The sequence below is a fragment of the Camelina sativa genome, chromosome 6 (genome assembly GCF_030686135.1).
Source record: "Camelina sativa cultivar CO46 ecotype springtype chromosome 6, ASM3068613v1".
Classification (NCBI taxonomy): Eukaryota; Viridiplantae; Streptophyta; class Magnoliopsida; order Brassicales; family Brassicaceae; genus Camelina; species Camelina sativa.
Window position 1 is genome coordinate 14,286,672 of NC_141885.1, and position 116,104 is coordinate 14,402,775.

Sequence of the window (116,104 nt, forward strand, 5' to 3'; positions counted from 1 at the left end):
GAATTAAGAAGACCAATGAATAAAATTTAAAAAGAAAATGAGTTTGATTGTTAGATCAAAACTCATGATTGAAACCTGCTCTACTGCCATATAAATAGAAAAAAATAGGATTGTATTATTACTATTGTTATGGTTTTATTGACTGAAACGATACAACTTATACATAATTATAAATTATAATCAAATGGCATAATAAAAGGAATTACATAGAATAATATAATTAGATTAATATATGAAAAAGAGTAATCATAGGTGATATGATACAATCATATATATTTCTTGATCCACTACATTTGTCTCTAAAAAGATTAATGTAGAATAAGATATAATACAACTTTTTGTGACCATTGACAGAAAAAGAAAAAATTAGAGATAAAGGAAAATGTTTTGGATAGAGAAATTTTCAAAAGATCATCTGGAAAATCACTTGAAACAACGGCGGACCTACTAAGAAAGAAGGAGTGTCGTTTGACCTGGATAAACTAAATAAATACGTTTTTTATATGTAATTGCATAAAATTTTAGTAGTAAAAATGGTAAATTCGGCTACCCATACCCTACCAATATGACAAATAAATATTTTTTTGCGTATTTGAGCTCTCTAAATTTTTATCCACCGATTTGAAAGGTGGATTTTGGTTGATTTCCTTTTGTGATCTCAAGGTGATCTCTGGGTTGATTTTCAGTTTTATACGTACCAAATTTTTCACTAAATCAGTCAAGTTATGTGTTTTGGTTTAACGTTTTCTCAAAAAAAAAAAAAAAAAATTGATCTCGTTGCCAAAAGGAACAAGATTAATATTATGAGACTTCAAACAAAGAAAATGACATTTGACAGATTCAATGAACGAGAGCAAGTGAAAGGATATATATATATATATTGAATGAAAAACAAAAAAAATACGGATGTCCAAAAAGACGAGAGGGAGGCGATTTTTGTTTTTACACCGGTTCATCATTTCTTTGTGTCTCTTCTCTTCTAAGTGCCGAACTCGCCGGTTTTTGGCAATTTTTTCAGGGGTTGGTAACGGTTACCAATGTTGTAACCGCCCTTCATCGAAACCTATATAATCCTTGCATTGGTCTCTGGTTTCCTCAGGTTGATCAGAGTGAAATTAATCATTTTCCTTTGTTCATATTACTGATGGCGGATCGAATCAGACGCCAAATGCAAGAAACTGCTTTGGGTATTGAGGATGCTACGGTTCATCTCCCAGCCGATCTATATGCAGAAGCAATTCAAGCGACACAATTCAGTCTAATGGTGAAACCGGTCAACCCTAGGAAGCAGAACCTCTGTGCGATGCTGAGTACTTTACCAAGGCTTTGGGGGAGTAATGATGAGGTTTCTGGTCGAATCTTGGAGAATAAGAAGATTCAATTCATATTTCCCTCTAAGGAATCCATGGTGGCTGTTGAGCGAATAGGACCTTGGTCCTTTAATGAATGGATTTGTGTTACACAACGATGGCATCCTAACCAAATTGATGCAGATTTGACTTCCATTCCTTTTTGGGTTCAAATTTGCGGAATTTCGGTCCATTTCCTCACCCTTCGTATGATGACCTTCATCGGAGAAACGATTGGAAATTTCCTGGAGACTGATTTTGGCGGCGATGGGGCGGTCTTGATTGACAATGTGCGAATACGACTACTATGGAATGTCAACACTCCTCTACGGTTCCAATGCCAATTCCAGTTTGGAAATCACACTTGTACTCTTAAGTTTCGATATGAGAAACTCCGCAACTTTTGCACACACTGTAGCTTGATAACTCATGATGTTGTTGAATGCCCTTCTGGGAACAACCCCCCTCCACCACCAACGGATGAAGATAATGATGACCCTGACTATAATCCAGAGGATCCGGTTGATGACCAGCCTGAAGAACTGCCATAAAACGTCAGTGCACCTGCTCATGTCAAAACAAAGAATGATAACAACCTTGCTGCGTCTAAGAAGCGAAAGACTGATTCATCTACTCCTGAATACAATGTGATCTTTCCACTACTTTGCTGTGATACACGCCATACCATTGCTTCTGAAGACACTCAACAATGTTATGCAAAGATGAATGTACGACAATCTGAGACACTCGAGACATGCAATTGGTTTCTGATGCAAGCGGTACCAACAGAGTAGGCACCAGTCGACATGGAAGGAGGATTCCCGATCAACCAAGGTGATGGTACGGTGGGCCATAAGCCACCGGAGGCGCCATGAATACAGCCTTTTAGAACTAACGGGGCTTGAAAGGGTCCCTGGTAGTTCGACGCCTCAAAGGGATTAAGGAAAATTATTCCTCGGACATACTCTTTTTTGATCGAGACTAAGAACCCAGATGATATCGTTCACGACGTTGCAGCTCAGTTGGGATATGATTGTGTGAAGTGTGTATCTCCTTTGGGTATAGGGGGTGGTTTAGCTATGTGATGGAAGAAGACTGTTTCTGTTTGTTTTTATGATGTAAACGAAAGGATCATTGACTGCAAAATCAATAATAAAGATGTTTCTTTCTATTTCTCATGTGTTTATGGTCACCCAATACGTGAACTGAGACATCACCTTTGGGAACATTTACAACGAATATCAGCAAACAGAAATGGTCCTTGGTTAATGTGTGGTGACTTCAATGAGATACTCAATAACAATGAGAAACAGGTTGGTTGTGTAAGAGGAAATTAGAGCTTCACAGATTTCAGAAACATGGTTAATATCTGCAAAGTTTATGATTTACCTTTCAAAGGCAATAATATGACATGGTCTGGAAAACGATGGAATCATACATTTCAATGTTGGCTTGATCGTGCATTGGCTAATGATTAATGAAAAGCTACTTTCTCTGCATCTGAAGTTATTTATCTGGAAATGGTGGAATCTGATCATCGCCCAGCAGTAATCAAGATCAAACGTACAATGGACAGAGGTATGAAACCTTTTCAATTTGATACTCGACTCTGCCAACTCCAAGAGTTTCACGATGTAGTACAGCACAGCTGGTCCGATTGTGACTCACAAGATAGGTCTCTTTATGAACGAATCTGTCACTGTAGGAAAGACATTTCGCAATGGAAACGAAACCATAATACCAACTCTGATATACAGATCAAAGAATTGACCCAGGAAATCGATGTAGCACACACCAATCCGGCTATCTCCTTAGACCAACTACATGAACTTCAAAGACGTCTCAGTAATGCATTTGGAGAGGAAGAAAAATATTGGCAATTAAAAAGCCGTAACCTGTGGCTCCATTATGGTGATCGTAATACTCGGTACTTCCATGCTTCGACGAAGAATCGAATAGCGAGGAATCGTTTAACATCAATCCTTGATGAAAACGGTACAAGAATATATGGGAATCGGGAGATAGCAACAGAGGCAATCAGTTACTTCAGTAATCTGTTTACTAGTACTACTACAACGGACATCACAAAGACATTACAGAACATCCAATCAGTAGTATCAGCAGAGATGAATACCTATCTTGTATCTAAAGTCACCACTGAGGAAATACGGTCAGCTTTATTCTCCATTGGAGCGACACGAGCACCAGGCCCATATGGGTTTAATGCAGCTTTTTTCCAACATTACTGGGAAGTAGTTGGTCCTACCGTCATAGCGGAGGTCAAAAAATTTTTCATCACAGGCGAGATGCAGCGAGAATGGAATCACACTAACCTGTGTCTAATCCCCAAGAAAGATCCAAAAACGATGAAAGACTTTCGTCCCATTGCTTTATGCAATGTCATATACAAGATAATATCCAAAATTTTAACCAAACGACTGAAGCAGGTCCTTTCACAAGTTGTATCTAAGACCCAAGCAGCGTTCATTCCTGGTAGATATATCACAGATAATGTCCTTCTTGCTCATGAAGTATTACACTCCCTCAAGGTTCGAAAAAGGTGTGCTAATTCTTATATGGCAGTGAAAACTGACATTAGTAAGGCCTATGATAGAGTATAATAGATTTTTTTGGAAGCAGTGCTGGTTAAAAAAGGGTTTCACCCAAGATGGATCAAATGGATAATGGAATGTGTTGGTTCAGTCTCTTTCTCTGTTTTGATAAATGGGAGTCCATATGGATATTTTAGGCCGAGTAGAGGAATACGCCAAGGGGGTTCGTTATCTCCATCTTTATTCATCCTCTGCGCTGATGTACTTAGTTCGTTGTTATCACAAGCTACACGTTCAGGGCGCATCCAAGGAATACAAATCAGTAATGGCGGTCCTAGAGTGTCCCATCTCTTATTTGCTGATGATTCCTTATTTTTTCTCAAAGCCAATCACCGCAATAGTGTAAATCTTCTACAAATATTCAATGATTATGGTGAAACGTCGGGTCAGATTATCAACTTTGAAAAATCCTCAATCACATTTGGGAGTAGAGTGTATCAATGCACAGGAGATCGAATCAAACATATCCTTAAGATACCTAATGTGGGAGGTGGTGGCAAGTATTTGGGACTCCCATAACAGTTTGGCAGAAGAAAAAAGGAAATGTTACAATATGTTCATACACAAGTCCAACAGAAAATAGATGGATGGCAAACCAAGTTTCTCTCTACAGCAGGGAAAGAAATACTCATAAAGTCTGTTTCATCTGCGATGCCAGTGTACTCTATGAATTGCTTTGAGTTGCCAAAAGAGTTATGCTCTGAACTGGATAGCTTAATAGCACGATTTTGGTGGGGTTCAACACAAGAAAAAAGAAAACTATCTTGGATAGCTTGGAAAAAGTTGGTTACACCAAAGACTGAAGGAGGTCTTGGCTTTAAAGAGTTTCATAGTTTTAATCAGGCTTTGTTAGCTAACCAGGCTTGGAAGATACTCCAACGGCCGAACAGCCTCAAACCGCCTGCTCAAATCAAGATACTTTCACGATACGAATTTCTTCTCAGCATCACGAGGTACTAAACCATCATATGGATTGAACTCCGTAAGATTTGGGTGGGAACTCCTAAAGAATGGTATACAATTCAGCATTGGTAATGGTCAGCACACTAAGATCGGCCTTGATCCTTGGTTATCAACTAATCCCCCCGACCACCTCGAATGATCCTAGAAAGTGATATGGAACTTCCAGTGAGTACTCTTATCGATCCAATGTCTTCACAATGGGATCAGATTCAAGTTCAGAGGCTTACTGATACAAGAGACCATCATTTGATATATAAGACCTACCTACCACAAATGCCAACAATGGACAACTATATCTGGAGTGGAACAAAAAATGGGATGTATACGGTAAAATCAGGTTATTGGAAAGCACCTCATTTGGATAGAGACAAAGAATCTCCTAAGGCGCCACTTGCAACTAACCCAGATATTGCTTCCCAAATATGGAGATTGGACATCATGCCTAAACTCAAACACTTCATTTGGCGCCTTGCATCGCACGCGCTAGGTGTGGCGGATAATTTGAGATGGCGTAATGTCAACGTATACCCTTACTGTTCTCGATGATGTATGGCCTTCGAGTCCACTGACCATACTTTTTTTTCGTGCCCTCAAGTGATCTCAATATGGCGAGTGATTGGAATCCTGACCCATATGCTTGGAGACCCACATATAACCATTGAGGACAAAACTTTGATATTTGTTCACTATTCATGAACATGATGGTACTAATAAACTACATCGATATGCTCCTTTTTGGGTAATGTGGAGAATATGGAAAAGCAGAAATGACTTAGTGTTCAATCACAGAATGGTAGACATCACTGAAATAGCTAGGCAAGCTATTGGTGATACAGAGGAATGGCTGAATATCATGCAACCAGAGGAGCAGTCTTTGACAGGTCCATCTAATAATCAACAACAATTACACCCTCGACAAGATAAGTGGAAAAAACCCAATCATGGATGGGTAAAATGTAATTATGATGTTTCACATCACGCAGGGGACAGAGACTCGGGTATTGGTTGGATAATCCGCAACACTAACGGTATTTTCCTTGTTGGAGGAATGGGAAAGTATCAAGGTCGAGCTACAATTGAGGAAGCAGAATGTACAACTCTAATCTGGGCTATTCAATCAACCTGGGCGCTGGGATATTGCTCGGTCGTATTTGAAGGTGATAATGAATTGGTGAATAAAATCATCAATACCCATAAAGCATATCCACGATTACAGCATTATTTGGAGACAATACGAAGTTGGTGCCACAAGTTTAATGCCATACGGTTCACCTTTCACCACCGGGAACAGAACATCTGCGCAGATCTACTTGCTAAAACAACACTTAATAGTCCTCAAATGTATAATATATACTACTCTTGTCCGCAATTTCTACTATCTGCTGTAAACTATGATTATGCTTATTCTTTTTAATAAAGTTATTGGAAGGAAAAAAAATATATATTGAATAATGAAGATTCAAGAAAATTTAGAAAAGCATAATTTTATTTCATATATAAAGATACATAAAAATCATTAATATGGGTTGCAGCTGAATTAACATTAATACAACCACTTCTGAATTAACATTAATACAACCACTTCTGAAGAAAGTCATTTCTACATTTAAGCCAGGCTGGATTATCAAGGTGCAATTATAAGGAAGTGTTGCGAATAATGCTTTGCAATACTCAGGGGTTAACCATCTAATATCTTTGGTGCGTTCATAATATTGCAACTGAGTGTAACAAGATGACTCTTGGTCTAGCCACCTTTTCGAACAATAATCAACATCTTGCAGAGGATCTATTGCTGTTTTTGATGGTTGGCTAATCATTGCCAACATTAGGGAAAACTAGAAAATTATTACTTCAATTGCTTTTAGCTTCATTTTGAATTTGATTTAAATGACTGGATGGAAGTTGAGATTGTTTTTTGGTGTATAAATAGAAAAGAGTTTGGTATTTTATTAAATGATAATTTTGACTATAAAAACTATTTTGGAAAGTTCATTTATTTAAGTCATATAGATTTATTGATTATTGTATCTCTATTTTGACTAATATAACTATCATTCAAAATGAAAAAAAAACAAACATAAATTACATTTTCTACAATATAATAATTTTTTATTGGCCCATTTAGTAATTTAATTCTCATTTCTCATTTCTCTTTCTGTGTTTGAACTTCTTCTTCCATGGGGAAACTAGCAGAAGAGATGAATCCTAAAGGTTCACGATACCATATTCTTTTCTCATGTCCTTTTGGGATCTTTCCATCTCAGGTATTTTTGTCTTAACTCCCCTTTCGAGAGGAATTAAAAGTTTAAGAGGTTCAAAGAATTACTGAATTATGAAACCCTATATTTACTCAAAAATCATTGAAATCAAAGAGATTTTCTTGAACCTTGACCCGATTGATCTGACTGGTTCACCGGGTTGCGTGTTTATAGCGAGTTTTTTTGGGCTTTTCTAGATTTATAATTTCCGGTTATAAGCAGAAAATTCAGATCGAAGAATTGTACCGGTCGTGGATCAACTTGTCTGACCATCCGGTCCGGGTCGTGAAAACACTGGTTTTGAATGACGATGATGCAATAAAATTCAAAATAGTATAATTGTATTTCAAATCATTTAAAGATACATAAAATTCATTAATATGGGCTTACAGCTGAATGAACATCCTTACAAGCCGATTTGAAAACAGTCATTTGTACATTTAGGTGAGGCTTGATTTTCAAAAAGCAAAAACCAGGAAGTGTTGGGTATACTGCTTTGCAACACCCTAGATTTAAAAATCTAATATCTTTGGTGCCTTCATAAAATCTCAACCGAGTGTAACAATCTGGCACTTGGTCTATCCACTTTGTCAAACAATAATTAACATACGACGGAGGAGGTGATGCTACTTTCGATGATCGGCTAATCATTGCCAACATCAGGAAAAACAAAAAAAATTATCATTTTGGTATATTCTAGTTTCATTTTGAATTTCATTTAAATGACTGTATGGATGGTAGTTGAGATTTTTGTTTTGGTGTATCAATAGAAAAGAGTTTGGTACTTTATTAAATGATAAGTTTGACAATAAAAATTATTTTGGATCCGACCAAAAAAAAAATATATTATTTTGGAAAATTAATTTATTTAAGTTATATAGATACATTGATTACTGTATCTCAATTTTTAGTAATATAAGTATCATTCAAACTGAAAAGAGAGAAATGTAAATATCATTTAATTGGGGTTATCCTTCATTCACCTTCTCTTTTTCAACCAATCTAATTATGCCACCTAATAAAAGAAGAAAAATTAATGGATTTAGTTCTATTATACCCTTTGACCAGAAAAACATTTGTCATATGCACTTGTATTAAAAAATATTTTGTTTTATGTTTTCTTTTAATTTAAAAATTGGAGAAAGACTCCTGAACCCTTCATAATTTTTGTTATTTACAGATCCAACTTCTTTTTATTTAGGTTGCCCACCCGACCCAACCCTAATCTAAGTCATCCCTAATATTTTTATTATTTTTAGTAAAACTCATCTTCTTATTCACGCCTCTGTTTTTTCCACTCCTTCATTTCATCTCTTTCTCTTCCAATACCTCAAATCACATCTTTCATCAAAGTTTAAGACAATTATAGTATCCTCACGCCACCTCTTTCTTCTATGACTTTCTTCTCTCGTATCTCTTCGTCGTAGAGCATGGTCGTGTCGTCCGTAACCGAAATATATTTCGTCAGCAATGGCAAGTGTCATCTCTGTCTCATGCTTGATCAGATTTGAGGTAAGTGCCACTAAGCCACTATCACACCCACTACAAACCGCCAAGAAAGAGTCCACGCCGTCTTCTTGTATAATGAAGGTGTTTGATCGTAATTTGGTTTAGTGAACATAGTTTTTTTAAGATTCCAATGCTTCTATTACGTAGAGGTAACGAGTAAAGACTATTGTCATCTCCCACGCTCTCTGACGAGATCCCACAGCTCCTCTAAAACGTGATCCCAGCGCGCCAAGGCTTCCAGATTTAACCTTTGCACTCGTGCCAAAGGCTTAACCTTTACAACATAATTTCTTGATTCTATGTGATAACGTCTATAATCACATAATCAACTCTTATTGTCACGAAGGGCATGTTGCGGAAGCTCTTGAAGTGTACCAACATATATTGGCTTGTGATATATCGTGGAACAAAGATTTTAGTACAACTGGATTTATGAAATACAACTAATTCAAACGGTACAAATGATATCTTAGATCTACTAAAAAAAATAAATGAATTTTGAAATTAAGCTAAAAATGAAGTTCAGAATTAGATATTAAATTAAAATGAATTAAAATAAAGGATAACATATTTTAATAAATGAATCAGGTGATAAAAATTAAAAATATGAAATATTAATAAAATTTTCAAGTAGTTGTACTCAAGCATATAATTGTACAAGCATAAACACAGTTGTACTTTTGTAGTTTAAACTTATTATCAATAGTACCTTATTATAAGTTCATTTTTTTTAGTTGTACTTTTGATATTATGTAATAAAAGTACATTTACTATACTTTCACATCAAAATATTTGTTAAATTACTTCATTTGTTTGTTTTAAATAATAATGTGGTGACTATTTACAAAGTAATCATAAAAGTATAAGGTAATTAATGTAAAAGTATGAAAACAAGGTGGTTACTAATAGAGATTTAAATAATTTTGATTTCAACATAAATAATATGATTGTTGTAGTTATTTGTATAGAAATGAATACCAGACAACATTATTTTGTTTTTACTTTTTTTGGTTGTTTTAGTCATAAACTTAGTTGTACTAGTTGCACATAGTTGTACTGAGACAAAACAAATGAGTTTAACAAATAATTATAACCAATCTGAAATCACGAATACAAGCGCATTTTCCCACATTGAATCCATATTGAGTCCATTCCAAATAACACAAACAATCATAACCATGGAAGATATATGTTGGTTTCTTAGGATTCACTAAAAATGTCTTATAACTCAATTTTATGTCAGTGTTTGAATATGCTAGCATTATAATTCATTATCCACTGAAATATAATAATAACTAACATAAAATAGTTGTTGTGTTATTTCAGTTGTATTAGTTGTATTAGTAATATCAGTTGTACCTATTTCTGCTGAGTTTTCTTCTTGTGCGGGTTGTACGAATGAGTTTGGGATGGAGAAAGAAAGGTGAATTGTGATTGGTTGTCTTGTTCGTTTTGTTCTTTTTATTCAAAATTTAAAATCATTTCTTTGATTTTTATAATAATAAACAAATTAGTTAAAAATGAAGGGTAAAGTTGAGAATGAATATTATAGTACATGTAGAAAGGTATGAAGAAAAAGTGTGGATAGTGTAGAAAATAAATTTAGATATAAGGGTATGAGAGAAGAAGATCCAAAAATTAATATCTTTTATATTTCTAAAAGACTAATAATATTATTGAATTTTAATTTACAAGGTTATATGTTGGTTTAGGTTTATCAATAGGGTTTAAATTTTATAATTTAAAGATATTATATGTCGGTTTGGGTTAACAAATGAAAATCAAAGTTTAGATTTTACAAGTAAAATATATTACATATCGGTTTGGATTAACAAATGAGAATTCGAGTTTAAATATTACAATTAAAAAGGATTATATGTTGGTTTAGATTGACAAATATAAATTAAATTTTAGATTTTACGATTAAAAAAAATTATATATCTATTTTGGATTGACAAATAAAAATTAATATGACATGTATTGGCTTTATATATGAGAGGTGAATGAACAAGTCAGGTGAACCCAAATATATAATGATTTATTTGGGCCTTCGGCCCATTTAGTGGTTTTTTTTTCTTCTCATTTTTCGTTCTCTTTTCTGTGTTCGAGCTTCTCTTCTTCCATGGCGAAACTAGCAGAAGAGATGAATCCTGAAGGTTCACAATACCAGATTCTTCTCTCATGTCCTTTTGGACTCTCTCCATCTCAGGTTTTTGTTTCTCTTCAATCCCCTTCTTCTTTCTTTTTTTCTTCTCTATTAATCGAATTTATACGTAATCATCTGTTTATGTTGTTTCAATGATACTAAAGCTCTCGGTGGATTTCTCGAAATCGCACGATCGGGTTCCTCATCCCGATCCTGATCTCGAAGATTCTATTTCTCAGGTGAGACCTCGAAATCTCAATTGCAATTTCTTACTCACTACTCGTGTTAGATCATACTTTTTTTTTTTTCATGGCGTGATTGGTGTTTTGATGGCTTTTGGTTAATTAATGTTAGGTTTGGGAGAAGAGAATACAGGGCAATTCATCATTGTTCAATGGCCAAAAGTTCAGGGTATGTATGATCTTTGAAGCTGTTCTGTTACTACTTAGTCACTAATCAAATCAGTTACTTCATTATGATGTCTTTTAAGTTTCAGTATGGATCATATAGTTTAGATGGTGATGGTGGTAGTGGTAGTACCAATGAAGTGCAACACGTTTGTCTTCGCCTTGGCTTGACTGATTACAGGTTTCTCATTTTATCTAACCTTCTTCAGTGTTTCAATTGTTTGGTTTTGTGGAGAGAATTGTTTAATCTTGGACATGGTTTTACCAAGGACTTTTGTAGGAACTAATTTGAGTTCTCTGTGGGAGAAGTTCCTTGTTACATCACAAGGTATATCATTGTCTCTAGTTTTGTGTTGGGGCAACTGGAGAGAGCTTTTGATCAAGGTTTCTTATAGTTAATAGTTTTGTTCTCTCACAGATGACTCAATAAGATGTAGACATACCTCAAGTCCATTGGGTAATGGAGCAGTTATCGAAACTTCTGACAAGAAGATTATTGTGTTACGCCGGAGTAATAATGTTGGAGAGTTTCCAGGTCACTATGTATTCCCTGGGGGCCATCCAGAGGTATTCACATGAAACATCTTGTATTTACGTAAAGCATTTTTTCTCTGTTCCTAACTCTTTTGGTTTATCAATTTTGAACATTGTAGCCAACAGCAGTAGGTATTGATTACCACCAGCTTGAAAGTAATGTTCGAACCGGCGAGCTTTTAAACAAGAAGGTGACTCAAGAAATGTTTGACAGCATTATCTGTGAAGTTGTTGAAGAAACTGGAATACCAGCATCATCACTTGTAAGCCAGAAGGATTTCTTTTGGTCTCTCACTTGGGGAATCCCAAGAGATAACTGATCGATCTTTGTATATTTTTTATTACAGAGCCCTCCTCTGTTCATCGGAATATCTCGTAGGGAGTTGAATGTAAGACCTACTATGTTTTTCTTCGTCAAGTGTAGTCATCATTCAGATGACATTCCAAGATTATACTCTAGCGCTGAAGATGGGTTCGAGTCAACACAGCTCCACACTGTCTCATTGGTTAGTTCTCTAATCCTGTAATCCATCAAGGTTTACTCTCTGAATGTTGTGATCCGGTAACGAATAACTCTAGTTTCGCTTTTAATTAATCGATCAGGATGAGCTGAAGATGATGACATCGAGAATGCCGGGTTGCCATCATGGTGGATACGCTCTCTACGAACTGATGCTTCAACGTCTCAAGAACATTAAGGAAACGTCTGTATTAGCCAAAGAGGACGATGCTTAAATCTTACAATTAGTTGTGTGGTAGTTCATTGGTTCTTTTGTGTTTATGTTATTACTTGAATTTCAAGTAAGTTTTATGGTTAGCACAATAATTTTTTTTTGAAATCCATGGCGCTGAGTATATGTATATCATGTAATTCTGAAATCGAAATCTCGAAAGTTACAAAGGTTCATTTGTTCACATGTGTAACACACTAGATTCTAGCATTTAACTTTTATTACAAACATAAATGGTAAAGGTTCTATAGAATTTACTACATGGGAGATATGAAAGCAGACAAAATCTCATGCAAACCATCATTATTGAATTTAGAGACGAGATTTTAGTTTTTCTTTTGCATCTAAGCAATTTAGTTTTTCGCGTTATTGAATTTACTTCATTCGCTTTCATTAGCTTGCCTCTTATATCTCACCCATTGGGTTCTCAAGTTTTGTAGTCTTTTAGTGTTTAGTTTTAATGCTACAGACATACTTATTCCCTTGTGTTGAACATTGTAGTTTTCTTTACGGTATAGTGATCCTCCTTGTTCGACATCATTATTATTCAACTTAGCATTTCACAGGTTTGCGTCTGAAATCTCATCCATTGGGTTCGCCCGTCTTGTAATCCTTAGGGTTTTTAGTTTATATTTTTGCGACGGGACAGCCTTGTATATCACTCCGTAACTCCGTTACATCGCTATTTGTAGTTGGCTTGCATTGTGTTCTTTGACGAAGGTATTATGCTTTAGATTATGAATCAGTTTGTTGTTTTTGTGATCTAGAAAGATGAACACAAAAAACAACAAAAACGAAATGAAAAAGCAAGACGAAAGCGTAACACTAAAATAGTTTATATTTAAGTCAAAACTCTCTCGGGCACTATTAACGAGACAACCAAAACTTCTCCATTCTCCAACGCCGGTGGATGGAGCCTTTGCTCACCGGCGTTGGACTGAATCTCCTTCTTCCAGTTTCTCCTCTGTCCACTGTCTATTTCCAGCTTCCTCGCTGAGACTTCTATGCTCCGGCTTGCACTTCAGCGGCTCACTAATCTCTTTTGGAGTTAGTTCTTTTTCGGTATATAACCGAAGTTCATTTCCCGACCACCGTGTTTCATCTCTTTTTACAGACCTGGCGGCCAGAGATCTTGTAGGCATTCATCTGCAACAACCGTCTGCAATATCCCTCGCCGCCTCGAATCCCAAACAAATATCTTTGGTTTTGAGTTTCTTTGTTCTCTTCCAAAACTACCCTTTTACCCAAACCATTACACGGCTACTCTATTTTTTATCCCCACTAGTTGCTACTCCGACCTACGGTGGTCGAGATTGTGTCTTGGTGTTTAGCCGAAGAGCCTTTTCACATGGATCTACAGAAGATCTCGCTGCTTCTGATTCTTTTGGGTGGAGTTCGAGTCTCATCGATGGATGCTATTCCGTTTTCTGCAAGGACCAAACCCGCATCTCGATCTCTATTGCTGTGATATTTGTTGGGTCATTTTCCGTCGAGGCAGTGCTTGGATTTCAAGATCTGGTGGCCGGAAATCGAAATATCGCCATGTCAGTCGTCTGTTCCCTCATTCCTCTGCACGTTCTGGTCATCGAACAGTTATGCCTCCTCCTTCCTCCGCAAAACCCTAGATCCTTCAATCTTGAGGAGGTGAGAAGTCTTGAGGGCATGGTTTTTTGCTCTGTTGGCTGCTCCGATGGCCCTTGTTCGGGTCTTCCAGATCCGGTGTCGTTGCCGATGACGTCTATGTGTAACCGCAATTTGTTTTCGCCGTTGTCATTGTCCCATCTATACGTTGGAGATCTAGATCTATTGAATGTGATGTCTAATTCCTCCTTAGGGGAGAGCACCTTCCTTTCAGAGAAAAGAGACTTTTGTGTTCATCGAATAAGAAAAATATCATCCCAATTACTTAATATCCATTTCTTATTTATTTCCTCCCAATTGGAGAGCAACTTTCCCGACCAGTCCATTCCCTTAACTACACAATTCTGTCTTGATTCATCCTTTTTGCTATTCATTCGGTTAAGCTCTTTCACAGGCGTGTGGCAAGATGGTCTTATCTCAGATCTTTTCTCCGTCACTCGATTTCTGGGAACTTGTTCCCAACCTACTCTCGCTTTTCAGGGAGCTGAAGACTTATCATCTTTAATGCGAGCTAGGTTTATAAGAACCCGTCGGAATCTCAGCATTCCACTGTAGCATATCATCGTTTCGCGGCCAATGAATAGGTCTTGGACAGCCTACTGTCACTTCATGTGGCCTATCTTCCTGGTGGTTCTCACTATCTATAGGGTCTTAAGACCTCTTTATCTTAGTTTCAATATTTATTGTATCTTTTGTTCTTTTTCCTGTAGATGCTCGCAAGCTTGTTTTACCCTTTGTTGTAGCTTGCTCCGGGTGTTGTGCTTCTGTTTAAGCAACACACTATGACTTTCTCTCCTCCTGTATAAGTTAGTTGGTTGTATTATACTCCTCTTAGAGTGGAGTACCAAAAACCTTGTAACTTATGTTAATGAAGTGTATGTTTGACAAAAAAAAAAAAAAAAAAAAAGAAAGATGAACACAAATCTTCAAGATTCACACATGAACTATGAACTGCAAAAGAGATCTGTTTTGGACTCTTATCGGTAATAATTATTGAATAAACGAAACAGTTTAGCAAAGGAAACAGAAGTATCTAATAAGATTTCTGGATATTTGTACTTGATTTACTTAATTCTAGGGAAATCTGAAAAGTAAATATTCTAATTCAAAACAAAAACAATTAACCAGGAAAAAAGAAAATAGTTAAAAGAAAAATTATTGGGTTCACCTTTAAGGGTGAACCACTCTTATTCATCCCCTCTTAATCAACCAATCAAACTGCCATATCATATTATATTTATAAAATAAATCAAAATTAAAATAAAAAGACAAAACAAATTAAGGAAACTAATTCTGTAGATTTTTTATTAAGGAAATTATGTTGGTTTAGGTTTATAAAAATAATAATTAGAGTTTAGATTTTACAATTAAACGAAATCATATGTCGGTTTGGGTTTACAAAAGAGTAGTTAGAGTTTAGTTTTTACAATTAAACAAAATTATATGTCGGTTTGGGTTTACAAAAAAGTGGTTAGAGTTTAGGGTTTAGATTTGACAATTAAATGAAATTATATGTCGGTTTGGGTTTACAAAAGAGTTGTTAGAGTTTAGGGTTTAGATTATACAATTAAATGAAATTATATGTCGGTTTGGGTTTACAAAATAGTGTTTAAAGTTTAGATTTTAAAATGAAAAAGAAGAATAATAAGAAAACTAAAAATAATAATCGCTTATTTTCTTTCAAAAAAAACTGCTGTAAAATTTTAAGGAATTTGACATCAAATGAAAGACATGATACCAGATTTTAAGAAGCGATCGACATATAAGACTAAAAAAGTACGCCGTTATATGTTTCACATTAATTTCAATAATATTTTATGTCAGTTTCAACCTATTTTTGTCACGTATGTAATATGAATTAAAAATGGGTCGGTTATTATTTACAAATTAAACTATATAGATTGTTTGTTAATGTATATTGGTTATGCTATTATATCATTGTTTTAACCTGATTCAAATTATAATAAAATATTTTATTTTCTTTGATGTAAATTAAGTAGATAAATCCATTGATTTTAACTTTTAACAATTGAACTAAATCACAAAATTAGTTTTGACATAATTAGTATAATCTTATTTGCATCATTTTTTATTGATGTAATTTTTTAATCATTTGCAAAGTGCTGTTAATATAAATGAATTAATATATCGATTTTTTAAGTGATGTATTTATGTTTCTATCAGTATCTTAAAGTGATGCAAATTTATATCCGTTTGCATCAGCTTTAGTTGATTGATGCCGTACAAGTCAATAAGGATATCAATTATTACAAGCGATGCTAAATTTTATCTTTTGTATCAATCATAAATAAGCAATACAAATTAATATCACTTAATTTTTTGATACAATTTAATTGATGTTCTTTTTTTTGTAAGATTTAGTATTTGTTATGAAGTATGTATTTTAGCAACAAAAAAAATCACAAATGTATAGCTTTTAAAGTGACCAAATTAAAGTGACAAATTTAAAATATGTGAAGAAAATGACATACACAAAATAGTTGGAGTGAAAAGTGGCCAAATCCATAATAATTCCCTACATGGACTACTGTATATATGTTTTGATTATACAAATTGTTGTGAAGTTCAGATTTTGTACAATACTAAACTATAATAAATCAAAACCTAATCTTATATTAAAAATATGAATCCAAAATGTGATTAATAAATATAATAATCTCATGACTTTTTAAACACTAAATTCAAAGCCATTCTAGATGCTTCGCCACGCAACGCGTGGGTTGTGGTGCAGTTGGCACTTTTTTGTTTTTTTTTTTGTCTTTTTCGTTTTGTCTTTTGTATTATTTCGTTTTAATTAGGCGCTTCGCAGTCACTTGTACTTATACACTATATGTTTATACCATTTCGTTTAGATGTGTACAACTGTGACGTTTATTTTTTATGAATTATGAGGATTTTGTTTCTTGCTTTTGAGGATCCAATCTTATCATTGACTGATATTGTTCCTAATACATTTATTGTATTTTAGATTTTCTAATTAACTGCTTATGTAAACCCTTCCTACGTTAATGTTGCAATAATAAGTTATTTTTAAAAAATAATTATCTTCCGTGTAGGTGATTCTGTTTGTATGCCTATGTTTTAGTCTAATATCAATAAGATCGTTTCTGTTTTTCTTTAGCTGGCTTTGAAACCAATTTTGAGTTAAGCAAATAATGGGTCGAATTATGGTGTTAATAAGTAATATAAATTCTTATGTATATATATTGTATATATGTGACTATAAGTTTAGCTAACAAAAATATTCTGTAATATTTAAAGATAATCTTGAACATATATATATATATATATTTATATTTGTGGGAGGAATGTATGGAATTATTGGATAAAAATTATTTTTGAGTTAAATAACCTTTTATGCCTTTAAAGTGAGTTTAATATTAATAAATTTTTATATGTGTCTTGACTTTTTAAAAAAGGAATACCAAGTGTTTCCTTCCAAATTTGAAGTGACATAGTATTTTAGTTTTCTTATATGATTTTATGAACTTCAATGTAAAGGTTTTTCAAAGTAATAAGTACACTCACACTGAACGAATTATAAAACTTGGAGAAATGTTTATTTCGATTAATCATCTGCTCTTTTAAATATAATAAATAAATATGTTGTTGTTCCTACAAATAGGACAACATATATTATAGTTTAACCATGGAGTTAAGCAATGGAAATGGAACTTGTGATTGCAAGACAAAATGCTTATATATATTATGTTATTGATTGTTCAAAAATGAATAGGAACATCTAATTCTCAAATAAAGTTGATTTTTTTGTTAAAACTAACATATGTGAATTTAAATATAAATATGCAAATTTTAAAAATAAATATGAATAGATTAGAAAGGCAAGAAATATAAAAGAAATATTTTATTTTTATATAAATAAAATAAAAATTGAAAACAATGTTAAATATATGTAATACTTTCTAAATTAAAATATAGAATCAAACTCTTACAAGTTACAACACATATGAGATATAACAACATTTGATATTGGTGGGAGAGGAGGAGAGAATGATTACTATAAGATGGTAATCCAAATTAGATAATGGAGATGAATCTTTAAAAAACAAGAACAATGTAAAATATATATCGTTTAGTCCTTTCTAAATTAAAATATAGAATCAAACTCTTACAACACATATGAGATATAACAACATTTGATATTGGTGGGAGAGGAGGAGAGAATGATTACTTATAAGATAATAATCCAAATTAGATAATGGAGATAAATCTTTTAAAATAAGAACAATGTAAAATATATATCATTTAGTCTCTAAAATTAAAATTTAGCATTAAAATTTTACAATGATATTTCATTTATGTTTTACAACCCATACAACAAAAATAAGAAATAAAAAATAAAAAAAAAAACGAAAAATGATTTGAGGTATTGTAGAAGAGAATGAGAGAATCTGAAAATGAGATAGTAAAAGAATGCCAATATGAGAGAATGAGAGATTGAGAGAATGCTTATTTATATGATAAGAAATGATGGAAGTTACATTTAGAATTATTGAGTTACAATAGTAATTTATTGTGTTTGAATAAAATTGAGTGGTAGAATATGATTAATGCATAACTTATTTTATTTTCAGTTATAATTTTATTTTAATGTGTGAGTTAAATGTATTGTGTTTATTGGGTCTTAAATATTGTTTAAAGTAATTATAATGCAAATAAAAAAATAAAAAAAAATAGAAAACATTAAATGAAAATCAACCAATAAGGAGAGACCAAAACCTTACTTTTATATATATGATATATTGCTTTAAACTTTGAAATGAGAAATATATTATAAACAATAATTTTACATAAGAAATATATTAATTTAGCCAACCAAAATATGAATATAAGTTTAGCCAACCAAAATAATTAAAAATATATTAAAATTTAACCAAAAATATTTTCTCTTGAAAGATAAATAAGTTAGTATGAGGAATGAATTAATATACAATTATTGGATAGGAGTTACATTTGAGTTAAATGGAGTTACATGCCTTTAATTATAAATAAATATTTTATTTTTTTATAACCTAAAATAAAAGGAATACCAAGTGGCTGAATCAAAATTCACATGATTTGGTTGTTTTTTGATATAAACTCAACACTTACACATAATATTTCAAAATAAAAAAATATTACTTTTGAAGTGACAAACTAAATTAGTTTTCTTATAAAATTATATGAATTCTTCAATCTCAATGATTTTTAAAACCCCAAGGATAACTTATATTTTTTTGGTTTTTTTTTGTTTTTCACTCATCAATTTAATTTATAGTGCTAGATTTTATACTAATGGTTTCATCTTTAGAGAATTTAGTTAAATGGTATATTTAAAATTATATTTTATTTTTATATTTAAGTTCCAGTTGAATATGATTTCTTTTTTGGATCATTTTTTATTTTGATTAAACACACAAAAACCTATTGTTTAATTATGTTCTTTTTGTTTTCAAAAACCTCAAATCATAAAAAAAAATATATATTTTATTGATATTTGCAGATTTATCAATTGGATCACAAAAGAACATAGTCTTTATAAATAGAGTTGATAGACTTTAGTAAAGTCTATTGATCTTTATAAATAGACTTTATAAATGGATAATTATATTGATCTTTAAATATTATATTGATCTTTATAAATTATTAAAAATGATACATGATTATGTGAGATACCAGAGACATATTAGATAATTAGATATGGATCATTTCAACTTCATGATCTTATTATGTGGTGAATATTGTAAGAAAGTATGAAAATAATAACTTATAAGATGTTAATATAAAATAGAAAATGGAGATAAACCTTTTAAAAGATTAATATATATATATATATATATATAAGATATACATATCATCCAAACTTTAAAACTAAGCTTTTACAATGATATTTGATTTAATTTTTTATAACCCATACAACAACAATAACAAAAAAATACAAAAAAAAAAAAAAAGAGATTTGAGAGTAGTGGAAGAAGATGAGAGAATGAAAGAGTGATAGACTAAGAGAATAAGATAATGAGTATTTATAGGAAGAGAAATGATGAAAAATTGCATTTAGAAAAATGAGAGTTACAATTCTAATGTATTGTTTTGTTTTAATACAATTGATTAATACAACTTAGTGGAGAAATAAAATTAATGCATAGGGGGAATTTATATGATTTCAGTTTTATATTATGTGAGTTAAATGTGAAATTAATTGTTTTTAAATTTTGTTTTAATATAAATATTTTTTTTTTGTTAAAATTGCATTGCCAAGTGGACCAATAAGGAGTGAGTGAAACCTTACTTTTATATATATGATTATGTAATACCTACTTGTGAAACTATGTAATGATTTTTTTTTTGGGAAATTAGTCATTATTCATCTTCTGATTTTAATTCTTCATTTAGGAGATTAAGATGCACATGTACTTGTTTATCACTATCATGTTCATCACCATCAGCAAATTCTTCTTGAGTATATATTTTCATCACTTCAACTATTTCAAAGCATCTATCAACAATTTCCAAATTTGTTGGTTCCACAGCAAAAAATCCTACCAAAAAAATGAATAATAGTTATAGTTAATGAAACTAGAATCTGATAGGTGCGTTGAAAGAGTTTAAAGTGAGAAATTTTATAAATCACAAATCTTACATGTTACACCAGCCACCTGGAGCGTTTTGCTTGCTAGGATAGATCTAACCATACCCCTCATTTTCCCTCCAACTTTGCCCCCACTTCCAGATCCCTTACCGATAACCTGAACCAGCCAATCTTCTTCTATTTGGATCTGGATTCGCTGCCCGTACCTCGGGGGTTTGCCCCACTGCGGATTCTGCTATCCATTGAGCGGTTATTTGAGGAAAATGGATATAATGGTCCGATAACCATTACCATTGTTGCCAAAGCTGAAACAAAAAGTGAGATAGAGAGTACGGTGGCGGCGGGGTTACGTTTCAACTGGCTAAATCCTACCCAAAAAAATGAATAATAGTTATTATTAATGAAGTAGAATCTGATAGGTGCGTTGAAAGAGTTTAAATCATATTAATCACAAATCTTACATGTTACACCAGCCAATTGGAGCGTTATAGTTTGCCACTGAACTCTATTTATCATAAAACCATGTCTTAATGTTCCCATTGGTGTATTTGCCAAAAAAACAAAAAAAATAAAAATGTTCCCATTGGTGTCAGTTGAAAGAATAAACTGAAAATAAGAGAGGAAAAGAATATTAATTTCACTCATACAACACTGTAAAAACATGAAAATAACAACTGCACTATTAGTCGCTAAATAGTATTTTACCATCAAATAACGACTAAAACATATAGTCGTAAATCCTTAGTCGTTGAAATTAATAGTCTTAAAGTTAGGCAGTTGCAAGAACCAATCTATCTTAACATTTTTGAAGTACATTTTTGTGTCATCTATTTTTATCTTTGTATCCAAACAAGTCCCAATTAATTCTCTACAATCCTTACAACCAAACACAATCATTTCCTTAATTTCAAATTTCCTAAAATCTATCTACCTAATTTAAATCACAATGTTAGATTAAATTGTAATTCTCCTTTCACTTTTATTTAATCTTATCTTTAATAATTTGAATTACTATTTAATACATATATTTAATAAAATTATGGATTTTTTCAGCATATGATGTGAGTTGAATTTTTATAAACGAATATATATTTTAAAATTAATCGATAACCAATATAAATATAAATTTAATTTTCATGTTACATGGATAAATTTAATTCTTAACCGATTACAAAGATCGGATCATTTCAAATATATGTGCTTTGATTTCTTCAAAACATTAATTAGAGATTTCCCAATATATAGTAACTAATTACATTTGCACATACATATCTATCTTACACGTATTACACTTTCAACATCCCTATAACATAGCAAATAATTAAAGACAGTAACATGTTAGGCAATATATAATTAAAATAGATAAATCACATACACATTTTGGTAAATTATTCTTTCCTAAATATATGCACTATTAAATTTAGTATCAATATTAATCAATCACGATGAGTACGTATATTCTTGATGATAGATTACAGAAAATCAAACCCTAACTAGAATAAAGATAAGGATATGCATTAATATTTAATAATATTCCCTAAATCAAAACAAAAAAAAAATCATAAAACATATATTCCGAAGATGCTATCACTAACAAAATGTCTTACATTTCGATATAATGACTAATCAATAACCTACTTTTATTTTTGGGCAATTGACAAAAATAGCACAATTTTAAGTTTTTCTTCCACAATTAGCACATGTTTTCAAATGTTTCAAAACTAGCACAAAATTATATCTTATTAAAAAAAAATATTAATAAAACTAAAACAGTGTCGAATTCCAGATCGTGACATTGAAACCACCGCCTGTTCTCTCTCACTCTTACTTCTCTCCGATTCCAAACCTAACCGATGATGGTGTTCCACCGATGAACCCAATCGGATCTGAATTGAAGGTGATTCATAAATTGAAGTCAATGATTGAGACACTGCAGAGGAGCCCAAGCATCGATAATATTCAATTTGGATGAATTTAATTCATGTAAAAGTTGCATAATCGATGGGAGAGGAGAAGAGCAAGTTTGGTTTTTCGGTGCTAGGTCTTTTCCTTTCTATTGCCTGTTTCATTCTTCTATTTATCACCCTCCATTGCCATAATCCTCTACACTTTTGTTTGATGTGAGTCTTGGTTTTAGAGCTTTCTCTAGTGTTAGTTCTGATGTGAGTCTTGGTTTTAGAGCTTTCTCTAGTGTTAATTCTGATGTTAGTGATGGTGAAATTGAATCTGAAGATTATAATGATGTTATTGATGTTATCAGCCTCATGTGGTTTTAGAACAGTTTCGACATACTCGGAAACCTGCAATTATTTTCTTTTGTTGGGCTGCAAAGAAACCAGGGTTAGCTCATGATTCAAGAACCTACAATTTTTATGTTGTATTATCTGTTAGGCTGCATAGAAATTACATGGTCAGTATTGTAGCAAAGACTAGACAGTTTGATGGGTTTGGTTCTTGAAGAGATGGGTACGTAAGGTCTATTGTCTTTAGATACAATTTTGTGAAATGTTTAAGCCACAATTTGTAAAATGTTACTAGCAAATGTATGAAATGACTTAAAAGTTATCATTTTTTTTATATGTTTGGCCATAGCTAAATGTTTAGGATCTATTCCAAACCATGTAACTCTTGTTCTGTTTTGTTTTTTCTTGTGAAGAAATTTATTAAATTGCTGAGAAAAGGAACACATGAAATAGGTTCTTATTTCCATCTTATGAAAAGTCAGGAAGGATTGAACGAAATTCAGGAAAGTTTCCTTGAAATTCAGGAAAGTTTCCTTGAACTTCAGGATGACCTTCATAAAAAGTTTAGGAAGAATTGGAGCTGCAATAACACTCCGAATCAAAGACGAACGGTGCTCATTGAAGGCTTCAATTGCCATATATGATTGAAGTATTTACAGTTTGATTCTTTGTATTCACATGGTCTTTGTTTTAGCATTAGGATTTTGGTTATGAAAGATAGTTTGGATGGTTTTCACCACAAGACTTGTTTGAAAACATATCCAGGAAGGTTTTGTATTAATTATCTCGATATTTTGGTAGATAGCTATGTTTTCACTGGTAAACATATAAGAAGGATTTGAATGTAACATTCAAGAAGGATTCTCATATATTTATGAATGATTTCTTGAATTTCAGGAAGACCTTCATGAAAAAAAAAACAAAGAGCATTAGGAAGGAGTCATTGACGTTTTGGAAAAACTCCTTGAAATTTAGGAAGACGTCATTGATGTTTAGGAAGATCTTCCTAAAACATCATGTTAGATATTTCTATTTGTTACCTTTATTGTAAAACACCAATATGTGCACATAATCAAATCATTATACATCACTAATGAAGTAACATGTGATACAATAAAGCAAAACACATATAAAGAGATTTAAAAACACATTTTTAAAAAATTTAGGAAGGATTCCATAGCTTTTAGGAAGGTGTTCTTGAATTTTAGGAAAACCTTCCATAATGACGAACTCAAACTTCCACTCAAGTGCCCATTTTCCCATCTTTATCATCAACTCTCTGCTTTGTTCTTGAAATATTTGTCATCATGTATATCATCAATCACTTGAGTTAGAGCTGAAAACCTTATTCAACAACATGATCAGTCCATGAATTCAAATTTTGTTTTAACATTACTTCAAGATATATTTTATATATCACCACCCCACATTTAAACTAGTTCTGCAACACTACCAGATTAATTAACCTTAAAACCCCAAGAAACACTACCAAGTTGATCTATGCCATTAGCAAAACGATTCAAAAACTCATAGCAAGCTAGATATCTACCAATTCAAATCAGTCCTTTAATCTCCATCTCCTTACAAGCTTCACTATAACATACATATAGAAGCTTCAAAGCCTTGATTCATCGTTTCTTATGCTTCTCTTTCCCCATTTCTGAAAAATGTGCTCTACACATCATCTGTTTTTGACAAACAAAAAGCTCACTCAAACATTACAATAACATACAAAAAAAAGTTTAAATATTGGTGTTTTTTGTTAGTTAACTGACTTGCAATGATTTTAAACGAGAAGCAAGACTACAGAGAGCTTATGAACAAATCCCAAAGTCCAAAACTCCAATTGATTTGATATCTTATTTGATCCCATTCATCATTGGTTACTCTCTCACATGTTCCTCATTTGCACTTTTAACATCCCTACACACAACAACAAGTCAGAATTTACAAAGAACAATTTCAACATCTGATAATGAAAATTCCAAAAACCCAATCCTTACTTCAATTCTTATCTCGATTAACAGATTCGAGAACAGCGAACAAGATTCTCTCACTGAAGCTCGCCGTCGATGAGTCCGTTTCGTGGCCGTGGGAATTTGCGGGACTGAAACGACGGTGGCGGTGGATTTGTTGTATGCAAAAAATCGAGCTCATCGTCTTCATCAACACCACAATCAAATCGAAATCTATCGGTTCTTCCCTCCAAATCTAGCTTTCGTTGTGAAAACCCAAGCTCCAAACACATGCTCTTTCCTCAAAAACAAACCTTGTGGATTCGTCAGAGATTTTGCCGATTTAGTACGACCCTAAGTTTCTTGTAAGACTCTGATTATTATTACTTTTTTTCTCTTTTGTCATTAATTAACATAATAATTAATTTTAGAAAAATGCTAGTTTTGGAAAACTTGAGCGCGTGTGCTAACTTTGAAAGAAAAACCTATAATGGTGCTAGTTTAGGGTATTTCTCTTTATTTTTAATAACACTCTTTTTTATTTTATTTGAAGCACTCAAATTATATTAACGGGTTATTTTAAGTTTGCTGGGTTATAGTATTTGTAATTTTGAAAACACATTATAAGGATAATTATTTGGAATATACAAAGTATTATTATTGTAGATGCTAAAAACCACAATTTAAGTTGCTAGAGCGTACAAGAAGAGACAATAAATTGTTAAGCGATTTTGTGGGAATGAATCGTTTTTGAAACAAAACAAAACGGTCAATTTTCTCGATTGTTCTTTATATGTCGCAGATCTAGAGTCCTTAAAATATTATATCTGTATTTTTTTTTTAACGGTAACATTATATATTTTATATATCTTAGCATATTAAAATTTATTCGATGTAAGCTATGAAGTGGGATTCTTTAATTTAAGGACTCCAAATATAATTTTTTTTAAACCATCGGTACTCCAAATATTATATTAAGTGTATTTACATAAAGAAACTAATAACGATGGCATCTCTAAATGTATTGTAGTTCGGCATATATTAAAAACAAATAATATAACTTACAATCATAAATTAAGTTCTCATTTTAAACCAAATAAATACTAAATAAATCACATTTTAATATATATATATATATATTAAATTACAAATACAACACTATAACAATTATATATATAGCACTATAGAATTGTTAATTTTATCTACAATTTTGAGTTAATCTATACCATCTCCTATATATATTCATAAATATATATAATTAGTTTCATTAAAAAAAACATATAATGTATAAATACCAAAGTAACCTATAATATTATTACAAAACTACAATATAACCATGCCAATTTAAATAAACTAAAAGTGCAAGAATAATTTAGAAACAAAAAATAAAATAATTGCCCCGTGATGTACTAAGGGGTAGATCCTAGTAAACTATTATAAGTACGTCTTCCTACGTTTGAATTTCCTTTTTGATGAGGACATACTAAGTAAATAGGAGCACGAGTTCGCCCTAGAAAGCTCTCAGACACGAGACTCGATATTCTCTTACCAACCATGCCTTCCGGCGCCGGTGAGACCTCTGATCGCCGGCGTCGGGGGGTGACAAACCTTTCTAATCTCTCTCTAATCTATATAAGCTTCTCCCTGGTTGTTTGTTCTACTTCTAAGTTTTTTTCCCCTAAAAATCCAAGTACAACTTTCCAAGAAGTCTTCTACTCGAAGGGTTGTTTTACCGACGGAAGAGCACATTTCTGCTCTAAAAGCTCCGATCTACTTCAGATCTCGGATGCGGTCCCGCTCGTGAACCCGATGACAGAAGCTTCACAACAGTCCAGCTGCTCCTCATCTCTTACACCCGAGCACGACTTCATCGTTACACCAATTGGCTCTAGATCTGGACTAGCACCGGCACCACCACTGTTCCCTTTCCACTGGATTTCGTTGATGGCAAGAGCTTCTCTTGGACCATCAGATGTGTCTTTTCCAGTTAGAGCACCGACGACACACGGAGAGCTCAAAAGCTGGCGGCTGGTTCCCTTAAGTGTGCTACCGCCGTACGTCACTCCGATCTTGCAGAACGGCAGCGACCTTTTCTCCCATCACCCAACACCAGCAAACCTAGGGTTTATTAAGATAGGCTTTGCTTATCTTTGTAGCCCATTAACGCCACTGTGGCCCATATCCAGGTCTGATTTCTTAATTGCTCTCCTTAGCCTTACTTTGAATCGTGTTTGCTTGATAACGGCGATATTGCTCTACCATTATGTCATAGGAACACTATCCTTAGAGAAGACTAGCTTACTCCTTTCTCAAAACTGTATGGATATTGCACTTTACTTGTCATCAGATGAAAACTTAATGTTGAATTTATGTGGAGTCGTTTCTTTCTCGAACATTATGTGTTGTGTTGCCTTCCAAGACACTGTCTTACTCCCTGACCTTGAACTGAGTATGAACCCTCCCAGATCCGTTGTTGATAAGTCTATATCAAGATCAACCTCTTTAGCACCCATTACCTCTGCTTGGTCAAGTCGAGTAACCCTCGGTAGCAGAACATTGGTGTCTTTAGAATGGTTTGTTAGATATGTGTGTCGAGGCCAGTATATTAACGTTGGTCAGATGGTTGCAATGTTTAGCTATACGTATGATCCTGACCTGACTGTGGATTTGAACCCGATGTTTATGCCCCTTGCCCCCTGTCCCCACCTAGCGCCACTAGACTGTAAGCTTGGGTCTGTTGATAATTTTCAAAGCCAAACCGACTACAAGCTTTATGTAGATTTCCTTAACCCCTTTGAGTTTCATGTGAGGGAGGACCCACCTGCTTTGTTATGGGTTGAAGCCCATTTCCTGCGAACCCCGGTTGTAAATTCAGCTAGAATAATGAGTTATGTTCCTAAAAGATTGAAAGACTTCGCTCTTATGCTCCTGATCCCTCTACTGTTGGCGAGAAGCCCTACATCTGTTCCCTCTGTGGAACACTCTTTTACAAGCTCGAGATGCGCTATCCGCTAGAGCCGTTCATGATCACCTGTTGGTCAAGGATCTCGTGAAGTTTGGCTTCAAAGACGAATCCCCATTGGTTACAGTAGACCTTTCAAATATTGTAAAACTTGTCCAAGTTGAAAATCCCTTTGTTAAGCTCATGGAACTCTAATCCTTTTGTTGCTTCTTTGATTATGTTAAATCTTGTTGTAAGAAATCACCTCTTATTAGGCTTCAGCTTAAATGAAAGCTTCGGTATGACAAAAAAGAAAAAAAAAAAAAAAACTAAGTAAATAGGAGCTTCGTGACCATTAAAGGTGAAATGACCCATCCTTCAAGGCCATAATCTTGCTCCATATAATGTAACTGTGACTTCTTATCAAATTGAAATATTTCTGAACAAATTTACAAAAAAAACAATAAATTAAACAAAAGCTTGCATACTCAAGATTTTCTTTTCTTTTCTTGCGGTCACTAAAAATAATAATTTAATTCTTGTAAGTAAAAGCCCAAAAAAAAAATTGTATAAAGAGAAAGTATAGATGATAAATCGATCGTAAGACTGTTTTCTTGAAAATGTATTGTGATGCATGCAAAATCGTTTACTTCTTTCTTTCAACATATACATATTTCATTATTTTGTTTGATAGTACAGTTCGGTTCAGAATTGCAATCAACTACTCTATTGAATATCACTTTTGTTCTTAGTCCTAGCAACTAGCGAGACTCCTCGTGTGCTATCTTTAGATAGGTAAACAAATGCAGATTTACTTTCATATGCACATGCATGTATAATATCTTGAAGTTTAAATAATTAAAACCATATGACACCTTATGAAAGGATATTTTTCCTTTGTGGATAGTGAAAACTAACACAATTTAATTTGCAAGAATCATCGCTTCACATCCGCATTAAAATGTTTGGGTCTTCTGAATGCAAAGAACTAACTACTAAACCATTTCTGAACGCCAGGAAAGAGAGCTTGAATTAAATTGATAAAGTAAAGCAAATTTTATTATTCTCATGCTTGCACTTTCATTATACTTAAATTGATTAATCTGTCACACACAAACGTTTTATGTATATACAGTATAGTATGTATGGATTTATCTGTGTTAACTATTTTAAACATAAAAGTATTCAAGTAGACAAACCAAAAATAAAAATACTCAATTGCTAGCATTACATTATTTTGACAAATCGTTGGTTCTTCTCATTAACTAATTTTTCGTATGTACTGTTATTGTTGTTAAGAGAAGTGAAGAAAGATTTTAGAAGTCATGAAGAGATTATATATATATATATATATATAAAATAAAACTTAAATTGATAAAGTAAAGCAAATTTGATAGACATAATTTGCCTATAAAAGAATATTAACTATAGTTAAAAATGACAAAATTTTAAGAAAATAAAAGAAATACTACAAATTTTTTTTATTCCGTTAAAAAAATAGCAATATACAAGAATTTATCAATGAATTTTTCTTTAGTTAAAAAAAAAAGAATTTATCAATGACAATACGGGAAAAATGCCAAAATAAAATTCGATGTTATTTTTTATTTGGACGTTTAATACCCAATTGTTTTCAGTTGGAATAATTGGGTATTTTTCTAAAGGGAAGGCTAAGCCGTCGTCGGCTACCACTCGTCGCATGCCTCGCCGTGGTTCCACTCGTTCATCTACTCACGATGACCTTGAAGATGTCACTGACGGTTCACTTTCTACCAAGCCCCATCTCACTACAGAGGATGTTGCAGAGGTTCCCTCACCGACATTTCTCTCCCGCTATGTTGAACGCCACCGTCAGACTGCCATTCGTGATCAAAATTATCCTGAACTGAAGCTTCCTTCCTCTGCTCCATATTCTTCTAAGTTCATCTCTGAACAGACCATGCGTCGCTTTCAGACTATCTCGGGTTGGCTCTTTAACAAGATGGGGTTCCTTGCTGTCGATAACACCCACGGTTTTGATGCGTACAAAATCCTCTCTGACGTTGGTCTCCTTCCTACGGTCACTGAAGTTGACTCCTTTGTTGGTAATAATATTGTCAAGGAGTTCTATGCGAACTTTGCTGAAGCTGAATCGGAAGGGCCCGACTCTCTTAAGGTCTTTGTTCGTGGGTCTATGTATGAGTTCTCCCCATCATCAATCAGCTGTATCAGCTTCCTAATGAGCCCTACCCTCTGAATGTGACTAAGATCCAAGTTCACAAAAGTCTTGATGATATTGTCACTCTCTTGACTGATGGCCAGGTTTGTGTTTGGATCTTCGCAGCAAAAAAGAGATAGGAGATACGGTGGCGATGCTTCAGAAGATCTGCTGTCAGAATTGGATGCCAACCATGAACCTCAGCTCTATGTCCGCTGAATGGTTTACACTCCTGTTCATGATTCTCAAGGGCCGTCCTTTTAATTTTGGGAAGTTGGTCTTTGATGAGATTTGTCCCTGCGGCACGGTGATTGCAAATGCTTCGTCCAATTTTCGTCATATCCTTCTCATTCAGATCAATCAGCTCCTGCGTTTTCAGCGCATTGTTCCAGCTCACTCCGGTGATGTCTCCTCTGCCGCGCCTCCCAAGTTCAAGATTGAACCAAAGGAGCTTTTGTCCTCTCAGTCCACTCTCACACTGATTTCTGACATCCGCCATCTGCATGAATTCACCAAGCTTAGGCTCGAGCATCTTGCATGTAAGTCTCTCTCTCCATTCTTACTCTCTCTATATCATTACCAACAGTTTTTATATGAGTCTGTGCACTCAAGCAGGAGGGGATTATCTTGATATCATCTACTCAAAGGGGGAGGGTGACCCTGAAGACGATCAAGAAGGTGATGAGACTGATAGTGGCTGAAGAAGTGTAGTGTATGCACTTGGGAAGGGGGAGTAGTATAAGTAGGAGTAAGACTTATTGACTGTTTTTAGTCTAAGCTCTCTAACGAATACGTATTGAACCTATGGCTGAAGCACTCTTGTCTTTTGTTTTACTTGGTTATGTATTGAACCTAATTCTGCACTGAAGTAATTTGAAGTAATCTCTATTGTATTGATAGTACTTGAGTTTAGTCTTGTCCTTTTGTTTTTTTTTTGTACTACTAACTTGTTATAGGAAGCTTGAGGCACATAATCAGATAAAAAGGGGGAGATTGAAGAACCAGAGTACGTGTAATAGTTACAATTTGTGGCTGAACGTACCTGAAGGACTTCAGACGAAGCGGGAAAGTGTCAAGTGATATCTGCCAGCACAACACACTGGAGACAGTGCAGCACATCGAGTGTAGAGAAGGGGAGCATGGTGAAAAAGGTGTCAACCTAAAAGGTGTTCGTCCGAAGCTACAAACAAGTGGGTTGGTAAAGTCAACATGATGACTGAAACGACCTGACCCATTTTTTTGTTAATTAATAAATAATAAATAATAATAATAAATACACTACAGCTAGTGGTCCCATACCCACTAGCCACCTAACCACAAACACAACCAACAGCGGAAATAACACATACTAATACCAATAAATAATCCAATCATAATCCAATAACCGATATTAATTCCAAATCATAAACTAATGATCCAAACAGCATAAACCATAGAAGCATCAATCCTAAACAACATTCTAGGACTCAACTCTAGCAACCTAACAGAAGCCATACAACCAAGCAAACCACTAGAACATCCTCATCTTCATTGCCTTGATTCCACGATCACACTTTGCCTTTACACCACAAACGCAAATTGCAATGCATGAGTATTTTATAAACACTCAGTCAGGCGATCCTCCCATCTACTGGGCTATACACACAAGCAATAGAGACATCTCTAACCATCAATAAACAATCTTATTATGCTTTGTTCAATGTTTTCTGGATTTGTATCTTTGGTGATGATTTCCGGATCTGAGTAGTGTAGTAGTCCTTGAGGATGGGATAGATTAGGTGGAGGATCTTAGGATGCAGAGTGTTTAAGCTTTGATTTTTATGATTCCCTTCTGGACTAGTGTTAGAAATGCTAGTTTCTCTCTGATCAATTGGAACTAGGTTTGAGACATTTCCACACCCAAAAGGTGTTTGATGAAATGTCTGACCAACTAGTGCTAGAGACTTACGTTCCTAGCCTAAGAAATTAGTTGTCTAGGATGTTTGTTGACGTGAATGAACTTGTTTGTCATGCCTGCTCGACCATGTTTCTCTAGCGAGAGCTAGGTATGGAACTGGTTGAGTTTGAGTAGATTTTGCCAAGAGATTGGATTAGCTAAGTTGTGATGTTCATTGTTTAGGGATAGTTTGCTTGTGGCATGTTAAACACTCTGTAGGATACTCCACCGACATCAATTACTCCCATCCTTAGGACTTTTATCTTTTTGCTTGATATTACATTCCTGAGACTGTTTCGTTTGTTCATGCTTAGAATTGTTTTCGGTTTTACTTATTCTCTTTCGCTTCTTGTCATGCAGTCTCGTTTCTAGTTCTGTGACTCAATTTCGTTTTGTATTGTCATAATTCTAAGACTGTTAGACAAACACTCTTTTATATTGGCTTAACTTGTGATTCCTTGATTGCATCTTGAGTGATAGTAAAGTTTCCCAACTGGATTGACACCTTAAGTACTACAACTGCATAAGGTTAATTGAACCTGCTAGGACACACAAAAATCTTAGTATCAATTTGGCGCCGTTGCCGGGGAGAACCAGCCATACTCCCAAGCCACAAAGTCTTAGAATATGACGGTACTAGGAGAACCTAAGTTCCCCAAGAGTCGAGCAAACAATTCTGAACACGTCTGAGTCCTATCCCTATCCAAGTTTCCTTTCCGTGGCTCGCGTAAGACAACACGATGCCCTACCAACCACATATCCCCTCACTGGAATACCTTATGACCACACAAGGATCATCCCACTGCCCAACGGGCAACCACAAAGGCCACACACATGTCCTAAACAGGACCACCACCAAGGCCAAACAAATGTCCTAAACAGGACTGCCACCAAGGCCAAACAAATGTCCTAAAAAGCACCGCCACCAAGACCAAACAAATGTCCTAAAAAGGACCGCCACCAAGGCCACTCGTCCCGAAGGACCGTCACAAAGACCATCTGTCCCGAAGGACCGCCTCAACAAGCACTCTAGCTAAACAGCCCGCCACAAAGGCCACACTTTGGCTAAACAACCCGCCACAAAGGCCACACAATGGCTAAACAGCCCGCCACAAAGGCCACACAAGCCCTCTCCAAGGCTCTCCGCCACTAAAAATGGACCAATTCTAACTCACATAAAACTTTCCATTTTTAGCACTTTCCACTTCTGGAAACTTGTAACTTATAGAAACTTCTAAAATAGGAACCTTTCCTCCAACACACTGCCTCGCGGAAACTTTGTACCCCAAACACCACCTCATCTTGTTACTTAGTCGCAAAACCAACCATCCCAAGCGACCAAGTAAACAAGAGAGATGGGCTGGAATACTCCATTCCCGCTCCAGCCATGAATTATAGATGGGACCAGGCTAGGCAAGCTCAAGTCGCGACTTGCTTCTCATACCACTTCTTAAACCTTGCCTTCATCCTCGCCTCAGACTCCCAATTCTGCTCCTCAACACCATCACAGTCCCAAAGGACTCTCATCAAAAGAATCTTCTTCTTCCGAAGTTCCTTGATCCTCCTCTCGAGAACCCTCACTGGTCTCGGCTCCAAAGTCATGTTAGGCTGGAGATCCTCAGGAATCTTAGCCAACAACTGATCATCTTCGCGGAGACACTTCCGCAACATAGACACATGGAAAAACTTATGGAATGCACGCATAACCTCAGGTAAATCCAGTCTATATGCCATTGGTCCAACTCGCTCAATCACTCTGAACGGACACATATACCTCGGACTCAACTTAGTCTTAGTCAATGACCTGTTCGGACTCTGCAACATGGCCATCTTGAGGTACACTCTATCTCTAACTTGAAACTGAAGATCTCTCCTCCTCCTATCGGCATAACTCCTCTGCCGATCCTAAGCTTCCTTCATGTTCAGTTTGAGAACCCGAATCTTCTCCGAATTCTCCTAAACAAAATCTGCCCCGTACATGTTCCTCTCCCCCACCTGAGTCCAGCATAGCGGTGTACGACACGGCCTCCCATACAAAGCCTCATAAGGAGCCATGCCAATACTCGCCTGGTAATTGTTGTTGAAATCAAACTCTACCAAGTTCAAATGATCTACCTAATGGCCACCCTAATCCAGCACACACATCCTTAGCAAATCCTCCAACGTCTGGATCGTCCCCTCTGACTGTCCATCTGTTTGGGAATGATACGTTGTACTCATATGCACATTAGTGCCCATCTCTGCCTGAAATGCCCTCCAGAATAACGAAGTGAACTTGGAATCCCTATCAGTCACAATGCTCGCTGGCACCCCATGCCACCTGACTATCTCTTTCACATAGTTCTTAGCCAAGACCGCTGCTCCATTAGTCTTCTTAATTGCCAGAAAATGTGCCGACTTAGTCAACCGGTCCACAATGACCCAAATAGCATCAAACGTCCTGTACACTGGCAAACCCACCACGAAGTCCATAGTAATCATATCCCACTTCCACTTTGGAATGGGAAGACTCTTCAGCAAACCACCTAGTACCTGATGCTCAGCCTTCACTAGCTGACACACATCGCACCTCGCAACCCAACTAGCCACGTCCTTCTTCATCCCGACCCAGTGATATTACCTCTTGAGATCTCGGTACATCTTAGTCGCTCATGGATGAATAGTGAACATCCTAGCATGAGCCTCTCTCAGAATCTCCTGCCTCAACTCCTCATCCTTGGGCACACGGATCCGCCCATGCACCAGAATATTACCATTAGCCGAAACCTGATACTCTAAGTCAACATCCTTTAAGATATTCACCAGTCCCAAATCCGACTCCTGAGCCAACCGCACTCAGGTCAACAAATCTGCTCTATCAGCTGCAACCAAACCCAAAGGCTCCTGAGAAACCGCACACAAGCTCAACGCACTGATCTCCCCTACCAGAAACTCCATATCCTGCTCCTGAGCCGAAACCGCCCGCTTCTGACTCAAAGCATCTGCAACCAAGTTAGCCTTACGAGGATGATAGGCTATCTCCAGATCATAATCTGCAACCAGCTCCATCCACCGCCTCTGCCTCAAGTTCAGCTCGGGCTGAGTGAATATATACTTCAGGCTCTTATGATCTGTAAACACCTGTACTTTTGCACCATAAAGATAAGATCTCCAAATCTTCAGGGCAAACACTACAACACCCATCTCCAGGTCATGAGTAGGATAGTTGTCCTCATGCTTCCGCAACTGCTGCGAAGCATAGGCAATCACCTTCCCATGTTGCATCAACACACATCCCAAACCCACTCTAGATGCATCTGTATAAACCACATAGGGTTCTCCCTACTCAAGCAAAGCCAACACCGGAGCAGTAGTCAACATCTCCTTCAGGCTTGCAAAGCCCTCCTCACACTCCTGTGACCAGAAAAAAGGAACATCCTTCCCCGTCAACTTAGTCATAGGACGTGCTCTGCTCGCAAACCCCTGCACAAATCTTATGTAATACCCTGCCAACCCGAGAAAACTCCTGATCTCCGTGGCATTTTGCAGTCTAGGCCAATCCCTGATAGCCTGAATCTTCTCTGGATCTACAGAAACCCCATCTGTAGACACAATATGACCCAGAGAACCCATCTCACGCTGCCAGAAACTATACTTGCTCAGCTTAGCAAACAACTTCTGCTCCAGAAGTGCCCTCAAATGCACTACATGCTCTTCAGGACTCTTAGAATAAACCAGGATGTCGTCGATGAAAATGATGACAGACACGTCCAGAAACTCCTGAAACACGTTGTTCATCAATCTCATAAATGCAGCTGGTGCGTTAGTCAACCCAAACGACATCACTACAAACTCATAATGCCCATACCTCGTCCGGAAAGCGGTCTTCCTCACATCTGCCTCATCTATAGGGATCTGATGATAACCCGACGCCAGATCTATCTTAGAGAACCAAGTAGCACCTCTCAACTTATCCAAAAACTCATCGATCCTTGGAAGAGGGATACTTGTTCTTCACAGTGACCCGGTTCAAACCCCTGTAATCAATACAGAAGCGCCAACTCTCATCCTTCTTCTTAATGAATAACACCTGCGCTCCCCACGATGATACACTAGGATGGATGAATCCCTTTCTCAACAAATCCTCTAGCTGCTTCTTTAGCTCTGCAATCTCTGCTGGAGCCATCCTGTAAGGAGCTTTGGATAACGGTGTCGTCCCTGGTTCCAGTTTAATCGTAAAAGGATCAGACTGAGAGGTGGTAATCCCTCCAATGACTGGAACACGTCCTTAAACTCCTCTACAACCTGAATACCGCTAATCGTAGACTTCCCCACTGACTCTATCATAGATATAATAACCAAATAAGCCTCACGGCCCTTCTCGATCATCTTCCCAGCCTAAATGGCCGAGCTCACGAGACTCCCCGAAGTCAGTCTAATCCCCTGATAAACCAACTTCCCTCCTGAGCGCTCAAACTCCACTCTACCCCGATGACAATCCATATGAACCATATGTCGATGCAACCAGTCCATCCCCAAGATAACGTCATAAAGCTCCACTAGGCTGATAAGCAAATCTGCAGGCCAAGACTCTCCCGCGATCTGAATATCAATACCCCTTGCTCGACCAATGACCCTCAGAAACTTGCCTCCATCAACTTTGACAACTCCTGCACGCTCTCCCGGATCTCCTACGATACTTGCGCTCTCTGCACACTCCGGGGTAATGAAGCTATGAATAGCTCTAGAGTCAAACATAACATGGGACTTAAACCCTCCCACCAACAAGGTCCCTACACAAACCTCATGTGTTGAGAACCTAACAGTTTATCACAGGACAACATAAAATCTGAACTTACTAAGAATTCACAAAGACAAAGTACCAGAAATTATACATGTGATCGCTCCGGCACTGGTTCCACCAGTCTCTGCTGTCATGTAAACCCGTGGCGCCTGCTCAATCCGTGCCATCTGCTACCCTCTCGTATGCATCTTCTGCAATGCTGCCACTGCTACCAGCTGCAACTTGGGACAATAGGGCCTGATGTGCCCTGGCTCCTTGCAATAATAGCACACACGATCTGCTGCCGTCTGAGCACTCCTCTTGGGAAAGCTAGCAACCGTGTGATCCTTGCCCCCACACCCGAAGCAACTCGGACCACCCGACCTCTGTGTAGCCTACAATCTCCTCTTGGTTCTCTGTGCAGGCTTGCCGCCCTTGCTAGAACCTCCCTGATGTTGTGCCTTGCTAGGCTGGACTGCTAGGCTAACCGCCACTGATTGTGCCCGGATATCCTCCTTAATCCCTGCTGCAGTCTCAACCAGCTCCGCACGCGTAGCGTACCTCCGCACTCTACAGTGAACCCTCAAGTCATCACGTAGGGCCCTCAAAAACCTCGTGATCTGAGCCTCCTCAGACTCCATATCCCGACCCCCATACCTCAGAAGTCGACAGAACTCCAAGTCAAGCTCCCGCACTGACCGAGTTCCCTGAGCTAGCTGAAGGATCTGTACCTCCCGAAAACCGCTCGGTACGAATACGACCCATCTTTGTCAACATGCTGATATAACGAGAATGGACCCCCACATCCGCAGCCACTAGCTGCCGCTCCTCCGCCACCACTGGTGGCACAACCTGAGCCTGAGCCGGTGCCACTGGCGGCAACCGCGCTATCAACTGTGCCAGCAAACCCGCAAGGTCGACACCCAGGACTCCACCCACAGGGACACCCGCACTTGGGGCCCTCACATCACCGGCTACTAGAGCATCAACACCGCCCCCTCCGGCCACACTTACGGAATCCCCCTGCACACCTTGCGACTCGCCGACATCCTCTGCTGTCACACTCGGTCTTAGTAACCACTGGGACTTTGCCCCTACCACGACCACGTCCGCGTCCACAACCACGTCCGCATCTTCGACCATGACCACGACCAGCGACAGCATCCTCTCTAACCATCTGCACTACCGTGAACAGAAGGCTAAACACACAATTATCATAACACAGAAACATAAACTCACCGTGGAATCACACTGTAGGCTCGAAGAGGATGTTCTAGGACTCCATGCCACACACAATTGACTAACTCACATAATCAATCAAGACATGCAATCCCGACATCAACAACATAAACCTAGTGAACCCAAACCTAGAACCGTAAGGGCTCTGATACCAAACTGAAACGACCTAACCCGTTTTTTTTTAATTAATAATTAATAAATAATAATAATAAATACACTACATCAAGTGGTCCCATACCCACTAGCCACCTAACCACAAACACAACCAACAGCGGAAATAACACATACCAATACCAAAAAATAATCCAATCATAATCCAATAACCGATATTAATTCCAAATCATAAACTAATGATCCAAACAGCATAAACCATAGAACCAGCAATCCTAAACAACATTCTAGGACTCAAATCTAGCAACCTAATAGAAGCCAGACAACCAATTGAACCACTAGAACAGCCACCTCTTCATTGCCTTGATTCCACGATCACACTTTGCCTTTACCTGCACCACAAACGCAAATTGCAATGCATAAGTATTTTATAAACACTCAGTAAGTCAATCCTCCCATCTACTGGGCTATACACACAAGCAATAGAGACATCTCTAACCATCAATAAACAATCAACAATCAACAATAACAAACCGGGACTCAGCAACGATCGATACCAACATGCATCGACCGACACCAGTTGGAGGTTGCGTCGACCGACGCAAGATCTGCATCGACCGACGCAAGATCTGCATCGACCAATGCAAGGCTAACTTACATCGATCGACGCATGCTCGACATAGCACGAAAACCCTAAAGTTTACGCGCCGTCCTCGCATTTGCATCGACCGATGCAATGCCGAGCATCGTTTTCCCCTGAAGCTTCTCGCCGGATCTTCGTTCCTACAACCACAAAACTTGATCCCAAGCCACAAGAAAGCTTCACAACGTCCCAAACAACAATCTAACAAGCCTAACAACACATAAACAAGCAGATCAGAGAAGCTCTAACTTAGATAAGCCATGGTCCTACACTTACCTTTGCTACAGAAGAAATCCGACCCAAACACAAGAAAAAAACGCTCCTAGGAAGCTCCTACAACGATCCCAGCTACAGATCTCTACAGGAACAGCCTCAAATCTCCCAAAACCCCCAAGAACACTCAAGAACCTTTTCTCTCTTCTCTTTTCCCTCAAAAACGGCTAAACTCGCCTAATGAGACAGAAACACGACTTAAGGGTTTTCCTTTACCCAAAACGCAGCGTTTAACTTAAAACTCAACCGAGAAAACCGAACATGCATCGACCGATGCAACCAGTGCATCGACCGATGCAATCCCTAAATCGGGATTTCGGTTCGCGTATGTTACAATGATGAAGAACCTCTCATGACCTACTGGATAAAGAGAGGTGTTGTGACGGACATGAAGCATTGGAGGATTTGCTGGATAAAGAAGAGTATGGTGAAGATTCACCTTGGGCGTTCGGTTAAAACCGAAGAAAACGAACCGAACAACCCGAAAATTTTGGTTATCGGGACAAACCGAAGAGAGTAAGTTAAACCGTTCGGCGCAATTGTTTTGGGTAATTGGATTTTGGTTCGGTCTGGTTCGGTTGGTAATCGAACTGATCGGTTTATTTGAATCTGCAGCCATATATAAGCCTAACCCTAAACCATTAACCCTAATTTTGTTTCTCTTCTTCTTTGACTGCCTCCTGCGATTCCGAGAGAGAATAAATTCAAGTTTTTTTCTCCGATCTAATCAATAATCATCATCATTTCTCTTTCTGTTTTATCAATTCATCTCTTCTACATCCTCTTTAATTCTCTCAAATCTCCTCTTTCGCGGTTAAGAAAGAAGACTTATCAGAGATAAACCTGTAAAATTTCCTTAGGGTAAGCTCTTCTTCTTGGTATTTAATTGATTCTACGTTTGATTCTTTGCTTAGTAACCTCTTATTTGATTTAGACAATTTTAAGGTTTGAGTTTCAACTTTCAAATCAGAGATTACCCATTAATCTTCTGGATTTTTTTTTACTTTGTTGTTTTTGTTTTCTTGTCGTTGTAGGTCCTAAATAGATATATTCATCATTTATTAAACTTCTCTATTTTCGTTGTTATAAGATCTAAATTGTTGTTCTTTGCTGATTGATGATTTTAGTTCTACTGTTTTATGAAATCGATTTTCATGATGGTAGGGGAAAAAATTCATGCCCAAGAGCTGTCCATCTTTGCCATCTCATCTCAGCTCGTCGCATTTTTTGGAAAACCCTAATGGATTTGTCCATTTGGACTTGTAACTATTGGACTAGTTTTCAGATTGATTTAGATTTTTTTTGGGCCGTGTATATGAGGTCCATTGTTATTTTGGCGTGTTGTAAACTTTTTTTGTTAGTTTAGGCCATTATCTTAATTTTTTATGTTTATTCGGTTCAAATTAACCGAATTAGAAAAAAATCAGTTTTAATTCGGAACTGATTTAAAATTTAATAACTGACCCAAACTAACTGAGTACCAATCGACCCAAACCGAATTTAATTTCGGTTCAATTCGGCAGGATTTTTCAAAAATCAAATTTTCTCAAAACCGACCCGAATAACCCGAACCCGCCGAACGCCCATGGCGAGTGAAGATTGTTGAAGTCTATATAAGAGAAGGAAACACATCTTATTAGGGTTAACAGTAGAAAAGTGTGAGTCAAGAATTAAGCAAAAGAAAAGATATTGCTTGAGGGTTTTGTTGGTGAGTGAATAAACGAGTGAGCATAGCTGTTGCTGTGCAAGTAAAGTTGGGTAGATTAGGATCGATTCAGTGTCAAACCACATGTTGTGGTGTTGCATGAAACTTATCAAACAAGCTTATAAAATAGTTGTTTGAGGAATCTTTAATAAAGCTCAGTTTATCTATATCTTTGGTGTTCTTGTATTAGTACTCAAGGTTCTAGTTGGTTGCCCAATCCCTAATGATCTCACACCTGCTTCCATCTATGCTAAAATCAAATCAGCTCTTAAGAATATGGGTTACAATGGTAGGATTTCGATCGTTGCTTATTCTAGTGGGGAGCAGATTAGTAAGGAAGAGTTTAAATCTGTCAACATCACCCTTATATAGCCAAGTTCATTCTCTTTTACTTAGAACCTACCCCTTTGTAACCTACGTTTATGCTTCATTTAATTCCTTACAGATTCTCATCATATTTTCATGTTTAGAGATGTCTGCATGTGGGGAATCTCTCAAAGATATGAACCCACAAATTTGATGGTCATCACGGAAGACATCTCACGGGATGACGTCGTTATCTCAGCCCTTCTTTCTTTGAGCGAGGGAGATAATAATCTCCTCTTGTTTCACCCATAAAACACATCAGGCGTCCTGCTCTCTACTGCAAGCTTGGTTTGGCTTTGGATCAGCCTATCAACTGGAAGGAGCCCTATCGACAACCAAAAAAGCTCTTGTCCTGAAAGGCTTGCCTTTAAGAAGAAGATCAAACGTCAGACCACCAAGAAACTGAAGAATATCTCTCATACAAAGTAAGTATATTACCATATGTTTTTCAATCAAACCGACTTCTTTATTTTCCGTATAATAGGATGCTTCTCTTATCATCACCCACAACCTGACTGTGTTTTTTTGTTTGTGTTGTTTACTATAGCCCCAAATGGCAGTCCGTTTTGGGTGCGATCGCGATTCAATTGCGGGTGCAATGTGATTTGGGAGCGATGCAATTAGGTATAATTATGAATGAAAATCAGATTCGGATACGGCTTGAGTATGATTAGACAACAAAAGTATCAAATTAACCTTTAGTTATATTATTTTCTATTTTCAGTTTTCTTTTACATTAACTTAATTTATTGGGCTTGTTCGTTTGCGTCAGACGCAGGTAGCTGCGACTGCGTCTATATTTTTGGCCCCTAAATTGAAATAACGTTTAAAAATGTTAGACGCAGGTTGCAGCGTTTGCTACAGCGTCATGACGCAAGTACCTACGACAAATAAACAAACAAACATACCTGCCTCTGCCGTAGCCGCATGTATCTGTAGCAACTAAGCGAACAAGCCCATTTATATGATTGATAATAATATATAAGCATTTCTTGAACTAGATTCATAGATTAATGATATATGTAACTTACATCCATATTAAAAATAAAATTATGATAGATAAACTAATATAATTCTTAACAAATTGTCTTTAAATCAAAAAGAGATTTTAAAATTTAAAAGATTGTTTTACAAATGGTTATTATAAATGTTGAAAACAAAAATCTCATTCAAATATTTAGTCGAACATATAGCACTCAATATCTATTAAGCTTTATCTTTACCGAAATTAACTCTCAAGAATATGAGTTACACTGGTAAGGTTTCGATCTTTGCTTATTGTAATGATAAGCAGATCAATGAAGAAGAGTTTGAATCTGCCAACATCAAGCTTAAAGGCCAAGGTTAATTACATTCATTCACTTAAAACCCTAGCTAGCACTCGTTCTCTATTACTTAGTTATATTTTTCTAGTTAGTATCAGGATTTAAATACATTCCGTTTACCGTGGCCATTTTTTACTGGGGAGTATACCATGCAGATGAACCAACAAATTTGATGGTAATATCAAGAGTCACAAGGCAGCTTTGCAGGGACTCTTGTCTATCTAAGCAAGACAGAAAACAATATTCTCTTAGCCCAACCTTGAAACATTAGGAACGCTACTCCAGACTGCTAATTTAGTTTGGTTTTGGACTAGCCTATCAACCGGAGGGAGCCGTATTAGCAACCAAAGCTAAAGGTTTCAAGGCAAATCTTTAATTTTTTGTATTAAGGGTAAAATATGTAAATGAAGTTGTAACTAATAAAATATTTTAAATAATTATTAGCTTTTGAAAAAAAAAAATTCACTTTCACTTAAAAATAAATAGACAAAATATTAATTAATTCACTTTCATTATCAATTATAAAAATTGTCATTATCAATTGCTTGGAGCTTATCATTATCAAAAAAATAATTAATTCACTTTCATTATAATTTTTTTAAAACAACACAAACTTATCATTATCAATTGTGAAAATCGTCATAACGACACTTAAATGATGTAATAATTATCAATATATATATATATATATATATATATGGCTTATTAAATAAAATGGAGTAAGCGTGACCACCAAGGTTTCTAGCAATTTAACATAACTTCCTCGGATCCATAATTAGTGTCTGCGAAGCTGCGACCACTGCGTTATAAAAAAACGGAGTAAACAAAATAGAAAATCTGATTTGGAAAATGCATCTATATGACAAAATTATTTCAGAACTGTCTCATCTCATGTTAGTAAAAAATACACGCACAAAAAATAAGAGAAAGACTATACGCATGCTCCAAAGTCCAAACACATTTCAAATTATTGTAGCAATAAATCGACATTTATTTTTTCCTCTATACTTTCTAAAATGTCTTGTTCAAGAAATACAATTTCTAGTCAGTTGTTTATTCATGATTACGCTTTTTGGGTAGGAGGAACCATACCACAAGACCCGCCACGCCTATTATAACAATCACGGCAAGGATGCCTATCAGAATCAACATTACCATATCCATTTTCACTTACTTGTTCTTCTCACTAACAATTGTTTATGTGTTTCTTGTGTAGTTTTGTGTGTGTTATGAATCTTATTATTTATATATCTTAAAGTTGGAAGTACTCATAGCAATATAAAAAGTGGTATTTTATAATCAAAGAGATCTTAACATTGGGTTCACATACCCAACTTTGCAGATCATGACATGTGTCTATTATATCTAATATTAAAATACATGTCATATCTAATTTAGTGATAACATATGTTTTAACTTTTAAGTGAATCTAATAGTAAAGAGATCGTGACAATATTATATAAATTGTAACATTTGTCAAAAAAAATTCAGTAAAACTTATAAAAAATAATATATGTGCATCTGAGAGAAGAATTTTTTTTTTAAAAAAGAAGAAAATTTAACATATATATATATATATATATATATATATTTCTAATTGAAGAAATAATAAAAATTCACCAAAATCAGTTATTTATTGATGTAAATATATGTTATGCATTGTCTAATGAATTAATGATATTCAAATCACTTTAGCTTTAATTTATACATATATATATATATATATATATATATATTTCTTCTTTTTTATATATATATTTTTATCATCTTATACAAAATTACTATTTAAAAATATATATATATTGATATATATAAACTAAATGTACTTTATTCTCATGAGAACTATTTTTTTTTTGTTTTAAACTAAATTATTAAAGAAGAAAATAATCTGAATATCTGATTATCTTTCTCTTCATGGATTTCAACTTTTTTTTTATATATAGAAATTATATATTTATTGGCCTTCACAAATATTGGCTAGGCTTTGAATAATAACATAGAATTTTTTCAAATTTTTCAAAACATTATCATATGTACTTGATATACTTGACACTTTGACATGTGTCACAATTATATGAGTTACCAACTTTCAAAACTAAACTTTATGTAATAAGATTAACATTATATCGAAAACCTATCTTATTATGGTAGATAATTTATTAGCATTTAAATCTGAAGATATCTTTTAGGCTATATAAATATCTTCTAAGTTCTTAAACAGAAAATTGGTTATATCCGTAAAAAAAAATTATATATCAATATTAACATTTTTGCAGCAGTTTTATCAAAGTAGTCTTGGAGTTTGAAAATATTTACAACTCAATGCCATTAGCATTTATTATCCATACAACTGAATTAAAAAATGCTAACAATAATTAATATATTAAAAGTAAATCTTTGATATTAACAATGGATATGGAAATATTTTTGGTTGAATCGTTAAGTAAGAAACAAATTAATGACATATTTTCCATATATTCCACGATTAGAACATTGCCTAAATCAAATCACCACACATAAAAGAATATTACCTAATCGGATTTGGTAGGACAGCCTTTTAAAGATAACTAAATATGAACAATACTTATATATACATGTATCTAAACAGTCTTTACAATTATAACCAAACATGATTTATTTTTCACTACGAAATACAGTTTTTCATATAACTTTTAATAATTAATAGTTTATATATTTAAAGAATTTGTTAAGATTTTAAATTATGATTCTTCTATCATATTTGTTTGCTCTTTCATGATATAACATTAATGTAACAATATTTTTTCCTGCATTTGTTGTTATTTGAATTTTGAGAAAACGGGCATGTCTTACTCAAGTAAATAATAAAATTGTGTTTAACCTCTCACATCTGACTGAACAAAAATGAATATAAATCTGAAATATTAAAGTCATATCATATCATAAATGAGAAAAAAATGAATATAAATCTGAATGAAAAGTGAGTTTAACTTAACAAGCAAGATTTTATCTGGTTCTTTGTCTTCCTTCTTTAGATGAACAGTTAGTTATTCTAGATATAATAAATTTTGAATTTCAAAAAGTTCAAAATATTATAAATACTTACACTTATTTAAAAAAAATATCACATACAGAGTTATATATTTATATGGCGGAAATAGTTTGAGTTAATATTAATATTAATTTAAAATTATCATTAACTGTTATACATGTTGAATCATAAGTTCATTATTGTGTTATTACTATCAATAATAAAATATTAAACATATTTAATTAAGTTGATTAAATTACGGTTAAATAAAAATAATTTACTTCTGTAAAATATTGTGGGTTAAATCCTAAAACTAACAATCAAAATACATTTATACAATTTTAAACACTATATAAAACAAACATAATTAACAAATAAATGTAACTTGAAATTTTTTTAAAATAGTTTTAAAAAATTGTCAGCGGGTTAAAATCTAGTTATGATTGAATAGCAAATCACTTGGATTAAATGTCAAATCTTGCATATAGTATCTGTGAATGTTATACGGTCTACTTGCATCATTGAATAGCAAATCACTTGGATTAAATGTCAAAACGCAAATACTCTGTATTGTCCTATATCAATCATCTCACACTCTTTTTCTACCTATTCCTATAGATTGTTCATAGTTGTTTGTACCGGGGATTGCAGAATTTAAACAAATAAAGATTTTGTGGGAAAGAGCAAGCAAGTTCTTTTATTAATCGGGGAAAACGTGAGATCGTCACTTAAAACAAGTCGGGGTAGAGCTTGTTAGTTCACAAGCGAACTAGCGAGCTTAAAGTGACGAACTGAAAACAAGAACGAATTATACGAAAGACAATAGCAGTTTTCGATGCAAAGTATTGCTCTATAGGTATTGTCCGCGGGTCAGGATGGTGATCCCAATAAATGCTTTCTCCTTTTATAGGGGACTGTTGACCTAGGGATGTCTAGGGTTTTCGTCGTGAATTCCCGAGATTGCCCTTTCGCGGGAATTAGTGGACTTGCTCCCAATCTTGTCGGGCCGAGATCGTGATTAATGAATCTTGTTGGGCCGAGTGGCATATTGGGCGTAGCCCATATCCAACAATAGTGAAAAACTAAAATGAGCAAGTCATATGATTAAATTCCATTTCGATACCAGTCTGCCCGGTTCTCGGCTTCCATATGACTTCAAAGCAAACCTTCTCAGCAATTTGTTCTTCATCGTTCCAGCTTTAGGTCCGTACCTAGAACTTTGGTATCCCCTGAAATAAAAATGAGAAGCATACCCCATTCGAAACTTCCACGAATCCCATTCGAAAAAGAGTAGAACAGGTCTTCTGAATCATGTATAAACCGTTACTCCACGATGTGATAGCTGACTTCCCAGTGGTATGGCATCTTCACTCCTACACATGTTTCTTTATCCGCTCCTTACTTACACAAAACATGAGCCACCGTACATTGCAAGACTATCCTCAAAAGATAGAGATAGCAACAATATTACAGAAGTCACTAAACCAAAACAAAACCTCAAATCATGGGAAGATACTGCAACTTACCGTACATGCCTGAACCTTAAACGAGACCACTATATCAACCCTTAAACATATGCCACACTACTAGTTTATATGTTCCACCTCCATAAATTGCTGACCCATATCCGGAGTTAATACCTAGATTCCAACCCTAGCTTATGTGATGTACAGAAAATACTAAGCAAATTTTCCTGTTTGGAATAAATAACTCACCAAATTTTCCTGCATCATCATCAACACAAAAACTTACTCTCATAGCTCATAAGTGCTCCCACAATTTTTTTTGTTCCAATGGTGTAGATTCCGTCAAAGTCAAACCATCGGTAAATGAATGAGACTAAATAGCACAACTTGTTCACATACTAGACATAAACGTATAAGCAGCTTGAGTGGAGACTAACTACCATAAAAAGTAAGAGCCAGAATTGTAACTTGTCAATTAGATTATAAACAGAAAACCAGAAACTAATCAGCTGTCTTGTTCAAAAGTTAATAATCTCTAATTTTCCTTTTGCCTGGTTGGTTGATGTGCAGTTGCACTAAGCTTGGAACATAAGAAGAGCACACAACTGGGTAACAGTATTCCTTCCAAACATATTCAAGCATGTATGATTTGTCAGGTTTTGAAAGATTAGGAGCTTCTCCAAAATCCGCAGATTTGTAGTATCCACCTTCCCCAAAGATGCGAGCTGTTTGGTAACGAGTCTGTTTATATTTGTAATCAAGATCGAAAACCACAGCAACTTTCTCCTCCTCGTCAATGAAAAACCTCCCAGCTCCAATGACAACATCAGAACCACGGAACGATCTCAAAAACTTGCTCCAAGACACTGCATTGGGATCAATCTTATTCGTAACCCAAAACTCATATACACTAGATATACTCCGGAGGTAAATAAACACAGCAAGCTTCTCTTCTCCAACACAAGACAAAGTCAAAGTCTGTGAACGATAAGAGTGAAACTGCAGAGGCAGAGGCAGACGCGGTCCAAATCTCTCACTTATAAAATCAAAACAGAGTAAACTATCTTCAATCTTTCTTCTCCCTCCTTCTCCTCCACTCACTTTAATCCTCTTTAGACCCAAAAACTAACTATTCCCTTTCAAAGACACACCACGTTGATGAAAAGGTATCTCCCAATCGTGAGTAACACAGTAAACCTTCCATGAATCAGAGCTTAAATCATATATTTCGTAACCAAGACAGCAAATCCTCAGAATTTTGTGGTTACGGTTCTTGTCATAACCAAGAGCATACCTGTCTGAGCTGTGGAAACTGTTTCTGGGTTGGATCCACTTCGTTTGACCCAGATACGGGTTCCATACCAAAAGCCCTGCGTTGTCCTTAACAACACATAGCAACAAGCCGTCACAGTGAAACAGTTTAGATATCTTCACTTGATCAAGTAAAGCTACCTGCTTTATAGATATATCGACCAAGTATTCTTCGTTTTGGATTCCGTTGAGATTGAATCTCACAGAACAAACTCTATAATCCATCATCATGAATCCCAAAAACTGCTGCTTCTCTGTTTTACCAAAAATCTGATTTTTCGATAAAGCATTCCACTTTTTGCAAGTAGTTCGTATAGCTTTCAGAGATGTTACCGGAACACTTATTATTATTTTTTGTTAAGAGGCTTTCAATTAATTATGCAAAAAGAAACAAAAGAGTTTTAAGGCTAGAAGCCCAATACGGAACCAAAACCCATTACAGAAACTCATAGTTAGAGAAACAGAACTTGAACCAAGTTGAGATTGAACCAATAGTTAGAATCGAACCAGAAATATTGTTGAGAATTTAACCGCCTAACCACCTCCGATAATTGATGTCGAGTACGTCCAATAGAGGAAAGTGAAAATTTCCAGATCGCATCAAGAGTTAGGTCATTTGAGTGACGCCCTCTATAGAGCTCCAACGAACCAGTGATGGAGAAGAGAGAGAGAGAGAGAGAGTTGAGGATTAGTCTCACGGAAACTTGAAGCTCTGTTCCGGACTATCAAATTGATTTGTCGAAGAAGAAGATCAGGAGACTTAAAGGTGTTGCGATGGAGACGATTGTTCCTCTCCATCCAGATCGTGTAAATTGCCTCTTGCCAAGCTATCAAAAGCATCTTCTTTGCAACTCGAGTGGCTCTTTATTGTGGAAGATCAGCAAGGATCATAGACCAGTTGTTTGAGGAAGGGAAGGCACAACGTCTCGCTAATGCTGACCAGATTGACCAACTGTAAGGGCACTCAAAGAGGAGGTGATCCCGCGATTCAGGCATGGTTGCACATAGCAGGCAGAGTGGATCCACCTGCAGGCCCCAGTGAATGAGATGATCTCTCGTCGGGCAACGATTCAGCACAAACAGCCAAGTCAAGAACAAATGTTTTGGGATTCCTCCTGAGAACCAAACCACACTATGCCATGAGACATTGGGGAGCCTTTCTCTTAGTGCTGAGCAGATGGTGCCCGTGTTATGGCGATCTCTACATTGATCGTCAATCCACCAAAGGTAAGAGTTCGGCTTATCTGTTAGTGATAGGGTTGATAATTCGATTTGAAGATTAACCTGAGCTTCTGATCTTGCAGGCGGAAGTCGCCACACTACTTGTCGCCATAGGTCAGAGAGCCGAGTACCTCTGCGGATACCTATCTTGTAGAGTCCATCTCCTTGAAGGTATGTTTCCATCCTGCCTAGACTACTCCAATGATTCGTTCAGAATTGACAGGATTTACCATTTCCCAATTTTAACTTGATTCATGGATAAACATCTTCCCTTAACTTCAACAGCTTATTAGCTAACCAAGAGTATTTGTTATTAGGCTTGCGAGTCTAGAAGATGCTTATATTGTCGGCCAAGATTGCTCTCCAAAACCAAGCTACCCAAACTGAGTCAGAGCAAAAGAAGAGTAGCCAGATAAGTTTTATCATACATGCTTTGTTCCACACACACAAATCCCTAATCCCCAGTCCTCCTTCTTTCTTGTCAAGTAAAACTGTATCCCACGCCACTCTAGCCGTATGATGACCCTCAGTTGTTCCTTTCCAGAGAAAAACACTTGAAAGTGAATTCAGGATCTTTATACATTTCTTAGGCAGGACAAAGCTAGAACACCAGAAATTTGAAATGCCAGCAATCACCAAGTTCAACATTTGTAACCTGCCAGCAAATGAGAGTGACTTCGTGGACCAGGCGTTAAAACAACCCTTAATCTTTTGTATCAGCGGCGCACAATCCAGGAGACTTAGCTTCTTCGTACATAAAGATAATCCAAGGTATCTAATAGGTAATTGACCATGAGTAATTCCAGTTATAGTAACAATCTGATCAATTTCAGCCGGAGACAGACCTGAAGTGAAGAAACTAGTCTTGGGAAGACTAATAGCTAGACCAGAGACTTCTTCAAACTCTTTTAAAACATGGAGGACACTTTGCAACGAGGAAACCGATCCATCTATGAAGATTAGTAGGTCATCCGCAAAACAGAGGTGAGTTAACTTCAGAACACTTGAGAGTATCTCCTCTACCAATTCATCCCACAGATCCGACATTGTCGTCATTCTCTCAAACTTCTACAGTGTGTCTCTCAAATCTCAACTTTTCCAAGTTTAAATCTGCCTACTGAATCAACCGAACCGACCGAACACAACTTTGTTAATTGGGCTTGTTATTAGGTTTTGTATTAGAATGTTTTAGTCCATTTTCTTTATTTTTGTCGAATTTGGGTTTTAATTAACTAACCGAATTAGAAGAAAACAATTTGGTCTTATCTTGGAATTGATTTTAAACTTTACAACCGAACCGAATCAAATTTTTTTGGTTCAATACGGTAGAACTATAGAAACAAAAAGAGAAAAAGGAGAAATTGGAAAAAGAAAAAAGGAAATTTTGTAACTTTTAGTTATATATATTCGAATGTTGGAATTCTCAAATGTTAAGTGGTATTGGTTTAATATTTTGTTATGTAGTCTTTCTCAACTCTGCAGCTAAATGTCGTCAAAATTAATAAAAAATATAAGCTTATGAATATTAGTGAAAGTAACCGGGTTGTTGCTGAAAGATGATGAGCTTCAAATGATCTATACTACATTGTCCACTTAATACCTTTGAATCCAAATATAGTTCGAATTTGGGTAGATGTTGTGAAGATCAACGATGCAGCAGTGTGGAGGGAAACTTCTCAAATCGAAACAATGGAAGATGTAGTTGGCACTTCTATTGCATGGCCAGAGAACAGAGTGATTATTTGCCCCTAAGATTGAAGTCCTAGTGATTAACTGTTCTTCTCTTTCTATCTCTATTCACTTTATTATGAATGTTTTCAGACATGATTTTTAAGTTTATATACGAGTTTGAACTTGGGTTTGTCAAGATCTTTAAGTATTATGTATGGATTATTTCCACAATTTGCAATACAATAATATATAAATATTAATAATACCATATGATTAAAATACAATAGCTAAAATGGCACAAATAAACGTTATAATACTGCAAAAACATAACACTACTACCAACATTATTATAGCTTAAAAACGATGATATAAAGTATAAAACAACGCTACTATATTGTCATCATAAATTTTATAATTGCACAAAAAACTGCCATAATAACCTATCACATGGCACAAATTCGACGCTACTATAGATAATACTATAGCATCAATAGTAGTGCTATCGTATATTGATTATCATAGCACGTAAATTAACGCTATATTAGATGGAAACGCTACCTTATGCCAATAATAGTGTTTTCGTGGTGCTATCAATACACATATTTGTTGTAGTGTTCTAAATCAGTGTTCGGAGAATGTATGAAGTCGCATAATGATGTACAGGGTCATTGGGTTGATGTAGAGATCATATGGGTCACAAAGTATCGTCATAAATAATTGGTTCCATAAAGTATTTATGATATATGCATTTAAACAATTATTGTTAATAGATATCTACACATTTATTTTATTGGTAATTATTATTAGATAATTAACTGTTACATAAATTGTTATTTAAACTATGTTTTTCTAGTAGAAAGAAAAGGTTATATAAATTGTTACAATGGATAAATTATTTTCTAGCTATATAATACAATAATATTAAGTATTGCCAAATATTTGTTAAGTTTCTTATGTTTTTTTTTAATAACATATCTATAGGTCCTCAAGATGAACGCGGGCATAGTATACGACGCTAAATGAAGCGATATTTGTCGTACTTGAGAACAACAAGAGAAGATTTATCGTCTATGTAAATAAAGTGTTTACAAGGAAACATTGAAAGTGGGGAAATGAAAACGAATTTAATGCTCATAGGCGACCGTAGAGACATAACCATTCTCACTTGCAGTTTAAACACCAAGGATATATGGATAACTCCATCAAGAAATATGTCATGCATGGTAAAATATATGTTTTCTCTATTAGTAGAATATTATTTGTTTTTGTTCTTTATATATCATGGTGAAATGGAAATTCTTGATACAAATTACAGCTACTAACGCCAACGGATTTATGGCGCTAGACATTTGGTTCCAAAACATGTTTGGGCCCGCTAAGGAACATGTGGTTGCTCTCTGTGTAACTGCCGATGTTTCGGTCATATATCGCTGTTGAATAGATGGCTACCAGGAAACATTTTTTGCTGACAAACATCGACAGTTCTATCGTGATTGTTACATCACACGAACAGTTGACTTTATCTTTGGAGATGCTGCAACAATGTTTCAAAATTGTGAGATTGTGGCGCGATAGCATATGAACGGACAGAGCAACGTGCAGACGGCTCAAGGACGCACTGACCCAACCAAAACTCTGTCTTCTCGCTTTAAAAGTGTAATATAACAGCGAGCTTGGATCTTGCTCCGAGCAAATGAACAGTAAAATCTTTCTTAGGACGTCCATGACTTGTGTTTATATTATGTTTAGTAAATAAATGTAAGTCATTTGCGATATAAAAACTGGTAAAATATAGATTTTGTATTTTCTGTTATTTTTGAAGTAATAAAATATTATAATGAGAAATTGAGAAAACTAAGTAACGTCCTTTAAGCTAATTATGTTTTTGAAAAAAAATTATCATATCTTTTCTTTTTGGTCAAAAGTTAGCATATTTAAACTACCAACAAAAGAAAACATTGAAAAATCATTAAGATCATGATACATAATCTATAGCATATTTAAACTACCAACAAAAGAAAACATTGAAAAATCATTAAGATCATACATAATCTACTGTTAGATCTCACATATATGTGGGCTATGATATAATTTTATTTAAATTTGATAAAATATAAAATTTGAAAATTAAGTTAAATCATCCATAAAGATATATGAAATAATATTGAATACGCTATCAAATCATTCACCAATTTAAAATCTTAAGAAAATTATATTAATTTCTTATTTTGATTCTCTTATTTTTTATATTATGTTAATTACTCATTTTAACACATCAAAATTTGTAGACTTTAATCACTTTTCTTTATAAATTTATTTTTACTACATAATTTACAATAATTAATAATTTCAATTAAATTGCATATGTTTTCCCTATTAGTTGCATATATTTTCCCTATCAGTTGCACATATTTTCCTATTAGTTGCACATATTTCCCTATTAAAATTAGTAAAATATTATCTTACTTTACATTTTTTATAATTTTGAAACATTTTCTTTTAAATTTTTAAAATTTTTCATATAATTTTTTAATAGAACTTTTTCACTCGTGTCAAAATATTATCGATATACTTGACACTTTGACACGTGTTACTATTATATGAGTTACAACTTTGAATAAGCTCTTATATAATTAGATTAGCATTTATTCTTATTTTTTTTCTGTTCAAAGACTAACATTGAAAACTCATCTTACTATGTCTATAATCTAGTAGCGTTAAAATATGAAGATATCGTTTAGCCAATATAATTCTCGTCTAAGTTCTCAAACATGTGAAACAGAAAAATGGTTATACTATCCTTATAAAAAAAATTGTATTGGTCTTTTTGCTGTATTACGTCTTGTTGACTCATGATATGCAAGATTTAATATTATGACTAGAGTAGTACTAATTTGTTGCCACAAGACCTTAAACCACTTTTATAATCTTATTACATAATTGCCATTATGAATTATTTTTGGATTAGAAAAACAGAAATTAGCGCTCATCTAAGTTTTTCTTCCAAAGTTAGCATACATGATCACATTTTTCAAAAGTAGCATTTGTATATCCAAAAATTATTATTTAATTTAAATAGCAAAATTCAGTTTTTTAAAATAAAACTCACGATTTTATATTTCATAACTCCAGCGAAGCTTGCGATGAAAATTCTGATCTAAGATCTTCATTTTCAATCTCAGATCTTGTCAATTAAGTGCCAAATCGATCAAGTGAAGCTTCAATAAAGTGCCAAAACAGATCATTATGGAAGGTCTTCCTAAAATTTAAGAATATCTTCTTAAAAGCTATGGAATTCTTCATAAACTTTTTTAAATTTTTTTTTTATGTGTTTTGCCTTATTTTATCACATATTACTCCATTAGTGATGTATATGAATTTGATGTTGTGTACATATTGGTGTTTTACAATAAATGTAGCAAATTGGAATATCCAACATGATGATTCAGGAAGATCTTTCTAAACGCCAGTGACTTCTTCCTAAATGTCAAGAAGTCTTTCCTAAATTATAATTAGACTACCTATCTTATGTTTTGCCTTAATGTATCACAATCTAAAATATTACTTCACAATACATAAAGCTCAAACTGTAAACCTTATTAGCAAAATGTTGAAAAAGGAGAGAGACAACATCTGAAATCAACAACAACAGTTGACAAAAGGAGTTAGAGTATTTGTGAACCATTCGTAAATATTTGTGGATTCGGTTCAATACTAGTTAATTTAGTTTGGTATATATAATTTGGATCCATTACTAACCGGTTAACGTTGAAGGTCTTTGCAACGGCGAACATTTGTAACGCTGATGTGATCCAAATGGTGGGATTTGTTGGACGATGTGGCTTATCAGCCTATATGGCTATATTATTATTGATTGGGCAACACGAGCCTATATGGCAGTCTGATATTAAATACAGTTTAATATTTTGGTTGTATAATACTTTTCGTCATCTAGTCAAATCTAAAATGAATCAATTATGAGAAAACCATTTTTTGGAGTGGTTTTTGTTGATTTTCCCAAATATCATTAATTGATTGGTTTTCTGGACGTATATTTTGTTTAGTTATACCACCCAAATTAACTATACATTCACCATCATGCTTCAAACTATTAAAGTTACATTGAAAAATTAGTTTATAACATAAATTAAATATATTTAATAAATATAATATAATTTAAGATTTGAGAGAATACCTCTTTCGAAACGCATAAACCGAATCAGAATCATGATTCAAGTAAAATTTAGTGCATGAGAATGCTGACAAATATATTTCGCCTTGATATATCTTGGCCAAGATGCTCGTCATGATGAGTACAATATTATTATTTTCCACTCCACGATATTTGTCTTCCAAGAGTTCTGCTTGTTCTGCCCATAATGTTGCATGTATTTCTTTTCCACTTAATCATGTAAGAAAAATTAATATTAATTCATGAACTTATTTAAAATTCATAAAATATATAGTTACGTAAAATAATAATGATATATGCATCGAACTTACTCTTCTAGTAATAGAGTCAGAGTGACATTTCTCAAAGTGGGTGTAGTAGTAGTACGAACATCAGTTTTGTCCATATGCTTATTATATCTGATTGCATATGTATTTAAAAATACTATTAAATTTTGAAAATTATGTATATAAGTCAATTGTGTGATCTTATAACTTAACAAATCCCTCGTAATTTTGAAATTGGAATTATAATAGTAAAGGATATTGAATGACATAATAGAATAGAATTATTACCTTGCTTATTTGCCGTTCTATTTCGTAAACATCTTCGTTTTTGGTTTAGAACATGATTATCTTGAATGTTATCAATACATCCTCTAGTAGATGAATTGACATCAAAAATATTTTCAATTTTCCTTTTTTCTGTAAGATTCCCTTCCAAGATATATGTGGTTAAATTTGATGGGTTTGAATGTAACCTCTTTTGTTTTTTGTTATAAATCATGTAATATCTGTTTTTTAGATGAAATTGTTTTTGAAAAAAATAATTAAAAAAAAAAAGCTGAATTTGTTACCAATTTCTTAGCTGCATAGTGGTAAGCTGGGGTTCCTATATTTTGTAAAATAATATTAGTCAATGAATAGAAATATGTAAGTGAAGGTGAATATGAGTTTTATACTTACCCATTGATTTAGTTTGTTGACCCATGCCTCAAGTGTAGCTAGTTTTAGCCGCATATGAAGTTCATCTATAAGCGTCTTCTCCATCATAACAATCTGAACATTATTCATAACAGTTATGTTCCTTTTATTGGCTGATTTTTCATTCTTTTCAAAGTTTCGGTTTCCATCTTTAGTGCTTATGTTTAAAAATTTAATTGAGTTTGATACATTGGAATGACCTCTCCCTCTCTATATATATGACAAAGATAGAAGATACTACATATCCTTTTTCTTTTAGGGTTAGGCCTAGAACTACGTTTATCTTTATTGTAAAATTATCTTTATCATTTATTTTATCATTAATAATTTTTTAATTTGTTAAATTTTTTTAATTTTGCGAATTAATTTTTTTTCAGAATGATACGCCCAAAATTCGAAGATCACTCAGCCGGACTAAAAATGGTAGAAACTCACCAAGGTGCAAAGTGCAACAAGGGAGATTTGATGGATTGAGGGGTCGCACAGCAGTTGCGGAAGGCTGCTGATATTCCCAACTCCAATCACTACTAGATATGACACACTAGTCCAGCAAAAGGAGGTTGTTGCTTGGATATTACACACCAAGAAACAAAGAAATGTTCTAGACAAAGAACAAAGATATAGACTCTAAAATGAAAAGGAAAATTGGTTGATGATTCTCAAATGAGATTACATGAGTTTATATAGAGATAGAAAACTTGGTCACAAAGCCAAGTATTATTCTTGAAACTAAAACACAATAAAGATAGATAGTTGAATGAAGATTCAACTCTTGAAGTTTGTCTTCCCAAGGTGAGTTGAACTCTATTTTCGTCACTCCTCTTTGACCACAAAAAAAAGTGATTATTTTGGACTTTCTTGGACTTGAATTAGGATCAAAGTGGGCTGGAATTGATAGGTATCATCCCCAATAGTTCTTCCCATGCTCTCTTTGGCCATAAGCTCTTGAATAAGCCTATTTATTGCATTTCTTAGCCTCTTAGCTTTTGCTCTAGTCATTGGCCAACTTGCTGATGAGAAACAACATGGGCTGTACCATTTCTTCACCTTGGGCTTAGTAGAAACACTTCCTGGTTGCCAAACATAATTCTGGAAGCACCTAAACCAATTGGACCTAACACTCTTCAGGTTAAGAACTAGATTGACCCCCAGTGGCAAATGAAGTGTATCCTTGTATTCCGTGGGCCAAATCTTCTGTTTTTGAGCTTGTTGGAAACATAAGAGATCCATTAACTTCCTCCAAGTGCTTTCATGTCGAAATTGTTTCTGAGTTGGTCTGTGCGACACGATCTTTGGCTTAGACAAGAAACTGGGATTGGGATAGATCCACTGACTTGAAATATCCATATCTTTCACATATGAACTAATATTAAGGTGATTCCAATTCTCCGTGGTTATGCAATGGATCAAGATTCCAGAACAGTTTGGTTTATACCTTGAATCCTTCTGACCTGGTTGGAATCCTCCGACAATGCTCGTAGGTCCAAATCGCGTAGCCATGAATTCACCTGATTTGTAAAATGAATAACTCCTTCAAACGAACTCTGATTGGACTGATTCGACCTCGAGATATGCTGCAAATGAGGTAAGAATGTATCCCAAATAGTCGTTTGGCTGGAAGAATTGATTTTTTACTTCGTTCGTGTTGAGTAAGACTCAAGCGTCGTCTTGGATGGTCTCATGATCACATCACAGAATTAGAAGTTTGTGTTAAACTGACACGTGTCACGATCTTATGAGTTACTAACTTTTGAAAAATTGACATGTGTCACGATCTTATGAGTTACTCACTTTTGAAAAATTGACACGTTCACGATCTTATGAGTTACTAACTTTTGAAACCATACTTTATATAATAAGATTACAAAAAGAGAAATCAACTACATCTACACCAAAAGAAAAGAACTCTGTTTTGAAGTTCTAAAACCAATAGCTGAAATTACAACATTAGATCTTTTTGGTCTCACAAAATTTTTATCAATTATCAATCTCGAAATATCTTATTATATAAAGTTTGGTTTTCAAAATTAGTAACTCACAAGATTGTGACATGTTTCAATTTTAACGATTAGAGATTTTGTTATGAAGAAAACAAAAACTTAGTTTTAATAATTTGTTTAAAAGTATAAAGATAGTTATTAGAAAATAATTATTTTCTACAAGTTTTTAAAAAGATAACTCTAATACGTATAAAAACAACAAAATTCGTTTTTAATAAATTTTTAAAAGTGAAAGGGTTATTACAAAAAATCATAAAATTAAAAACTCTTAAAACGTTAAAATTAAAATATATAATGTATATAAGAAAATTAATGTTTTATATTTTAAAAATATAATTATAAAAAAATATAAATTTAAACATTTTTAAAATATAAAAACATAATTCTAATATGTATAAGTTTGCTTTTGAATATGTAATTTTAACATGTAAAGCGTTTATTTTGATTCTTTTCCTATATTATTTTTCAAAAATACTCTTTCATGTTGTCCATTTTCAAAAATATTATTTTCTATGTATAAAATGATTAAATTCTAATCCCTAACATCAAACACTAAACCCTACTCCCTCAAAACTATACCCTTAATGTAAAATAGAGAATCCAAACCCAAAATAGTCTAAAAATTAATTTAACATATTGTAATTGTGTAAAAATGAACAAAAATGAAAATATTCAAGAAAATGGTATTATTGAAAAGAGGTATCTCAAAAAGGACATTTCTAACAAATTCTCATTTTAATACATATAAAACAAAAAATATGTGTTTAAAAAATTTAAAATTGTAACTTTTTATAGTAAATATATACTTTCAAAAAAAATTAAAAGATAAGGTAGTAATTATTATTAAGTTACTAATTCTACAAGGAAAAGGATTACCTTTATTCTTAAAATGAGAAAATGGATTAAGGATATACAGTTAATTCATAGAATATTTAATAGTTTATTATTTTTCCTAAAAGAAAAAGGATTATAAAGACTCATCTATATCCAACAACTAAACTATCTAATATTTTCTCACCTAACGATGTAATTTCTTCAAATTTGTTATATTGGTAAAGCTATTGCTTTTTTTCTTACGAGGTTGTATTATTCTTATGATGATGTTTCATATTATGAAGTAAAACTACACAAAAATTGTATAAACGATCCCATATTTTCAACATTTTTCTTATGAGACCAAGCTAATCTATATATATGTGTGTGTTTATGTAACTCAAAGCATATGTTAGCGTATTATGCATATATATATTTTTTTAACTTTTTTGACATAAAGTAAATTATTACTTAGGAAAACGATATATATAAAAATATCTTAGCCAATGTTGGTTTTCTAAAAAATTTAATGGTTTTCCTTTTTTTTAACAATTATTTTATGTTAAGTTTTAAATATTATAATTCTTATTATGATATAGACTAAGATGCATAGATTGTGTTTAATATAAGTTTGTAACTGTTTAAGATAAAATATGTAAAAATTAAAATATGGTTTATTATGATGGTACAAATAGTTAAATTGTATTAGAAATAGATATGGTGAATTTCAAATTCGTTTTTAAAAAATCATATAAGCTAAACAACACAATTGATTTTTTTTTTTTTTTGATAATAATGTTAATATCATTAATCAAAATGAACAGAGTAGGATATACATGAAGGATAGCCTAAAATTTGAAACCCTGCCAAAAAAAAAGGAAAAAACAAGGAAACAAAAGCTGGGGATATAGAATCATTCTTAGCCAAAGTGACATTAAAGTGGTGAATCGGCGTCTGCGTCTTCGAGCAGTGATTATGCTACGAACTTCTCGATCTCAAAAGATGTAAGTAAGTTGCATTGAAAATTATGACCATACATAACAAAAGCATAAGAGTCATATAATATATAGTTGACAAAACATAAGTAGATAAATGAAATTAATTTATTTTGTTCAAGGAATCATTAACTCGTATTTTTAATTTCAATAGTTTCTACTAAAACACGGATATGCTTAGCTTAGCTTAGCTTTAGCTCATGGACAGTCTCCATGCCACAAGCCCTGTGTTATCTTCCATACCAAGTCTTCGTCGTCGTCTTCGTTTTGGATTCCGTTGATATTGAACCTCACAGAACAAACTCTATAATTCATCATCATGTACAAGCTATATGGCAATCAAAGGCTAAAAACATCAAATACAACTAAAATTGATGAGAAAACATCAGATACAACCGTGAGTAACACAGACACACAGTAAACCTTCCATAAATCAGAGCTAAAGGCGTATATTACCTAAAACATCAAATCCTCAGAATTTTGTGGTTACAGTTCTTGTCATAACCAAGAGCATACCTGTCTGAGCTTTGGAAACTGTTTCTGGGTTGTATCCACTTCGTTTGACCCAAATACGGGTTCCATACACCAAAAGCCCTTAACAACACATAGCAACAAGCCGTCACAGTGAAACACTTTAGACATCTTCACTCGATCAAGTAAAGCTACCTGCTTTATTAATGGGTCAACCAAGTCTTCTTCGTTTTGGATTCCTTGCCAGGTTGAGTCTCACGTAACAAAATCTATAAATCAATCATCATGAATCCCAGAAACTGCTGCTTCTCTGTTTTACCAAAAATCTGATTTTTCGATAAAGGATTCCACTTTTTGCAAGTTTCAGAGATGTTACCTTAGAGAGTATCTCCTCTAGCAATTCCTCCGACAGATCCGACATTATCGTCATTCTCTCAAACTTCAACAGTGTGAGTGAGTCTTTCAAATCACAACTATTCGAAGACAAATCAGTCTACTGAATTAACCGAACCGAACCGACCGAGCCAACTTTGTTAATTGGGCTTGTTATTTTAGGTTTTGTATTCTTTATTTTGGTCGAATTTGGTTTTAATTAACTCACTGAATTAGAAGAAAACAATTTGGTTTACAACCGAACCGAATCAATTTTTTCGGTCCAATACGGTAGAACTTTGCAAAATCGGAAAAATGGAAAGGAAAGAGCAAAAAAGGAAAATAGGAAAAGGAAAAGAGGAAATTTTGTAACTTTTAATCCTGACCGCTGAAAGTTACATGATGATCATATCTTAAACCGTCAATTATTTTATAGCTCCATGCCTCCATCTATAAATAAAAAATAATGCTTCCCAAGTTCCCAGTTCCCATATCGTTTGTTAATAATTCTCAAACCCTAAAAAATCAATTTTGTGACTTGGAAGGATGGTTCACAATTGTTTTTCAAGGGGATTGTCTTCGTTCTACGTCAGAGTCTATCAGGTTGTTGATGATCCTTCAACGGATTCAATCATCTCGTGGAGTAGCAACAACAGTTTCATTATCCCGACGTGGGAGAGTTTCGCAGAAAGATTATGCCGACGTGCGTTGAATTTGGTGTCAACTTCTCAAGTTTTGTCTCCAAGCTTCGTTCTCATGGCTTTAAACGAGTTAAAGGGCCTGGACAGTTGGAATTTGGAGACGAGTATTTTGTCGTAGATCAACCGCAGCTTTTGAACTTGATGATGGTCGAAGCTTTGAGGACTAAACGTAATGCAAAGAAAGCTAAAGCCAAAGCCAAGAAAGATCGAGTGCAAGTAGAGGGTCTCTTGAAACACTTACAAATTTGATCATAATATAATCACAACTTCTTGTATAAGTACTTTAGTAGTAATGAATAATGTATGTTTTGTATAAACCGCTTTTTGTGTCTCATATCGAGAGTGTTTAATCAAATAGGCCAATTTGTATCTTTTAAGCTTGCTACTCTTATCTACCGTATGTATCTTGGATAATTGAAATCAATTGCTTTAGTTATTAGAAACTTAAAAATAAACTTACAATTTACAGTGGACCATGAAGATGAGTAAATTGCTAATTCCTAGCCAAATTAGATTGGGTGCTTTGATATAAAGAAAGAATGTCAAGAGATGATGATTCGTAAGGAAACAAGTAATTCAGATTCAGACATCATTAGCTCTGACCAATCATGGCTGCCATTTGTATTAAAGATACGAGGTTCACCTGTTCGCAACATATCTAAACAATACAAGATCCTAGGCCTCTAGCAAATCTTTTCTGATTAGACACATGGACGATAAGGGTTCTATAAAAGCTACAACAGGAGAATTATGAAACCGTTCAAAATCTCAAGGAATCATTATGGATTCGTGCTTTTTACCCGGCTTTGGATGAATCTCTTTGGCTTTGTTGGAAGTTCTTTCTAAAAAATGCAGATAAGCTAGCCGTAGCAGCGCGACCGTTCTCTACACACAGGAAATAATCGTCCACTGAAACAACACAGAAACAAAAGTGAATTCAGAATTACACATGATGCAGTGACTGATAAACAAGTTCATGAAAACATATAGTCCATATAAAACTGCTTCAACATAGTGAATTATATTCAAGAAATAGAAGTTAAAACAGTACCAGACATTACTCCATGGGTAACTGATGTAATGATCCCATGCTCTACTGGCTCGCCTTCCGCTACTAATGATCCTTCCGGAAGAACAGAGAGAGTTGTATTTGGAAAGACTAAATACGCAAAGGCCGACATTTTCTGTCCATTGCAATTTAAGTGAGTACAATCAATACTCCAAAAGAAAAGATAACAGTAATGTACAACAAGGTTTTTCAAATAACCTTTTCTTCAAGCTTGTTCGGATCGAGTACAACGTATCCATTATCAGCCAGGCAACAGCATATAGCAACTGAAAAGTAGAAACGCCGATAAAATAGTAAGAAGAAAACACACAAAGTTCACAAAGTCAATTAGAGAAGAGTATAAAGTTGCAAAGAAGTACCAGCAAGATGCTTCATAGGGATTCCTGCATCGACAAGCGCTGCACATGCTGCATTTATCGCACACGGTAGAAGCTACACAGAATTGAATCAAGGAACAAGCAGCCAATACTATCTTCTATATTAATGTACCAATTATTTCACTAACACATATTCACACTCCCAGCTTATAGGATTACAAGCTTTCACTACTAAAAACTATATAAATGCTCAAATCGGCATTGCATATACCGGATTATGTGTTTGATACAGCAACAGTAAATGGTTTCCAAGGGGCAAGGACCAGAAAAAGGATACAGAACCATCATCATGTACAACCTACACGGGAATCAAAAAATGAAAACATCAAAACAACTCAAATTGATAAATTGAGAATCATACACGGCAGGACAATTATTACAAGGGAGTGGAGAGGTGCTGAAATGGATGAAGAATCGATATACACAACACTTAAAAGCTATTCACCTGAATTATCACTGAGGTGGTGGTATTTGGATTGACTGTCAAAACACAAATACTCTGTATCGTCCTTTTCAGTATCATCTCATACTCCTTTTCTACTTTCCCTATCATTATGCAAAGTAAAAGTCAGTCAGAATCTTAAAACCAAGAATCACTTGTACCACATACTCAAGCAACAAAGAAACATCAAGAAATGATTGAACTACAACTGAATTTAACGAGTACCAATCTGCCCGGTTTTAGGCTTCCATATGACTTCAAAACAAGCCTTCTCAGCATTTTCATTCTTCTTTGTTCCTGCTTTAGGTCCATAAACTGCAGCTAGAACTTTTGTATCTCCTGAAATAAAAACGAGAAGCACACCCATTAGAAAGTTCCATCAATCCCATTCAAAAAGGAGTTAAAATATTTCATACCACATAAGAGATATTGACAAAGCTAGATTATATGCAATCAAACAAAACAAGGATACATGGAGATTGAAACAAATACCTTGCGACCAGCTAGCAGAGCCATGAGGACGATGAAGGATGTTACGAGAACAAGCAAGTGGCCTCAGCTGATTAGGTGTTCTTCCATCTTCTCTATCAATCTCCATTGCTCCAATACTTCTTCACATAACAAGGGTTTCATAAAGTAAGCATCTTTGGTCCCAAAATTCAAATTCTCATAAGCTATACCTACGAATTGTACCACTGAAAACAAAAACTGGTTCTTTCAATCCTACAATACTCGTTACACAAAGTATAAACAAATAAGAAACAACGATGCAACACGAATCAACATAGAGCTATAGTAAAAAACCTAATTTCGAGGAAGCTAGAAGACGAGACACGATCCTTATCAAACAAGAAGACTAACCAAAGAGAGAATAATACACAGCTACGGAACTGGAAGCTGGAAGAGAAGAAGAATCGTTCTGAGGAATTAGGGTTTATTTGGGTTTAAGTTACAAAACCCTCAATTTCAAATCAATTATAGTGTACCAAGATAAACCGGTCGGTCCGGTTATTAAATCATTGGTTTAACTTTAACCAGTAAACTCGACGAGGAAAGATACTCAATGCGGCGTTTGAACATAAAACAATCGTCCGGAGAAAAAAAAAATCTTCAGTATAACTGACGATTGATTCCTTTGAATCGACGATATTCAAATTTGATCTGAGATTCAAATTCCGGCGATTACGCGAAGAAGATGGATGATGAATTGTTGGAATTGCAGCGTCAGTTCGAGTTCGCTCAACAGGTGAAGTCAAGCGTGAGATTATCGGATCGAAATGTCGTCGAATTGGTTCAAAAGCTTCAGGAGCTTGGCGTTATAGACTTCGATCTGCTTCATACCGTCACCGGAAAAGAATACATCACTCAGGTACTTGATTCTATTTCGTTTCCGGTGTGAATTTAGACTCTACGAGAGAATCGCCAAATGGTTTTGCGTACAGTTTTGGTATCATGATGTGAGTTATGTGTTGATGGAGTGAGAAAACGATAGCTCTGCTTGTTGCATGAGGAATTTAATCGGAAAAAAATGAAGTTAAATTGCTTGATCGAGGTTTTGCTGAACATTGCGAAGGTTTTGGTTTGTAAATTGTGTCTTGGTTTGTTGCAGGAGCAATTGAGGAATGAAATTACTCGTGAGATTAGTAAATTGGGACGTGTATCTGTAATTGATCTGGCAGATACGATTGGGGTTGATTTGTATCATGTGGAGAAGCAAGCACAAGATGTGGTGTTGAGTGATCCAGGGCTAATGCTTGTCCAGGGAGAAATAATATCACAGAATTATTGGGATTCGATTGCTGAAGAAATTAACGAGAGGCTTCAAGAATGCAGTCAAATTGCTGTGGCTGAACTTGCTGGTCAGTTACAGGTTGGCTCTGAGTTGGTGCAATCAGTTTTGGAGCCTCGACTTGGAACTTTGGTAATTGTGCTTTCTATCTACTCTTGATCTTTCCAGTTTGTGTTTAAGTGAATGTGAGCTTTTAGATTTTTGGATTTTTATTTATTTTATGTTTTAATATTTTTAAGGTGAACGCTAAGCTAGAAGGTGGACAGTTATATACGCCTGCTTATGTAGCACGTGCGACTGCTATGGTTCGAGGTGCTTCCAGGGGTATATTTGTTCCCTCCAGCTTGTCGGCATTGTGGGCACCATTGCAACAGTTGGTACAAGAAATGAATGGATCCAGTGGAGTTGCTGTTGAGAATTCGTTTTTCCAGTCTATATTCAACCGACTGTTGAAAGAAGAGGAGATGCTTGGATCACTACGTGCTGGAACCCATTGGACTACTAGCGTATGTCAAAAAATTCTTATCTTTCGGGATTCTGGCACTAATGGAGTTACAGTCACTAAATAACGACAGTCTTTAAAATTTCATGAGAGCACTCTTGTCTATGCTTGCTGTTTTCCTTGTTCAGTTACCATTCATCAGAGTAACTTGTTTGATTTTGGTGACAGGCTTTTGCAATTGCACAAAAGGACTGCGTAGACTCTTCTTTTTCACAGGTTTGGTGATCATTTTCTCTGAAATGTCCATAGTCCGTCTATTTATCAGTTGGTTTTGGAAAATGACTAAAATTTAAAATTCATCAGACTGCAGTTTTAGTATTTTTTGTATATTATTCGTTCTTGAAAAAATGGTGAATCAACAGTTTTATGGTTTCTTTTGTTCCGTTTTCCTGCAGAATTCCTACATCTCTTATGAGACCATGCAGAAGCTTGGGATTTCTCAAGCTGTGCAGTTCTTACAGGTATTGTATCATGTTAGTTTAGCGTAATTTTTCCGTAGTTTGGGAAAATCTAAGTTATGGAATGATAGCTAGAATGAGTGTTATGTTGCCTCCTTCACTTTATTCCCATTATAAGTTGTGTTTTATGACATGTATAGGCTAGATATCCAGATGGTAGACCGTTAGCTGCTGTATTTATTCATTCGTCAATGATTGAGATGCTGGATTCTGCAACCGAGGATGCTATTGAACAAAACAGCTGGTGAGAATAAATTTCTCGTAGTCTTTTTCCGGTTATCTATGACGTTCGTTTTCTTTTATGCTATGATGCTTATATCACTAGATCCGTTGTTACTGACACCCTTGATATTGGGTTCAGGATTGATTCTCTCTCTGTATTACCTTCATCATTCACGTCACAGGATGCAAACAAGATGTTGCTTCTTTGTCGCTCTGTCCAATCAGCTCTCAAGGTGGAATTTTTTTATCAAATTTGATAAGTAGTCAACACTCTTTTGTAATAAATTGCTGATTTATTTAGCCTTTCAGGCTGACAAAGCACTTATCTTGGGCGAATCCTACGTCCTAAGCAGTGGGTTTATCAAGGTAAACAGATGAAATGAAGGGTATTATTAGTAGTTTCGTTACGAGCTGCTGTCTTTCCCATTTGGTTTTCTCCATCTGAACTATGCTTTGGTTTACCTACTAATGTTTAGGGCATATATGATCAAATTGAGAAAGAGGCAGAAGCGTTTAGCATCCAATCTTCTACTGCTAGTTTGATAGATTCTTCAAGAAAATCATCAGAGTCGACAGAAAGCATACCTGCTAATACAGATAAAGGGTCAAGGAAGAAAAAAGGAAAGTCTGTCAGCACGAAGGCAGCCACCGTAGAAACTGTTCCAGAGGAGGAAGAGGACGCGCGTCCAAAATCTAAAAGAAACCATAAGAAAGGCAGGGATTCATCGTCATCACAGAAGTTGGATTCTAAAGCAGGAGGCAAGAAAGAGTCGGTGAAAGCACAAGAAAGTAATAATATTATTCCGCCCGACGAATGGGTGATGAAAAAAATTGTTGACTCTGTGCCTGAATTTGACGATGATGGTACACCTGAGAACTTTTTCTTATGTATGAATAAAAAAAAATGTAGCTATGAATATTGAGTGCATGTGACATAAATTCTGGTGTTTCTTGCAGGTATGGAGAACCCAGATTCGATTCTTAAGCATTTAGCTGATCATATGAAACCTATGCTCATTAATTCACTAAAGGAGAGAAGAAAGAAAATCTTCACAGAAAACGCAGATAGATTGAGGCGCTTGATTGATGATCTGCAGAAAAAGCTTGATGAGGTATAACCAACTGCTTTAATTATAGTTTTATCATTCGCTTGACTACCAATAACCAATGTCTTCCCTCTGTTTCTCATCTTGGAGCTGTTACTCACCACTAGCACCCAGCCTGATAGTATTTTGTGACATTATTTTTCTTGGGTTTCCTTTTGGCAGTCTTTCCTAAATATGCAGCTGTACGAAAAAGCGCTAGAGCTTTTCGAAGATGACCAATCGACTTCAGTAAGTACTTTCAGTCATTTTGCAAGCGACGCTCTTACTACTCAAAGAAGCTAGTGTGTAACACTTTCTTGTCTTCTGGTCCTAGGTTGTTTTACATAGGCATCTACTGAGAACAACAGCAGCTACGATTGCTGATACACTTCTTCATGGGTTGGTAGGTCAAAAATAATATAGTGTTTCTAAGATCATCTTCGTATTTTTGGTTTAACTAATCAAGGTTCGGTTATCAACACAGGACATCCACAACAAACTGAAGAATGGTATTGAAGTTGGAGAATCCAAAACACAAGATCCAGTTTTGCTTGATTCTTCTGAGAGAACTGCCCTTGTAATGCAATTTTGAGCACTAATCTAACTTAGTACTGTATTGTTGCACTTTTTCTTATTGTCTATGTTGCTAGCCGATGTTTAACTCTCCCATATTTCCTTTTTTTTTGGTGCAGGCTAAGAATCTCAACGGTTCTCTTCCGAAAAAGGCTCTTGCATTAGTTGAGGCATTGGAGGGAAAGGTTAGACCTTCCTTTATGGATATATATCTTTTTTCCTTAGTTGTTAACATAACGCCTGGCTTGTTGAACAAGTGGTTGCCTGTTTCTTTTTTGTTCTGCCATCTCGATTCCTCTTCTCCTGTGGCTAACCATGCTTATGTACAGCCAAAGTTTCTGTTCTGATAAAATTTTAATGGGAGTCGGGGATCTTAACAAAAATATGGTGGTGCACATATATATAGCTATAGGCTCAATAGAAAAAACTTTATTAAAACTTAGGCCCGCCTGATCTATATTCCGCTACCTAGTTAATAATCCTCTTATAGGGTGGTTTCACTTTGGCTCTTCTAATGAATACATCCTAAGCGCCATTTGATGGGATTATTTTTGTTGCAGCGTGTAGACACTTTCATGGTCACCTTCAGAGACCTGGCAGAAGAAAGGTATTATAATTCTTATTTTTCGAGGAATATCTGAAGCAAGTCTGCTTAATTGGTTTTCACTTTTCACTGGATTTGAACTGCATGTTAACTATATTTGTGCAGTGGATTAGTCTTGAAGAAGCTTGACAAAAAACTGGAAAGGACACTCCTACATTCATATCGTAAGGTATGTACCAGACCAGATCGTTTTTTCTAATTTTATGATCTCCCATCATTGCTTTTTATCCCTTCAGTGATGATGTTATCTCTGCTTGCAGGATCTTACATCTCAAGTTTCTACCGAATCAGACCCTGTTGCACTTCTCGCTAAAGTTGTCTCTCTCCTTTTTATTAAGGTACATATCCATGTTCGTGTAACTACTCTGTGCTTAGAATCCGGAATTAACTTATGGTTGGAATTCGACAGATTCACAGTAAAGCTCTACAAGCCCCTGGTAGAGCCATTGCTGCGGCTATTTCTCACTTGAAGGTATTACATCTTAAGAGAGATTCACACTAATCCTATAATCTTTTCTCTCGATCATTCCATTTTTCTTCCGCAGTCACAGGTGTCTGGTTACTCTGTATTATATCGTGGTCTTATTTTTTCGTCGCCAACATGTCTATTTCAAACCTTGTAGGATAAACTTGATGAATCTGCGTACAAGACTTTGACAGATTACCAAACAGCAACTGTAACTCTTCTTGCTCTAATGTCAGCTTCATCCGGCGAGGTTCATATACTCCTCTAATTTCGTTGGCAACAAATGTTCATTTGAAATACAACCAATTAACTCTCTGTAGCGAATGATCTCTTTAAGCTGTTCATTCACATGTACAGGAACATGACTGCTCCTCAGATAGAATCTTGACCAAACGGGAATTTCTCGAGAGCCAGATGCCATTGCTTAGAACCCTCGTCCTTGGCGAGTCACAGCCACAACAACAATCCTAATCCAACAGAGTCAGGTCGGAAAGTTCCCTTAGTATTCTGCTGTTAAGACCTAGGTCACTCTGCTAAAACTTATTAGGAGTAGGAAAAATCGACTCATGTTCGGAGAATTCCGTTGAAACTTCAATATACAAAAGATTTGCATGGTTTGACCTTAACTATCTATAAATGAAGGCTTTTATATTTCAAAACACTCTTTTTATTAAGATTTACTTATATTATCATGATACAACGAGATTGATGATTACAAGAAAAAGAAGGATTAAGGACTCACACCGTTTATTTTACACAATCACACATTATTATTGTCTTTCAACCTCCCAAGTAACCCTTAACCAGAGATATCAATAGACTTGACCTCAGGCTTCCTCTCAGGAACTTTTGGCACCGTAACGGACAACACACCATTCTCCATACATGCCTTCACTTCCTCCACCTTTGCATTCTCTGGCAGCCTAAACCTCCTCATAAACTTCCCACTCGACCTCTCCACACGGTGCCACTTGTCACTCTTCTCTTCATTCTCACTGCTCCTCTCTCCGCTGATCTGAAGTATGTTCCCATCTTCAACCTCTACCTTCACCTCTTCCTTCTTAAGCCCCGGCAAGTCCGCCTTGAACACGTGCGCCTCAGGTGTCTCCCTCCAGTCCACTTTAGCGTTTGTGAAAGCGGCAACGTCCTTGGCCGGTGCGTTTGTCAACCCTGACGGCGTCATGAATCCTTCGAACGGATCCCATACGTCTAGCGAGAAAGGGTCGAACACGTTTGTTCTGCGGCCTCCAAAAATGCTCGGAATTAGAGACATTGTTTCACTTATACTCTTGACGATTTGCTCTGTTTTGTTTTGCTTAGCTATGGAAACTCTTTTAACTCTTTGTTGATACAAACACCGATATGTGTCGTGGCATATTTATAGGGAAAAGATGGGAGGGTAGAGGATAAGAGAGAGAGAAAGTTCTGCAAGGTTCTTGAAAATTCAGGTTTTGTCTTTTTCTTTTCTTTATATTTTATAACGTTCGTCTTCGGCTACCAGATCTCTCAGGTGCTTTCAAGAAGTTTCGACGTTGAGAGGGTTTAGACGACTTGCAATTCAGTAGCTCGGCCAGTGAACGCTATGCCGTTTTATTGTACATGGGCTTCGTTAATGGGCCTTAACTACGATATGACATGCAATTAGTCAGACGTCTATTACATACAATGAACACGTGTGTTTTGATGCTAAAGAAAATGTGTTTATTAAACCGGAAGGATCGATCATAGGAAGAAGATGAAAATGAATAGAGGAATCAATAGACCTACTTAGCATGGAATCAGTGCCGCAGTGGTTAAATTCGTATATCTTAATTAGGAGTTTTCGAAATTTGTTTTTGAAAGCAATAGAAAATAATTATTTTTGGGACAACAACAAGTCAAATAAATAACGAGTGTGACACAATTGTGTGATGAATAATAAAAACATATGTGATAAATAAAATATAAAATATGATGGTAAAGTATATGGTTATGAGAAAGTTGAATAAATGAAAGATTGTAAAATAAAGTATAAAAATATTTTAAGGAATATTATATGTAATATTCCCTATAACTTGTATTATAAATAGCAAGGTTGAATAAACAACAAAGTATGGTTCTTGCAAAAAGATTAAACTAAAATTGCTAACAAAAAAATATTTAGAATTATTTAAATATTTCTAAATAACAATCTTCCTGAGTAACTATTTCTAAAAAATCTAATATTTCAATGAATCTCTTGTAATTATTACTAGGTTAAGACCCGCACGTACTTGCGGAGTTATATCTGTCAATATAACTCAAATTTAAATTGGTTTGGTTTTAGTAAGTTTGTGAATATTTGAAATAATTATGATTTCACTACAAAAATTTTTTATCCACATGACGGTATAACCGGATCAAACTTGAACCAAATTAGTAACCGTTAGAATTTTTATTAAACCCGTATACTATTAAATCAGAAACAAATCAGAAAAAAATTAAATTTCCGAATGGAATGACCTAAAATATCAAGCTGCGCAAACACACCTTAATAGGTGTATCTCGCAACTGATTTATTATTTTTTTACCCATATAAAGCCCATTTCGTGAAACCCACATGAGTAATGTGGGACACAATTATCTAGGTGTGCGCAGACATAACTATCTAGGTGTGTTTGCGCAGCTTGATAATTTAGGTCATCACATATATATTTTTTCTAATTTATATAAAACATTTAAAAGGATTGGATAAAAAATTCAAACAGAAAACTCAGTATTTTCGTTTCGATATATTATCATAAAATAGATATTTACCTTTTTCCAAGTTGACGCTTAATCAAATTAGTTAGGTTTTGAGAATTGAAAATAGTTAAATAAAACTCATTTCCAATATGGAAAATTCTTGATATAGGACATTTCTCATATAAGACAACCTTTTATTTACGATTGAAAAGGGGATGGGGACGAAAGCAAAAAATTACAGAAGTCCCGCATTTTGCAAAAATACAAATATAAATTATAGTATATTTATATATCATATGATGTAATAAAAATATTACAAAATTAATTGAATTAATTATTATCACACAATTTATTATAAATTTCAAAATTATATCAGTGCAAATTATTATGAAGAAACAAATTTTCTTAAAAAAAAGGAAAAATGACAATATTGAGTAGTAAATGGGACAAAAAAAGAAAAAAGAGATAACGTTATTTAAAAAACTAAAACAGAGACATTTTTAAAAAAAATTAAAAAAACAGAGACATTTATCTCTTCCTTCGTCTCTTTTCCCCTTCTTTCTTCTGTATTTCTTCTGAATCTCATCGATTTGGATCAAATCATTTGATTCACGACATGCATGTCTCTTCCTGATTCCCTACATTCGTCTTCTTCTTATTCTCCTGTGATCCGCAAAGAAATCGGGTTTCACGACCACCAAGGAATCTTTCCAAGTATGATTACCGCCATGGGAGCGTACATGAGGGATAGTTCGACTTCCGGAGACACTTGGTCTTACGTTGTCGTCTTCGTCGTCTACCTTCTATAACTTTGGTGAGATCGAATTTACAATATATGCTTTGTTTCCGTTGTGTGAATGTTTTGATTGAGATATATAATTCTAATTTTATCACTTTGTGTATTTTTTAGCCAGATCCAATTTGAAGAATGTGCAACGAAGTTTATATGATTTGGTCGCTTTGGTTGATAAAGTCTGTCCTACTGATTTCTTTGGGTCAGGTTATTTTGATTTTGCAGCTAAATTTTCAAAAGTCTGTTTCAAACTTGCATCAAGTATAGAGAGGAATTGAAATTGTTTTTCACCGTTAACTCTTTGTTCATCTAAACGTTCTGGTTCATGATTTGAATTAGAAGGTGTATTTTTATCGTCGGTGCTACTAAAGCAGTATGTTTGTTCTATTGGTTCAGCGTCACTTAAATTGTGGTTGTAGTTGTGTTTCAAAGTTTCATCGTCATTGTTGCTATCAATGTTGATTTGTTCAAAAGTAACTAAGTAAGCAAGCTTGACCTTGCAAATTTAAAGATTCAGATATTAAGGTGGGAGTCTCCCAAATGTTAAAAGCTTACCTTGTAAAATTTGCGAGAAAATGCATGTTTTTGTCTTGTAAAACATAGCTCGATGTTTATGTGTGCTTATACATGAAGCTGAATTCTAACAGTGTTTCTCTATGAAAAAAGTGTAGATAAATTAATTGTTGATACATATGTTTTAACATATACATGAAAACGTATTTTATCATCTAATAGTTAAAACTAACGTTTAGAGGCTTGATTCGCAGAAGGAGGTGGCTTCATCGGAAGTATAGCATGTCTTTTGTGCTGTTATGGAATATTGAAGTAGTCCTAGATTTGGTTTATGAACCTAAATAAAACAAAAAGAATGTAAGTTAACAGAGGTTTTATTTTAATAATCTCATGTAGATATAAATTATGAAAAACTATATGAATAAGATCAACATCGAGGAATCACTCAATACCTGGAGGTGTAATGAAAACAAAATCTCTTCTTGAGAGGCTGCTTCTGTTAACATCTTTGCTTCTTGTAATGTTTAAAAAATATTATATTTAGTTATACAATAGAGACTAGAATGTAATGTCAGTGATACTTAACCTTTTCATATGGTGTCTGTTTTGCAGAAGATAGGTGTATGTTTGCCAATGTTAGGTAATTTCCATCATTCCTAGCAGGAAAGTTGGTAATGTCTCTAAAAACTCTATTAAATGTTGAAGTAAGAGGAACAAATCCATTAGACTGATTATTATGACTATGAGGAGTGGAACTTGGAAGTATTTGTGTCCTCTTTGTTTGAATTGAAACATATTAAAAATCTATAAGAGAGTTTAGCTTTTTTAGTAATTAAGCTTGTAATATTGTGTTTCTTGGTGTTAGTGTTATGAGCTGCGGTGATGAGCCGTATTTATAGAGTTTAGAGGAGACGATAGAGTTTAATGTGAGAGAAGAGATAATCTTGTTGACCAAGCTAATAATATCTTGAAGATCTAAGATTTGTGGAATGTGTGAGTAGGATTTAGGATGATTATAAGGAATATGCTTCTAATATCTCAATGGATTCAACGCAAGAACCATTTAAGATTTTTCTTTGATTCGATAATGAATTTGCTGATATGGTTGGTTCCTAATTCTCCGTGAATCATAATTTATGATGATAAATAAGCATATTTATCCCCAAAATTATTTACTCAATTTGTTCAAAGGTCGCTGTAGAAGTATCTGTTTGGAAACAATTATATGGTAAACAGGATCCGAATAAGGTTACTCCTATGACTAAGGATCCGCATCTTGTTGCTCTATTTAGATTACCACTTTATCCTCATTGTTTTTTTCCTTCTTCATTTGTTTTTTTAAGCGCAAAGGTATTATATGGAATTTTCGTAAAGCTTTTTTTTTTTCCTATTTTTGTACTCTCCAATTAATAGTATCTTCAATTAATAGTATAGATTTGATGGAAGACTTTATTTAGTATTTAGAATTTTTTTCAAGCATATCTTCGTTTGTAACTGAAACTTCGAAATCTTAGAAGCCACACACACTCATAATTATAGCATACAAGACGTAAATATTATGAATACATATGGGAAGAAGTATATATACGTAAGTTAAAGAAACAGAAGTTTTTGAAGAGAGAGAAATTGATCAAATTATGAAACTTTGTGGGGGTGTTAGTTTGAACTGCTTTAAGTGACGACCAATTCAGCCTATGTTGATTTATTAGTTCATTGTATGAAAACCACCGTTGGCCATTGCTTTCCTGACCTGAACTCTTGTCAAGCCAAATGCCAATAAGTCACTATAAATTTTAATTGTCAACTCACATTTTTTCCCGCAAATTTTCATCTAAATTTAAACAAATCCAACATCCTAAAAAACTTTCTTATGTTCATAACTTTTTACTAGTGGAGAATAACTTAGGCTAACGAATAAGTGCGGATACATGACCAATCAGGATCAGAAGAATCAAAATCCTACCCGACAAAATCAATTACTGGAAACATATACAATTCAAGGTAAAAACATTTATTTCACATGATGTTCAATGTCGTTGCGCTACATAAGATTGGTTCACTAATCATTCCAATCAGATCCTCGATCTCTCCCATGTCTGCGCTTCATTTGTAAGCTGGTTTGTGTCGTTGCCCATCTGTTGTCCTATCAGAGTTGACACTCCAGTCCCTATATTAGGCACTATCATCAAAACAGTTAACTTTTTCACATCTCTAAACTAGGTAGAATTAGCCATGACCAAAAGTTCATGAATGGATCAAAATATAATCAAATTATACCAAACACATCAAGAGACTTCATGTATTAATATACCTGTAGACGTAGGCATAACCAAGGCTTGCAGCTTAGCTTTGCGACGATTCGCTAAGATTATAGCGATGAACACATATGCACCAAGAACAAATGCTACCGCAGATACCACACCGATTATTATTGGCAGTTTACTGCTATTATCATTAGTTGATCCACCTGATCCGAGATCAAATATAAATTTTGTAAATTACATAATACGCATAAATAAGTGTTTAATTTGTTATTTCGGCATAATTTCGCATGTTATGATCACTGTGAGCTTTCATCAAATTAATAAAGAAAACAAGTTAAAAATGAATTAAAAAATCTAAATACTAACCTGAGCTCACTCCATTGCTCCGTCCAGTTCCTTCTTTGCTAGTTCCACCGGAGCCTTAATTAACACATTAAAAAAAACAAACGTACATCACATTACATAAGTGACTATATAATCCAAGTTTATGTTTTTTGGCAATTCTTGATTATACACAAATATAGACTAATCACAAAAAAAATTCCATTTCCCAAAACTAACCAGATCCGGATCCACTGCCCCCAGATCCTCCTCCTCCTCCTCCTCCTCCTCCGCTTCCACCTGATCCTGATCCGCTTCCGCCTTCGCTTGTACCCTTACTTATCACATAAAGCTCGGCTGCATTTATCATGGGCGGTAAAAGCGCACTAGCGGTGGAGTGGAGCACGAGTAGGGTGCTTGAGCTGGCCAGCACATCTCTCACGACCACTTGCGTAGTTTTTCCAAACACAGGCACAACTGGACCCTTTCCAACTTGCTTACCACCAAAGAAAATGTTGAACGATCGTAAACTCGACTGGAGAGGCTCGGAGAAATACATAGCCAAGTAAATCGGAACTCCTTCTGAAGGAAGAGTGGGGTCGACTAATGCTAAGCCTTCCCCGGTCCAAGAATTACGGAGGACGGACTCAGGCGGCTTGTTTGATGCACCAGATGTATCGATCGTTACGGCCGTGGACGGTATTCCTGTGACCAATAAGTTTATGGTCGGAAGCCAAAACCTACCTTGAAGATCCGATCTAGCAAAAATAATAATAATTATTATTACAATTCGATGATGGTTGTAGTTAAAACTTGGCATTTATGTTTGTGTTGAGGTAACATAGTTCTAATTTTTTGATTTCATTAACAATTAATTTACCAAATTTTCTGATTTAAACGCTAGAAATTGCTGTTTCATTTAAAATTATACACATTTTAATCTTGAACACCAAAACTAAATATACTAAGTGATAGGATATCGATGGTTACCTTAGAACTTCTGTTGCACCATACGCACGTCGTTGTTGGTAAAATAAACCTTCACCAGGACCAAGCTCATCATACATGCCAGCGGCCAAATCGACAACTTCAATGGATGATACAAAAGGGTTCGATGAGGAAGACGTACGCACAAAGCAAACGCTGGTTTCTCCGCTGGTCGGAGAAAATATCAGCTCCAAAATGTACGGTTCAAATGCCGAGGATATCGATACAATGCCTCGGTGTTTCCCTTCAAACACTACGCTGAAGGTTGGAGTTGACGACTTCCCGTCGTAGTTCCCGTAGTAATACATCGTTCTCACCAGAACTTTTCCACCTTTTGTAACCGGAATGGCGGAGTAGCAATTGGTGTCGCCAGTAGGAAAGTACCGGAGTGTGGTGAGAGATTTCTCGACCGTGGTGGACGAAATGGTGGCCGACTCTCCGGATGTGATGAAGTCGTTGTCTCCAACCCATTTTAGGTTGTTGTTGTCTACGCCCGGCAATGACGTTCCACAGTCTATGTTTACGCCTGTAATAATTGATTTTGCATGCATGAATCATTGATGGTTATGAAGTCTTTTTTTTTTTTGTTCCTAAAATTAGTTTTAGTCATCCAACTTTACCCCCAGTTAATTTGCATACTATTACTGACATAATAAAAGCATCGTATAATTCAAAATATATACCCCCACTTGATAATTGATAAATACAACTTATTGATATCTTGAACAATTGTTATGTTTCCATATAGTTGCTATGAATTGCCATTGTGGATCATGTGATTTTACAACACAGTAAACAAAAGTCATTTGACTCGATCCACATGATTAATGGACATTTTTTTAACGCTTAATGTGTGATGGTTTTTGGTAAAACTACATTACAGGCCGCAATGAATTTTCTGACCAACCAGAGGACAAGAAAAGTCATCTGCTAACATTTTTGTATGCATCCTCGTCACATAGAAAACACTAAGCAAAATTTGAATTATAAACAGAATCCCTTAATTATGTGAATCCATCCGGACCAAGATGCTAGAGTTTACGGCCAAATCCAAGACTCTTCCTGCGGCTACTAAAGAAAGAAAATTTTGAATTACGTGTAATCAAAAATACTTACTGGAGGGTTATGGTGCAAAGAAAGAAGATAAGAAAAAGCAAGTCAGCAGCCATGGCCGGAGCTACTTTTGAACTAATGTTCTATACAAAATTTATAGAGACACCCGAATATAAATACATAATCTGTGTATAAAGTGTTATATGTATCTAGTTGAGCTGTCAATTAGTATTTTAAAACCAAATTGACATCGACCAAACATTATAAAACATGAGAACAAATTCCTTGAGTTGGTTATTCAAGAACGGCCAATTACAAAATATTCCAACATGCATTTAATTTATGATAATTCTTGTTCATGCAACCATGTAAGAAAATTTACTTTCAATGTAATATAGAAATCTTAGTTTTAATATCTGACACTGAAAAAATTATATGCAATTTGAGATCTTATTTTACCAAAATAAAAAATAAAAAAATAACAACTCGAAGCCTAGTGGGTTAGTTGACTTGTGTGATCGCTAATGTGAGCAGGAAAGCGCAAATCAATTAACTCCTTGATCATATATATTATAGCAACTTATTTCCAACATTTTTTTTTTTTGACTTCTCTAGTCGCATGCTTCTTCTATCATGTGGTGTTGACGTGTTGTGTACGGTGTACGGTGTACCTATCCCAAACGTTCCACCAAGCAACTTCCGGTTATTCAGTTTCATCTCATAGTCTCCAATTCATCGAGGACTTCAGTCAGAATCTTGACAACTTCAAAATCTGGTCCCATTAGCTCGAACGAACCAGCGATATCAAAATCAGACTGATAAAACTCTATATTTCTCCCTTTAGATGGATTGTCCATTTTCCCTTCTGTCTGATTTTGCAATTTGGTATCTTTTGAATGATATATGTGAGTCCATTCAGAGCCACATACTGTGCATATGGAACATATAATCATATCGTAGAGAGCAAAGCTCTCCACCTTGATCAGCAATTATCATAAACCAGTTTGGACTCTTCTCCGTACTTCCCCATAAGGATCTCTCTCTCTCAACTGAGGTGTATCAAGTGCAGTTGCACCATACCTCAGTTGCAACTGCAACACTAATAACATCTTTGTACTGAAGCCGGAGACGGTTCGTTATCAAACAAGACAGAGAATACAGTGCCACGGAACTGTAAGCGTGGAAGAAGAACTGAAAACAAAAACAGAACCAAAACAGAAACAGAATCAATGCTCAAAACACTCTTCTAAAACAGAACTGAAGACAAAAAATAACCGCTTCTAGCTCAATACTACGTGTTTTGGAATAAAGAATTTATGTTTTTTTTTTAATATTTCAAAACACTCTTTTATTAAAAGGAAAAAGAGAAATCGATTGTTCAAGAAAGTGCTAGGCGGAATCCAGGCGGTAACCTAACGCCTAGCGCCTAGAAGAATTAATCGGAGTTTAAGCGTTTTTAAAGCGTTCTAGGCAGATATATACATTTATGCAAAAATATTATATATAATATATAATATGTATATGTATATATAACCAAAATTTAAACAGGGATGAAGACAAATATATTTCATTGTAACATTTGGTGAAGTTATTAAATAAAACCTATTATAATGAATAAAAATAACAAGAAATGTGAGGACAAAATGGCTAAATAAGAAAAGCCATGCCAATTTTTAAAGCCCAATAAAGAGTTAAATTGTTCACATGACTCCATTCACAAGTAAAAGCGTTTGTAAATTAGGATTTATGTTAAGAACATGTTTTTGCAACCGCCTAAAACCGCCGAATCTGATTAAACGCTGCCGAGACCGCCAAATAGCTTGTCCTGCTTAGTACTGCCAATTAAAGAGAAAGCGTGGCGGACCCCTCACGCCCAGCGCCTATGCGACGCCTACACAATCACACATTATTATCTTCAATTCTCAAACTATAAGGTTAGGCGCTTAACCGGAGATATTAATGGATTTGACCTCAGGCTTCTTCTCCGGCACTTTCGGCACCGTGACCGACAAGACACCATTCTCCATACTGGCCTTCACTTCCTCCACCTTGGCATTCTCCGGCAGCCTAAACCTCCTCATGAACTTCCCACTTGACCTCTTCACACGGTGCCACTTGCCACTCTTCTCTTCATTCTCACTGCTCCTCTCTCCGCTGATCTGAAGTATGTTCCCATCTTCAACCTCCACTTTCACCTCTTCCTTCTTAAGCCCCGGCAAGTCCGCCTTGAACACGTGTGCCTCAGGTGTTTCCCTCCAGTCCACTTTAGCGTTTGTGAACGCTGCCACGTCCTTATTAGCCAGTGCGTTTGCCTGCGACAAGAACCCTTCGAACGGATCCCATACGTCTAGCGAGAATGGGTCGAACACGTTTGTTCTTCGGCCTCTAAAAATGCTCGGAATTAGAGACATTGCTTGACTTCCTTAACTCTGTTTTGATAGTGTTCTGTTTTCAGATTTTGCTTTGCTTTAAACTCTTTGCTTTTGTGTTGATTCAAACACATACGTGCCCTAGTGTATATATAGGGAGGGAGAGAGAGAGAAGAAGAGGGTAGAGTGATAAGAGAGAAATGTTCTGCAAGTTTCTTCAAAAATCAAGAATCTTCTTTAGAAGCCTACAACTACAAGAATTTCAGGTGCTTTCACGAAGTTTCGGTTAGGGCTGGGCATTCGGGTAACCCGCTCGGGTTCGGGTATTACCCATTCGAGTTCGGGTAAACGGGTTTAGAAAAATAGAACTCATTGGGTATTTTTAGATATATGGGTTCGGTTCGGTTTAGGTACTATCGGGTTCGGGTCGGTTTAGGTTACAAATTTTAGAACCTGATTAGTACCCGAACTACCGGGTACCCAAAAAAATATAATTAAATTTAAATAAATTTAGTTAAATTTTGACTTACATAACAAAATATTTTAGATATTTTGATTATTTTTGATATTTAGGTATAAAACTAAATGAAATATTCAAAATTATAATCATAATTTTGGGGTAATTGCATTATATTAATGATACATATTATAAATATGTTTATATGTTCGGGTTTGATGGGTACCCAAACGGGTAATGGGTATTGCCCGACTCTAACCTGAACCCACGGGTATTAGAAAATAGAACCCAATAGAGTTTTATAGGCAAACCCGTATCCAACCCGAACCTGGTTTTTCAGGTCGGGTTCAGGGTTGGGTATTCGGGTATGGTTTTTATGCCCAGACCTAGTTTCGGTGCTGAGGGTTGAGCCGACGTGCAATTCACCAAGTAGACGGCTGAACGCCATGCCGTTTAAGTTTAAATAAGCTTTGTTAATGGGCTTTACTATTGTGGCCCATTTAAGATCTCTAGTTGTTAGAACTAAGATACCAATTTAAAAACAATTTTTTAAAAAAAGTTTTATAATATATTAACTAATATTGGTATGTTTGCTACTTTTTATTTTCTTTTTGATGATGACATAGAAAATATTATTATCCTGCTAAGTACAAAATTTGAAGTAAAAAATAGTGAACTCGACAAGGCTATTTTTTTTGTACATTGAATATCCAAAGGTTTAAGAAAAGAATATCACATTTGATTATGTGGTTTAATAATACCTCGTCTTCAAACTAAAAGTAGATTTAAAACATGACATAACAGCCGTTGAAATACGAAATTGGTAACCGGTGATAAAATTCCAAGACAATTGAGAAAAAATAAACGTTTATCAAATACTACCACAAATCAGTAATCAAATTTTCTCCTATAGTAATCCTTATATACCTGTCAGCTCTTTGTTGATTTCATATGAATCTTGCGTCCCAAAATTTTTTTACTGTTTAAATTGTGTCAATAAGAGCAATTTTTTTACAAAATGTATGCATGACTCTTTTGTATTGTGTTTGGATAATAAACTATTTTTCTCACAATGGTCTCCAACATTGTTAGTGCTAATATAACTTTTTGTGGCATGGCTGCACCTCTATATGTGCAGTATGTCAAAAAAGTTCTCTTGGAAGCCAAGAATGATTCAGAGACCAAGACTGCTTCTGCACTTTCAATGATAATATTGAGTGTGATAATGAATTAGTGTGATGAAGGAAAAAGAAGAGCCACAACCCACAGTAAGCGATTTAGGATTTTGAGGTTTTGTTTAATGAGTCATCTGTTTGTTTTGAGAGATGATAGAAACAAACCTTTATTTGTAAGTGTGAGTGAAGCAAAGATGTAAATGGGTGAATGTCAACTGATAATTAGTCTTGCAGCTATTAGTGATTTAAATTGTGTTTGGCTTTTGACACAAACGATTTTTGTGGCCATTTTTGGAATTATAAAATATATATTTTTAAATAATGGTGGTTTAGTGTGTGTGTTTTGTACATTTTATAATCATTTTAATGCAAATATTTCCCTAATTTGTGTGTTTATCATGTATTTAACGTTTTTGTGACATGTATTTTTTTCGTAAAATCACATGGGTTTACAATATTTTGTAGGTTTATGAAGTAATTTAAACAAAACAAAACTTACAAATGTTAGTTTATCTTAAATAAATAAATAAATATATATATATATATATGTGTGTATTTGTGTGTGTATTTTATCTATAATTTACTTTTATAGTTTTAACATTTTCAAAACGAATAAAATTAAAAATTATATTTTAATGTTATAAAATAATAATTTTTATTGTAATATATCATAAATATGTTTGTTAAATATTGTATCTTGTATTTTACTTGAGGTTTTTCTTTTCTTCTTATAATCGGTGTGAATTGATAGATTAATTGATTCTTCATATCTAGTAAACAATGACTTAGACGTAATATTTTAACTAATACGAACTATGTTTGATTGTTTTCAAGTAAGTTCTCCGTCCTTTTTCCTCACTACTCTAGTCTCCAAATTAGTAACCAAATGGGACGAAAAAGACTAATAATGTGTATACTGGTTGCCAATAAAAGAGTCATCAAATAATATCCAAGTATTAAAGTAAATCCTTAGACTACATATAATTCAACAAGTTTGTCTCTAGCAAGTTTCCGTATAGCCACCCACCCTTCGATTTTCACAGTTTTTATTTCCTGACCTGAATAAATTATATAGCCTATAGGTAGGTAAATTTAATTTATCAGGAAGACTATAAAGTTATATGTGCTTTAATATTGGAAGATATCGATGGCATGAAGAGTACGTATCAAGAAGACCATACTTCATACTTGCTCTTATGTCCCAAAAACACCTCTCTTATTAAGATTTGTTACTTACATTGACACAACATTTTCATGATTACAGGAAAAAAGAAAGTCACATTATTATTACTTTCACACACAACACATTTTTCCTCTTCAATGCTTGAACTTTAAAGTTCCCCTTAACCGGAAATATCAATGCACTTCACTTCAGGCTTCTTCTCCGGCACTTTCGGCACCGTAACAGACAACACACCATTCTCCATACTGGCCTTCACTTCATCCACCTTCGCATTCTCCGGCAGCCTAAACCTCCTCATAAACTTCCCACTCGACCTCTCCACACGATGCCACTTGTCACTCTTCTCTTCATTCTCACTGCTCCTCTCTCCGCTGATCTGAAGTATGTTCCCATCTTCAACCTCCACTTTTACCTCTTCCTTCTTAATCCCCGGCAAGTCCGCCTTGAACACGTGCGCCTCAGGTGTCTCCCTCCAATCCACCTTAGCGTTTGTGAACGCTGCCACGTCCTTATTAGCCTGTGCGTTTGCCTGCGACAAGAACCCTTCGAACGGATCCCATACGTCTAGCGAGAAAGGGTCGAACACGTTTGTTCTTCGGCCTCCAAAAGTGCTCGGAATTAGAGACATTGCTACACTTCCTTAACTCTGTTTTGATAGTGTTCTGTTTTTTTTTGTAATTTTGCTTTTCTATGGACTCTAAGCTCTTTGTTAATTCAAACACATACGTGCCCTAGCGTATATATAGGGAGAGAGAAGAATAGAGTAGAGGATAAGAGAAGAAAAGTTCTGCAAGTTTCTATAAAACTCAAGAATCTTCCTTGTAACGAATAGGTGCTTTCAAGAAGTTTCGATGGTGAGGGTTGAGCCGACGTGCAATTCATCAAGTAGACGACTGAACGCCATGCCGTTTTTGTTTACATGAGCTTTGTTAATGGGTTTTACTATCGTGGCCCGTTAAGTTCTCCATTATTCGAAACAAAGATGCCGATTTAAAAACATATTTCTTTTAAAGTATTATAATATTAAATAAAATTGGAGCTCGTAAGTAAGAGTGAATATTTTGATAAATTAAGTATAGTCTTTTTAATTTCGTCAGCGAATTTAATACAAAATTTAACAAAAAAAATTTCAAATAATCGTTAAACATTTCTTTGTTTTTCTTTATATCAATGATCTTTAAAACACTCCCTATATTTATAACGAGGATAAAGTTGATTTTTATTCTTCAATCTTTCATTCCTTCTTGGTCTAAGATGAGTTTATTGGGATAACTACAACTATATTCACATAACACTTGCTATACTTTATATATTTTTCCCTATCTCATATAGATGTAGTTGGTCATCGACTTACTAGTTGTCATATTGTGATGTATAAATAAATACATTGACTTCATTTGTATCAAAGATACTCAAATAATCAAACACAATTAATAGGATTTGGCCGAGCTGTTAATAACTAATGTCTCCAACAAGAGCATAAAACATGCATCTCTCTCGAAGAACAACTTCACTTGTATAAAAATACATATTATGCATTGTGTAAGAAACTCAGTTTTAATTTTTTTTCCTTATATTTTATAGTTACGCTATAATTGGGTTACACCAGCTCTTAAATCTTAGTTCAGTAGATTTTATTAAATTTATAATGATTAATTCAACATGAAGTGCTTCCAAAAGATTTATCTTTCAAGACTTGATATATATGTTAATGATAATTCATTTAATTTGCTATATAATAATGTATATATGGGTGTGACTAGAATTTTTCTTAGCAGAACAAAATTGGGTGGAATATAAAATTTTATGGAATCCTACTAACCAATTATGCGGATTTTTGTTTGTTATATATATATAAAACCTTTTTTCTTATGTTACTTCTTTCTTTGTATCATTAATCTTTAACCCGGATTAAACAATTTATGACAAGGAATTATATATATGTTTACCTAACTGCGGATAAATGAGGATTTTAGATTCATAAAATCAAAAACTTGCAAATAAAAAACGAATAAAAAGTAATAGTAATCAATGTAAACATGTACAATTCAACGGTAAAAACATCTATTTCATATGATGTTCAGTGTCATTGGGCTACATACGACTGGTTCACTCCAATCAAGTCGTTGATATCTCCCATGTCTGACTCATATGCAGGCTGGTTTGAGTCGTTACCCATTTGTTGTCCGAATAGAGGAGACGCTCCCGTCCCCATATGAGCCACTATAATCAAAAAATTTAACTGGTCACATCTCTAGGGTAGATAGATAATAGTCAATAACCAATAATTTATATTGTTAATTAGAACGAATGGATCAAATATAATCACTAGATATAAAAACAAATTACAACAAACACTTTAAGGAACCAATGTATATATACCTGACGTAGGTATAGCCAAGGCTTGCAGCCTTGCCTTGCGACGATTGGCTAAGATAATTGCGATGAACACATATGCAATGAGGACAAATGCTACCGCGGATACCGAACCTAGTATAGTTGGCAGTTTATTGTTCTTTCCTTCACTGGTTGACCCCCCTGACCCAATATATCAAATGTAATTAAGTTAAAAGAATGTTCGATTTGTAAAAAAAAATCAAAATGTATACATAAGTCCATATACAAACCTGAGCTCACATCATTTCTCCCTCCAGTCCCTCTATTATTGCTAGACCCACCGGAACCTAAACAACGAAATAAATTTATGCGTATATAGTACCTAGGGAACCAAATGATCAAAATATACTTATAAGTTTGATATTTTAGTGATTCAAAAATTCTACTTGGAAACCTAGACTAATCTCTAAAAATGCATCTACAAAAAAAACAAACCTCCAGATCCGCCACTACCAGACCCTCCTCCTCCACCGCCACCACCTCCACCTGTCCCTGATCTGTTTCCACCTCCACTTCCGCTTGTACCCGTACTTATCACATAAAGCTCCAACGCATTTATCATGGGCGGTAAAAGCGCACTAGTGGTGGACTGGAACACCAGCTGGGAGCTTGAGCTAGCCACCACATCTCTCACGACCACTTGCGTGGCTTTTCCATACACAGGAACTATTGGTCCTTTACCAACTTTCTTACCGCCACATAAAATGTTGAACGATCGTGCACTTAAGTCAAGAGGCTCAGAAAAATACATAGCCAAGTAAACCGGAACTCCTCCAGAAGGGAGAGTGGGGTCGACTAATGATAAGCCTTCCCCGGTCCAAGAGTTACGGAGGACGGACTCAGGCGGTTTGTTTGATGCACCAGATGTATCGATTGATGCAGCCGTAGATGGTATTCCTGTCAACAATATGTTTATCTCCGAAGGAAGCCAGAACCTACCTTGAAGATCCGACCTAGCCAACCAAAAAAATATTCCTTCTTATTATATATTAATCTCTTTGTGTTCAAATTTTTTTTAATATTTATCACGTAAATTTATTTCGTAGTTTTTATTTTCTTGTCAATACTTTTGCATATTGTAAACGTTGATGGAGACATCTGGTGGTTTGTCTAAAAACGCTAGATTAAAAATAAAATACATAATGATGAAGACATCTAAAAATAAATTTGATTAGGCCTATTTTTGTGTTACTTATACACGACGAACTTGGATATAGATGCTACCTTACGATTTCCGTTGTGCCGTACGCAACTCGTTGATGGTAAAATAAACCTTCACCAGGACCGAGCTCGTCATACATACCATCGTCCAAGTCGACAACTTCAATGGAAGATACAAAAGGATTTGATGACGAAGATGTTCGCACAAAACAAATATTAGTCTCCTCGCTGGCCGGAGAAAATATCAGTTCCAAAAGGTAAGGTTTGAACGCAGAGGATATAGATACGGTGCCTCGGTGTTTCCCTTCAAACAATACGTTGAAGGCTGGGGATGAGGACTTGCCATCGTAGTTACCATAGTAAAACATCGTTCTCACTAAGACTTTTCCGCCTTTTGTAACCGGAATGTTGGAGTAGCAATTGGAGTCTCCTGTCGGAAAGTATCGAAGTGTGGTGAGGTATTTCTCAACAGTGGTGGACGAAACCGTAGCAGACGATCCAGATGTGATGAAGTCGTTTTCGCCGACCCATTTTATGTTGTTCTTGTCTATCCCCGGCAATGACGTTCCGCAGTCTATGTTTACGCCTGAAATCGATCATGCATGCATGAATCATGATTCATGATGGTTAATTATGATGATAGTTAATAATGACAGCTAAGGAAGATATATATGTTATATTTTTAAATTTTTTTCTAGTTATACGTATACAACTCTGAGGCCAACGAGTTTAGATAAACTAATTATTAAATAATTACTTACTGGCTAGAGAGAGGGTTATGATGGAAAGAAAGAAGAGAATTGAAAGCAAAACAGCAGCCATTACGGGAGCTACAACTTCAACTAATGCTCTATACATACACTCTATATATATATATACGTCATCTGTCAATTGCAAAAAATCCAATAACATGCATAATTAAACTGTCAATTGCCCATTAATCATTTCTTTTATCAGTCAACTGCAGATTGGTATTGGATCTAATCATTTTAAATGCCGATATTATTAAGAAAATTTTCTTTTGACTTTTATCAGTCAATGTCTTTTGATAACGATTATACATGCAGTACCAAAAATAAAACAACTTGAGACACGAATGTTTAGTGCGGTAAGTCGCAAACCATTTATAACCACTTGATCAGATTATAAATTCATTTTTTTTTAGTCAAATGCTTCATTTAGACCACATTATTTCATCTTCCATGTTAGGAACTCGACTATGTAACAAAGACCGAATAAACCATTTAGCTTGAGATCATATGGACTAATTCCATTGCTAAAAGGTGAATTTAATAACGGTTTTGTCATCTTAAACTACGTATCGGCCAAAACAAGATGTAGAGATACTTTATAGTCTGAGAAGATTAAATGTTATCGTTTGCCATTAATTAATACTACGATGTCGGCCCGTGCGTTGCCGCAGGGAAAATTGAAAACTTGAAATGACTAACATTGTTAATTTCACATTTCGAGTGGAAACTGTTTGGTAATTGTTTAACTGTATAGTATAAAAGTAAGAAATAATGACTAAGATTAATCCACCAAATTGATTAAATAAAATTTTTGTTGTATATATAAAAATTGATTCAGTGACAATAAGAGAATAATGTTAAAGATACATGAATCAAGGCTTGCTGAATCATACTCAGATAATCAATTTTGAAAGATATTCACATTAAAAAATTTTTTAATCATTATTCTATCAAAATTTACAAAAAATAATAAGAAAAACATAGAGAAAGAGCTCATAGCTGCAAGATTTGATCGATGTAGGTATTAGATGAAAATGACAACGAACAAAAGTTAGATGAATGAATCAATAAATAAAAAAATTCAAATTTTAACAAAGATGAGTGAATCAATGTTGATTAATAAATTGAAAGAAAATAATACTCAAAATTTTTAAATTTGGATGTGTTATCAAAGAACAAAACTCTTTCAAAGTCCATAAAAATCTATATATATAAATAAAGAGGTGTGAAACAAAAATGTGCGAAACAAACAACTGCGAACATTGAAAGCTGGGAGTACGACGAAGAAACACAATTATTGGATCAAAACATTGCAACTTTTGAGATTATTAACAAATCTAAACAGTTAGATGAAATAATAAAAACAATTTCATCTGTTAGATTTAAATTGACCCCTAAAAGTGGGTTTGCTATAATATATAAACATATAAATCTATGAAAAATTAGAAATCACAGTCAATTACCTAGATTAAAACTTGGAAGAGATGATTCATACAGTATAAATGGAAAACGACACCAAACAAAAGTTAGATGATGAAATCAATAAATAAAACAATCCAAATTTTAACGAAGATGACTGAATCAATATTAATTAATAAATTGAAAGAAAATAATACTCAGAATTTTTAAAACTTGGAGGTGCAAAACAGTACTCGAAAAAACAAAAACTCTTTTCAAAGTCCATAAAAATCTGTATATTTATAAAAATAAAGAGGTGTGAAATAAAAAGGTGTGAAACAAAAAGGTGCGAAAACTAACAAGTGGAAACATTGAAAGCTAGGAGTAAGACGAAGAAACACAATTGTTGGATCAAAACATTGCAACTTTGAGATCATTAACAAATCCAAACCATTAGATGAGAGAATAAAAAAAATCCCATCCATTTGATTTAAATTGACCCTTAAAAGCGGGTTTGATATTATATATAAAAATTAAAGAAAAAACACTCCAATAAATCAATTCTTTGATTTTTATTTCTTAACTTGTAAGTTTAAAATTAAAATAATACTCAGAAAACAGTAAAATCGAAACTTGTATTAATAGTCCATAAAAATCTATATATAATAAACAAAGAGGTGTAAAATAAAGAGTTGTAAAACATAGAGGTGTGAAACAAAAATATGTAAAAATTACGTGCGATTTTTGAAAGATGGGGGTACGACGAAGAAACACGATTATTGGAAGAAAAAAACTTACAATTGTGGGATTATTAATAATTCTAAACCGTTAGATGATATAATAAAAATAATCTCATCCGTTAGATTAAATTTGACCCCCAAAATTGGGTTTATTAGAAATAGAACAATACAAAAAAGAATAAAATAAACTTTGTATGCCTGAAGGTTTATGTCTTTATAGATCATTAGTGTTATACTTTTTGCGAACTATACGACCACACGTATAATAATAATAATCTAATAGAGAATAAACTAAATTTATTCTTATTTAACCAAATGGACATTAAGTAGACACTAACAGGTTCATTCGTAAGATTTTGTCATTGGTTCGTTGAGTTCATAAATCTATCTATATCTATTACAACGCAACGCAAATATAAAAATACCTTGAATTGAAGATTGATGCAGGTTAATTAAAAAACTCTCCAATAAAGCAATTCTTTTTTTTTATTATTAACTTGTAATTTTAAAAAATACTCTGAAAACAATAAATTCGAAACTTGTTTTTGTAGTCCATAAAAGTTTATATATAATAAACAAAGATGTGTGAAATATAAAAGTGTAAAACATAGAGGTATGAAACAAAAAGGTGCAAAGATTAATAGGTGCAATTTTTTAAAGATGAGGGTACGACTAAGAGATGCAAAAATTAATAGGTGCGATTTTTGAAAAATGGGGCTACGATGAAGACACACGATTATTTGGAAAAAAAAACTTGCAACTGTTGGAATCATTAATAATTTTGAACCGTTAGATGGAATAACAGAACTAATCTCATCCGTTGGATTAAAATTTACACAAAAAGTGGGTTTGCTATTATATATAGACTAGTACTAGCTTTTAGTGTTTTATAAGATATAAACCAAACCCAACGTGGTCAGAATAAGCCAAAAAATTAGTGACATTAAAAGACAGAAAAAAACATTTAATTGAAATACAACGAGTACTAGACTACCTAGCTCGAATTTATCAGGATTGAGATCAACTCCAATGATCTTTCCAGCCCCACGCAGCCTGGCTCCTTCCCCAACTTGTTATCAAATCATTTAGTTATGTATTATTTATCAGCAAATAAATATAATGTTTCTTAAATCAACTAGTCCCATCTTGAGACCGAAGTTTTTTATTAATTTATAAAAATTATTAATTTACCAAATATTAATTTATAGAGGTTCTACTGTATATAAATTGGGAGTATCTAACATTTTTTCCTACCTTTCTCCACACTGCAGTTGTTAGCTTGGCAAAGAGATCTTAATTTGTGTTGTTATAACCACATCTTAAATATGTTATAACTATATCTTGCACCCAAAAGAAAACTACAAACTCTATTGTTAATTATGTTTTAGCCCAATATATAGGGACATTTATCAGTAAAAATAGAAATTTCCAAAGTCATGATCTCATTTATCAACTTTAAATCAAGATCCATATAAAGTGTACAATGTGAACAAAACATAAATCATATGTGAGAAAAAATAGAAACATAAACAGATATGTATATATATGCTCTACTGCTCGTTTTAAGTTACAATTGATGTTATAGTATATATACTATGTAGCCATATACATACTCAATTCGAACATATTGCCAATACAATGCCATGATAGTAGTGCATGTTGTCCAACTAATTAAACTCTTATACGTTAAAATAAAAATCTAAATTAATAGTATACATATGTACTTATTAGAAATTTATTTCAATAAAGCAAAAAGAAAATCTAAAATTTCTTTTAGTGTTTCATCAATCAAGAGGAAAAAAAAAATATATATATATATATATATATATATATATATATATAAAAGATGTATGAAATATGTTCACTTAAATTTTAAGATGCTCACCAGTTAATTTCTTTTTTTTTTGAGTCAAAAGGAACAATGATAATTTATTTCTTGGTCTCTTTTATATTTCGTAGTTACAAATTTTAAAATGATGAAATTGACACTTTAGCCTAAATTTCCCTATATATACTCCACTATATTCTTATGATATGAAGATGCATATGCTGCAAGAGAAATCATGTAGCAACTTAGTAGACACAATTAGGGTAGTAACCAAACCAAGACGCATATAAAGCAATATTACTTATTAAGTTACCATTGACATGGATTTTTATCTGCCAAATACAGAAAAGTATACAACAAAGTTTCCAGTAAACTACTCCTTGCAACAAAGTATACCAGACAAACTGTTCAGTTATTCAAAGAGAAGAGAGAGTAAACTACTCCTTGCAGTAAATTCACGACAATAAGACAATATATAGATAAAATGTGAACCATAACAACTAAAATGATTGAACAAATTCCAAATATATAGATCTGAAAAGAGGCAATTGAACATGTTTTTTAGATAGAGAAGCGTTGATTCGGAGGGCTAAACAAAGAGAATCGATGATTTGGGGAAGAAAGAGAAGTATCTTTTCATTTAATAAATTAATGACATCATCTTAGATCTAAACGGTTGAATGAGAAAATAAAATAATTTTATTTGTTGGATTAAAAAAATGACGTCAGCAGTGTCTAAAAATGGGGTTGCTATTATAAAATTATCTAACCGACAACATATAGACAAACAAATCACTTAAGAAAAACCAAATTTCCCTTAATCTATAATCTATATATGAGAATGAAACAGAAAAGGGAACAAAACCAATTTTTCAGAATGGACACTAACAAGTTTATAAACATACTTTGATATAGAGATTGATGCAGGTTAATTTAAAAGCACTCTAATAAAACAATTCTTTGATTTTATTTTTAACTTTTAAAAATACTCTGAAAACCATAAATTTGAAACTTGTTTTTGTATTCCATAGAAGTTGATATATAATAAATAAAAAGGTGTAAAATAAAAAGGTGCAAAACTTATAGGTGTGAAACCAAGAGATGCAAAAATAAATAGGTAGGATTTTTAAAAGATGAAGGTACGATGAATAGATGCAATAATTAAAAAATACGAAAAGACACTTTATTTGAAGGAAAAAGACTTGCAACTCTTAGATCATTAATAAGTATCAACCGTTAGATGGAATAATAGAACAATTCTCATCCGTTGAATTAAAGATGACATAAAAAAGTGGGTTTGCTATTATATATAGATTACAAGTCTAATTTCGGCTAGTTATTTTTTTTTAAATCAATTTTTAAAACCAGTCAAATTAGTCGAGAATATATAACTTTGCAGGATTAATTTTTCTCCGTATTAAATTGACAGACTCCATATTATCAAATTTTTAAATTGAATCTACTTTGTTTCAATACCTTGTGTTGATTGTAGTATTCTCGGATCAAAACCACGGAAGTAATCTTTGTATAGACCTTGTTCACTTCTTACAAAACCACGGAAGCATTTATATGATACTACCATTCCCACTAGTGATTTATAACAATTGTTGGTCGGATATAAAATTGTATAGAATATTTATTTATAAAATAAATAAAAATCAGAAATAAGAAAATAAATGTAGAATAGCTTCTCGCGACTCCACGTCAATGATGTTCATCTTAAACAACATACGAGTCATTCGTGTCGCTGACGAATTGCTGTTCAACTAGTGGTGACATCCCCGTGCCTGTTCCATGCCCTTGAAAAGTTTCCAGAGACCAACACCAATTAATAATATTGTTTGTCATCTATATTCGAATATTCAATCTCATTATATATACACAGTGATTAAGCAACAATATAGTTATGCCTGTGGACATAGTCGGTGTTGTGTTGGAGTGTGGTCGTGCGTTTTGACGCTTTCTCAAGAAAATAGCCCCAAAACCGGATGCGAGAATTGCAAACGCGGAGGCAAACGTAACACCAAAAATCTGTGGTAATTTGTTTTTCTTCTTCTTTCCTGCCTTTGTTTTTGTCACATCTAAAGGTTCTATGTATAGAAAAGGTGTCATATTATTTTCTTTAATAATATGGTAACAAATTAAGGTATTCGTAATAATACAAGACCATTTTTTTTTAATTTATATTAATAAGGAAATAACGAGGTTTTACTTTTTAAAATTAAATTATATAGACATGGTTAGATTATTGTCACTATACGATTTCTTATAGATTTAATATAATAACCTATATAAAATAAAATATGTACGCTTTCATATTCAAAATTCATAAATTTGTTAATCAAGTTTTAATGATATCTTATGAAGCTTCGATATTTTCTTAAATAATTAAATGGTTGGACTTACCGATCATTCAATTATTACCTGAAAAATTGAAGTTCATAGATATGAAAAGTATTGTATGCTGTATATGAGTTTTCAGTTCAAAAACATATATGTAATAATAAATTACTATATATAGTGATAAAAATGACTAAGCGCTTTTCTTTTCCTTTCAACTTAATAATATATTTTTTTTTAAAACATAATAATAAATTCAAAAATTTGTGTTTGCATTAACAAAAAATGTAACAATAATTTATTACCCCAAACATAGAAAGAATAAAATGGGTACAGATTGTGAGTACTGAGTACAAACCTTTTACGGCATTGTTTTTGTGTGGTTCCGTATCTCCAGGACCTTAATCAAATACCAAATGAAATTAGAGAATATCATTGAAAACATTTCATATTATGATATATTTCTTATAGATTAACATCAATCATTCATTCTATATACTCAATGTCAATTGAATCTTAAGTTGGAAGCAATGAAATTTAAATTCCATAAACCAGAGTTCGAAGTGTTCATACGTAAACGCATGGTCAAGTTTGGTTATTTACTTAAAATTTGAGAAACTTTTGGTAATTTAAATTTACCAAATAATTAACTAACCTTGTGTGTCTTGGTTGCTGTTACTTATTGAGTACATCTCAAACCCATTGATGAGGGGCGGCAACTCCGAGTCATCGGTTGACTGAAAGATTATCTCGGACATCGACGTGGCCACTACATCTCTCAAAACAAATTGAGTCGCTTTCCCAAACACCGGTACAATGGGACGCGAACCCACTTGAGTCGTGTCCAAGAAAACGTTGAAAGACCTTCTTTGGGTCCGACCTAGACTCTGAGGTTCTGAGAAGTAAAGAACCAAGTATACCGTTATCCCAGTTGAGGGTAGAGCCTCATAAGAAATTTTTAAGCCGTCTCCTGACCCTGCCTTTGACATAACAATCCCGGGCGGCTTGTTCGAGGCTCGGGTGATGTCTATTGATGGGGCAGAGGTCGATAGATCGGTCAGTGTTGGGTTGTCTTGGGATCCTGACGCGGACCATAGCCTACCGTAAGGGTCGAACGGGTAGCTATATAAATTTCCAAGAAACCAATAAAATAAAAATTAATTACATAGGTACGTACGTAAAAATATTACCTTGAAAGAAAGTAATCATTATTAAATATTAATTAACACAATTCTAAAAAATTCACTTGACGTACAAACTGTTTATTTATGAATTAATAAATTTTGTCTAAACCTAGGGTAAAAGAGTCGCTGATATAAAGCTTTAAGAAAAGTAATGTCAAGGAAAACACATCATAAAAGCTTTACTAGTACGATTATTAGATGCATATAGAAAAAAGTTTACCTTATAATCTCTTCGGTACCGTACGCCGTTCTTTCTTGTAGAAGGAGACCTTCGTTAGGACCAAGATCGTTGTACATGCCAGCGTCCATACCATAAACCTCAATAGAAGATATAAAAGGGTTATAGGATGGAGACGTCCGGAAGAAGCATACACTGATATTCTCATTTGCCGGAGCAAATATCACCTCCGAGAAATAGAAATTTTCTTCGTCGTTGAGCAACGACTAAGTAATTTTAATAAGGTCACGGTGTTTGCGGTCATAAATAACGTCAAAAGATGGTGGCGAGAACTTCCCATCGTAGTTTTCGTATTTAAAGCTCGTCCTCACGAGGGTTTTCTTGCCTTTGGTCACCGGAATGTTGGAGTAGCAGTTGGTTTGACCGGTTGGGAAGTACCGGAGAGTGTTCATCGGCTTTGTGACAACGTCTGGAATCTTCATAGGCTCACCAGTGGTGACAAAGCCTTTATCTCCGACCCATGTTACATTGTTGGACTCAATGTAAGATCCCGTTGATCCACAGTCAATTCTTATACCTAATGATAGCGCAAAAGACAAGAGAAAAACGAGTTAAACAAAAGTGTACAGGGTCAAATTAAGAAAACATTATGTCGGAGGGGCTTTATACTTGTAACGTACTTTCTGCTAATGTAACCATTATGGCTGGGAGAGAAAAAAAGGGTGATGAGATAAAGAAGTGCCGCCATCATCAACGAGCTAATTTAACTTCATTACATGCACAAATGCATACGTAATATATAGATGAAATTAAGTATGTTCATATCTTGTTGAATTGAGGTATTGAGATTGTAAAACTCATATAATTTTTAGTTGACTTGACTTATTTAAAATGCACAGCTCATAGAATATTTGCATCGTGCAGATCTTGATTTGGTTTTAGACAATTGTGAATTCAAGAAAGCGTCTTGGTAGATTGACAAAATACTCAAAACCGACTAATTATTTCTATGATAACTACTTGCAGATATATTATAAAACATACAGTCATGTGAATATAGAGAGCTATATATATATATATATATATATATAACATACAGTCATATGAATATAGAGATACAATCATGTAAAAATTACCAAAAAAATACCTTGTTACAATATATTTATACACCAGAATGTCATTATGTTTTTTTTTATGGTAGATTTCTAAAAAGTGACCAGCCTTATATTAATTACAAATTAGAAATGTAGAAGTCATGAAAATTGAAGGGAACTTCATTATTTGATAAAAATGATTGAAGCTTAAGTTTTATCCAACTCATTTGGTTGACTTAGCATACAGTGGGGAGACTGAAGTCAACGACATTTGTTTTCTCATATGGCGCAAAGACTTTAAAAGTAAACGGCTCAAATTTATACACTTTTATTTATAAGTTCATTATATTAGTAAATGTATGTCTATGTTTTAATAAAGTAAAAAAAAAAGATATTCAACATAGTGGGAATAAAATGTTTGGATAATTTCATGTGCTTAGTCGATTTTTGTGTATATCAAATTCAGTACTATTCATAGGTTGGAGCTGGTGAAGGGCTGAAGTATAAACTAAAAAGAAGATAAATAAGGCAACTGGGAGCCAGATGGATGCTCCATCCTAATAATCTATCTTTGGTGTTCCTATTTTTTGAATGCAAAATTATGTGTTAAGGAACTCAAACTAACAGTTTTATTCATATCAAATGGTTCTCGTGATATTCATCTTTAGTTAGGTAATTGTTGTTACAAAATCAACACAACATTCATTCAAGTGAGATTTAGGCTTATAATTATAATATCTTCTTCAGTTGTGATATTTTTCAATATTCCAGGTCCGTTTAGTACATCCCCTCTTTAATATTTGGGAAGTACATGACTTATTTTTGGTAGACCATATAATAGTTATATGGGTCATTAGTTGGTTATAGAATTGACATATTAATAATTGAAGTATAACATTTGATAATCTTTTGATATTTACGGGTCTACTTTGATTACTGTTAGATCCTATATCGCTTATTTATTCAATTATTCATAATTAATTATTAATTATTAATAATAGCAATGGCAATGAATCCACTTTAAGCCTAATTGGGAATAATAATACCATTTGAAGGAATAAAAGATGATATACACAAATGAAACAAAATATTTTAACTCGAGAAATCTTCCGAGTTCGGTAACCCTAAACATAAAAACTGTAATTTTTGTTAAACTAAACAATATTTCGATCTTACCTAACAATATATACCCCTACTTCTATATAATGTTTAAGGAGATTTAACAAATTTAAATATCTCCCGCTTTAAATAGGATTAACTCTGTAGACCCCTTCGACAGCCAAAAATATTTAAAATTAAAAATACCGCTTACACATAGTCTACACAATTTTTTATAATAAATATATGAGTCCAGTCAGTACATAATTTTTTTAGTCTATATAATAGATATATGAGTCATTAATTGGTTATAAAATTAAAACATTAATCATTGTAGTTGTATTTAAGTGTATCATTTGTGTAATTTACCTTTACGAGTTTGCTTGATAATCGAGATTCGAGATCTATTGATAGGGTTCGCTTGATAATCGAGATTTATAGGGTTCACTTGGTAATCAAAATTTATAGGGTTTAATAATAAACCCTTGCCATTTTAATAAATATCATATCTAAAATTTATTATTTATAATATGTACAATTTAAATATCATATCACAATTTAAAGTTATATGTACTTCTTTCCTCAGAAACAGATGCATATCTTATTTACATATTCTATTATTATTTACCAATTAAAATGTAGTTAGTTTTATAATAAAATAAGTTATAAACTTATAATTCGGTTTAAATGTAAAATATCAAGGTTATATGATGATATTGTTTAATGCTAAAAAATATATCAAATAAAAATATTTAAATTTGTTGTATAAAATAAATTTTAACCCGTGCTATAGCACGGGTACTAATCTAGTACCTATTATCGAGGAATACCAATTGTAAAATTTACGTAAAAGTAAAATGCGTTTAAGGACTATATTATGATATTGTTGATTTGATCAAACTGTCATATAAACAGAATAAATTTTGAGAATAATTCATATCCGAGCATACAATTTAATATTTTTCTCTACCAAGCAAAATAATATGTTAACTTTAACAAACATTTACAAGTTGCAACAATGATTCCATATAAATGAAAAAAAAAATGTAATAAAATATTTTTAAAGTATTAGATTAGGAGAGTTGAGACAATGACACTTATTAAAAAATTATACTCCCTCTTACATAAACCTCTATGTGTTCACCAAAATTTTAATCCTATTAAATTAATAATTTAGAAAAATATTTTAAAATCCACTGTTATTAGAAACATTTTATATCATTAAATTTTAAATAATTTATCCTACTATATTAATTGGGAAGTACAAATATGAAAATAACCTTAAAATGTGTAAAAAATTACATTCAATTGCCATTAGGAAAACTTAATTAAGCTTAGTTAATCAATTAAATAAATATAATTTAAAAAAAAAAACTCAAAAACGCTGACAGATCAAATATAAAAAAAATCTAGAAAAAAAATATTTTCTCTCTATAATAAATTATGGACGAAAATTACTAAATATTTTAAAAAAAAAATATAAACCAATCAGAATTTCAAAAAGTAGGATTTTCTATCTAAGTACACAATAAAATTATTTTTAATAACTAAATTTCGAAGATTTTGTTAAGATTTCAAATTATGATACTCCTATCATCTTTATTTTCTTTTATTTACAAATTGTTTGGAATTTTCATATAATACTTATGATTAATAAAATGCTGATTTTTTCTGCATATGTTGTGATTTGAATTTTTTAAAACGGAGATATATTACTCAATCTATAAAAAATGTGTGTTTTAATTTCTACATTGCCGGTTAGTAAAAATAAATTTATATAGATGATAAATCAATAATTTTTACCAATTATAATATTAAAATTTTTACTTCATATTTTCCAAAATAATGATGCAAATACAACAAACAAACAATATAAAACTGTAATATACGTCAAAAATAAAATACTATGAAATTCTAAAATAATTAGTATTCAAAAAGACTAATCGATTTACAGAACAATTAAAAATAAATATTCTCTCAAACAACATAACTTTTAAAAAAATATATAACAATAGTTTTTATTATTATAATAGTTTTTTTTTATAAATGTTGATCCGTGCTTTAAACACGGGATATCTCCTAGTTTAGTTTAAAACTAGTGACCGACCCGCACATATGTGCGGGTGTTAATTTTAAAAGTTAAATTTGTTATTATATTAAATTTGCATTATATTACATACGTTTTAAAAGTTAAATTTGCATTATATTACATATGTTTATAAATGTATTTTTTAATAATGTTATTAAATTCATATTCATAATTCGTAGCAGTTAAGTAAAGAACACTACATGAAAAAAAAAACAAATATAGTAACAGAAAGGTGGTATGACTATTTCGGGACAGAAACTCATTTCGTCCCATATATGAAATGTTTTTACATCTCATAATCCTGGTTTTAATTCCCATTTGAGATTATATATTTTAGTCCAACATATAAAGAAATATGTAAAAGATACGGCTGGAAAAAAAATCGTACTCGGATACGCAATTCAAAACCCGACCCCAAATGACCGGTTCAGGGTTGGGTTCAGGTATACCTAAATAATTCTTTTGGGTTCTATATTGCTAAACCCATGGGTTTGGGTTCGGGTTAGGGTAATATCCGCTATCCAAACAGGTACCCATAAAACCCAAAAATATAGAATTATCTACAATATTAATAATATTTAGCACTGATATAATTTAATTATCCAAAATTTTATCATTTTGAATATATCAATTAGTTTTATACCTAAATACCTAAAATAATTAAAATATCCAAAAAAATATTTGTTACATATGTGATAATTTAGTTAAAATTATTTAAATTTAACTAATTTAAGAATTTTTTTTGGTACCCGGTAGTTCGGGTAGTAATCGGGTTCTAAAATTTGTAATCCAAACCAACAAAAACCCGAGAGTGTCCAAACCGAACTCAAACCGAAACTCTAAAATTATCCAATGGATTATATTTTCCTAAACCGGTTTATCCGAATCCGAACGGTTAATATCCTAGCCCGAACAGATTATTCATATACCCAGGCCTAGTAAGAGAGATATTGTGATTTGAACTTATGAGAATTGCCTATAATATTATTAACTTTTATAATTCAAACTTATATTAGTTTAGTTTTGAATTTGTTTTTGGTTCATGTTAGACAAAAAGAATAATTGGATATGTTTTTGTTATAAATAAGAATATTAAAAAGAAAAAAAATAGTAACGAAAATGTGGATATATTTTATTCACATAGATAAGGAAATATGTCTATTTTGAGACAAAATCATTTATATGTTTATAGACAAAAAGAATAATTGGATATGTCTATTTTGATACAAATTAATTTATATATTTTAGATTATATATTTTATTCCCATAGATAAGGAAATATGTTTCTTCCAAAAAAAAATAAGAAGAAGGAAATATGTAAGCATTCAAACCCACGCGTACTAAATGGAGTAGAAGTGAAGAATTCTAAGTTTGGCTAAACAAACATTTACTTTCATATTTTATCGTATTATCAATTATGTTTGATATGCCACAAAAAAAAAAAAAAAAAAAAAAAAAAAAAAAAAAAACAAAGAGAGTAAAGGAGAAATCGTTCTTTCTTTTTGATTGGCATCAGCCTCTAGGAACCGGCTGCATCTTAGACCTCGGTGGCAGTAAATTTGTGTGCTTCCGAAGCGGCCTCATTAGTTTCGTCGTTGGTCTTTGGTGTCACTTGTATGATTTCCAACCCAAAAGAATGTCAATAAAAGTATGCAGTTTATGAAACCTCATATTAAAATAACAAAACTCACGTTTACCTTATGAACCATCCTTATGTTGATGTTAACACCTCTGTTGTTCAACACCAAAGAAGACACAAATTCTTGAATTAAAAAAGAAAGATAATGGTTTACATAAAAATTGATGCATGGTAAGAAGAAAGAATTGAGTAATTAACTTACTCTTCTCTGTTGCGAGTCCGTCACTCCATTCTTCTTCAAGATCTCAAAAGATTGTTACCATAGTTGTGATTGCTAAATACAGATCTAAATACATATCATATGACATGATTAAGTTATAATAAGTAGTGTTTTAACAAATGATTTAGCAATCAGTTCTAATCGCAAATGATAATGATGGATGAGTTATAAACTAAACACAAAGAACAAAAACTAATTAAAACCACAGTAGTAATGAAGAAAAATAATTAAAAACTAATTATGTTGTTGGTTCGTAAGATATTGCATAAGTGTAATTAACCTTCACAAGCTGTAATCAATTGTCTTTTTCACTTCAAGATTCATTTTTATTCCCTGTAAACAAACAACATAAAAATATATAGCGTTAGTAAGTTATTATAAGAAACATACAATTTAGAAAGGGTTCACCGAAATGTGTAGTGTATTGTTTCTGCATATGGAGTATCTTCTAACACGTGAAGATGTATTGAAATGTTTGACGATTTTACTGCTAGTTGCTGGTCCTTCATATTTCATATTATATCTCTATTGAGAGTATTTTTTGGTTCTTGAGAAGGGATCTGATAGTTTTGTGTGAATTGATAGTGATACATTATATAGATCATTAATTCACACGATGACCATATTTATAGGATAGGTTCGTCGGTTTCAGAATTTTCTTTAGAATTTATTATCCTAATTTTTTTATATATTCAAATGAAACCCTATATTTTCTGAATAAAATTCTTAACAACAAATTTTTGTAAGTTCCTAAATTTAGGATGATTTGAATATTATGTGAATAACTACTTTGAAGATTTTCTAAACTAAATTTCAAATTTTAGATTTTAACGTGTTCGTAATTAATATATTTAGTAAAAATAGGAATATCGTAAAGTTAATCGAAGTATATGTAGATAATGATACAATCTTGATTTGCATATTAGGTAATATTCTTTTTTAATTTGGAATTTTGAGTTTATGATTAGTATCTAAACGAATTTATATATGATTAGATTTTTAAAATCGCCATATGAAAGATTTAAGGAATTACATATAATTATTGTTGTTATTGTTATGGTAAGTACTAATTATGTGGAATGTGTAATTAATTATTGTTATTATTGAATTTAAAGATTCGTAACATTATAATTGCTGGCACAGATTAGTTCCTATTTTTGTGTTTTGTAGAATTAATTCTATTTTCCTTAAATTATTTATTCAATTTTATATTATCCCTATACGCAAACCTCAATTACTGGAATATATATGTTTGGATATGGATTTAGAATTCATCTTCTTAGTCACAACGTGTTTAATAGGATAAGTAAAGATATATTTTTTGTTTTTGTTTTTTTTTTTAATTGTGTAGGTAAGTGGTTTGTTTGGCAACATGGATATATGTTATGTTTTTTTTTTTTTTCTAAATGTGCTTCCCAATTAATTGTATAGATAGAACAATCCAAATCCAAACCTTTTGGCAATGAGAAAAAACAAAGATATGGTGCCTTCTTGGTAGACATTGTCATAGGCTCTTAAGCGACAGAGCCCCTAATTTTATATATTGAAGGATGGAGCTGCACTAATATATAAACAAGAGTAGTAAATTAACATTTAACAATCTAATTTTATTTCCTTCCTAAGTTTTCTTGGGGTCTTTTTTTTTGTCAAATTTTCTTTGTTAATTTTTCTTTCCCCTCTTTTTTTATTATTTTTTATTGTTAATTTTATTTTCCGTTTTGATATTATTTTTAATTATTGTATCCTTTCCAAATAGTAATACTGCACATATTTGAATAAATTTTTAAAATAAGGATACAATAAAGATTGACGAGGAGGAGATGGAAGATTTCAAATTCATCATTTAAATTGAAAAAAAAGAATATATATATATATATATAGGGATGTCAAAATGGGTAGAAACCCATGGGTTTACCCTGTTTGTCTATTATTTTAACGGGTATGAGTTAAGTTTTTATACCCATATAAATAAATGGGTATTGATGGGTTCGTCCAATGGGTTTGTGGGTTTAACGGGGTAATCCCATTAGGGTTATGGGTTACCCATGGGTTAATCAGAAAAAAACAAAATTAATATATATATATATAATATATAATATAATATGTATATATTAATATGTAAAATATCTTCTTTTTGCAACTAATATGTAGATATTAATATGTAGAATCTGATTGGATCATCTAAAGAAGATTCAAGTGTTTTTTTAATTTTAAATTAAGAATGGTTTTTATTTTAAATTAAAAATGACTTATTATTTTGGTCTTATGGATTTTTGGCTTTCGGATTTTAGTATGTTTTTTCTATTTTAATATCTATATATTATTTTTTTAAGCTTGAAAACTTTGGTTGGTTCTATAATTCTATTTTATATAATATGTTATGAATTTAATATTAATTATTTTATTTTATTTTCTTTATATATAGGTAACCCATATAACCCATTTAGCCATTGGTTTTATATTATTGGGTTTGGGTATATAAATTCAACCCATTATAATAAATGGGTCGGGTTGAACCCGCCCACGAAAACCTCCAACCCATATGGTATGGGTCGGGTCGGGTTACCCATTTTGACACTCCTATATATATATATATATATATATATATGACTACAGTGTTTCTTTGGGATTGAGAGATATTCACGTGACAATTTAGCATCGACAAATTTAAACTTTTAAGTATCATATATTCCAGGTCGTCAGCGACTAAACTGGTCCATGTTGATGATGATCATCTTGATGAACGACATATGAATCGTTTACGCCAATTAGCTCATCGATATCATACATACCCGGGTCATCATGTCCTGGTTGGCTTGCATCCCTCTCCAATTGCTGTCCAACTAAAGGTGATATCCCTGTCACTTTTCCAGGCCCTTAAGAAATAAGACAGCCCCAAAAATATACTTAAGTGGTCAAATACAATAGATAAATATGTATAATTTTTTCCCATCAAGATTATGTACCTCGGGACGTGGTTGGTAGCGTGTTGGACTGTGGCTTAGCGTGTGTACGTTTTCTTAAGAAAATAGCCGCAAACGCTGACGAGAGAGCCACAAAAACGGAGGCGAACGTAAGGCCAAGAATGAGTGGTAATTTGTTTTTCTTCTTCCGTCTAACATTGTTTCCCCCACCTAAAACGTCGTGATGCCAAGGAGTCAAAATGGTTTTTATTAACCAACAATTGTATTTATATTCAAAATCACTGCAAACAAAACAAAAGGGATAATATCTATTTAAATGTCTGGTTAATAGTGATAGTGTCAACAAATCAGTAGTTAGTATAATCTTTCATCGAAACAAATTGAACCAATCAATTAAAAATAACCATCAGATAAAAATGGATATAGTTCGCGAGTACAAACCTCCCACTGCATTGTTCGTTCGTGTTTCCGTTCCTCCAGAACCTATAACTGTAATCAAATAACAACATTGTAGTATTTAATATATAATAAAATATACAGTAATTTTGTTTTGTCTCATTTCATTCCATTAAACCATAGTCCAAACATATACATTGATAATACCAAGATCTTCATGTTCAAGTTTAGTTATTTATTTCAAAAGTATATAATATCTGGTAGGCTTCAATGCTTAAATATATCTATAATCTATAAGTCAGAAAGTAAACTTACCTTTCGAATTATCATTGCTATCGCCGCTTTCTCCTCCACCACCACTGCCACTTTCTCCTCCTCCATTATCGCCACCGTCTTGGCAATAACTTATCGAATATAGCTCCAAAGCATTGATAATAGGAGGTAAAGTAGAGTCATCTGTAGACTGAAGGACCACTTGGGAAACTGACGTGGCCACCACATCTCTTACGACAACTTGAGTCACTTTCCCGAACACCGGTACGATGGGACCTGAACCCACTTCGTTGGTATCTAAGAAAATGTTGAACGACCGTGTTTGAGTCCGACCTAGACTCTGAGGCTCCGAGAAGTATAGAGCCAAGTAAACCGGTAAGCCCGCTAAGGGTAGTGTGTCGTCTGATAGAATTAAGCTGGCTGCTGACAAAGCCTTTGACATTACAATCTCGGGCGGCTTGTTTGACGCGCCAGAATTGTCGATGGATGGGGCTGAGGTCGTTAATTCGCTGATTGTTGGGTCGTTGGAACTTGACTGGAACCATAGCCTACCGTACGGGTCTAAAGGGTAGCTACAATATATTTGCAAGAAACCAACAAAAGGGAGAAAACTCAATAGTCAAATGAGAATGTAAATGATTTTTTTTTATATAATTCATATACTATATTAAGAACTTAAAATATAAATAAACGTAAACTAAATTCAGAAAAACCTCCACAAGTATCACACACAAAATGTTAGTCTACTTTAAATAAAACAAACAAAATTTTATTTTAGGTTTTTAAAAATGTCAATAAACAGATTTAACTTAATTTGAATTAGTTAGAGTTAACTGGATTACCCTATAAGCTCTTTGGCACCATACGCATATCTTTGTCGGAGAATGAGACCTTCGTCAGGTCCAAGATCTTCATACATCCCAGCGTCCAAACTATAAACTTCAATAGATGATATAAAAGGATCATCCGAAGGCGATGTACGGATAAGGCAAACGCTGATATTCTCACTCGCCGGAGCATATATCACCTCCGAGACAAACAGTGAATCAGTAACAACATTGTCAAGGTGTTTCCCATCGTAAACAACGTTAAACGACGGTGGCGACGACTTTTTGTCGTAGTTCCCGTAGTAAAACAGCGTTCTCACGAGAGTTTTCCCGCCTTTCGTAGCCGGAATGTTGGTGTAGCAGTTGGTTTGACCGGAAGAGAAGTATCTGAGGTTGTTGATCGGCTCTGTAAGGTTACCCGGAATTTGGAACGACGCACCCGTAGTGACGAAGCCTTTGTCTCCGAGCCATGTTACATTGTCAGCGTCCACGTAGGATCTCGAAGCTCCACAGTCGATGCTTATATCTAATAATAATCCAGAGATAAGAAAGAAAAAAACACGATTAGAGACCAAAAAATACAATCGAATGAGATCTTTAGTTTAAGATAAAACGAAGATTAATGCATGGAGAGACTAGTGTAATTGGTACGTACTCTCTGCGAGAGAAAATGTTATGAGTGGTCAGAGAGAGGAGAGTGAGAAGAAGAAGCGTAGCCATGATATAAAATGAGCTACTTAGCGTAATACACGAATGCATCTATATATATCATTTATAATTGCATATTTATATATATGGTTGACTTAACGTATTGACTTATTGTGATATTATTATACGCGTCTATTCGCACAATGTGTTTATAGTTGACTACGACTAAATGGACTATATGATTTCTGAAATTTTGGTTTTATCATGCTATGATTATGAGGTAAGGAAACGAAGAAGGTCACTGACCTTTATAATTATTGATTTACTGGTGCTCTAATTAAAATTCATTTTAATAGCTTTCAGTTGAAAAAGATTTAATTTTTAGGGTATTTCTCTTTAACTATACTGTTTAGCTATTAAATACATGCATTTTCGGAAAGGTACAAGTGATAACTAATTTGTCGGAGATTTGATTTTTTTTTTTTAACAGCAATAAATGGTAAAGAGAAAAAAAAAAAAAAAAAAAAGAGAATATCAAATGAATTCAAACTTGAGTTTGTGAAGAAATAATTCACACTTGATCAGTTTGGTCCAACTTATCTGATTGAGTGAATTTGGTCTAATATTTTGGGGTTGACTTCGTGTGGAGTGGATATTTTGTTAGTTTGTATTGTTATGGGCCCATTAATAGAAACTTTGAAAGTAAACAGCTCACATTCATCCAATATTTTGTTCTTGTTGTTGTTTTTTATATCAGATTCATCCGATTTATAATTGATATATTGTAGATTCTCTATAAATTGATAAGGTCGGGACCATGAAATTTTATTAATTTATAGAGGTTTTAATTTATCGATAAATTAATAAAATATTAATTTATGAAGAGAACTTTTTATCAGAAATTCAGAGTTTAGAAGAATTTGATACTACTATTTTTCAAGGTGATGATGTAGTTGAAGAAGATACGACGGTACCTTTAGAACCAGTTATACGTAAGGAAGCAATTATCGCGGCAAAAACTCTCTACAATTTTTAGATGCGATTTGAAAAGACAACACCAGAAGTTTTTGATGCAATCATAAAGATTAGAGATGCTCTCCAACAAGAATGCAAATTCAAGAACAAACAAACAACAATAGATTCATATTTCAATAGATTTTCTTAGATATATATATTAGGTAACAACCCGTACATACTGTGGATAAATCAGACAACAATAGATTCATATTTCAATAGATTGAAATAGATTCATATTTTCTCCAGACTATAGATTCATATTTCAAACAACAATAGATTCATATTTGCATTGATTCATATTTCAAACAACAATAGATTAGACAACAATAGATTCATATTTCTACACCAATTTCAACCTATTCAAGAACAAACAAACAACAATAGATTCATATTTCAAACAACAATAGATTCATATTTTCTCCTAATATTTCTTAGATATATATATACTAGTTTATTTGATTATTAATTTATGATATTGATGGGATCATATTTTTACATGGGATTTTCAAAAAATTATTAATTTATTATTTTATCGAATAGTGTCCAAAATTACACTAGTCCCAACTTGGGACCGGAGAAATTTATTAATTTATAGAAGTTATTAATTTACCGAATATTAATTTATAGAGGTTCTACTGTATATATACACGTAAATACGTCTGTACAATACCAATGTAGTCATCATTCATGAATATTTAAATCTGTATGGTTGGAATTTTATGTGTTTAGCCGACTTGCTCGCATATTAGTGGTAATCATAGGTTGAAATTGGTGTAGGGATTCGAACGTCGACTAAGAAATATTAGGAGAATGTCGCAGTTTTGTCTTTTCTTAAGTTGTTCACGGATTTTTTAATTCCTAAAGAGACTGAACATAGAACTCGATCGGGACCTTCATTTGCCCTGTCTATCCTGATCTATCGATCGGTATAATGGTTCAGTTACTTAAAATTCAAAATTCGAAAATTCATCAATGAGTAACATGCATAATAGTAATCGATAAGGCGATAACTAGTTTAGTGCTCATAAAGGTCAATAAATTAAACAAAACTCAATAATCTTTAAAATAAATATAAAATATATGGGAATGTATACATAATAGTTACCGATAACTAGTATTTATAGTGGTCATAAAGGTCTATAAATTAACTAAATGGCGCTACGTAATGTTCCAAATGTGGTCCATAAAAAAACTTTTAAATGATCCCACACGACATGGTTGTCTCTTCAACAAAACATCTGGTGGTCGATAGGCTTTGATTCAATGGTATACTATTCATGATTCATGCCACAGTGATGGATACGACCTCAGCTAGCTCCCACTGTTCAATCTCAACGACAAGGCATTCCGCACATACGAATTCGTCTAGTTTTCATAATTTTCGCCTTTTAGTTGCACACCATCATTATGATGCTTCATATTCCAGAAATGCATGCGCGTAACCGAGAAACGATGAAAGTGACAGATTTTATCAACATTACTATCGGTTATGTCATGTTCGTAAAAGTACCAGATTTTTATCCCTGAACTCATTTTTAGTCTTTGCGTCTGTAACGTAGTTCTAATGCCAATATGCCAACAAGGTTATGAGTATACAGCTTTACCCGTTACATTCCACTTAACCAAGATAAGTATGATATAGACTGAGCCCTAATTGTATCGCGCTATACAACCATAAGATAGAAACAGATACACTATATGACATATATAACATTATTTGAAAATTTTAATACATCAATATATATATAAAGTGTTAGTGTTTCTTGAACAGAACGGCTCTCCACGAGCTTGTAACAGGGTGGCGGATCAAATAGGCCTCCAAACTTGTGGTTTGGAGTCTTTTGGCCCTTATATGATTACTACTATGTAATTTGTATACCAAATTGGTCACAGGCTGTTGAAACCGATAAATGGAAAGTATAATTACCTTTACTCTATCTTAAGATAAAAAGGAGAAAACAGTCAAAGCTGCCGACAAACCCAACCTATAAAAAAGCTAAGTAGAAACCTTTCATTTTTAACATTCATGCTTTAGTTAGATGTGAGGAAGACTAAGATAAAACCATGTACATAGACGTGGTCTAACAACTACTATGCTTACTATGGGCTTCCACCAATCTTGGTTTACTTATTTAATCCAAAAAAAAATGAAATCATTTCTCAAACTTCACTATTGCATCTATCAATTTTTGCCAGCCACTAAAAACAATATTAATATATTTGGTTGCGGTGTCTTGTTGGGTAATAATTCTATTTAAGAATAATGTCACAAGGTGCATTAGTGGGATCTTATTATTTCCTATTAATTAATTGATAACATGTTTCATGTCCCGTATGGTTTATATATAATGGAGTGGTTAAACTAAAATGTTGTCATTCTCTTAAAATCTTACAAACCCAAAAAGATCTGCATAAATACAAAAAAAACCAAGATTTCTAAAGATTAAAGACGTAATTAGTAACTAGGTTACATAGAAACTGAAACGGACGAAACGTTTTGAAAACAAAAAACGATTTTTTTCTATAATTAAGAAATGGAAATGTTTTGGAAACGTATGTGTATATATCTTGATATATATGTATATACATAATAAAACACAAACATAAAACCTATACCAAAAGGAATATCTATAACAACACAAATTCGAAACATAAATATCAAAATAGTTGAATTAAAACACTAATAATATTATATATTCATATGTATTATGAATATATATTTTCAAATTATTTTATTTATTAAGTTCCTAAGCTAAAAAAAAGTTTTTATCGTGTTTCCAAAACGGAAACTGAATTTCTATCGTATTTCCAAACATAAATTTTTAGGAATCGTTTTTCCATGGTTTGTTTCCGTGTTTCCACGAGTTTCTGCTACCGAAACATTTCAGAAACGGAAAACGTACCATAAAAAGAATTTTTATGCAATATAAATTAGTAATATTGTTATATTCTAGAATAAGGTAAACAAATGCTATAAAAGTATAGATCGACAAGAATTTAATTCACTATCAAAAGTGAAGACAACCCAAAAAAGGTTTCCATGAATTCAAGTGATCTCTTCATCGATATTGTCGGAATTTTTAAAATATCTTAAAAATTTACAAAGAAAAATAAAAATAATAACAAACAAAGACTTTGTTGTAAACCACCACCATAGCCAAAGCACCTGAAATAAAATAAAAAACAAATATCTAACCATTTTCAATTTTTTTTTTTTGTATTTTACTATTTTCGACCACAAATAAAAAACAGCTTTATGCATTTGACATATTAAATGCGACGAATAATTTACGTTTCTAATCATTTTCTCAAAATTCCTTATTTCTCTTCCTTCCTTAGCCATTAGAAAGGAAAAAAAAAAGTCAAAAAAAAGAAAAACAAATACAACCAGAAAAAATTCGATTTTTTTTTTCTTTCATCTTCTTTCTTCTTCATCTCTCTGTTCTCATAGTCCTGAGTTCATATTTTGCAGAGTACACAAAGAATCAAAAATATCCTGTAACCAGTCTGGTCTTTGCTGTAAACTATTCTCTTTTTATGAGTATAGTTTTTGCTATATTTTATTCAAACCAAACCCAAACCCAAACCCAAACCCCAACACTCAAAATCTGAAAAAGAAAAAAATCAGTTTCTTGATCTATTCATTACCTTGATCAGTCTTTCATGGGACCGTTACTTCTACTAGATTTCTTGTCTTAAAGGTAAATAAATTTTATTGTTTCTCTCTCACTTTTTCTGTAGTTTGGTCTTTTCTTGATCTTAGAAAGTTTCCATCTTTACTTTGTTTCCAACTTCATATAACAAATACAAAAACCCTAATTTTGTGATTTCTTTCTTCCGGATCTGTTCCATTTTCAGGTTTTGTTTTCCTCTGTTGAATCAAAATGGGTAATGTAAAGTTCGGAGCTTTCATCTTGATTTCAACGATTTCGATCTTGATTTGCATCTGCCATGGATTCAAACCTCAAGACAATTACCTAATCAACTGTGGCTCATCAAGCAATGGAACCTTAATGAGTCGAGTCTTCATGTCTGATAAGCTCTCTTCGAACTTGCTTACTTCTCCCAAAGAGATCCTCGCTGGCGAAGGCTCAGACGTTTACCAGACGGCAAGAGTCTTCACCGGAGTCTCTACTTACAAATTCTCTGTTTCTCCTGGTCGTCATTGGGTTCGTCTCCATTTCAATCCTTTCGATTACCAAAGCTTCAAAATGAGTTCAGCTAAATTCGCAGTTTCGTCTCAGTCTCATGTGCTTTTGAGTGATTTCAGTGTTAGTAGTGCTAGACTTGTGAAAGAGTACTCTTTGAATGTTGACAAAGATGATTTAGTCCTCACGTTTACTCCCTCCGGTGGTTCGTTTGCGTTTGTGAATGCTATTGAAGTTATCTCAGTTCCTGATACATTGATCACTGGTACACCAAAGTTGATAGGCAACCCTGCGCAGAGTCAAGATATATCTTTACAAGCTCTTGAAACGATTCATAGAGTGAACATGGGAGGTCCGCTTGTATCGGCTAACAACGATACTCTTACGAGAACTTGGGTGCCTGACTCGAGTTTTCTCCTTGAGAAGAACTTAGCTAAGACTGTCTCTAAGGTTGCAACTGTTAACTATGTTAACGGTTACGCTACAGAGGACTCTGCTCCAAGAGTTGTTTACGGTAGTTGCACTGAGATGAACTCCGCGGATAACCCCAATAGCAACTTCAATGTCACATGGGAGTTCGATGTTGAGCCAGGCTTTCAGTACTACTTCCGCTTCCACTTCTGTGATATCGTTAGTTTGTCTCTAAACCAGCTTTACTTCAATCTGTATGTTGACTCAATGACTGCTGCTACTGATATTGATCTTAGCACTCTTGTGGATAGCACATTGGCTGGTGCATACTCGATGGATTTTGTCACGCAGTCGCCTAAGAGTTCTAATAAAATCCGTGTGAGCATCGGTCCATCGACTGTTCACACGGATTATCCAAACGCGATTGTGAATGGATTAGAGATCATGAAGATGAATAACTCTAAAGGTCAGCTAAGTACAGGGGCTTTTGTGCCCGGTAGTAGTAGTTCAAGCCCTAAGCAGAATCATGTTGGGATGATTATAGGTTCAACCATTGGTTCGTTGATTGCGTTAGTCTTCTTGGGATGTTGCTTTGTGTTGTATAAGAAGAGGAAACGTGGCCAAGATGGTCACTCAAAGACTTGGATGCCGTTTTCGATAAATGGAACTTCAGCTACAATGGGAAGCAAATACTCTAATGGTACTACGCTTACAAGTATAACTACCAATGCCAACTACCGTATTCCCTTTGCTGCTGTGAAAGACGCTACGAATAACTTCGACGAGAGTCGTAACATTGGGGTGGGAGGTTTTGGTAAAGTCTACAAAGGAGAGCTTAATGATGGCACAAAGGTAGCTGTGAAAAGAGGGAATCCAAAATCTCAGCAAGGGCTTGCGGAGTTCAGGACAGAGATCGAGATGTTATCGCAGTTTCGTCATCGTCATTTGGTTTCTCTGATTGGTTACTGTGATGAGAACAATGAGATGATACTGATATATGAGTATATGGAGAATGGAACAGTAAAGGGTCATCTTTACGGGTCAGGTAACCCTAGCTTAACGTGGAAGCAACGGCTTGAGATCTGCATTGGCGCGGCTAGAGGGTTGCATTACCTTCACACGGGTGACTCGAAACCGGTCATTCACAGAGACGTGAAGTCTGCAAACATATTGCTAGACGAGAACTTCATGGCTAAAGTTGCAGACTTTGGACTGTCCAAGACTGGACCTGAGCTTGATCAGACTCATGTAAGTACTGCTGTGAAAGGAAGTTTCGGGTATCTTGATCCTGAGTACTTCAGAAGGCAACAGCTCACTGAGAAATCCGATGTTTACTCCTTCGGGGTTGTTCTCTTTGAGGTTCTTTGTGCTAGACCTGTTATAGATCCAACACTTCCAAGAGAGATGGTGAATCTTGCTGAATGGGCAATGAAATGGCAGAAGAAAGGGCAGCTGGATCAGATCATCGACCAGTCGCTTCGCGGTAACATCAGACCTGATTCGTTAAGGAAATTTGCGGAGACAGGTGAGAAATGTTTGGCGGATTACGGAGTAGATAGACCATCTATGGGAGATGTGTTGTGGAATCTTGAATATGCTCTGCAGCTTCAAGAAGCAGTTATAGATGGCGAACCAGAAGATAACAGCACGAATATGATTGGTGAATTGCCTCCACAGATCAACAACTTCAGTCGTGGAGACACTAGTGTTAACGTTCCAGGGACAACGGGACAATTCGAGGAATCGAGCATTGATGATCTCTCTGGTGTTTCCATGAGTAAAGTGTTCTCTCAACTGGTGAAATCTGAGGGAAGCTAGTGAGGGGATTTTGGCGAATGTAGTGTGTGATTCTTACATACAGAAGCAGAAGGAAGCAAATTAATGTAAACCAGGAAAAGCATCAGTTTTTTTCTCAGATAGGATTTTTGTTCTCTGCTCGACCTGTTCTGTTCTGTTCTAAATCAGTGAAAAAAGTTTCCTCTGTTTCATTTTTATTCCTCTCTCTCTCTCCCTTTATCCCGAGTTTGTATTTTATTGATGTTTATTTGAAATTGTCTGAGATTTGTTTGTTCTTTTGTTTTTAGCACTCTTTGTTGTTTCAATTGTATTGTAATTTTAGAGAAGTCAAAATCTAGTCCTTTCATGTTCTTGTTTGGTTTGAAAAGACTGGTTCTTTCATCTTTTATCAATATCTTGGGATAACTCATTTTAGTAAAATATTTATTACAAAAATTATTTATTAAACTATTGGGATTCTTAAACTATTTAATAAAAATTTCAAAAACATACAAATGTTTGAAACATTCTTTATATTTCATTTGAAAAATATTCTTTAAAAAATAATCTTACCTTCACATATGATTAAATAAATATTTATCAATGCTACACACATCAAGTTAAACAAATTTTTACGATTAACTGCCATGAAATTACATTGCAGTCATGTTATTTCGTTCGCTTTTATTCGTAATCTTTCGTTTGCATCTTTTTAATGTAACTTTTTATCTGTGTCTTTTCATCGTAACTTTTCGTAAAATATTTTTTTTATTTCTGAAAAATGAATAAATGCAATCTACAGTCGTGTCTTCTCTTCTTAACCTTACAGTCATATTTTTGTATATTTTGTGAACCATTACAACTTGTTCTCTTGTTGTCAAATATGATATGTAAATGATTATATTTGTAAATTTCTTTTATTTTTGTTTTGTTTTAAATGATAAAATTATTAATACATTGTATAAGACACTATAAATTTCTGAAATAATCATATCATAAATTACAAATATTAAAAATATTAATTGAGGACCATTCTTAAAATGACATAATGATTGGTTTAAATTCATTTCAATTAATTATTTTAATATTTTTTAGCATAACTCAAACATATTTCTATTTCCAAAATCAATTTTTACTTCATAAAAAATGAATATAAATATTACTATTCAGTCAGTCAGTAAGAAAATTACCAATCCTCTCTAATTTGAATATAACTAAACAGAAAATTATCACATATTTTATTTATTTAAATCAAAACTCATTTATATATTCATATAAAAAAGAATATATCTATTTTCATATTTGTAGTATTTTTTTTTTTGACAACCATAAAGGTAGTATTGTAAATGAATATATAATACAAACAACTATCGTTTTATAGATGAAACATATTTTTATATAATACAACCTATAGTCAATAAACATTTTGGCAATTATAATAGATTATATATATATATGGTTAATCCAATATTGAATGTACTTATTACTTATTTTTCTCCGCATAAGATGCTAGTTAATTATCCTGAGTCATACATAAATAAATAATATAATAAATAGAGGGGAACAATAATAGTTAGAATCAAGCGTCGATAGCTCAATTGGTAAAGACTCTCTGGCAAAGTTTAGAGGTCACCGGTTCGAGGGACGGCACTTGGGAGGGGACAATATAAAATGCTCTTGTCTATGGCCTGAGGGTATATACGGGTCTAGGCTCGGAACCTCTTAGTAATTCAAAAAAAAAACAATAATAGTTAGAACTTGTAACAATAATATTTAGGTGTATGATGTAGCATCACAATGTGTGCGTCTAAAGAAGATGGTCGGTCAACGACGGCCGGGTTCATTGCTCTCACACGCTCCTCTTTTTTTGGCAGTGAGAATCCAAAACATTTTCAAACTTTTAAAATATTTCATATTCAGTATCTTTTGTTGTTAAGATTTCAATTTGAGTGTATTATGACTAGAACTATATATACAAATTCTCTTAACCTATATGAAGTTGTAGATAAGTCTTTGTCATCAAGATAATTTATTGGACAATCATCTCAACCGTCAATCTTTCTGTTGATCACTGGTTTTCCATCTCCCAATAAACTGAATATTCCCAACAGTATAAAATATAATAGAACGAATGTGATATTTTATTTTTACTTTTACCTTGATATTTCATAATCATATATTAAAAAAAAAAAATATAGAAATCCATATTGTTTTCTATAATACAATTAGTTTTCTAATCAAAAAGCATGGAGTAGACAAATGTATACTTGTGACAAAAAATATACGAGCCAATATGCTCTCATTTTCTGAAAAAAATCAACTTGAATCACATTTTTTAACAGCTAAACACAAAAATTTTCGTTTGGATTCATACCAATAGAATGATAACCCTCGATGAATAGATGGTTAAAGAGCGTATCTTAAGGTTACTTAAACGAAAACAAAAAATTATTTAAATATATTTTTGTATTGTACACACAACCATAAATATCAAATTTACCAAAAAAATTGCAACGG

General features: G+C 33.9%; 11 protein-coding genes, 2 long non-coding RNA genes and 4 pseudogenes across 21 annotated transcripts; 5 read left to right on the top strand and 12 right to left on the bottom strand.

Moving 5' to 3' along the window:
• The first annotated feature begins 1,144 nt into the window (after positions 1 to 1,144).
• On the top strand, positions 1,145 to 1,900 carry LOC147942577 (uncharacterized protein At4g02000-like). Its single transcript, XM_087456123.1, has one exon. The coding sequence runs from the start codon at positions 1,145 to 1,147 to the stop codon at positions 1,898 to 1,900; it is 756 nt and encodes a 251-aa protein (XP_087312249.1).
• Positions 1,901 to 5,714: 3,814 nt separating this feature from the next.
• Positions 5,715 to 6,338, top strand: LOC147942578 (uncharacterized). Its single transcript, XM_087456124.1, has one exon. It carries the CDS (start codon positions 5,715 to 5,717, stop codon positions 6,336 to 6,338), a length of 624 nt encoding a protein of 207 aa, XP_087312250.1.
• A 4,377-nt stretch (positions 6,339 to 10,715) lies between these two features.
• LOC104790852 (nudix hydrolase 9) lies at positions 10,716 to 12,693 on the top strand. 2 transcript variants are annotated; one of them, XM_010516644.3, is made up of 9 exons: positions 10,716 to 10,900; positions 11,002 to 11,076; positions 11,192 to 11,248; positions 11,334 to 11,425; positions 11,514 to 11,572; positions 11,663 to 11,811; positions 11,898 to 12,041; positions 12,126 to 12,284; positions 12,382 to 12,693. In XM_010516644.3, exons 1-9 carry the CDS (start codon positions 10,814 to 10,816, stop codon positions 12,511 to 12,513), a joined length of 954 nt encoding a protein of 317 aa, XP_010514946.1. In that variant the 5' UTR covers positions 10,716 to 10,813; the 3' UTR covers positions 12,514 to 12,693. The 2 variants fall into 2 exon arrangements, with proteins under 2 accessions (XP_010514946.1, XP_019102258.1); XM_019246713.2 differs by having other exon boundaries at positions 10,752 to 10,900; positions 11,328 to 11,425.
• Positions 12,694 to 42,931: 30,238 nt separating this feature from the next.
• Positions 42,932 to 43,739, bottom strand: LOC147942579 (uncharacterized). Its single transcript, XR_015558877.1, has 2 exons — positions 43,552 to 43,739; positions 42,932 to 43,258 (listed from the first exon to the last, which is right to left on the bottom strand). It is a non-coding gene; the product is annotated as an uncharacterized LOC147942579 (long non-coding RNA).
• A 2,399-nt stretch (positions 43,740 to 46,138) lies between these two features.
• Positions 46,139 to 48,558, bottom strand: LOC104698904 (F-box/kelch-repeat protein At3g13680 pseudogene; annotated as a pseudogene).
• A 552-nt stretch (positions 48,559 to 49,110) lies between these two features.
• Positions 49,111 to 49,650, bottom strand: LOC147942580 (uncharacterized). The gene has a single exon (XM_087456125.1). It carries the CDS (start codon positions 49,648 to 49,650, stop codon positions 49,111 to 49,113), a length of 540 nt encoding a protein of 179 aa, XP_087312251.1.
• Positions 49,651 to 62,236: 12,586 nt separating this feature from the next.
• Positions 62,237 to 64,526, bottom strand: LOC104790853 (exosome complex exonuclease RRP46 homolog). Of its 6 annotated transcripts, none has more exons than XM_010516649.3 (9): positions 64,394 to 64,526; positions 64,025 to 64,140; positions 63,758 to 63,871; positions 63,536 to 63,636; positions 63,368 to 63,388; positions 63,073 to 63,145; positions 62,912 to 62,979; positions 62,696 to 62,828; positions 62,237 to 62,553 (listed from the first exon to the last, which is right to left on the bottom strand). In XM_010516649.3, the coding sequence occupies exons 2-9, from the start codon at positions 64,128 to 64,130 to the stop codon at positions 62,441 to 62,443; spliced, it is 729 nt and encodes a 242-aa protein (XP_010514951.1). In that variant the 5' UTR covers positions 64,131 to 64,140; positions 64,394 to 64,526; the 3' UTR covers positions 62,237 to 62,440. The 6 variants fall into 6 exon arrangements, with proteins under 6 accessions (XP_010514951.1, XP_010514949.1, XP_010514948.1 ...); XM_010516647.3 differs by having other exon boundaries at positions 64,025 to 64,143; positions 64,394 to 64,488; XM_010516646.3 differs by having other exon boundaries at positions 64,025 to 64,143; positions 64,337 to 64,468.
• On the top strand, positions 64,049 to 69,890 carry LOC104790856 (E3 UFM1-protein ligase 1 homolog). The gene is made up of 20 exons (XM_010516652.3): positions 64,049 to 64,901; positions 65,142 to 65,453; positions 65,561 to 65,827; positions 65,992 to 66,039; positions 66,219 to 66,284; positions 66,422 to 66,525; positions 66,643 to 66,736; positions 66,813 to 66,869; positions 66,980 to 67,367; positions 67,461 to 67,615; positions 67,772 to 67,837; positions 67,923 to 67,991; positions 68,073 to 68,165; positions 68,281 to 68,346; positions 68,722 to 68,768; positions 68,871 to 68,934; positions 69,026 to 69,103; positions 69,175 to 69,237; positions 69,389 to 69,481; positions 69,589 to 69,890. Exons 1-20 carry the CDS (start codon positions 64,728 to 64,730, stop codon positions 69,700 to 69,702), a joined length of 2,418 nt encoding a protein of 805 aa, XP_010514954.2. The 5' UTR covers positions 64,049 to 64,727; the 3' UTR covers positions 69,703 to 69,890.
• On the bottom strand, positions 69,876 to 70,504 carry LOC104790855 (17.4 kDa class I heat shock protein). Its single transcript, XM_010516651.3, has one exon. It carries the CDS (start codon positions 70,502 to 70,504, stop codon positions 70,031 to 70,033), a length of 474 nt encoding a protein of 157 aa, XP_010514953.2. The 3' UTR covers positions 69,876 to 70,030.
• Positions 70,505 to 75,212: 4,708 nt separating this feature from the next.
• Positions 75,213 to 77,363, bottom strand: LOC104698906 (uncharacterized protein At1g24485-like). The gene is made up of 5 exons (XM_087456126.1): positions 76,816 to 77,363; positions 76,066 to 76,583; positions 75,871 to 75,924; positions 75,552 to 75,707; positions 75,213 to 75,419 (listed from the first exon to the last, which is right to left on the bottom strand). The coding sequence occupies exons 1-5, from the start codon at positions 77,361 to 77,363 to the stop codon at positions 75,313 to 75,315; spliced, it is 1,383 nt and encodes a 460-aa protein (XP_087312252.1). The 3' UTR covers positions 75,213 to 75,312.
• Positions 77,364 to 79,562: 2,199 nt separating this feature from the next.
• LOC104790859 (17.4 kDa class I heat shock protein pseudogene) lies at positions 79,563 to 80,331 on the bottom strand (annotated as a pseudogene).
• Positions 80,332 to 83,060: 2,729 nt separating this feature from the next.
• Positions 83,061 to 83,767, bottom strand: LOC104790858 (17.4 kDa class I heat shock protein pseudogene; annotated as a pseudogene). Its single transcript, XR_015559008.1, has one exon. The product of XR_015559008.1 is annotated as a 17.4 kDa class I heat shock protein pseudogene (transcript).
• A 1,242-nt stretch (positions 83,768 to 85,009) lies between these two features.
• LOC104698908 (uncharacterized protein At1g24485-like) lies at positions 85,010 to 87,517 on the bottom strand. The gene is made up of 6 exons (XM_010414287.2): positions 87,369 to 87,517; positions 86,671 to 87,193; positions 85,882 to 86,399; positions 85,677 to 85,733; positions 85,432 to 85,587; positions 85,010 to 85,272 (listed from the first exon to the last, which is right to left on the bottom strand). Exons 1-6 carry the CDS (start codon positions 87,463 to 87,465, stop codon positions 85,136 to 85,138), a joined length of 1,488 nt encoding a protein of 495 aa, XP_010412589.2. The 5' UTR covers positions 87,466 to 87,517; the 3' UTR covers positions 85,010 to 85,135.
• A 5,307-nt stretch (positions 87,518 to 92,824) lies between these two features.
• On the bottom strand, positions 92,825 to 95,844 carry LOC104790860 (uncharacterized protein At1g24485-like). Its single transcript, XM_087455566.1, has 6 exons — positions 95,708 to 95,844; positions 95,070 to 95,604; positions 94,321 to 94,787; positions 94,024 to 94,065; positions 93,236 to 93,415; positions 92,825 to 93,124 (listed from the first exon to the last, which is right to left on the bottom strand). The coding sequence occupies exons 2-6, from the start codon at positions 95,156 to 95,158 to the stop codon at positions 93,045 to 93,047; spliced, it is 858 nt and encodes a 285-aa protein (XP_087311692.1). The 5' UTR covers positions 95,159 to 95,604; positions 95,708 to 95,844; the 3' UTR covers positions 92,825 to 93,044.
• Positions 95,845 to 100,790: 4,946 nt separating this feature from the next.
• LOC147942581 (uncharacterized) lies at positions 100,791 to 101,740 on the bottom strand. Its single transcript, XR_015559545.1, has 4 exons — positions 101,448 to 101,740; positions 101,150 to 101,233; positions 101,006 to 101,039; positions 100,791 to 100,919 (listed from the first exon to the last, which is right to left on the bottom strand). It is a non-coding gene; the product is annotated as an uncharacterized LOC147942581 (long non-coding RNA).
• A 1,881-nt stretch (positions 101,741 to 103,621) lies between these two features.
• Positions 103,622 to 107,941, bottom strand: LOC104698909 (uncharacterized protein At1g24485-like). The gene is made up of 6 exons (XM_087456127.1): positions 107,923 to 107,941; positions 105,603 to 106,182; positions 104,803 to 105,332; positions 104,533 to 104,580; positions 104,134 to 104,301; positions 103,622 to 104,043 (listed from the first exon to the last, which is right to left on the bottom strand). Exons 1-6 carry the CDS (start codon positions 107,939 to 107,941, stop codon positions 103,874 to 103,876), a joined length of 1,515 nt encoding a protein of 504 aa, XP_087312253.1. The 3' UTR covers positions 103,622 to 103,873.
• Positions 107,942 to 110,411: 2,470 nt separating this feature from the next.
• On the top strand, positions 110,412 to 113,975 carry LOC104790861 (receptor-like protein kinase HERK 1 pseudogene; annotated as a pseudogene). The gene is made up of 2 exons (XR_015559009.1): positions 110,412 to 110,953; positions 111,111 to 113,975. The product of XR_015559009.1 is annotated as a receptor-like protein kinase HERK 1 pseudogene (transcript).
• Positions 113,976 to 116,104: the final 2,129 nt, after the last annotated feature.

Bases quoted from the DNA above. Each gene is read 5' to 3' on its own strand.
- LOC104790855 (XM_010516651.3), bottom strand. From the start codon at position 70,504: ATGTCTCTAATTCCGAGCATTTTTGGAGGCCGCAGAACAAACGTGTTC.
- LOC104790856 (XM_010516652.3), top strand. From the start codon at position 64,728: ATGGATGATGAATTGTTGGAATTGCAGCGTCAGTTCGAGTTCGCTCAA. The intron at 69,238-69,388 runs GTATTACATCTT...CAAACCTTGTAG, and splicing joins CGGCTATTTCTCACTTGAAG to GATAAACTTGATGAATCTGC. The intron at 69,482-69,588 runs GTTCATATACTC...TCACATGTACAG, and splicing joins TGTCAGCTTCATCCGGCGAG to GAACATGACTGCTCCTCAGA.
- LOC104790860 (XM_087455566.1), bottom strand. From the start codon at position 95,158: ATGGACGCTGGCATGTACAACGATCTTGGTCCTAACGAAGGTCTCCTT. The intron at 94,788-95,069 runs GTAAACTTTTTT...AAATTTATATAG, and splicing joins GGTACCGAAGAGATTATAAG to CTACCCGTTCGACCCTTACG. The intron at 94,066-94,320 runs GTTAGTTAATTA...TATTTGATTAAG, and splicing joins CAGCAACCAAGACACACAAG to GTCCTGGAGATACGGAACCA.
- LOC147942578 (XM_087456124.1), top strand. From the start codon at position 5,715: ATGGTAGACATCACTGAAATAGCTAGGCAAGCTATTGGTGATACAGAG.
- LOC104698908 (XM_010414287.2), bottom strand. From the start codon at position 87,465: ATGTATAGAGCATTAGTTGAAGTTGTAGCTCCCGTAATGGCTGCTGTT. The intron at 85,734-85,881 runs GTTTGTTTTTTT...TTCGTTGTTTAG, and splicing joins TGGTAGTGGCGGATCTGGAG to GTTCCGGTGGGTCTAGCAAT. The intron at 85,273-85,431 runs GTATATATACAT...TTTTGATTATAG, and splicing joins CTTGGCTATACCTACGTCAG to TGGCTCATATGGGGACGGGA.
- LOC104698909 (XM_087456127.1), bottom strand. The intron at 105,333-105,602 runs GTAATCCAGTTA...AATATATTGTAG, and splicing joins GGTGCCAAAGAGCTTATAGG to CTACCCTTTAGACCCGTACG. The intron at 104,302-104,532 runs GTTTGTACTCGC...ACGACGTTTTAG, and splicing joins AACGAACAATGCAGTGGGAG to GTGGGGGAAACAATGTTAGA.
- LOC104790853 (XM_010516649.3), bottom strand. From the start codon at position 64,130: ATGGAGATTGATAGAGAAGATGGAAGAACACCTAATCAGCTGAGGCCA. The intron at 63,146-63,367 runs GTATCCTTTTTC...AATTCTGTGTAG, and splicing joins TTGTACATGATGATGGTTCT to CTTCTACCGTGTGCGATAAA. The intron at 62,980-63,072 runs GTACTTCTTTGC...TCTACTTTTCAG, and splicing joins CCCTATGAAGCATCTTGCTG to TTGCTATATGCTGTTGCCTG.
- LOC104790852 (XM_019246713.2), top strand. From the start codon at position 10,814: ATGGCGAAACTAGCAGAAGAGATGAATCCTGAAGGTTCACAATACCAG. The intron at 11,077-11,191 runs GTGAGACCTCGA...AATTAATGTTAG, and splicing joins TCGAAGATTCTATTTCTCAG to GTTTGGGAGAAGAGAATACA. The intron at 11,426-11,513 runs GTTTCTCATTTT...GGTTTTACCAAG, and splicing joins CTTGGCTTGACTGATTACAG to GACTTTTGTAGGAACTAATT.
- LOC104698906 (XM_087456126.1), bottom strand. From the start codon at position 77,363: ATGCATGCAAAATCAATTATTACAGGCGTAAACATAGACTGTGGAACG. The intron at 75,925-76,065 runs GTTAGTTTTGGG...GTGTTAATTAAG, and splicing joins GGGCAGTGGATCCGGATCTG to GCTCCGGTGGAACTAGCAAA. The intron at 75,708-75,870 runs GTTAGTATTTAG...ATCTCGGATCAG, and splicing joins GAGCAATGGAGTGAGCTCAG to GTGGATCAACTAATGATAAT.
- LOC147942580 (XM_087456125.1), bottom strand. From the start codon at position 49,650: ATGGAAACATACCTTCAAGGAGATGGACTCTACAAGATAGGTATCCGC.
- LOC147942577 (XM_087456123.1), top strand. From the start codon at position 1,145: ATGGCGGATCGAATCAGACGCCAAATGCAAGAAACTGCTTTGGGTATT.